The sequence below is a fragment of the Rana temporaria genome, chromosome 1 (genome assembly GCF_905171775.1).
Source record: "Rana temporaria chromosome 1, aRanTem1.1, whole genome shotgun sequence".
In the NCBI taxonomy this organism is placed as follows: Eukaryota; Metazoa; Chordata; class Amphibia; order Anura; family Ranidae; genus Rana; species Rana temporaria.
In genome coordinates, this window is record NC_053489.1 from 166,603,013 (window position 1) to 166,747,191 (window position 144,179).

Here is a 144,179-nt window from a genome sequence, read left to right on the forward strand (position 1 = left end):
GCTGCAGGAGACAATCTGGATCACACAAATATTTAGGGATCGTGGAGTAGCCAGCCAATGTGACAACAAGTAAACACATGCTTTAGAAGTGGTGCGTGTTACCGATCCCTTATTACCTGTAAATCTTTAACAAAGTAAAGAGGATGATTTTGCTGCAACTTGCAAAAATTCATTCATCATTGCTATTCATTGGTAATAGAATTAACCCTTTTTCTATATAAAATTTCCCAAAAACAAGCAGAGATCTACATGGGCAGAGGAATGAACATTAAAAAAAAAAAACATATTCTAGAGAATAAACAGAATTTTGGAAGCACCTCTCCATGCCAATAATAGTGGCGTTCTGTTTCAGTATTTGTGTCTACACAACTACAGCTCTGTCTGTTTTGTAATCCCACTATTGGTTATGTTGCTTGCAGCCTCGAGTAATTTAGAGAAATGCTATTTGCACCTCTCCTGCCTAAAAACCCAGTACACAAACAACAGAGCTTCCTTTTTACAAAATATGTTTTTAAGAACATACAGTCTTGTTTTGACAAAATACACTTTTTTTTTTAGGTTCAGGAACCAACTATCTCTGTTTACAAATTTGTAAATTGAAAAATGTCTGTGCCCCTCTGTGCCTAATTTAACCCAGCTGCGGTATTATGTTATCCACCAGAGATCTACAAAAGTTGTAATTATATTATACAGTGCTACAAACAATTTTATTTCCTGTGACCAACTATATAACTCTCCAAGTCATTATTTTATATACTCAAGCCTGTGTATTAAACATAAAGTGCAAACTATTTAAATATGTAGTAAACCTTTTTTTTTTTTAACAGAAAAGTATGTAGTAAACCCTTTTACAGTTAGTGCCAGCATTAACAAACTGATCAGTGCTGATAAGAGTTCCATCTGTGAATTCATGCCCAAAGAGGACCCTATGCATATACAGGATAAAACATAAATGCATCATAAAAACATAATAGTAATTGGGTGGGGAATCCATGGCATCTGACATAAAGGGAGGTTGAAAAATACAGAGAGTGGCTTTGGACTGTTTTTTGCACATGGTTGATGGTGTGCTGAAAGCATTTTTTATGAGTCATAGTTTTTTATGATTTACTTAAAGGGTTACTAAAGGAAAAAAAAAATATTTAAAATAACAAACATGTTATACTTACCTCCACTGTGCAGTTCGTTTTGCACAGAGTGGCTCTGATCCACGTCTTCTGGGGTCCCTCAGCGGCTGTCTCTGGTCCTCCCCGCAAGAACTCACCACATTCATGCGAGAGAGCTTGCACGGTGATGAGTCCTTGCGGTGCACGCTCCTGTGATACAGCGAGCGGCCATAGCTGCTCACTGTATCACTCGGCCTCGCCCCTCGGCGCACCGCATCACTGGATGTGATTGACAGCAGCGCCAGCCAATGGCTGCGCTGCTCTCAATCCATCCGCTCTAGCCATTCAGCGGCCAGGCTGAGCGGCGAAGAGATTGCATTAAGGTGAATTTTTTTTTTCCTTTACAACTCCTTTAAGTTTTATTTATGCATAGGGTATTCTTGGGGAATGAATTCACTAATGACATTTTTATAAGCACTGGTCACTTTAATAATGTTGGACCAATTGTAAAAGGGTTTGTTCCATATTTTATTATACAAGTTTGTGTATATAAAATAATGTTTTGAAGAGAGTTACATAGTTGGATACAAAAATTAACAATTTTTCTAGTGTTGTATATTATAATATCTGTATTTACAATCAGCGTACTAAGTGACACTTTTTAATGAAAAATTTTATCGTTTTTAAAGAAAATTTTGTTTTAGGCCTGTGAACTGACTCACTTTATCCATGGTCAGTATAGTAAAAATTCATGTATTTAGGCACAGGCATAGAAAGTATTTTTCCAATACATTGCTAACTATCTATTAAAACTTGGTGTATTACAGGCAATCGTTTTGCGATTTAAATAGTGGTTGTTCTTTGCCAAAATAACTTTGTTATTGTGTTTTTCAAAGAGCTGACATAACATTTTCCCAGTCAATATACCAAAAGCTCTTTTGTGAGAGGTTTGCTTTAACAAAATATGATTTTTTTTTGTTCTGTTGTTATAAATGCTGCTTTATGCATTGCATACCGAGTCTTTGAAGTGTAAGAAAACAATGGGGTGGATTTACTAAAGGCAAATAGACTGTGCACTTTGCAGGTGAGTGCAACTGCACTAATTTTTCCCCAGAGCTTAGTAAATGTGGTGAAGCATCACTTTATAAAGAACACCCAATCAGGTGCTGGGAAAATCAAAAACAACATTTTTGCTTGCAGAACAGAGCTTTACCACATGTACTAAGCTCTCGCAGTCGATTTGCCTTTAAATCCACTCCAATTACTTTCCTAAGCCTTACCTCTGTGAAGTTCTAACACTAAAGGAGCATAGAAGACACAGGGAGGGTCTAGCTTTAACAAAACCAACTAGCCTTAGACAGGGGGGAGAACAGAGGGAGATACTAAACCACATAATAAAACAAATTGTAAGTGCTCTATCCCTGCCACCATATCTATGTCCAGAGTGAAGAACTTCAATCAATAACCTAATTGTCAAAGCTGAGCTCATTCATCGCCCTTATTTATTTTGTTGCCGAATTAAACAATGTATTTTAATGATAGCTGCAGATTTAATTATAATTCAACAACATCTTTCCAGGATTGGCGATCAAAACTGAGCTACATATAATGTTTTGTAAAGGGGTAGAATTATTCATTTATCTCTTAAATGTATGCCCTTTTTCATATACAGTGTATGACAGTATTATATTTAGCTATGTAAACTGTGGCTTTGCATGTATTGCTAAGTCTGTGATTTGCAGGCATATTTTGTACTTTATGTGTATATTTGGCAGCCCTTTGCATAATGTTACATTTCTCAATATTGAACGTCATCTGCCATGTAGCTGCACAGCCCTCTATTTTATCAAGGTCTTCCCATAATGATGCTAAATCCCATGACAAATGTATGTCCCTGCATAATTATTTATTATCAGCAAACACTGAAATTGAGTTCTTAATTCCATCCTCTATATTATTATTATTAAACAAATGAAACAGCATTGGTCCCAAGACAACCCTGAGACACACCATTCAGAGAAAGAGTAGTTTCTCACTGATCTCAAGACCTGTTAATGTAACCTACGTACAATTTTATCAACTCCTACAAACCTTTGTTTACAGTTTTTGAAGTACAGTATCAAATGCTTTAGCAAAATCTTGATAAAGTATGTCCACTGGATATCCAATTTCTCACATACTTCCACATTGCATTGAATTGCATTGGATTCCTTGTGGTAAACTATGCACTTTAACTTCTTCTAGACTGCCCCATGTACACTTACTGCAGCGGGGAGGCCTCTCTGGGTGAAATCCTGTGAATGTACGTGATTTCGCTCTTCGTAGTCTGGAGCAAGCACGCATGCCGCCGGCGACCAGCTTCCGCTGTGATTGGACACAACAGGAGCCAATTAGCGGGTCCGGTGGACCTGATGTCCACCGGGACCCGCAGGTTGTTCCCGAGGCAGACAGAATGACAGTCTGCCTATGTAAACAAGGCAGATCGCTGTTCTGTGACAGGAGAAATTAGAGATCTTGTGTTTCTGCTAAGCAGGAACATGGATCTCTGTCTTCTTATAGTACAAGCACCCCCCCCCCCCCCCCACACACACACACACACACACACACAAAGCATCCCCTAGGGACACATTTAACCCTTTGATTGCCCCTGATGTAAACCCCTTCCCTGTCAGAGGCATTAGTACAGTTACAGTGCAAATTGTTAGCACTGATCACTGTACTGGTGTCACTGGTCCCCAAAAAGTGTCAAAAGTGTCACTTAGTGTCCGATTTGTCTGCCACGATGTTGCCGCCATTACTAGTCAAAAAACTTATAAAAATTCCATAAAAATATCCCATAGTTTGTAGATGCTATAACTTTTGCACAAACCAATCAATATACTGTACGCTTATTGGGATTTTTTTTTTGCCAAAAATATGTAGCAGAATATATATTGGCCTAAACTGAAAAAGAAATTAGATTTTTTATATATTTTTTTATTTTATGTGTTTTATAGTAGAAAGTAAAAAATATTGTTCTGCTTTCCAAATTGTCAGTTTTATTTTGTTTATAGTGCAAAAAATAAAAACCGCAGAGGTGATCAAATACCACCAAAATAAAGCTCTATTTGTGGAAAAAAAGGACATTAATTTTAGTTAACTCCTTGACACCACTACCACCCAGCCCTTTAAGAGAGTCTAAATGAAGAGAGAAGGAGATGGGCTTTCAAATCTTGTGAACGCTGTGATTGACCTGATTAAAAGTATGTAATAAGAGCTGTGGGCCAGATTCACAGAGGAAATACGCCGGAGTATCTACTGATACTCCAGCGTATTTTCAAATTTGCCGCGTCGTATCTTTATTTGTAATTCACAAAAAAGATACAACGGCTTTTGGCTAAGATCCGACAGGCGTACGGCTTCGTACGCCTTCGGATCTTAGGATGCAATACTTCGGCCGCAGCCGGGTGGAGTTTGCGTCGTTTTCCAGCGTCGGGTACGCAAATTAGCTTTTACGGCGATCCACGAAGGTACGCGCGTTCGTTACGTCGTCGCTAGTCGGTTTTTCCCGTCGCAAAGTTAAGCCTGCTTTTTCATGGCTTAACTTTAGACGAGCCATGTTAAAGTATGGCCGTCGTTCCCGCATCGAATTTCAAATTTTTTATTTTTTTTGCGCAAGACGTCCGGGAATACGAAAGTACGTTACGCACGTCGCCATTCAAAACATTACGTCGGGCGACGTCATTTCGCGCAATGCACGTCGGGAAATTTTCACACGGAGCATGCGCAGAACGTTCGGCGCGGGAACGCCCCATTTGAATTAGGCGGGCTTGCGCCGGAAAGCTTTACGTTACACCGCCGTAAGTTTACACGCAAGTGCTTGGTGAATCAGGCACTTGCGCTGAAAATTGGCAGTGGTGTAACGTAAAGACGATACATTATGCCGCCGCAGTTCTTTATGAATCTGGCCCCGTGTCTTTTAGACCCCCAATCGCTCCATAAAGAGTATTTGTTACTGCCTATCACTGTCACAAGGGGTGTTTACAAAGAGATCACATTTTTATTTTATTTTTTTAAAGTAACAAATAAAATCAATAAAATTAATTCGAGAATTTTTATTTATTTTTTAAAGTGCCCCAGTCCCCGCGAGCTTGCGCAGCACAGAAGACGCACACGCAGGTCGCCCCTACATATGTAAACGGTGTTCAAATCACACATGTGAGGTATCGCCGTGATTGTCAGAGCGAGAGCAATAATTCTAGCACTAAATCTCCTCTGTAACTCTAACCCAGTAACTGTCTTTTTTTTTTTAAAGCGCCGCCTATGGAGATTTGTAGGTACCATAGTTTGTCACCATTCCAGTAGTGTGCGCAATTTCAAAGCATGGCATGTTAGGTATCTATTTACTCGGCATAACATCATCTTTCACATTATACAAAAAAATTGGGCTAACTGTATTGTTTAGATTTTTTATAATTCATGCAAGTGTATTTTTTCCTAAAATATTACATTTGAAAGACAGCTGCGCAAATACAGTGTGACATAAAATATTGCCACAATAGCCATTTTTTTCTCTAGACTCTCTGCTAAAATTATAGCAGAGAGGGGGAGAAGAGCGGCACGGAGGGGGAGAAGACATCACAGGGGGAGAGCGGCACAGAGGGGGAGAAGACATCACGGGGGGAGAGCGGCACGGAGGGGGAGAAGACATCACAGGGGACAAGACGGCACAGGGGACAAGACGGCACGGGGGAGAGGACAACACAAGGGGAGAAGACAACACGGAGAAGACTTGTAACTCCCCCCACAACCCGGTACCTGACTGCCCAGGTATCAGGTGAAGCATTGGAGCATTTCCCCCGAGTACAAGTACTCAGGAAATGCTTGGTATCGGTACCGATACTAGTATCGGTATCGGGACATCCCTAGTTTCCATATAAAGACATTTTTGAGCCTGCTTTTTTCTATGCAAGAAAAAAGGTGGTTCTCCAATGGATATGTCTAAAAGTGATCTTGCGCTAGATCACTTTTAGACATTTTTAGATATATTTATTTACGTGTTCAGTGAATACCATTAGATCTACTGTAGCAGCTTCTGTCTCTTAGGCCGCGTACACACGGTCGGTCAAAACCGATGAAAACGGAATGAAGGACCGTTTCATCGGTCCAAACCGATCGTGTGTGGGCCCCATCGGTCAGTTATACTTCGGTCAAAAAAAAGAGAACTTGCTTTAAAATTTAACCGATGGACTGATAACCTATAGGTCAAAAACGATGCTTAGTATGCAAAAGCATCGGTTAAAAACCCATGTATGCTCAGAATCAAGTCGACGCATGCTTGGAAGTATTGAACTTTGGTTTTTTTTCTGCACGTCGTTGTGTTTTACGTCACCGCCTTCTGACACGATCGTTTTTTTAACTGATGGTGTGTAGACACATCAGACCATCAGTCAGCTTCATCAGTTAACCGATGACAACGGTCCTTCGGACCGTTCTCATCGGATGGACCGACCGTGTGTACGCGGCCTTAGACTTCCCTACATTCATATCTACTCACTAGTAACGCGAGAGACTTTTTACTTTCTCTCCAATGGATATACTGTGACCTTCTCAGTCTTCATTTACGGAAAAAAATAAACCAAACATTACCCTCATACAGACTGACTTATGAGGCCAAAGGTTGCCCTTTAAAATTTGAGAAAATCTAGGGTGATTGGCTGAGTATCAAGAACACCTGAGACTCCCCTGATCCATAACTCAAGGTTTTGGAACATGGTTTAATTCTTTACTCCAAGTACATTAGACGTGTAATGCTTTGGTGAACCACTATAGAATGCTATGATTTGGAATGCACACAAGGAAAGGTGTTTTGTTAATAAATTTACTGTTTTTGCTTTTCTGTTTATGTTTATGTCAGTTTTTAATTGGACGTACATTCTATTTGAGTAATGCTTTTACATCTCTAACAATGTACAATTGTACTTTGAATGGCAGTTATTCCTGTAATTTCTGTATTGAAATACATACATTTTTTTTTTTTTAATAAACAAACATTTTTCTGCCTACACAGGGGTTGCTTAGCATAACAACTTACACAAACAGATTTCAGTCTCCTGGCTATTTTGTTGTGCAGCTCGGTCTATTCCTCCTTAAGACAGACAGAGCTACCCAGTCTCAGCATTTCTTATTAACTAGTCATTGGTCCCCCTCCCTGTTTCCAAAAGCAAGAACATCAAGTGCAGGCTACTCCTTATCCTAACCACACATTTGATAAATGTACCTGTGAAAACATTTCTCAAGCTAGGTCTGCAGAAAATATAGGCCCTGGCCAGGACACTCAACTCACAGCTCTGTAAAACTCCAGCTAGCATGCAACTCTTCCCTTGCAATGGGTGATCTGTGTTCTTCCCACACATTGGAGTTCAAAACTCAACAGGCTGCAGAGCCTGCAGCAGCGGAGTTGAGCAGTCAGGGAGTACTTAATGGACCATGACAAAAAAAAAATGCCAAAGCAGCTTGAAGCAGCCTGAGGAAGCTCAAAAGAAACAAGTTAGAAGTAGGTAAACTGAAGGTCGAATGCATCTGTGAGTGAGCTCTGAATGATCTCAGAAGTGTCTCAAACTGATATCAAACGCTAGCTGATTGTACTTTAAAGCATGCGCTAAATAATGGCATGCAGGTTACTCAAAGCTGCATGACATTATTTAGAGTAGTTGACAATGGTGGATTATGCCTGCATAATGTGTGCTGAAACAGACACTTGTAGTTTCTTTTGAAGCCCATGTGACAGGCTGACAATGTCAGGGTACAGTTGGAAGACAGGTAAAGAGGGCCAGATTCACGAAGATTTGCAGCCGTGTAACGTAACCCATTTATGTTACACCGCCGCAAGTTTTCAGTGTAAGTGCCTGATCCTCAAAGCACTTACCTGGAAACTTGCGGCGGTGTAACGTAAAGTCGTCCGGCGCAAGCCCGCCCAATTCAAATGGTACCATTTAAATTAGGCGCGCTCCCGCGCCGGACGTTCTGCGCATGCTCCGTTCGCAATTTTCCCGAACCTGCTTTGCGCGAACTTACGGCGGCCCGACGTGTTTGTGAATCGCGACGTGCGTAACGTACTTACGCCGGGAAAAAAAAAATTCAAAAGCGACGCGGGAATAACGGGCATACTTTAACATGGTGGAGTAATTTTACACCATGTTAAAGCACACCTAACTTTGCGACGGGAAAAAAAGACTTGCGCCGACGTAACGACGGGAAAAACCTTTGTGGATCGCCGTAACTGCTAATTTGCATGCCCGACGTTGGAATACGACGCAAACTCCCCCCAGCGGCGGCCGAAGTATTGCATCCTAAGATCCGACGGTGTAAGTCAATTACACCTGTCGGATCTTAGGGCTATCTATGCGGAACTGATTCTATGAATCAGCCGCATAGATACAACAGGAGATACGACGGTGTATCAGGAGATACGCCGTCGTATCTCCTCTGTGAATCTGGCCCAGAGTGTTTTGTAACCACATAACAGGAATGGCCTAAACAAAGATCTACAGATGCCTAGCAGGATCACCCGTTATTATTTTAATGATAGCTGCAGATTAAAAAATACTGAAAAAGTCTATTGAAATTATATTAACATGTTAAATGTTTTATGAAATTTAAATTATTGGGTGTACATATACATATATTAAACTTATTTTAAAGGTAAGAAAACATTGGTATTTTAAGACAATGTAGGAACATGTATATCCGTTCAAAAGACTGAATAAAACAAAGCACATTTATCAATATTACATTTTCTCAGTAGATCTAATCATTCTACAAAATGCATTGCAATTATATTTAGAGTAGAAATGCATGACAAAATCATGAAATCAGATTTTGAACAACAAAACTTCACAGAATACTGAAAAGGTGCTCTAGATATGACTTCATAAGCAAGGTGGCTTTCCTGGAACAGATGGAGACTAAATAAAATTCATCTAAATTTCACAAATTCTTTTTCGCACATAAGAAGTAGACAGATACCCTTAATCGAATTGCATCTCAAATGTAAGACAAAATGTCCACATACAACATTAAAATGTAAATTCAATTCTCCAAGGTGAGTACACATGCTAATAATCAGCTATAGTCAATAGATGTTTAGTGGTCAGCCAATCGGCTGCTTTGAGACATCAGTTTATGCTTTAACACAGGAGTAAATGAACTAGGTACAGTGAGACATTTGAATAATTATTTTCACATACTGATTTAACGGGTGTGCTCACTTGTTAGGGGAACAGATTACCAAGGAAACTATTTGTGTTTGGGAGACAGATGGATGTCACTCTTTAAAAACATATTGAATGGTCTGAACAAACTACTGTATTTATTTGTGGTGCTGTTAGAGAAAAATGGGATCCCAGACAGGTTCCATTGCTTCCCATATACCATCTCTTACCAACTTTTACAGTCCTCAAATAAAAGCTTTGGATTGCTTGGTCAGTCAAAAGATTCTTATGCCGCGTACATACGACCGTTTTTTGGGTTGTAAAAAATAACGTTTTTTTTTATGTCATTAATGACCGTGTGTGGGCTCCAGAGCATTTTTCACGATGTAAAAAATGGGCATTAAAAATTTCGTTTTTAACTACTTGCCGACCAGCCGCCGGTCGGCTCGGCTGCGGGAGATCACGTAGCTATACGTCATCTCGCGTTTCAGCCAATAGGAGCACGCGCGCCCCCCCGCTCGCTCCTGGTGCCAACGCGCGTGCCAGGCGGGCGCAATCACCGCCGGGCACCCGCGGTCGCTCGTTACAGAGCGAGAACCGGGAGCTGTGTGTGTAAACACACAGCTCCCGGTCCTGTCAGGGGGAGAAATGACGGATCGTCTGTTCATACAATATATGAACAGCGATCAGTCATTTCCCCAAGTCAGTCCCACCCCCCCTTCAGTTAGAACACACACAGGGAACATAATTAACCCCTTCCTCACCCCCTAGTGTTAACCCCTTTCCTGCCAGTGGCATTTTTATAGTAATCAATGCATTTTTATAGCACGGATCGCTATAAAAATGCCAATGGTCCCAAAAATGTGTCAAAAGTGTCCGAAGTGTCAGCCATAAAGTCGAATAACCGATAAAAACCGCTGATCGCCGCAATTACTAGTAAAAAAAAAATATTAATAAAAATGCCATAAAACTATCCCCTATTTTGTAAATGCTATAACTTTTGCGCAAACCAATCAATAAACACTTATTGCGATTTTTTTTCGAAAAATATGTAGAAGAATACGTATCAGCCTAAACTGTGGGAAAAAAAATTCTATATATATTTTTGGTGATATTTATTATAGCAAAAAAATTATATTTTTGTTTATAGCGCAAAAAATAAAAACCGCAGAGTAGATCAAATACCACCAAAAGAAAGCTCTATTTGTGGGAAAAAAAGGATGCCAATTTTGTTTTGGAGCCACGTCGCACAACCGCGCAATTGTCAGTTAAAGCGACGCAGTGCCAAATCGCAAAAAGGGGCCCGGTCATTGACCAGCAATATGGTCCGGGGCTGAAGTGGTTAACGTTGTCGTTTTTAATGTAGAAAAAAATGGTCGTGTGTGGGCTTTAACGACGTGAAAAAAACGCGCATGCTCAGAAGCAAGTTATGAGATGGGAGCACTCGTTCTGGTAAAACTAGCGTTCGTAATGGAGATAGCACATTTGTTATGTTGTAAATTATTGCATCGAGTAATACAGCGCATTCTTTTCTTCTTTTTAATCCTACACTAATCCAAATCTTTTGCTGCTGATATTCTCACATAGTTATGACAAGCTTGCTACTTTATTTTTTATTGTTATCTCATGAATATTATTGATTTTTTGGAAGCCAGATCTCCCTTTAAAAAAAATTCTGCATATTTTAAATCTTTTAATGTAGATCTTCTTTTTTGGTTATTAATTGGATAATATTTTAGACTGCTTTCCATTGATTGTTTTTTTTTTTGGAGTGTGTCAAGTTACCACAACAACATTATTATTTAGTATAATTTACCCACAAGGAGGTTAGTGTCCCTTGTTAATTAGAAAATGTTATTTTTTTAAATGTCCCTGCCTACTCACTAGCAAACTCTCTGGGCCAAATCCTCAAAATCGTAGCCTAACTTAATTTTTCCCATTTAAGTTACACTGGCGGGAAATTTCTACCTAAGTGCCCGATCCACAAAGCACTTACCTAGAAATCTCACGCAGTGTAACCTAAATTCTCCCGGCGCAAGGCGGTCCTGTTATCCAGGGGGCGATGACAATTTAAATGAGGCGCGCTCCCGCGCCGGCCGTACTGCGCATGCTCGTGACGTCATTTTCCCGACGTGCATCGCACGAAATTACGTTACGCCGGGCTTTGTGGATTGCGAGGGGACAATAAAGTTGCGACGGGTTAAAAAAAAGGTACGGCAAAAAAAAAAAAAATCTAATTTAAAAAAAAATCGCGGTGATCGAAAAAAGGGTCTGTTTTTACAAGGTGTAAACAGTTTACACCTTGTAAAAGCAGCCCTAATTTTACGCATGCAAACGTAAACTTACGGAGAAAAAACAAAGCTGAAAAGCTTTGTGGATCTCCGTAAGTCCTCATTTGCATACGCGAAGCGGCATTTCGACGCAAAATGCCCCCAGCGGCGGATGCGGTACTGCATCCTAAGATCCGACAGTGTAAGTCTCTTACAGATGTCGGATCTTCTGCCTATCTTTGGAAAACTGCTTCTGAGGATCAGTTCCAAAGATAGGCACAGGGATACACAGGCGGAACAGCAGATCCGCCTGCGTATCCCTTTTGAGGATTTGGCCCTCTATTTTTAATAAAAACACATGGTCAAGTTTTGTCAGAAAACAAAAAATCCATTTATTCTGGTGCTAAAGAAAATAAAGGCTGAAGGCAAACAAAAAACTCAGGTAATAAAAACAAAGAAGCCAGGAAGGCAGCACTGGAGACCCTGCTTGAATTTGTGCAGACACAGATCCCCACAGCAAACAACCAAGGATGTCAACAACAAAAAATGGGGCCATGAGAGAATCACATATCTACTCATTTCCTGGATTTGGTTTTAGTCTTCCCTGCAGTCTTCCCTGCAGCCCTCGATAACCGAGTCTTTGGAGGCTGTGTCCCTGGAGTAGAGATTGTGGCAGGAGCAGGAACAAGAGCAGGATCAGGAATAGGACCAGGAGCAGGATCAAGAGCAGGATGAGGAATAGGAGCAGGAGCAGAAGCAGGAACAGGAGGAGCGATCCGCACAATGTCTGTGTAGTCATCCAGCTTCCCCAAAATGGCCATGTTGATAGCCTTAAAAATGTGTGTTTCACAGCGAAGACGCTGGGCCATCTTCATATTTTGCAGCTTGCTGGCAATTAGGGCCGCAAATCCCTCTTCTGCGCTGGGGGGCTCTCTGAGGGCCGCAGGAGCCTAATAAGGGCCTGTGTCTCCTCCTCCATTTGCAGAATCCTCCTGGCCTTTTCGCTGGAGTGCGGAGAGGAGGAATCTGCGACATTGTGTCCCGCCGTGCCTCTTGTCTCCCACTGGGGCCTGCCTCCTCCTGTCTCCCACTGGGGTCTGCCTTCTCCTGTCTCCCACTGGGGTCTGCCTCCTCCTGTCTCCCACTGGGGTCTGCCTCCTCCTGGCTTTGCTCTGTCTGTGTAAAAAAAAAGGTACATAGTTATTTTTTTGTCTTCATCTATCACACACATTTTTCAACTCATGACAGATGCAAATTGAATGCTAATAAATATTAAAGATGATCATTCTGACCCCTGCATTTTTCATTCTTGTCCCCATCATGTTTGGCCACTACTGTCTATTGATATGTCCAACACTTTTTGTTCAATCCTTAAATTTTGAGCACTAGTAGTAACATCAATCTGACATCATTATACTTTTAGTACAAAAAATCGTTAGCAAATTACAATACCTGGCTCCATGTGTCACAATCAGGCTCCTCCAGGAACTCCGGTTGTTCCTCCAAAGATGGCAGCTCTTGGCTGCAGAGAAGGCTGGAGGGATGGCTGCAGGGAAGGCTGGAGCTACATCTGGGGGGAAGGGTTGAAAGGGATTCCCTCGACTCCAGATGATCATTCAGGAAATGGAGTTGGCTGTAGTACATAGGTTTGGTTTGTATATCTGATCAGCAGCTGCTCCTGACCTCATTGATTTGATGACTAGCGCTCGTTGGGTCCGATATGTGCCCCTAATGGTGCCAATTTTTGTATTGACATCCTTGATTGTTGCTGTGGGGATCTTTGTCTTTACAAATGCAAGCAGGCTCTCCAGTGCTTGTTTCCTGGCTTCTTTGTTTTTATTGAGATTGCTTTTTTCTGCCATAATATTGTCAGATCCTTCCATCTCTGCACAAACTCAGTCATAAAGTCATGTTTTTTCAAAGCATACATGATTTCTGCAAGTCAAAATCAATACAAAAATCTAATGTCAGTCAAGCCTCTACTAATAAACTTTCTCACCATATATAGGCCACAAACTCATCCACTGATCAATAAAGTCAAAATCATGTTATGTACCATTGTTGTACACGTTCGTTCGTTCCTTCCGCCTTCTTCCACACACTGAACATTGTTTTGACCCATGCGGTATCCCTTTATATACACTGCGCATGCGTGAAGCTCTGCATGTTTTCCCTGCCCCTGACATTCGTTCTAGTACTTTCCCTGCCCCATCTCAGTCGTCGAGTGCAAGACAACATGGCGGACACTCGGCAAGTGGCAACCTCAAGCCAGGAGAGAACCCAGGCGAAACCACACACCAGATCCTGGAGATACAAGGCCACAAACATGGCGTTTGAGGAGATGATGGAAATGGTGGCAATATTGAGGAGGGAGGATTATGATGTTAAACATGGCCCATACAAATACCCTAATAAGGTGAAGGCCCAAATAATGCACAAAGTGGTCAAAACTCTGTACCATAAATTTGGTGTGCGCAGATCCAAGGAACAGCTCCGCAAAAGATGGTCTAACATCAAATTGAGGGAGCCGGAGCAATACCAGAAAATTAAAAGAGTCATTCGAAAAAGTAAGTAATTTTCCTGTGTACTTCAGATTAGTATTAATATCATGGTGCTGCATGTGCTTTTTCTTTCATGTAGTACAGTTCAAGATGTCAAGTTTCATGTTTGTGGGCACAATAATTGGTCGTAGGAATCATCGTTCATTTGCTCACTAATAATAAAATACGATCTTTTTGTCTGATACCGTTTTTTAGAAATGTCATCATGCCTATTTAGGCATGGACAAATGTAGTTAACACTGTATCAGACAAAAAGATCGTATTTTTTTATTAGTGAGCAAATGAACGATGATTCCTACGACCAATTATTGTGCCCACAAACATGAAACGACATCTTGAACTATTTATGTGAGAATATTTTTTTTTTTTTGTGTAGATGTGTTCTTAACTATATTTAACTGATCTAACTGAATTCAAAATACAGTAAGGAGAGTATGCTCAGCAGTTGGTTACACATGTGGACTCCTATTTAGGGTGTCACACACAGGTGATCCAGTGGATACTTGGTGTGTTTCCATGTGGGAAACTTGACCAAAAATAGATAAATGTAGCAGCTTTGGTAATGGAAACAATCTTGTGTTCAGCTTAGAAGTATTGACAAAACGGACAATTGTACCACACTTCCAAAAATAATGATTCATATTCCTCTTTCAGGCCTCAAATCTTTTTGACTCAAGTATCCATTTTGTTACAATCTCATAGGGCGTCAACGAGCTTCCAGACAGGTGCCTAGGAACCCCACACCCAAGACCCACCCCCGCGGGATGTGGAGGAAGAAGAAGCCTGAGGAAGTAGAAAGTGGCACCACAACAGGTCAGTGTCATACACCACAGCTTCAGGTAATAGATGTAGGCCTGCATATTTATAATACATGGTGTGTTTCAAAATTTTTGGAGCTTTTCTGGCTGCGGACCAATTTGACAGTCACAGCGCCCAGATGTTAATTGGTGAAGTTATGGCCTGCTCTGCTGATCTGGATGAGATCAATAAAAACTTGGTGCATTTAAGGCAAAAGACGAAGCAGGTGGAACAAAGGATAAAATATGTTATTGATGTTCTTGGGAGGGTTTAAAAAAAATTATATGTTAATATTTTATACTTTTAATTTTGTTTGTTGTTTTGTTGGTAATGTTTTAATTGTTTTTATTTGAATTTTAAAAAATAATGTAATTTTTTAGAATCTGAATTTTTAGTTTTACTTACTAAAACGCATAAACAATGTAAAACTTGTAAAAAGTTACATTGTTCATGCGTTTTAACAAGAAAAAACAACATTTTAGAGTCTAAAAACAAAAAATTTAGATTAAAAATCAATTTTTTTTTAAATATTATCTAAACAAATATATATATTTTTACAAAATCAAATTTTTTTTTAACCAAAACAATTTACACATTTAAAATGTGAAACAATAAAAAAAATTATACTCAACAATGTGTGGCTTCTTATATCAATGTTGCCTAAAAGAACAAATAAATATTTGTGGTGTTTACATTAACAATGATGGGTATTTAGCAAAGGAAAATGCACATGGCACTACAATGGCAATAGGATAACCTAGGAGAAATATAAAAGAAACCCAATTTAAAAAATAAGAATACAAAAAAAACTTTTCACTACAAAAAATAATTATTTCACATTTTTCCTCAAAAATCATCAGGCATTGCAATGGCCCCCCTACCCATAAAATAATCAACATATTGTTGCCGGACATCACGGGCGCTTTGGGGGGCCAAGCCTGTAGGGCCAGCTTCCTGGGCCGGCAATGCCATTTGTGATTGTTGAATGGCCCCAATGGATGTTAAATAATTGGTAGAATTTTTCTTTAAAAAGTTATGGAGAATGCAACAGCATATTACTACATGGTTCCATTTATACTCCGCAAGGTTGATGGAGGTGAGAAATAGGCGGAAACGGCTAGCCATGATTCCAAAGGCATTTTCTACCACCCTTCTGGCTCTGGCCAGCCTGTAATTAAACACCCTCCTCTCAGGGGTGAGGGTTCTTTGGGGAAAAGGCCTCATCAGGTGGGGACCCAGCGCAAACTTCCATCTGCAATGAACACGAAGGGTAGTCCCTCTTCATTCTCTGCTGCAGGTGGCAATGCCAGGTCATCTGATTGGAGCCGTTGGGCGAACTCTGTCTGGGCAAACACTCTGCCGTCAGACATCCGCCCATTTTTTCCCACATCCACAAATAGAAAATCACCGCCATCATCACGATACTATGGAACCCTTTATAATTAAAATAATAGGATCCCGAACGGGGTGGTGTCACGATGTGGACGTGCTTGCCATCAATGGCTCCTCCACAGTTTGGAAAGTTCCAACGCTGGGAAAACTCTGATGCCACAGTCTGCCATTCCTGTGGCATAGAAGGGAACTGTGGAGTAACAAAAAATAAATAAAACTTTGAGACAAACATTGCAATCAGATTATCCAAAAACATTCTTGCCAAAAACATCAGTATATCATTAATTTGAAGGAGTATTTTAAGACCAGAAAAAAAAATGGATCACTAATCAGATTCATCACCACCTCTGATGGCCCAATAAAATTTTGTTTTTGGGGAGGGGGGTTTAAGATGAGTTGGGGACCTCAGAATTAAAGGCTCTAGCACTGTGTCTGAATTCCCCAAAATATTAAATGCACACATTTTACGGGGGGGGGGGTTGGGCAAGCACTACAATGGAACATACAAAATACATTGGGAAGTAACTAGGCTAGGTGTGTTTGGGCCCAGGATAGAATGCTGGATAGGTTGGCTATTGGAAATATGCATGTAGGCCAAGCATGCATGGGGACAAAGGGGACATTCACAGCATATTACAAACATGTTAATTAGGGACTGATTCAAATAATACAATACATTAGCAAGCATTAAATACATAGATTGTGAGGTTAAAGGACACAACTTACCTTAACATAGTCCTCCTGCAGGACTTGGATTATAGCAGAACAGGTGTCTGGGATTATGATCCCCAGAGCCTGGGGGGAGATGCCTGTCGAGAACTTGAGGTCCTGCAAGCTTCTCCATGTTACCAGGTAGCGCAACGTAGCAACTAGCCTCTGCTCAGCAGTGATGGCTTCCCGCATAACGGTGTCCTGCCTGGTGATATAGGGAGACACCAAAGCCAAGAGCTTTCAGACATCCTCAGAAAATTCCTGAAGTCATCAGGGTTATTCTCCTGGAACTCCCGCAGCAGAGGCATATGACAGAATTGGTGCTGCTGGAGCAACCAATTCTTGGCCCACAAACTCCTCCTCACCCTGTTCATGGACCGGAGCCGGGATAAAGCAGAAATCTCAGCCCCAAGCACAGTATGATCTCGGCGACGAGAACGTACCCGCAACATGGCTGGAAAACGGTCGTCTAATCAGAATGAACTAAAAGAATGCACTGAAGAACAGCAAGGCCTCTGAAGAACGACCTGAAAAACAGTAACGAGCGGACAAGAACGCACTACAAAAACAGATACGAACTGACTACAAGCACTGAAAGACAGATACGAACCCACAAGCACAAACTGAACACCAGAAAACGACCTTTAAAGCACGAAGACAGAAAAGCGCGAATCGTCTCTCACCAAACTTTTACTAACACGCTGTAACACGAAATCAGCAAAAGCAGCCCCAAGGGTGGCGCCATCCGCATGGAACTTCCCCTTTATAGTGCCATTGTATGTGTTGTACGTCACTGCGCTTTGCAAGAGTTTTTTTTTTTTTCACGATCGTGTGTAGGCAAGGCCGTTTTACCGATCGGGTTGAAAAAAACATTTTTTCTAGACCATTAAAAATTTCATTTTTTACAACCCGAAAAACGGTCGTGTGTACACGGCATTAGAGTTTTACCATGTTTACAACCTAGAATTAACCTTAAAGGTTATATCCATTTCTGTAGGAAAAAAAATATATAGCAAATGAAAAAAATATATAGCATATATAATAGCGACAAAAGACATATTGTAATTTAATGTTATTACAAATTATCTTGACTTTTTCGTTTCAATCATTTTTATTGGTTTATGAAACAGTCATACAAACTACAATACTTGTCGTGTATGCTTATGCACCGTATTTTCTAAACAAAGTACCTTTCCTTTTTTAATCTGCAATGCTGTATTTTTCTGTAAAATTCAATGCAACCTGGAGGCATTCTGTGCATAGTTGGTGTATAGATTGCCTCCAGAAATGTCATCTCCTGCCTGTGTGATTGGCGGCCTTATTTTTCCAGAAGTCTGCATTATGATGCAAGTCAGATTTTAGGCATCCTCTGCAAAAAAAATACCTAAGGCCCCGTACACACGACCGGATCTATCCGCTGGAATTGATCCACGGATCAGTTCCAGCGGACAAATCCGGTCGTCTGTACGGCCTAGCGGATATTTATCCACGGAGATTCCTCGGGCCGGACCATTTCAAGCGGATAGAAATTTCTTAGCATGCTAAGAAATCTATCCGCTTGAATCAGGACCAGCGGATTGATCCGGTGGTCTGTACAGACTCACCGGATCAATCCGTCCGCTCCCCTCCCTCGCATGCGTCGTAATGATTCGACGCATGGGTGGAAGTACTTACCTTCCAGTGTCGCGCACGTCGCCGCGTCATCATCGCGGCGACGGCGCGACACGTCACCGCGGGTGAATTCCGCGCGGATTTTGATCCGATGGTTAGTACAAGCCATCGGATCCAAATCCGGAGGAGGAATCTCCGCTGGAAATCCCTTCGTGTGTATGGGGCCTAAGGGGTTAATTACTTCTAAAGGGATGCATATCTTGCAGCAATAATGAAAATGTTATTCTCATTCAGAATCAGTATCCAAAAGACATAGAAGGACAAACAACTTTTTCTTCAGAGCAGAAACATGTAGGAATTTGCAACAAAGTTTGTTAAAATCCCTGCAATGTACATTGATCAAGATTATTTTATCACAACAATAGTAGAGTTACTCTTTGAAGGAACCAGTGTTTGGGATTAGAGTGATATGATTGGTCACATGCTAATGCAGAAAACAGTAAATAAAAATCATATTTTATCAGGCAGTTTACACACAGCCCTGCCCTCAAGGATACTTGTAATCTGTGCCCCTTTGATCTAAATCACTACACAGAAAGTTGACCTCTTTACAGTAAAATTTACAAATTAACTTTCACACCAAAAAATTGCTTGCTAACAACTATAACTGGACATTTGGACATTTTCAGGAAGCTGCTGAGCAGCTAAAACAGCTTCCTGATGACATCCAATTACAGATTAAAACTTGTTGCTGCAGTGTTCCCCATCAGATACGTTACATCACTGGAGCGCAAGCCAGTTTATGGTCTCATGGAGGCAATGGCCATTTTAACCATATGCGCTGTATGTACCTGGTGCCGGTCTTTAGGCACATATTCTGTGCATGTGAATGTGGTGTAATTGTAAGGTTTTAGATGGTTTAATCAAGTCAGCTGCTTTGCACAATTAAACTTTTCCTTAATACTGCTGTTTTTTGAGTGGTGGTGTGTGGCATTGGAAGGAATTGCATCCTGGTACATGTAAATGGTTAAGTTGGTGACAAGATACACAGTGGGTCCAACCAAAAAAAGCACAGTGAGACCTATCTAGTAATAGAAGGTCCATCCATTGTGGTGAGTGTACATCCATGTGGGGCACCTGGAAGTGGTCACGTGTTTATCTGTGACTAATGGCATACTGTAGCTGTATTTTTTGGTTTATCTGCTGAGAGGGATTTGTGCTAGTCAGTCTGTTGCCATGTGTCGGAGCCCACCATCCAGGGTCCAGGGTCTATTATTGCCTACTGTATATGCAGGGCGACTGTTGTTTCATACAGACCCAGTGAGAGAGTGCCCTATTGCAACCCTAATTGAATGGTAAATTGCTGCTGCTGCTGCTGCTGCTTCATCCAAGGCTACTGATGCTGAATCCAAGATTGCTGCCGCTGTGAGAGTCAGCCTGCAGCTGCATTTAGAGACACTGTTCTGGACTCCTTGAATCCTGGCCAGTGACTGTCTTATACCTATTTAAAGGGATAGTACATTTAAATCTGCTAGTACATCCAACACTACCCTCCCTCCAGACTGACAATGCTGCTGCCCAAATCTGCATCCTGTGCTCACTCATCCAGATATTAAATAGACCTTTGAAAGCGTTTTGAGATATCTGTTCAACAAGTGCAAAAAAATGCCTGTTGATTCTGCCAGACATCTTGTGATCTGATAACCTCTTGTACATCTGCTGCACTGTTCTTAGTTCTGATTCTCTCTGTGGACTACAGAACTACAGAACAATGAATAGGGGAGCTGTTCTGTAATCCTACACATTGGGGATGATTTACTAAAGGCAAATCCACTTTGCACTACAAGTGCACTTGGAAGTGCAGTCACTGTAGATCTGAGGGGGACATGCAAGGAAAATAAAAAACAGCATTTTAGCTTGCACATGATTGGATGATAAAATCAGCAGAGCTTCCCCTCATTCATATCTTCCTCTTTAGATCTACAGGGACTGCACTTGCAGTGCACTTGTAGCGCAGAGTGGATTTCCCTTTGGTAAGTCTACCCCACTGTCACATTGGACAGAAAGGGCCAGATTCTCAAAGGCTTTATGACGGCGCAACACCATTTGCGCCGTCGTAAGTCCTAATCTGGCCCCGGGTATCTATGCGACTGATTCTTAGAATCAGTTACGCATAGATACCCATTAGATCTGACAGGCGTAAGGCTCTTACGCTGTCAGATATAAAATGCATTTTTTTTTCCCTCCGCTAAATGTCGCCGACGTATTTTTCCCCGTCGCTTATGTAAATTAGCAAATTACGACGATTCCCGAACGTACGCGTGCTCGACGCAGAGAATTTACGTCGTTTCCGTAGCCTTTGCAACGCGGAAAGTTGCCCCTGGGTCTATGGAGGCGCAGCCAATATTAAGTATGGCCGTCGTTCCCGCGTCGAAATTTAAATAATCTACGTCGTTTGCGTAAGACGTCCGTGAATGGCGCTGGACGCCATTTACGTTAACGTCTAAGCAAATGACGTCGGTGCGACGTCATTTAGCGCAATGCACGTTGGGTAATTTACCCGACGGAGCATGCGCAATACGCTTGGCGCGGGAACGCGCCTAATTTAAATGGTGCCCGCTCCATTTGAATTGGGCGGGCTTGCGCCGAGCGCTTTTACGATACACCGCCGCAAGTTTACAGGTAAGTGTTCTGAGAATCAGGCACTAACGCTGTAAACCTGCGGCGGTGTAACGTAAATCACCTACGTTACGCTGCCCAGGAGCAACGTAATTGTATGTGAATCTGGGCCAAAGTGTGTTACTGGATGGATTACCAAGTGAAAATAAAGAAAAAAAGCCTGAAAAAGAAAACAAAGGGACTGGCGATGAACCACTAGTGGCTTTGAGGTCGAAAAGAGATTATTTTATGTCGGATGCAATGCACAGCAAGTCAAACAATAACAGCAGGAAACGGTGAGCAACAATGATTGCTAAGGAATAACACATTACCCTAAAATTAGAAAACAACATCTCAACAAGTTATGAAAATCCTAAAATGGGAATTACAATTCATAATCTAACAGGGGTATCTTCCCTCCCTAACCACTGAGCAAGTGGTCGCTTCAATTATGACTGGATTGGGGCCCAAGTTCTGGGTTGGGTAAGCCAACAAAGTCAGCAACAAATGTCACAAGGCCTCTCAGTGCAGCAGGTACCTGGATCTCAGTGTAGCTCTACGTGAGCCAGCAAAAAGTCCCTCCCAAGTTTGCATCCTGTGGGTGGAAACTAACCTAAAACCAGCAATCCTGGAACCACAGATCTGGAATTGCAGTCAGCACAGTCTAGGTTTAGACATGAAGGGAGGGGGGGAAATAGGGGAATTTGGGACTTTATATGAGGCATAGGACTTGTAGGTCCAGTGTCTCCATCCCTGTATAGCAATTAAGCTGGAAGAAAGGTTGGGACTTTAAATGAAACATGCACCTAAAGGAGTGATAACGGACAATGGGTGTCTGACCAGTAAGATGCATATTACAACGATACTAGCTGAGTCTCTATACCCAGCACACAGGACAGTAATACATAATAATAATATTTATTTCATATATATACATATAATACATTATAGCATAATAGCATTACAGTACTTGGTAATAGTATAAAAAGTCAGGCAGATTAATCCATCACATGATAATCATATACATGTCATGATTGTTACATAATACATTTAAAAATAGTAAGATGATCCCATGTAGTACATGATAATAGCATCGGAATAGTTCGACGCATTTCGTGCAACTCTGCACTCTTCAGGAGCTGATGCTAGTGTGCATCTGAAATTAATAAGATATATAAACTGTTGGTAGGGTCTAAAATGAACTGGGGGGTGTGTGTATAGGGGGGAAGAAGGTAAAGACAATATAAACTAGTGTGGGACATAATAAAAACATGTCCCAAGACTTACAAATCACCTGCGGGTCTAATTGGTAGCGAGATGGGCTGCAAGCTGGCCGGACAAGTCAACAGTACCGGGAACTGAGGTGGTATATGCCCACAATAGGTGTTGAAGAGGACATGTCCCTGGGGGTGGGGTACCCCATGGATCGTGGAATAAGAAATGATTGGTGTAATCGTGAAGACATCTATAAAGGGTAAAAAACGTGATAGTGTAAGTAGACTGCACTATGTAATATGCTAACTAGGTATGCATAAAGCAAAACCAGTATAATGCATCAAAAACATGAAAGTAAGATACAATGACTAGGTGGGGATAGACCATATCTAGATAGAATGAGAAAGTGGTATATGGGGTTATAAAACTAGATCAAGGGAGAGGGTAGTGGCAAGTCAAGGGTAAAACTGCATTGTCTGTTATCACTCCTTTAGGTGCATGTTTCATTTAAAGTCCCAACCTTCCTTCCAGCTTAACAGTCTAGGTTTAGATTGGCACACTGAGGTTTGTAGTCCCATGGCAGCACAGTTCAGATCCCAGTAGCTTCAGAATGCAGAACATCATGCTACTGAATTCCACAGTAGCTTAGTACTCATACTGACAAGCATAGGTGTGCGCAGCCTATGACATTAGGGTGTGCACCCTAAAGCTCAAACACACACTACACACTCAAGATTTTCATTCAGAAAGGGAAGGGGTTGGTAAAATATATATTTACTGGCCCTTTCCCCCACTCATCCTAAAACATCCTGCAGCAACAGCTGGCAGGAGAGGAGGGAAGCCAGCAGTGCTTCGGGGTGGGGAGCCAGGTCAGTAGGGGGAATCTGTTCTACACAGGGTGATTAGGGTGGGCCTGGCACACTCTGTGCGCACGCCTATGCTGACAGGAGTGCAAAGGGACAGTCACTTACCAAGTCACTGCAGCAGTGACCTCAGTTCCCTTTACAGGTAGCAGTCTTCAGGTTGGACTTTTCTTCTGGGCAGTGCAGCACAGTCAAGGCCAGATCCCCCCTGCACACACTGGAGCCAAGTTCACAGGCTCACAGTTACACAATCCTATGTCTCTCCCTGTTCTGAGGACACTTTCGCCTGCCTTGTACATTCTACGAATCACAAAATAGTTGCAACAAACTGCAGTTAGGGAAATATGCTGCAGGTAGCCCAGGCTACACTTAGATACCCTTTACTTTCCTTAATTACAGTTCTCTATAGTCCACAGCAACCACTGGGATTTTACTAAGAGTATGGCGGGCTACTACAGCAATGGTGCCTGCTCCTTGTATGCCCCAAGATTTAAATTTTACTTTCGCTAAATTGTACCTATAAGGTCCCATGGAAAAGGGGCAGTCCAGCTGCAGTGTCTCCCTGCCAACATTTTAGTGCACCGGGGAGGGATAGGCCCACTGGCAGGCTGCCTGTCAAAGTCTATAGCTGGCTGTGGCTGAACACTGTACCAGTTTAGGGCCATTTAACATTTAGGGCCCTGTGTATTTAAATAGGAAATGTCGGTACAGTGGTGTGCTCAGTACAGCATTCAGCCCCATCCAGCCACAGCCTGATATAGACTGTGACTGGCTGCCTTCAGCAGGGCTTGATGCTGCAAGTGTCCCTTCTGGTTGCAATAAAACATAGGGAGAGGCACACTTAAGTTGGATGGCCCCATGTGCAAGAGGCCTAAGACCTAATGGACTTACATCAACTTACTTACTATTACAAAAACAATTTTCAAAAGTGAAGGTCAACAATGGTAATTTGCACACCCCTTTGGTACAGTTTTTTTAGAACACTGTGATTAGCATAATGTTAAGCATTTTATTTATCAACGTAAAAATGGGCAAAGAAGGGGGGGAAAAAATGCACAAAGCCTGACTGTAACATTGTCTTTACCAGTTCTATTGCAATATGTCTAATATGGTCTAGCACAATGAAAGTCCTCATTCCACATATTTTTACAATATTGTTTATGTCAAAACAGGTACATCTGGGTGCATTCCAATTCACCTATTAATACTGCCAAATCCCAGAGAGTTTTCCTAACTCTAGTGCTTCATAGGCAAATCATTATAATTTAGTGCACGGGGAGAGATATTGCTACTGTTCACTGCACACATCAAGAGCTAGAATATCTCAACATCTCTCTTCATTAATTCATCCTCCTTCCTTCTGATTAGCTATTCTATTAATTAGTTGCATATCTCCTTTGCTTATTGCTGTTCATCATCTACAGTAATAATCAATAACAAGGATCTAAGGATGTGGAATTAGATGCAGACACATGGACACAATCAACAGATAAAATCTTGATTGCCAAAGTACACTTTTTATTATGTTTACACAGCCAGCTCTTTATATGACTCCATGTGTTAATCTCTTGTTCTTTTCATAGAGTATTGCAGCTTGCATGTGTTGAAAAGCTCTTTGAGACAGTTTAATTTGTGTTTTCTTCTAAAGATTTATTTCATAACAGTAGGAAAAGTCAGCCCTCTGTTCCTGGATTTTAAACCTACCACAGCAGGTAAATCATCTAATTGTCCTAAGTGCGCTTAGGCTGTGTAACCACAAGCACTATCTGCAAAGCTACAGAGATGAGAAACTACAGAGAAGTAAACACTTCAATAAATGTCATGCAATTATGATTAAGAAAAATGGAAAGACAGTAACAAGCATTGCTCCTTCACAAGCTGCTCATTTAACTCTTGTCATTTCTAAATTGTGGTACCTTGCCGAACTGTTTGGATGTAGGATACAATTTAAGTCAGACATAAATTGACAAATAATGATTTTGCAAAGGCTAGAACACCAATTCTTTATATATTTTTTATTTCTTTTTTTAGAAATTAATGAGATCCCTATTTGTCCAATGCTCTGTAATCCCAACAACATACCTGCCAACTTTCCATGGTGAGAAAGAGGGGCACCTTTGAGTCTAAAGTATGAAGGCAAAAAGACACATCCCTGCAATGCTCAAGTTTAGGCGGTCCATTAATGTGGAGCATCTGGGTTATAATTGTTTCATGGAAGGTTTCTCGGACATCAGTGGTTATGTATTTTTGCCCACTCACAGCCTTCCCTGGTCAGAGTTATAGTTCTGCCATATTATTTTCTTTGTTAAAGCTTTTAATGAGCAATGAGCTGTCTCCAGGCATATCGGCCCTAACTTTATGTGTTGCTATATATGCTCCATCATGGAGGCATACCCTCAGGGGGTCTTTAGGGTCTGCCGGACAATTTCTTTCACCGCTCCAGGTGAGTCTCGTAGATCATCAAGGGTAGTTTGAACCACCAGGGTGCCGGCAATGCTGATTGTAGCAAAAACGAAAAGAACTCTGGACAGCCGCACTCCAAAATGACTTAAAATAAAGTTGGTCTTTTAATGTAAAAAGTACATACAGGCACTGCAAACAACAGATACAGATTGGCCGACGCGTTTCACGCTGCAATTCAGCGCTTAGTCATGGCTAACATAGGTTCACACTGAAAATACATATATACCCATACCACCATCATGTGAGAAAACATTCGCCTATGGCGAGACTGGATCAATTAAACAATTAGATAGTTAATTGCATGCACATTAAAACCAATTTATATGGAGCAGGTGATGTAGCATATCTTGCAATTAACATGTTAAAGTGAAGAAAAAAAGAAACAAAAACAAAATAAGACCATACATATGCCTAGGACATGTGAATAGACAAACCACACCTATATATATCTTAGGGTCTCCAAATAGGCAAGATAACCATTGTAACTAGTGTATGACTCCACTTAGAGTTATATTTATGTATATATATAAAATAAGAAATAAAAAACGAAAAAGAAAGAAAATATATGAATAAAAAAAAATATTTATATGAATAAAAAATAATAAATATATGAAAAATAATAAAATAATAAAAATAAATATAAAATAAAATTTCGTTTATTGTGTTTTGTGAAAGACACAACTATTATAAAAATATGTATGTAAACACTCCTGTGTGAAATAGTGAATATACCCATCGAACTATGTCCTGGGGGTGAATATTGAAGTGCTTCTAAATCTTTTATATTTTATTTTGTTTTTTATTTTTAATTTTTTATGTGTATCATATTTTCTAGACTATATTTATCTTTTATTATTAAATTTTTTAGGTTTTTTAAAAGTTTTTTAGAATCAATTATCTAGTGTTTTACTATATGTGTTATTCTAAACAAAGAATGAAAAATAAAGTGTTAAATATAGAAGATTATCGTAATCGCAATTACAATTGAAAAGATAAACTTCTGTGTATTAGTGTTAATACCAATAGTTTAAATTTCATTTATATTCTTATATGTAATATATCAACTGTGACTTAGTGTTAATAAGCACATAGTGGAAGTCAAGATGTAATCCATCTATTTTATACGGTAAACCCGAGAAGATTGCCCCAGGTCATGTGTATCAGACCAAAAATGTATACATATGGAGATTGCTAATGTCAAAGCCTCTATGTGTCTAGTTACGAGTTGAAGACACAGTACTCTTATAGTGTGAAGATTAATTGTCGGGAGACAAATACAGGCTCTCCAATACAGAAATCAATATCTAGAACACAGAGGCATGACTCTCCAAAAGGCTATACCGATGTATATGGAGTAAATATCTTTCTCATGAACAGAAAATAAGTATAGAACAAGCTCAAAGAGTTTACCGTAAAAAACGGGAAGGAAAAGAACATCCCCTGTACATAAGGGTTAACAGTAATATATGGCTAATGGTTTAACATGATCATAACTAGGTCAAGATTAAGGTCTGGTGTATTGTGTCCATAGTACACACAGAATTTGTGTGTATGGACATTAAGTCAACAGTGATATAACACTGTGGGACACTATAGAAAATCGATATGTCATAGGGACCCTGATCATGACTCTCCAGAAGGCCGGAATGTAAAACCGTTAAGGGCAATAATGCTTGATGTGCATTATCCAGCATATGTAGAACTAAGCTGAAAAATAGATCATGGATTTAAGAAAGATGTGGTTATGATGTATGTTATAGAGGAGGACACATGGTCCCTAAAAAAAGAAAGAAAGAAAAAAGAAAAAAGAAGAAAAAGAAAAAAAAGGGAAAAAAGAAAAAATGGTGATGGATATAATGTTCCGTAAAATTGGGCTTCAAAGAAGCACCGTTGGAACCGAAAGGGGGGAGGGGGGGGGATTTAAATCTTTAGTATCAAGACACAAATGAGAAATGTTCCCATGTTGTGTGAAATGTTATGAAATAAAATATGTAGAAATAAAGATTGAATGTCAATGAACAAAAATATGGTAGACAAAGCAACACAGACACTGTAATGATGACTATGTGTCTGGCCGACTAGACTGAGTGAAAGTCCATAGTAAGTGTATCAATTAAAATGAAATTGACATTCAAAATGAAATGGCCATATCTGTGAATACTCTAAACACAGATATGTGCCGATCCGTCCCCTCTCCCCTCCTAGCAGAACCCCTCTGCATCTCAAGACATTTGATAAGGAACCCGATTGATGATGGGTCTAAATAAAGGTGAAGTGCAGCAAAATGATGCATGTATATCGGACCCGCATGGAGACTGGTCCATCTGTGTTCCAATATGTACCTGTGTTGTGCAGTGTCATTGACACCGCACAACACATGTATTATAGACCTAGTGTACTAAGGCAGTATTGTAAATAGATAAAAAACAGTCACTATGTGTGAAATAATATAATATAGGCATGTGGAATGAGGAAAAAGGAAAAAAGGAGAGGAATAAGTGATATATGATATAATATGACTAGAGGAATGTGGAAAGAATAGATTAGGAGAGGGCATGTATCTCCACGAGAGGAGGGAATGAGACAAAGGCGGGGAAGGAAGGCGATGTTCAGTCATGATAATGAGAGACATCCCAGTCAAAGTTGAGTCCCCGCGGCTGTCTGCAGTCAAGATGGAAAATCCAAAAAACTTCCCGTTTACAGAGAAGCTTAAACTTATCTCCTCCTCTAGGTGGACACACTACCCTCTCCATACCCTGTATGGATAAACTGGAGATATTTTTGTTGTGTAAATTATTCCAGTGGTCTGAGTGCCATAGGTATAGACATGGCCCTGTTCCAAGGTGAGCACCCACCCCAGGGTCCAGTGCCCAAAATAAAGATTAAAGGCCAGGCATGCAAACCTGGGGTCCAGGTATGGTTTCTATGGCTCAAAGGGCGCTAATGCAGTGACTGCTAATGAGCCATGAAGGCAGTTAGCAGTCAGATGTTGACAGAAGTGTTAATCAAAAGAGGTATTTTTAAAGCTGAAAAATAAAGATATTAGGAAATTATTCTCCAAGAGGAGAAGAAATCCATCACATAAAAAAAAAAATCCAATTGCAAAAGACAGCAGTTGAGAGGCAAACTCTCACAGTGCACACCACATCCAGAGAATGGAATGAGACTTCCTAAGGCTGCTTTCACATTGGGCAGCGGAGCCGCAGTGACGGTATAGCCGTGTTATTTGTAGCGCCGCTATACCGTCGTATTTACCGCGATATTCGGGCGCTAGCGGTGAGGTATTAACCCCCGCTAGCGGCCGAAAAAGGGTTAATACCTTCCGCAATGCGCCTCTGCAGAGGCGCATTGCGGGTGGTATTACCGCGGTTTCCCATTGATTTCAATGGGAAGGCGCGGTATAGGAGCGGTAAACACCCCGCTCCTATACCGCTCCAAAGATGCGGCTAGCAGGACTTTTGGAGCGGTCCTGCTACCGCACCGCTTCAGTGTGAAAGCCTTCGGGCTTTCACATTGAAGCCTGCAGGGCATGATTTTTTTCATGCGGTATAGCAGCGCTATTTTTAGCGCTGTACCGCATGAAAAATGCCTCAATGTGAAAGGGGCCTTAGAATGTTTCAAAGGGGGATATAAAGAAAGAAGGACAAGCTCATGGTTAAAAAGGAAGTCAAAGACCACCTTTGTGAGGTAGGAGGCCTTAGGCCTCAAGACAACTTTGTCCTTGTAAAATACTAAGAAAGACTCTGTATGTGATAGCCCAAATGATAAATGGTTTTCATTTTTTTTTACCAATAAATATCTGAAAAGTGTGGCGTGCATTTGTATTTATCCCCCTTTACTCTAATAACCCTAACTAAAATCTAGTGGAACCAATTGCCGTCAGAAGTCACCTAATTAGTAAATAGAGTCCACCTGTGTTTAATTTAACTTCAGTATAAATACTGCTGTTCTGTGAAGCCCTCTGAGGTTTGTTAGAGAGCCTTTGTGAACAAACAGTATCATGAAGGTCAAGGAACACACCAGACTGGTAAGAGATAAAGTTGTGAAAAAGTTTAAAGCAGGGTTAGGTTATAAAAAAATATCCCAAGCTTTGAACATCTCACGGAGCACTGTTCAATCCATCATCCGAAAATGGAAAGAGTATAGCACAACTGCAAACCTACCAAGACATGACCCTCCACCTAAGCTGACAGGCCGGGCAAGGAGAGCATTAAACATAGAAGCAGCCAAGAGGCCCATGGTAACTCTGGAGGAGATGCAAAGATCCACAGCTCAGGTGGGAGAATCTGTTCACAGGACAACTATTAGTTGTGCTCTTTACAAATCTGGCCTTTATGGAAGAGTGGCAAGAAGAAAGTCATTGTTGAATGAAAGCCATAAGAATTCCGTTTGCAGTTTGCAAGAAGCCATGTGGGGGACACAGCAAACATGTGGAAGAAGGTGCTCTGGTCAGATGAGGCCAAAATTAAACTATTTGGTCTAAAAGCAAAACGCTATGTGTGGCGGAAAACTAACACTGCACATTACCCTGAATACACTATCCCCACCGTGAAACATGGTGGTGGCAGCATTATGTTGTGGGGAAGCTTTTCTTCAGCAGGGACAGGGAAGCTGGTCAGAGTTGATGGAAATATGGATGGAGCCAAATACAGGGCAATCTTAGAAGAAAACCTGTTAGAGTATGCAAAGGACTTCTGACTGGGGGCGGAGGTTCACTTTCTAGCAGGACAACGACCTTAAACATACAACCAGAACTACAATGGAATGTTTAAGATTAAAGCATATTCATGTGCTAGAATGGCCCAGTCAAAGTCTAGACCTAAATCCAATTGAGAATCTGCAGCAAGAAATGAAAATTGCTGTTCACAGATGCTCTCCATCCAATCTGACAGAGCTTGACAATCTGACAGAGCTTGAGCTATTTTGCAAAGAATGGGCAAAAAAGTCACCCTCTAGCAAAGCTGGTAGAGATATACCCAAAAAGACTTGCAGCTGTAATTTGCAGCGAAAGGTGGTTATACAAAGTATTGACTCGGAGGGCTCAATACAAATGCATGCCACCCTTTTCATAAATGTATTTATAAAAAAAAATGAAAAACATTTACCATTTTTCTTCCATTTAACAATTATGTGACACTTTGGGGTTGATTTACTAAAGGCAAATACACTTTGCACTACAAGTGCACTTGAAAGTGCAGTCGCTGTATATCTGAGGGGAAGATCTGAAATGAGGGGAAGCTCTCCTGATTTTATCCTCCAATCAGGTGCAAGCTCAAATGCCATTTTTTTTTCCTTTCATGGCCCCCTCAGATCTACAGCGACTGCACTTCCAAGTGCACTTTCAAGTGCACCGACAGTGCACTTGTAGTGTAAAGTAGATTTGCCTTTAGTAAATAACCCCCTTTGTGTTGGTCTATTACATATAATTCCACAAAAATACATTTATGTTTTTGGTTGAAACATGACAAAATGTGGAAAATTTCAAGGGGTGTGAATACTTTTTCAAGGCACTGTGGGCCAGATCCTCAAAAGGGATACGCCGGCGTATCTACTGATACGCCGTCGTATCCCTGTTTCTATCTTTGGAACTGATCCACAGAATCAGTTTACAAGAGATAGACAGAAGATCCGGCAGGTGTAATAGTTTTACACTGCCGGATCGTAAGATGCAGTACCGCGGGGTGGCATTCATCGTCGAAATTACGCGTCGGGTATGCTAATGAGGAGTTACGTCGATCCTCAAAGCTTTTTCGCGTTCGATACGTCTCCGCTACGTTAGTTTCCCGTCGCTTAGTTACACTTTTGTAAACCAGCCCTACTTTTACACAGCAGGCGTACTGCTGTGTAAAGTATGGCCGTCCTTCCCGCGTCAAATTTTTAAATTTTACGTCGATTGCGTAAGCCGTACAGGAATACGGAAATACGCTACGCGCCGATCAAAAAATGACGTCACGTCGCGCAAAGCACGTCTGGAAATTTGCGTCACAAGCATGCGCAGTACATCCGGCGCGGGAGCGCGCCTAATTTAAATGGGACTCGCCCCATTAGATTAGGAACGCCTTGCGCCGGACGGATTTGAGTTACACCGCCGCAAATTTCCAGGTAAGTGTGTTGTGGATCGATACCTAACTTAGGAAATTTGCGGCAGTGTAACTTAAATCTGTTAAGTTACGTTGCGCTGCGGGGCTGTGGATCTGGCCCTGTAGTTCTACTTTAGGTAAAATATAAGTTCAGGGGTGGACTGAAAACTCATGGGGCCCCCGGGCAATAGAAGATTATGGGGCCCCCAGGCTTACAGATGGCCACCACGTCAGGAGGCAGTGCAGAGGCAGGGCAAATAAAATCTCAGGATTTTCACATCAAAAGCATGTCGGTTTCAGACATATCAGGGACAGATGTAAAAAAACACAGATTTTCACATACTGTCCCTGGTTTTATTGAGCCTGGCAACCCTGATGGGGCCCCCTAGTGGCATGGGGCCCTCGGGCAGTGCCCGAGAGCCCCAATGGTCAGTCCGCCACTGTATAGGTTTAACCTCTTGCAAATCCCATAGTTACCAGCTGAACAAAGAAGTAAGCGTGGTTTATAATGTGTTTACTTTGTGAATTGTATGACTTAGAGTTGAGGTTACAGTGGTTATCTTTGTAATAAAAAAAATTCATACTGGTTAAGTCATGCTGTATAAAGTTTAAGTATAGACTACTCAAGCAGGGGATATCTGTGGGATCAAATACAAAATTATCAATTAATCAATTAAATTGGGATCAATTAAAAAGTGTGCCAACTACTTTCTAAATTACATTTTTACAGTGGCCATGTGACCTTGAATCTTCCAGCTCATCTCTGCTCAAAAGGATGGGGTCCTAGCCTGCAGCAGCTGACTAGTTCCATTGAAGTATCTGAGGACTGGGAAACTACATATCAGGAGGCTCTATCAATCGTTTTATGCAGGGCAGGACAAGAGGAATGTTAGCAATTAATGTCTCAGACTGAAAACAGGACATCAGCTCAACATAGGAATTGGTGCTATGTGGAAGAAAATTGCAGCATACCCAAGTATTTACTTTTTTCTTCAACAACAAGAAAAGGAACGCCTGAGACTGCGAGTCCTCTTCTGGATCCAGAGAGGACCATGTCCACATCATGCAACTAGTGACATAGGCACCTCAAGAAGGATCAATGCAGATTACAGTTAAAACCATGCACCCAAGTTAAAAGTGCTTTTAGGATTTTTTTTGTTCACAACCAGTAATGAGTTAGAGGGGGTGGAAACTATCCTGTAAATGGGCTTTTAAACAGAACTAAAGTAAAACTAGCCAAAACAGAAAGTGGAAGGAAATCCCTCAAAAGTGAGAGAATCCTTAAAGCGGTAGTAAACTCAGATAATGTTACCCCAAATCAGCAATATGCAATTTCATCTTGCTGTTTAGCAGCAATGCGCCACATACATTATGCAAATAGAATGTTCTTACTTGAAAAAATTGACTTTTTATGATCGCCTTTGCTTGAACTCAGCCGCTGCCATTATGACTCCTGTCTTCCGCGTTTCAGTTGTATTTTATTTCCACCCTCACTCTTCTTCTGTGTCCATAATCCCGCACGTGCGCATTCGTTCCTGAAGCCAAGCCTCGTTTTAGTTTCAGACAGACAGGTTCTGTCCTCGGCTCTGTGCTTCAACCCCTGTGACATAGCGAGTCACATGGGGTTAGGATCAGCTTCTCAGCGAGGGAGTATCGCGGGATCTCGGGGCTGACGCCAGCCAAAGGAAATGACGCAGCCCTGGCATGTACACAGTTTTCCGGCAAGAAGAGCCGGCCGGAAAAACGGCACTAACTGCGCATGTGCCGATTACGTCATTCATTAGAAAATGACAGATTACACAGAAAGGGATAAGGTAGGAAGCGTTTTACACAGAGCAACGCTTGATATGGTGGAAATAGCACAGGATGGATTTACTACCGCTTTAAGTTTCACCAGGGTCACAGAACTAACATCCCATTTGGAATTTGCATTTCCCATCTATTTCTGTCCTGGCGACAAACTAAAATTTGGATTTAAGATTTAGATTTAGGATTAATACTTTATTTCACGCCAAGTGATATAGGTAAACGGGACCAATAGAAATGGTGGATTTCCCTAATACAGAATAAAAACTTGACAGATGTTCTAAATCCTCTACACTCTGCACAAAAAAATAAAAACAATTGCCTTTATACTTTTATACTTTAACATTATTCGGCAAATGTAAAAGAAAATGCAGTATATGTTCAATTACTGTACATTTTGTATGTGGATGATATGTTTAAACTTATTAAAAAACAGTAGCAGCATCTTAATAAAAAAAAGTGTGGTGTAGTACTTGCTAGTTCAAGGTGCAAAAGTGTAATTTCAGTTTTTCAATATGCTGCCTTTGCTGGCCAATAGGAATGTGCTGGAGCAGAGAAGACTTGGGGAAGCTCTGACAAAAAAGTGGCAACTTTTTACCCATCAGAACCACACCATTTTTAGCATTGGAGAAGACAGCTACAGGTACACTATATTGTCAAAAGTATTGTGATGCCTGCCTATATATGCACATGACCTTTAATGGCATCCCAGTCTTTGTCCATAGGGTTCAATATTGAGTTGGCCCAACCTTTGCAGCTATTACACCTTCAACTCTTCTGGGAAGGCTGTCCACAAGGTTCAGGAGTGTATCTATGGGAATGTTTGACCATTCTTCCAGAAGCTCATTTGTGAGGTCAGTCACGGATGTTGGACAAAAAGACCTGTCTCGCAGTCTCCGCTCTAATTCATCCTATGGGTTTTCAATCGGGTTGAGGTCAAAACTCTGTGCAGGCCAGTCAAGTCCCTCCACCCTCCTCCACTCAAACTCGCTCTTCCATGTCTTTATTAACCTTGCCATGTGCACTGGTGTGCAGCCTTGTTGGAACAGGAAGGGGCCATCCCCAAACTGTTCCTACAAAGTTAGGAGCATGAAATTGTCTTAGGAGCATGAAATATGCTGATGCCTTAAAGGGGTTTTAAAGGTAAAAGTTTTTTTACCATAATGCATCCTATGCATTAAGGTATAAAAACATCTGATAGCACCGCCCCCCCCCCCCCCCCGAGCCCCGTTTTACTTACCTCTCCACTCGAAAGTCCCGTGCGCATTCTCGTCATCCTATTCAGTTCCCAGCTTGGCTGTTGATTGGCTAGGCTGGGCGGATTGATAGCAGCGCAGCCATTGGCTGGCGCTGCTGTCAATCCGAGTGGATGACGCGGCGTGCCAGGGGGGCGGTGACGCTGTATCACGGGAGCGTGCTCGCAAAAGCTTTCAGCCATGCGAGGGAGCTCGCATGAACGCTGTATCACGGGAGCGTGCTCGCAAAAGCTTTCAGCCATGCGAGGGAGCTCGCATGAACGTAGAAAGCTTTTGCGAGGAGGAGCAGAGACAGCCGCCGAGGGACCCCAGAAAACACGGATCGGTGCCACTCTGTGCAAAACGAACTGCACAGCGGAGGTAATTGTTTAATTGTTAATTTAAAAAAAATCTTGCCTTTAGTGTCCCTTTAAGAGTTGTGCTTGACCTCACAAATGCGCTTCTGGAAGAATGGTCAAACATTCCCATAGACACACTCCTAAACCTTGTGGACAGTCTTCCCAGAAGAGTTGAAGCTCTTATAGCTGCAAAGGGTGAGCCAACCCAATATTGAACCCTACGGACTAAGACTGCGATGCTATTAAAGTTCATGGGGCAGATCAATAAAGCACTTACACCGGCGTATCTCGAGATGCGCGGCGTAAGTCTATATATACGCCAGTGTAACTATGCGCCATATCCACAAAACGAGATACGCCTGAAAATAGGCTTTTTCCGACCAACGTAATTTTTATGCGCCGGTGCATCGTGGGCGCAAATATACGCTGGACGCACCATTGTTTTGCTATTCAAATATGCAAATGAGGGAGATACGGCGATCCACGAATGTACGTGCGGGCCATGCACGCCGCGCATAAGTTATACGTCCGGTCTAAAGTTACCCCTCATAAAAGCAGCTGTAACTTTGCACCAGACGTGTGCAGGTCAGCTGGAGAGCAGCTTCAGCAGCACGGTTAGGGACGAGCTGAGCATCCACACTTGCAGGACAACAATCTGTATGCCAACATGCCAGGGGCATCCATGGTCATAGCTATACTACTGGCTTTACATGCGCGTAGAAGGAGGAGGGCACGGGAGAGGATATACCGACCGCGCCTAAACGTCTTTGGCATGGGGGAATCGGAGGTGTATCGCATCTTCAGATTCAGCCCTGCTGCCATCCTGGAATTAGCCAGAACCCTGAAAGATGACATCACCAGCCAGACACACCGCTCACAAGCAGTGGAGCCACTGGTCAAGGTACTGGCAACACTCCATTTCCTTGCCAGTGGCTTGTTCCAGTGTACAAGTGGAGTTGTGGCTGGGATGGCACAATCCTCCATTAGCAGATGTGTGCAGCAGGTTGTCCCCGCAATCCTCAGACGCATGGCCCACCACATTGTCAGACCCACCCAGGAACATCTGCGGGTGAAGGCAATGCGTGATTTCTACAGAATTGCAGGATTCCCACGCACTGTGGGGGCCATTGATTGCACACATGTGGCACTACGGCCCCCCCGTGACACAGAGCACATATACCGCAATCGGAAGCACTGGCATTCCATCAACGTACAGGTTATAGTCGATGCCCAATGCCTCATATGGCACGTCCGTGCCAAACACCCAGGGTCCAGCCACGACAGCTACATATACCATCAAAGCCCCATCCCAACAGAATTCGAACAGAACGTGTATGGGGACAGCTGGCTGGTTGGTGAGTGACATGGGAGTCAGGCATGACTGTCCTACCCCATGATGCAGACAAATCACGAGGGGCACATGCACGACTAACATCCTCCTGTCTTTTCCCTTCCAGGTGACTCTGCATATGCACTTGGGCCCATCTCCTGACTCCATTCCGGAATCCCGAAACCAGAGGAGAGAGAAGATACAATGATGCACACACTTACCCGTAGAGTGGTGGAACGCACATTTGGCCTCCTGAAGTCCCGTTTCCGATGCCTGGATAAGTCCGGGGGGACCCTGTTGTATTCCCCAAACTTTGTGTACAAGATCATCGGTGCATGTTGCATGCTGCACAACTTCGCCATGAGAAAGGGCCTGGAGATTGACATACGTGATGACCTGACCCCCGAACCAGACATTGCCCCCCTGACCGAGGCTACCCCGTCTTCTGAGGGAAGAGCAGTCAGGAGATGCCTCGCAGTAGGCATCTTTGCACGTTAAACACACACATTCATCATGGCACAAGGAGAATGCACGCATGCACACCACTCTGGTCCCTAGCACACACACCCCACATCCTCATCACATTGGATTAGCCCAAGTCCACAATGCAGGACTTGGGAGCAGCAACACCCAGTCAAGGCTCCAATTATGTTGCTGTCCATTCATACCACATTCACACGGACCATGGGGATCACTTCTCCCTGGTCCTGGGGATCACTTCTCCCCGACGACCAAGGGTGGCACCCCTTTTCCGGCAGGAATGTCACCCCCACATTCAAACACCAGTCACACTGTAGCCCGCACTACTAACCGTGTGCTTGGGCAAAAAAAAAACAAAAAAACTCATAACCTGAGTATATACAAAAAATAAACATAAAACACTCATAACCTGAGTAGATCAGAAAAAATACAAAAAAAAATTAACAGCGCTGACGTGCCCCACGCCTGCCGTGGCCACGGCCCCGGGCCCCGGCTCCTCATGGGAGACTCATGGGGGGGGGAAATCAGGAGGAGGAGCATCCCCTGGTCTCTCTACGCCTGGCGGCCTGCCCTCCAACACCAGGGCGATGCGGGTGAGGACCGCATTTGTGTCCGCCTGCAGCCTCACCCCCATCTGGATGGCTGCTGTGTTGTCCCTGACAGCCTCTGTCAGGGCGTGGACCTCATCACCCAGGCCTGCTGTGGTGGCCTGCAGTTCAGCCAGGCAGGTGACCACAGCTGACAAATTGCAGCCCACATCCTGCACAGCTTCCTTCAGGGAGGCCATGCTGTGTGCCATGTGGTTGATATTCATGGCAACCTCACCCAGATGGCGGGTCTGGTCCCTCTTCAGGTGTTCAGGAAGAACGTCAGAGACCCCCCTTGTCTTCCTAGACACCTTCCTGGGTCCAGAAGTGGCTTGGGTCAGTGGAGAAGGGGAGACCCTTGGGGGGGAAACCCTGTTGGAAGAGGAGTGGGAGGGGCTACCCGTGATGGTGGGCTGACTGGTCCCAGCCACAGGGGAAGACTCCTCCAAATGGAGCCTCACCTCATTCCCACTGGTCACCTCCTCCTCCTCAACCACCTCCTGAGAGGTGTGGCCAGTCCCTTCCACTGAGGACTCCTGGCTTGCCAGGTGGTCTGCCTCAGACTGATGTCCGGGGGATGGTGTGGACTGGCCAGATGGCCCAGCACCCTCCTGCACATCTGTGGATGACACAAAACATTCACATGTTGGAGGATCCACACACTTGTCACATGTTCCCTTCCACCCCCACACATGCTAAACACCAGATAGGAGATGAAACACACTTACCTGTCCTCAAAGCCCTCAACTCCCTACACTTGATGCCTGTGGAGGCACTGGGCAACCACCTGCTCCTCAGCAGTCCGGGTAGTTGCTGGTCCCCCTCCAGTGCCCCTGGCATGAGCGCTCATGCTGGTCAGCTTACCTTTTACCAGACGACGCAGGTCATTGATTTTTTTTAAATGTCATTGGGGGTCCTGACCTCACTCCCCAAAAGCATTGACATCTCTGGCAATCTGCGCCAGGATCTCCTTCCTCCTGGCCTGGGTGGTGTTGGCACTCTCTGCCCCATGGAGATAAATATCATACTGGGCCATGGCCCTGATAATGACCGCCTTCTCCTGTGGGGAATAATTAAATTTCCTCTTCTTCTGAGCTGCTGGAGCAGACATGGCTCTAAAACAATCAGCTGCAAAGAAAACAACAAAAGTACCTTGCTTCAGGGGGGGAACAAGCGGATGTACTTTTGCACTGGACAGGCGCATGTCTGGGCTGATTTATGCCCTGGGCGTATCTCACTGATTACGCCGGGCCTAGTTTGTATCTCACTAATTACGCCGGGCCTAGTTCTGAGCATGCGCAGAGAGGCGCTGAACATAGTCAGCGTCACGGCGCATTCGCTGTTCGTTCGGTCCTTCATTTGCATGGGGTCACGGCTCATTTCAATGGAACACGTCCACTTCCTTCCTACTTTGAATTACGCCGGCTTACGCCTAGGAATTTATGTTGCGCCGGCGCAACGTCGGGCGTAAATACTCTGAGGATACGGTACTTGCCTCTCTAAGTTGAGTCGGCGTAGCGGAAATGAGATGCGCTACGCCGGCCTATATATGCGCCGATGTACGTGGATCTGCCCCCATGTGTATGTAAAGGCAGGTGTCCCAATACTTTTGACGATATAGTGTATATTGTACCCTTGTAGGCGGGTGCAGTTAGTGAGTCTGCCACTAGGTGCCACTAGGTGGCTCTGCTCCAGAATAGTGTCTAGTTAGAGAAAGTAGCATAATCAGGTGCTAGGCCCCTTTTAGTCAGAACCCTGTAGTGATGTTATGGGTGAGTCAGTGCCCAATAATAAGGCAGGTTGGGAGAAGCCCTAGGTCACTTGGTGCATGGGAGCAAAACACCCCGCATCAGCACAGATGCAAGCAGCAGTTGAAGGTATTATAGCTGCAAGGGGTGGGTCAACTCAATATTGAACACTACGGACTAAGACTGGGATTCTACTAAAGTTTGTGTGCATGTAAAGGCAGGTGTCCCTGCTTTACATACTTTTGACAATATAGTGTTTAAGGGAAATTTATGGTGGTCTTGCGCTATTCCTTAGTGAATAATAATCAGTGAAATATACATTCAATATAAATGTGTTCAATAGTGTATAATGCAAATAATCAAACAATTCAAGAAACAAAAGTGATTGCTATCCAACTCAAGTGTTCAGGTTATAACTGGTGATCAGTCCTTTTTTTAGAATACTCCAACAAATTCTTTGTGCTTCCACCAACACCTCAGTGCTCACTGAACTCTCACCTCATAACCCCATATCAAGAGCCCTTGATCAAATTCCAATGAAGGGCTTCCTCCCAGTACCTCCTGTGTATCTCCTCTGTTTGCGTCTGTAAGAAGCCCCTGGACACACAGAAACGTTATCAGTTTGTGCTTTAATTTTGGAGGGAGGAGCTCTATCTCCGACTCGTACCAAGCAAGATTCTTCAAAAGGCAAATCAGGCACCCTCCACACTACCGACTGCTTGTAAATAGTGTATAAGCAAGCACCCCCTGTTAAAGGGGTTTTAAAGGTTTGTTTTTTTATTTTCTAAATTGGTTACTTTAAGCTAGTGCATTGTTGTTTCACTTACATTTTCCTTCAATTTCCCTTCTAAATGTTTTTTTTTCTTTGTTTTCTTTGTCTGAATTTCTCACTTCCTGTTCCTCCTCTGTAAGGTGTTCAATAAGCTGTTCGAAATGACTTTCCACCGCTCGGATGATGGTGGAAAGTTTACTGAGGAGAAACAGGAAGTGAGAAAATCAAAGAAAAAAAACATTTAGAAGGGAATTTGAAGGAAAAGGTAAGTGAACCAACAATGCACTAGCTTAAAGGAACACATTTAGAAAATAAAAGACGAACCTTTACAACCCCTTTAATATTAGTAACTAGGGATGAGCCGAACACCCCCCAGGTTGGGTTCGCAGCAGTGCAAAAAATTTGTTCGAACGCGTGAACATCATTAAAGGTCTATGGGACACGAACGTGAAAAATCAAAAAGTGCTAATTTTAAAGGCTTATATGCAAGTTATTGTCTTAAAAAGTGTTTGGGGAACTGGGTCCTGCCCCAGGGGACATGTATCAATGCAAAAAAAAGTTTTGAAAGGGGAGAGGGTTGAGAAAGGGGGAGCTGAGAGTGGCTGACCGGGGCTCTGTGTAGCATCTTCAGGCTACCTCACCCCTCCTATTGTAACGGGAGGGGAAGGGGGCCAAGTGGTATGGTCGAAGCCGCAACTCAAAAAAAAAAAAAAAGGAGAACCAAGTGGGAAGAGAGGTGGATGGGGCCACTAATGGTTCTAAAGGTCAGTAATGGGCCAAAGGTGGGGAGGGGGGAAGGGAAGGGAAAATGGCTACCTCATTGATTCTATAAAAAAAAAGGAAACATTTTGTGGCAGACAGGCCAAATGTGTACAGCATAGAAAAAGGGGAAAAAAGGGTGAGATGACAGCAATATATTTTATGACATATAATGTCAGGAAATTAAATACTCTTACCAAGAGGCATAAGATTTTAAAAGAACGGTATAAAGCGGATGTAGTCTTTTTGCAGGACACCCACTTGACCCTGGGATCAAATATAAAATTATTTTCCCCTGACTTCCCGACGTGGTATGAGGACACTATCTCAAAGAGAGCTAGGGGAGTGGCAATAGGATTCGCCAGGGGAGTGCGGTTCACATTGGAGGCAAGGATGGTGGATACGGAAGGAAGGTTTCTATTCCTAAAAGGTAAATTGGGTGATATGGAATGCACTTTAGCAAACATCTATGCCCCCAATGGGAACCCCATTAAATACCTGAACGAAATCCTGGGAAAACTGAAGGATTTTGGGAGATTTGAACTTCTGTATGGACCCGGTAGTGGATAGTACGTCCCGGGTACAGGGGACAAATAACATACAGCTGAAAAAATTAAAACAAAAAATGTACAGTAACCAGATGGTGGATATTTGGAGGATAATGCATCCAAGAGTACAGGACTATACGTTTTATTCCCCTGTACACGGGACGTACTCTAGGATAGACTACATAATGGTAGATCATAGATTACTGGAATTGGTTATAGAATCGAACATAAAAATAGCTGCAATTTCGGACCATGCTCACATAAGTATGAAAATAAATGTCCCCGGATATCAAAGACAACCCTATTCCTGGCGATTAAATGAAGAACTACTCCGGGATGAGGAAGAACTAGAGTGAAAAGAGAACTAGAACAATATGTCTTGATAAATGATACGAAAGGGGTATCAGGGGCAACCATATGGGAGGCACAGAGGGCCAGATTCACAGAGATTTACGTTACTCCGCGGCGGCGTAACGTATCCCATTTACGTTACACTGCCGCAGGTTTACAGCGTAAGTGCCTGATTCACAAAGCTCTTACCTGTAAACTTGCGGCGGTGTAACGTAAATCCGCTCGGCGCAAGCCGGCCTAATCCAAATGGGGCGGGCACCATTTAAATTAGGCGCGTTCCCGGGCCGAACGTTCTGCGCATGCTCAGTGTTCAAATTTCCTGACATGCTTTGCGCGAAATTATGGCGCCCCGATGGTTTTTTGAAATGCGACGTCCGTTACGGCGTTTCGTATTCCCGGACGTCTTACGCAAAAATAAATAAAAAATTCAAGCCATGTTAAAGCAGGTGTAACTTTGCGACGGGTAAAAACGACTAGCGACGACGTACGGGATTGCGACGAACGGGCGGATCTTCGTGGATCACCGTAACTAGTAATTTGCATATTCTACGCCGACCGCAATGGAATCGCCACCTAGCGGCCAGCCTAGAATTGCATCCTAAGATCCGACGGTGTAAGTCAATTACACCTGTCGGATCTTATGGCTATCTATGCGTAACTGATTCTATGAATCAGTCGCATAGTTAGGACGGGCGGATCACAGAGATACGACGGCGTATCAGGAGATACGCCGTCGTATCTCTTCTGTTAATCTGGCACATAAAGCCTATATTAGGGGATCTTGATTTCAGAGGGTTCAAGGAAGAAAAAAGAGAGAAGTAGGAAACGTAATACTTTGATTGGAGACATTTTTAAAGCCGAACAAGAGCATAAAAAACAACAGGGGCAACAACAAGAGCTATATCATAAATTATTAATTAAAAGAGATGAGCTTAAAGAACTCATGGAACAAGAAACTAAAAGGACATTAAATAGGATTGCAAAATAAAGGTATATTTGGGGAAATAATGCTAGTAAACAACTAGCAAAAATGGTACAAAAGAAAAAAAATTGAAACTATATAGAGAAAAAAAAAAATGAAGATGTAGCATATGTAACAAAGGATATAGCAGATACTTTTAAAAATTACTAGGAGGGGCTATACCCTGTGGAACAGAAGGGATGGCGGACAGGACAGAAAAAGATAAAAATGAATGAATTTTTAGAAAAAGCGAGACTGCCTAAGATCAACGAGAAGAAAAGAGTGATATTAGATAAACCAATAACAGAAGAGGAAATAAGTGGAGCACCCCAAAGGACTCAGTTTCGGGGAAAAGTCCCAGCCCTGACGGGTTTACAGCATTCTACTTTAAAAAATGTAGGGAGATTTTGATCCCCAGGCTGCGTCAATATATGAACGGACTGGGGACCAAATACGAAATGAGTAGGGAGGTCTTAGCAGCTACGATAACAGTAATTCCGAAAGAAGGGAAAAGACGATATGCTTTGCTGCTTAATGTAGATATAAAATTGTATGCAAAACTCTTAGCAGAACGAATGAAGGGGTTGATGACCACACTGGTTCATCCGGACCAGGTGGGATTTATCCCAGGAAGGGAGGGGAGGGATAATGGGGTGAGAGCATTACTCCTTCTCCAGAAGATAAAAGAAAATGGGTCCCCCAGGTCTACTCCTGTCAATAGATGCAGAAAAAGCATTTGACGGGGTAGACTGGGGACTCAAGTTACAAACTTTAGAAATTATGGGAATCGGGCCTAGAATGATTCAGTGGATTAAAACACTGTATCATCACCCTTCAACGAGGATAAAAATAAACGGTACGTTATCATCAGCGTTTGAGATGAAAAACGGGACGAGACAGGGGTGTCCCCTGTCTCCTCTCCTGTTTGTGCTGTCCCTAGAACCCCACCTTGCTATGGTCCGAAATAACCCCGACATCAAGGGTATTGAGGTGAAAGAAGACGAACATAAACTCTCAGCTTTCGCAGACGACTTATTATTCTATGTTGTCAACCCTAGGACTACATTACCGAACTTACTTAAAACTCTTAAACAGTATGGAGAGATATCAAACTTTAAAATAAATGTAACCAAGACTGAGATCCTAAATGTCAACATTAGTAAACTAGAAGAAAGGCTCCGAAGAGATGAGTTTAAATTTCCATGGCAGAAGGAACTCAAGTATTTAGGAATAAAACTCGCTAACTCAATAAAGAAAATATATAAAATAAACTACATTCCTCTTTTAGACTAAATAAAATTGGAATTGAAAAAAACAAAACAAATAGACCAATATCATGGACAGGACGAATTAATATTCTGAAGATGGTCCCTTTACCAAAGATTTTGTATAAATTCCAGATGGTACGAATTGCACTACCCCAACCATACTTCAGAGTGTTAAAAACGTTGTTAATGAATTTTATATGGAAGAATAAAAAAACATAGAATCTCCTTCTTGGTATTAAAACAGGATAAGAAACATGGAGGATTGGCTGTCCCCGACATTAAAAAATACTATGATTCGGTGGTGCTGTCCCGGGTGGTGGAGTGGGCCAAAGATAAACAGGTGGGTAAAAATTGAAAATGCACTGTCAAAGACACAATTGGGAAGTATAATATGGAACCCCCCCCCCCCCAGTATAGAGCACTAGATGATAATACGCATGTTTTGACATGGAATGCACTTAAAATATGGGACACGTTACATAAAAAAATTGATAGGGACTATAATTCACCCCTTATAGATTTAAAAGAAAATTAATATTTTGCACTGGGAAAAAAAAAAGTGGGAGGAAAGTGGATAAAAAAAGATAAAGCACAGTTAAGAGATATAATAAAAAGGAGGGAAAATTATACCATTTCAGGAGTTAAAACAGAAGGAGGAATTAATGGTTTTAGATGAGTGGCGGTATCGACAGTTGTGCCATTTTGTCCAAAACTTACCTCAGCCAATAAGGTCAGGGGAAGAGCTAACACCGCTGGAACGTCTATGTATAGTAGACAATCCAAAAGGTATTATTTCTAAGCTATATAAATTGCTGCTGACAGTGGATGACCTGGAGATGCCCCCATTCATTAAAAATGGGAAAGGGAATTGGGAACACAAAGGGACAAAATCACTATAGGAAAAATTATAAAACTGACCCACTCCTCCCGGTCCTCCGCCATAGACATCAGGACCGCAGAAATAAACTACAAGTGCATAACAGGCTGGTATGCAACACCAGATAAGATAAGTAAATTTCAAGTGGGACAGACAGCGGAATGTTGGCGAGGCTGTAGAACAACGGGAACAATGGCCCACCTGTGGTGGTATTGCCCGAAAATTTAAAAATATTGGGAGAAAATCCTGGGTTTGATAAAAGAAATTACCAAGAAGGAGATAAAAAAAGATCCATGGATAGTCCTATTCCACGGAGGAGGAGAGGAGGTGGTGAAACATTATAAAGAGTCACTGATCTTGCATCTGTTAAATGCGGCTCAAAGGCTGATTCCAAAACAATGGCAACAAAATGGAAGTACTGAAGTAAAGTATAGAGCAGGGGTCTCCAAACATTCTAAACAAAGGGCTGGTTTATTGTCCTTCAGACTCTTGGAGGGCCGGACTTTGGCCAGCGGGAGTGAACATTTTCCTGGCATCAGTGAGAGCAAACATCTGGTATTAGGGGGAGGAATAGTGCCCCATTTCTGGTATCATAGGGAGGAATAGTGCCCCATTAGTGGTGTCAGTGGGACAAATGGTGCTCCATTGTCGGTGTCAGAGGGCAAAATAGTGTCTTGTATCATTGGGAGGGATAGTGCTCCAAGGGCCGGATAAAGGCAAGCAAAGGGCCACATCCGGCCCTCGGGCCGCAGTTTGGAGACCACTGGTATAGAAGAAGAAAAAACAGGATTTAAAGATAAATGGGAATGTTGGAAAGAATTTAAAAAAACATGGAGTTATGCTAAAAATATAAGAAAATTACATTTCTAAAGGAAAAAAAGTAATTTAAAACAACTTGCGGCTATAATGAATTTTACTGTTATTAAAAGTCAGTTTTAATTACTAAAATCACAGTGTATATGGGCATATCTGTTCTGCAGTGGTTACTGGGCTGCTTTCAAACTAATATGTAGGTGCAGAGCAGTGCACCTGCGGGTTACCTGCACTGAGCCATAGACTTCTGTTATTACCTGCGAGTTTGGTGAGCTTTCTGAAAGTGCACTAAATCTGCAGAATATAATAGAAGTCTAATGCAAAGTGCAGGAAAGCCAAAGGTCAACGCAGTATGCACCAGCGGTGCGGAAAACTGCAGCACATTTGTGTGAAAGCAGCCTTGGGCCCCTTTCACATGGTCAGTCTGACCCAATTGGACCCTCCATTCACCTCTAAGGAGTGGCATATGTAAACCAACTTGTGTCCTACCTCCAATCCAATCCGCTAAAACATAAATAAAAAAAAAGGAGTATAGTGGGCTATGTCCGCTCTGCATATAGAGAGTGGACATGGACCTGCCATCCGCCCGCTCCACTCAAGTGTGGCCCGCGACCAGTTACCAAGTCGTTTAAGTCGCCCTCGCTCTTCAAAAGGTTGGGATCCCCTGCCCTAGGGAAAAAAGTGGCGGTCATTGCAACTTATTATCTCGCACGGTATTTGCGCAATAATTTTTCAAACGCATTTTTTGGAGAAAATTCATGAATTAAAAAATAACAAAACAGTAAAGTTAGCCCAATTTTTTTGTATAATGTGAAAGATGAGGTTAGGCCGAGTAAATAGATACCTAACTTGTCACGCTTTAAAGTTGCGCACACTTATGGAATGGTGCCAAACTTCGGTACTTAAAAATCTCCATAGGCAACGCTTTAATTTTTTTTACAGGTTACCAGTTTAGAGTCACAGATGAGGTCTAGTGCTAGAATTGTCGCACACGCTCTAACGCACGTGTCGATACCTCACATGTGAACAGCGTTTACATATGTGAGCGGACTTAGGTGTGGGTTCGCTTCTGAACGCGAGCCATCAGGGACAGGGACGTTTTAAATTATTTTATTTACTTAATTTTTAAAAATTTTACACCTTTTTTTACTTTTTTTTTATCACTTTTATTCCTATTACAAGGAATGTAAACATCCCTTGTAATAGGAATAGTGTGTGACAGGTCCTCTTTATGGAGAGATATGGGGTCAATAAGACCCCACATCTCTCCTCCAGGCTTGAAAGCATGAGATTGTAAAAAAAATAACGGATCTCATGCCGACAGCCGCGATTGCAGCTTTGCTTACTTCCAACGGTCATAGAGATGACCGGTGAACATCTGGTCACCGGAAATCTCTATCCTCCTCATCCGGCGCCAGTCGATTCATTCTTTGGGCCCCCGATGGCACAGGATAGCCCGGAGAAGCACCGGATGGCTGCGAGAGGGGGGGCATCCCCTCCCGCCGCCTATAAGAACAATCAAGAGGCGGAACTGCCGTTATGATTGCTCTCATGGTGCGCAGAATAGATGACTGAAAAAAGGATATCTGAAAGATGCCAGTAGCTGCAGGCATCATTCAGATAACCCCACCTCAATACCAGGACGTCATATGGCTGTGTGCGGTATTGAGGTGGTTAAAGTGTGTTCCGCGGCTTTCGAATTTGCAGCGAACACCACAAATTGTACACCGGATGTTCGAGTGGAACTTACATTCGACTCGAACATTGGGCTCATCCCTACTAGTAACTAGTGATTTGCTTTGGGACCCTTGTATATGTAACACATTCTACCTACAGGAACGCACCAAATAAAAATGACTATGGGCTCAATTTACTAAGCGGTATTGCCCGCTTTAAGATCAACTTTAAAATAGCACTTAGCATTTTTCAATGCTATTGAAATGTGCCATTTCTATAGGTGATAATGGTATATCACTTAAAGAAATAGCACATGCGGTATTTTAGTAGCTTTTTTAATTATTTGCAAAAAATATTTACTTAAAAGGTAATAATAGGATTACATTTACCTGTTCTGATGCCCCTGAAAAGTGTTTGTAACCTAAAGGTCAAAGATGAATCATAATGTAAGAATTATAATAGGTTAAGAAAATTCTGCCAGGACATGTTTGTTACAATAACATTGTGGGTGTCCCTGAAAATGGAAAAATTTGCTCTTCAAACTAGCAATTATGGAAACGTAATGGAACTTTTTGTTCTTCCAAAAAAAAAAAAAACAACAGTTTTTCATTTCAGAGAGATTATCCTTACTTGGCAGTGTTCCTTACTTTCTTAAATACATCACAATTGCCACTTACTGAGCTCAGATTGGAATGTTCAGTGGCGTTTGTGTTTAGAAATGTTTCAATCAATATTTCTGTGCTTGTAGACCAGAAGTACCTAGAAACATGGTAGTGCACAGTGCTTATAAGTTTTCTGTAGGAGGAAACTGAGTTTCATGTATGGCTATTGGCTGGTACATTTCTTTTCCCAGTTTTAAATAAATATACTGCATTACAGATCCTGACTGCCTGTTGTGCTATTCTGTCATGTTTAGGATTATTAAAGAAGAACCACAACTACAACAAACTTTTTTAGGATTGGTCTAGGCAAGCTAAACACTATAGAATTAAAATTAATAATAAAAAAAAAGCCAGTACAAAATATAAGTGCAGGTTTAAAAAGTGAATTATAAGTAAAAGAAGTGAAAAAGTGCGCTTACCAATAAAAAAGTGAAAATAGAAATAAAGCAGCTAACTCAAAAATGTTATACAAACATACAAATCATAAACAAATGGTGGAGTAGCGCTAAAGAGTGAAAAGGCCTTCATATGCCATCTAAATCAATGAGAAGGCTAAATAAAAGTCCAATAAATATCAAAAATGTGAACAAATTGATAAATAAAATTAAAAATTAATAGTCCAACAATGTGTCGAATTTAAGTGTTAGCACACTGCTGCAACCGTGAAGGAAAAACTCTGGGTCCAATGATAACTATAGCTTGCTGACCCTTACCAGAATGGAAGATCCTAACAGATCTAGTCAAGCTGAAATCACTGGATCGCAAATGTTGGGATGGAGCTTGTCTTTTGAAGCGATCCTCCAAGGGGTCACCGATCCACCAGTAAAGCAACCAGAGAAAATAAACTGATATGGTGTAAATCCGTGCAGTAAATGAATACATAAAAAGCATCCCCCAGTGACTGGCAACAGACAGTGTGAACAAACGGAACCACCACCAGTACACACACTGACCCTTACCAGAACCTGTGATCCGTCAGGATCAATCAAAGCAGAGGGGATGTGAGCAATATGAAGTTATGAGACGTCCCAACCAATATCATCGAATTCGCCAGCAAAGGTCCAAATATAGAGAAAGGAAAACTCACATAGCGTGATACCGTAGAGGTTTTTAATAAAAAAAACGAGCAGCACACTTACAGTTTAAAGTAGAAAATATCAACGAGGATAAAAAAGCCGGCCGGCCGGCGTGTCAGAACGAAGGTCCTCAAATCGTGGTGACGTCAGCACGTCGCCTCCCAACGTTTCGTCTACACTAGACGTGATTTCCGTGACCACGTCTACTGTAGACGAAACGTTGGGAGGCGACGTGCTGACGTCACCGCGATTTGAGGACCTTCGTTCTGACACGCCGGCCGGCCGGATTTTTTATCCTCGTTGATATTTTCTACTTTAAACTGTAAGTGTGCTGCTCGTTTTTTTTATTAAAAACCTCTACGGTATCACGCTATGTGAGTTTTCCTTTCTCTATATTTGGACCTTTGCTGGCGAATTCGATGATATTGGTTGGGACGTCTCATAACTTCATATTGCTCACATGCCCTCTGCTTTGATTGATCCTGACGGATCACAGGTTCTGGTAAGGGTCAGTGTGTGTACTGGTGGTGGTTCCGTTTGTTCACACTGTCTGTTGCCAGTCACAGGGGGATGCTTTTTATGTATTAATTTACTGCACGGATTTACACCATATCAGTTTATTTTCTCTGGTTGCTTTACTGGTGGATCGGTGACCCCTTGGAGGATCGCTTCAAAAGACAAGCTCCATCCCAACATTTGCGATCCAGTGATTTCAGCTTGACTAGATCCGTTAGGATCTTCCATTCTGGTAAGGGTCAGCAAGCTATAGTTATCATTGGACCCAGAGTTTTTCCTTCACGGTTGCAGCAGTGTGCTAACACTTAAATTCGACACATTGTTGGACTATTACATTTTTTTTTTTATTTATCAATTTGTTCACATTTTTGATATTTATTGTACTTTTATTTAGCCTTCTCATTGATTTAGATGGCATATGAAGGCCTTTTCACTCTTTAGCGCTACTCCACCGTTTGTTTAAAAAGTGAATTACGGCATCTTCCTCATCCTGGCTGCCTGTCGCAAATTTAAATGCCTTGTTGATGTCAGAGATCAAAGGAGAATGGGCAGAGATAATAGAAAGGCAACCGTAACTCAAATAACCACTCGTTACAACCAAGGTATGCAGAATGCCATCTCTGAATGCACAACACATTGAACCTTGAAGCAGATGGCCTACAGCAGCAGAAGATCATAACGGGTGCCACTCCTGCCAGCTAAGAACAGGAAACAGACCAAAATTGAAAATAGAATATTGGAAAAACGTTGCCTGGTCCGATTGGTCTCGATTTCAGCTGCAACATTCAGGTGGTAGGGTCAGAATGTGTTAAACACATGCCTTTTATCAACAGTTCAGGCTGGTGGTAGTGGTGGTGTAAGGGATATTCTCCTGGCACACTTTGGGCCCCTTAGTACCAATAGAGCATTGTTTAAACGCCACCGCCTATTGTTGCTGACCATGTCCATCCCTTCATGACTACAGTGTACCCATCTTCTGATGTCAACTTCCAGCAGGATAATACACCATGTCACAAAGCTCAAATATTCTCACCACTGGGTTCTTGAACATGACAATGAGTTCATTGTACTCCAATGGCCTCCACAGTCACCAAATCTCAATCCAATAGAGCACCTTTGGGATGTGGTGGAACGGGAGATTTGCATCATGACTGTGCAGCTGACAAATCTGCAACTGCGTGATGCTATCATGTCAGTATGGACAAAAATTTTAATGAATGTTTTCAACGTCTTGTTGAATCTATGCCACAAATAATTAATGCAGTTCTGAAGGCAAAAGGGGGTCCAACCTGGTACTAGCAAGGTGTACCTAATAAAGGGGCCGGTGAGTATCTATGTATCATAAATTATACACAGAATTACATCTTATTGACCCATAGGGGTTTGATAACAGATACAATTCTACTGTATAGATCCCACGATCCTCCATCAATAAGTATGTAGCACTGGTGCTGAGCTATAATCATAAATCCCATTGGTATCAAGCAGGCACTTACTGTGTAATAGCACTAGGCCTGAAACACCTAATCAACATAATTGATTATCGATAATAAAAATAGTTGTCAACATATTTCATTATTGATTGGTCTGCTAGCAGAATGCATTTTTGTTTACATGTCAGTACACCCTCCATACATGTGTTTAGCGCTAGTCACTGGTGAATGTTGGTGATCTCCCACCCTGCACAGCCAGGCACACACATTTTCCATACACTCTGGAGTCAAGAAGCAGTCCTTCCAGCTTTTTTTTTATTTTTTTATTAGGGGAATTTGAACTTGGATGGGCTACTTGGTTCAGCTATTAATTACAGTTTGTACTTTGGAAAACTTGGGGGGATTGTTTTCTTGATCATACATCACGGGACACAGAGCCTTAATTACTTAATGGGTTATGTAGTCACCACAGGTGATTGGACACTGGCAAACCCAATTAAAATTGAGCTCCTCCCCTATATAACACCCCTCCCAAATGGAGAGTACCTCAGTTTTTTTGCCAATGTTTAAGGTGGTTGGTCATGTTCAACATGTGCTAAGAAGAAAAATGCTCTTTTGATGGTCTTGCTGTGGAGACCTAGGAGCTATAACCGGATCCATAACTCAGGCGGATATCAAAAGCCTAAACATGTTTGGTACCGGGTCTCGTGTAAAGAAGAAACGAGGTTTGCCTGTAATGTCTCTCTGCGGAGGTCTGGGCTCTGGGATCCAGACTTTGGTGTACCAATACATCTGTGGCACGAAAAGTTTCTGGCAGAGTCTTCTACAGGTCCAGGTATGAGGTTTTCTCTAATGGAACCCTTGATAAACCTGAAGGTTGGCACAACTTGCCCACCATGATGGGTGAAAGCTGGAACTACTTTTAGTAGCTTTCCTGCAGCGTGGATAAGGTAAGATGAGGATAATTGTATTTGTATATTATCTTCTATGAGTAGGATGTCTTTCCTGGTTCTCACCACTGGAGGGAGTAAGTGCAAACCTGGTGTTTTCTTACATAGCCATCCAGGATACATGCTCAGTGAAGTCGGTCAAATTTAAACACCACTCACCTCCTTTCACTGCAGGCTCTGCCACAATAATGTATACAGGGGTCCATAATGATGCCCCAGTAATCTCTCCCCCCCTTTTCCCCCCCATCTCCTGGGTGCCGCCATGACATTTGCTGTCCAAATGAGACATGGATAGTGGGAGGGCCAAGTGGTTGCTAGTGCACCATACGCAACACGGGACACCGGCACCAAGAGGCTGGTTTAAAAGCCCAGCATGCAAGAGCCTTCTGTAAGCGGCATTGGACACAGAGCTGTGGGCTGTAAGCATCCCTGTGGATTGAACCAGGCAAACCTAAGACTCCTACTCGGCATCAGGTTGTGCAGTGAGCTGATATTTTTGTGTAGTGTAATGCTGCGTACACACGGTCGTTTTTCGGGCTGAAAAAAATACGTTTTTAAAAACGTCATTTAAAATCATTGTGTGTGGGCTTCACATCGTTTTTCAGCTTCTGAAAATGCTGCATTTAACGTCGTTTTTTAAAATGTCGTTTTTCGGGTTGTAAAAAATTATCGTGTGTGGGCTAAAATGACATTTTAAACCCACGCATGCCCAGAAGCGAGCTATGAGACGGGAGCGCTCGTTCTGGTAAAACTACCATTCATAATGGAGTAAGCACATTCATCACGCTGTAACAGACAAAAAAGCGCGAATCGTCTTTTACTAACAAGGAATCGGCTAAAAGCAGCCCAAAGGCGAATAGAACGTCCCCTTCAGAGTTCCGTCGTACGTGTTGTACCTCACCGCGCTTTGGTCATCATTTTGTAAAAACGATGGTGTGTGGGCAACATCGTTTTTAATGATGAAGTTGGAAAAACTTTGTTTTTTGGACATGCTGAAAAACGTTGTTTTTTTTTCATGACCGCGTGTACGCGGCATAAGACTATAGCACAACAATGATTGCATTTATTTTGTGGATAGTACCTTTGCTTTGCAGTAAGGACTATGTCCCCGAGAAGAGGGTCAAGGGCTAGTAAAAGGGGCACCAGAAAATCCCTGCGTACAGCTAAGGATTCTGCAGTTGCAGCCATTCATGTATGTCAGTTCCTCAAGGAACAAATGAAGCAGATGATTAACCTCCTCCCTACAGAGGAGATTGAGGTTTATGAGGTTTATGAGGCCCTTCCTAAGGCCTTGTATTTTGCGATTATGGACTCTGTTCAACAAGCATCCTGCCTAAGTCTCCTGCAGGTACACATGCGCAGGTCCCTTTGGTTAAAACATTGGGAGGGCAAAGTTTCTTGCAAGAAATACTTGGCAGCATTCCCCTTTGGGGATGACCTGGATAAATACATGAAAAAGATTACCAGAGGCAAATCTACTCTATTGCCAATTAAGAAGAGTAAACATTGGCGTAAAATGAAGGATGGATGGCCGCACTCCAAACCAAACAGGTTGTCTTTATTTAAACGAACAGCAAAAACATACCGGATCACAGAAACAGGAGGATAACCGACGTTTCGCACTGACTTAGTGCTTATTCATCCCTCATTTAAAGATACTCTCTCTCCAGCCACTGGAAACTCATTATCCAGGCAGTGGCGACGACCTCCCCAGTCTAACACTAGGGGAAAAGCCCAAAGCCAATCCCAAGGGCAGAAAAGGACTTGGGGATCAAAGTCTAAACAGACCCCCTAAGACTTCCCTATGAAGGGATGCCCCCACTCGGCCGAGTGGGAGGAAAGCTGCTGCAATTTGCAAACGCCTGGCAGAATGAAGTTCAGGACAAGTGGGTCATCGCCACAGTGTCCTTAGGCTACAAGCTAGAATTCAGAGAACTTCTGCCACCCCGTTTTCTGAGATCAAGAATTGCCAAGGATCCAGAGAAAGAAGGCCTCTACTGCTGGCCTTGGAACACCTGTTGTCCCAAGGGGTAAACTTGCAGTTAGGCCCAGAGGATCAGGGGTCAGGATTCTATATAAACCTTTTTACGGTTCCAAAACTAAACAGGGATGTCAGACGTATCCTAGATCTGAAAAGCCTGAATCAGTTTCTGAACATTTGCTCCTTCCACATTGAGTCTGTCCGTTCAGTTGTTTCCACCCTTCAGGGAGGAGAATTTTTTTGGCATCAATAGACATTAGAGATGCATATCAACATGTGCCAATATTTCCCACTCACCAAAGGTTTCCAAGGTTTGCGGTGGATCAGCGCCACTTTCAGTTTGTGACCCTTCCTTTCGGGCTGGCTACAGCACCTCGAGTGTTCACAAAAATACTGGCCCTGGCCCTAGCAAGGCTAAGGGCACGAGGCATAGCAGTAACAGTCTATCTGGAAGATCTGTTGATCATAGATCAGTCCGCCGCACGCTTGGGCCACAATGTGCACAGCACAGTGGAATATTTAGAGTACCTAGGCTGGGTCCTCAATCTGGAGAAATCTTCCTTGCAGCCTCAAAAAAGGCTAGAGTACTTGGGCATGATTATAGACATGTCCCTAAGCAAAAGTATTACTTCTCAAGCCAAAGGCAAAAGCCATAGGAGGCTTGGTCCAAGTGGTAAAGGCAGAAAGAAGGCCTTCCATCCGTCTATACATGAGATTATTGAGAAAGATGGTAGCCTTGAGACTGTCCCTTACACCCAGTTTCACTTAAGACCGTTACAAGGCAGAATTCTGTCAGCTTGGAACAAAGATGTTCAGGCCCTGGATCTTCCTATGATCTTAGCTCCAGGGGTTCGCCAGAGCCTCAATTGGTGGTTGCTCCACCAAAATCTGTCAGAAGAAAAATCCTTCACTCCAGTTACCTGGAAAGTGGTGACCACAGACGCCAGCCTTCTGGGCTGGGGGGGGGGGGGGGGGGGTTGGCAGTCTAGAAGAAGCATCAGCCCAGGGGAAGTGGTCCGGGGCCGAAAAGCTCCTACCCATCAACATTCTGAAGATTCGGGCAATTAATTTGGCCCTCAAAGTTTGGTCTTACAGACTGCAAGGCTGGCCTGTTCGGGTTCAGTCCGACAATGCTACGGCCGTGGCCTATATCTATCACCAAGGAGGCACCAGAAGTCTGGATGTCCAAAAAGAGGTGAATCACATCCTGGCCTGGGCAGAAAGGCATATTCCTCACCTATCTGTGGTCTTCATTCCAGGGGTAAAATAAGGTCAGGCAGATTTTTTTAAGCCGTCAGCAGGTGAGTCCAGGAGAATGGTCTCTACACCCCGACATGTTTCAAATCATATGTCAGAAATGGGGAACCCCAGATGTGGACCTGTTGGTTTCAGGTTTTCATCTGAATCAAGATACAGTCCTACCATCTTTTTTTTCCAGATCCGCAGTCTGCGGAGGAAGAGAGTCTACAATCTCTAGATGTTGTCAGAGCATTAAAAGGTTTATCTGCAAGCTATGTCTCAGATAAAGAAGACCGATTGTCTATTCATTCTGCCACAAGGCCCAAAGAGGGCCAGGCAGCGTCGAAATCCACTATTGCAAGATGGATTCGACAAGTCATTATTCAGGCCTATGGTTTAGAAAGGAAGATCCCTCCTTTTCAGGTGAAAGAGCACTCGACTAGAGCAGTTGATGCTTCATGGGCAGTGCATCACCAGGCCTATATGGCTCAGATCTGTAAGGCTGCTACTTGATCTTCGGGATTATACATTTACTAAATTCTACCAGATAACTGTGAGAGGATACAAGGATGCTTCAGGCTGCGCTATAGAGCCTATGGCTCGATGGCGGTCTTATTTTTATCCGTGTCTCCCTCCCCTCAAATGTTAGCATTGCTATGGGACATCCCATTAAGTTATTAAGGCTCTGTGTCCCGTGATGTATGATCAAGAAAATAGATTTTTTTAATACAGCTTACCTGTAAAATCCTTTTCTTGGGAATATATAACGGGACTCAGAGCTCCCACCCCTCTTCTGAGTTAACGTGGAACACTTATTGCTTTGCTACAAAACTGAGGTACTCTCCATTTGGGAGGGGTTATATAGGGGAGGAACTCAATTTTAATTGGGTTTGCCAGTGTCCAATCCTGTGGTGAGTACATAACCCATTAAGTAATTAAGGCTCTGTGTCGCGTGATGTATTCCCAAGAAAGGGATTTTACAGGTAAGCTACTATATATTAAAAAATCCTATTTTTGTTTTCACATTTAAATATAATGGGGTAGTCTGATTTAGAAAATGCAGACAGTAGTAGCATTTTAAAATGTATACACTCTTAACATGCACTGGTTAAAAAAAAAAAAAAAAAGAAGATTTGAACTATCATATGAAATGCCTCCAAATAACACCAAATAAAGTTCAGCTGTTGTAGTAAGTCTTTCCTGACATTTTCTTAGTCGCATCCTACAGCAAAAGCCATGGTCCGCAGAGAACGTCCAAAGCATCAGAGGGATCTCATTGTTATAAGTATCAGTCAGGAGAAGGGCAAAAAATAATTTCTAAGGCATTAGATATATCATGGAACACAGTGAAGTCATCAAGTGGAGAAAATATGGCACTACAGTGACATTACCTGGAACTGGACGCCCCTCCAAAAATGATGAAAAGACGAGAAGAAAACTGGTCAGGCAGGCTGCCAAGAAGACTACAACATTAAAGGAGCTGCAGGAATATCTGGCAAGTACATGTGACAACAATTTCCCTTATTCTTCATATGTCTGGGCTATGGGGTAGAGTGGCAAGACGGAAGCCCAAATAATTTTTGCAAAAACACATCTGAAGTCTCCCAAAAGCATTTGGAAAGACGCGTTATGGTCTGATGAAACCATTGTTGAACCTTTTGGCCATAATTACAAAAGGATATGTTGGCACAAAAACCACTGAACATCACCAAAAGAACACCATACCCACAGTGAAGCATGGTGGTGGCAGCATCATGCTTCGTGGCTGTTATTGTTTAGCTGAAACAAGGGCCTTAATCAAGGTAGAGGAAATTATGAACAGTTCCAAATACCCGTCAATATTGGCACAAAACCTTCACTGCTGCTAGAAAGCTGACCATGAAGAGGAACTTCATCTTTTAGCATGACAACAACCCAAAGCATACATCCAAATCAACAAAAGGAATGGCTTCACCAGGAGAAGATTAAAGTTTTGGAATGGCTCAGCCAGAGCCCAGACCTGAATCTGATTTAAAATCTGTGGGGTGGTCTGATGAGAGCTGTGCACAAGAGATGCCCCTGTAATCTGACACATTTGGAGTGTTTTTGCAAAGAGGAGTGGGCAAATATTGCCAAAGTCAAGGTGTGTCATGCTGATAGACTCATACGCAAAAAGACTGAGTGCTGTTATAAAATCAAAAGGTGCTTCAACACAGTATTAGTTTAAGGGTGTGCACACTCATGCAACCATATTATTTTAGTTTTGTAGTTTTACTTCCCTCCACCTAAAATATTTCAGTTTGTTGTTCAACTGAGTTGTACAGTTCATGGGTCACATTAAAAAAAAGTGTGGAAAAAGTTCTGAAATGATTTGTCTAAATTTCTTTACATAACAGAAATCTGACATTTTAACAGGTGTGTGTAGACTTTTTATATTCACTGTAGGCATTGAATGGTTAGTATACTATTGGACTAAACCGAGAAGAGCACCCACCTCCTATATTTGGTGAACTTTGCCTTGATCTTGAAACGTTCTGTCAAGGAAGGAAGGTAGGGTAGCCAACACAGCTCATTTTCACTTCAGTGTGGCCAAGCAAGATGCATAGCCAAAGTTTGTTAAACACTTGTGTACTGAACTAATTTCACTCTTCACCACTTCCGGACTGTCTCACGCCGATATAAGTCGGCAATTTGAAGAGGAATATCATTGTTATGGCAGCCACTGGCTACCATTTTATTATTGCATTTTAGTGTAAATACGAGATCTGAGGTCTTTTTGACCCCAAATATTATATTTAAGGAGGTCCTGTTATGGTTTTTTCTTACATTCCTTGTAATAGGAAAATAAGGACAGAGTAAAATATATGTGAGTAGCGCCCGCATATGAAAACTTTTTAAGTGCTGCTAAACCCTTAAAGGGTCACTAAAGGAATTTTTTTTAGCTAAATAGCTTCCTTTACCCTACTGCAGTCCTGGTTTCATGTCCTCATTGTTCGTTTTTGCTTTGATGTTGCTGTAATTCCTCTCTGTTCTGGACACTTCCTGGTTGTCCGTTTCCTGATCACCACAGTACTGGGAGATTTCTCACTGTGGTGACTAATAAAGGAGGTGTGATTACTGTGTGTCTAAAACTCCTCAGCACCAATCCAGTTTCGTTTTGCAAAACCTTCACTGCCCTCTATTGGCTCTCTGGCTCTGTACATCAGAGAACCAGGAAACAACAGCAAAAACGAAACTAAACTGTAGGTACATTATATGATTGGTTTTTATCTATTTTTAATAATTTTTAAAAGGAATCAGTTAACTATTATGTCTCTATACCCTGTGTAAACAGTCATTTCAGCAAAAAAAAAAAATTCCTTTAGTGACCCTTTAACATTCACCTGTGTTCAATTCAAAGCTAATAAAACATCAGCATGCATGATAAGCAGGCACCTGGAAAAGTCCATACTTACATATATCTTGCAGAGTGTCTGAGAATCACTTGAAATTCAGGCACTCCATTGTCAAATATTGGATTTTTTTTTTATCTGAACTTTGATCCACACTACAACCCTGTGAACCCCGCTATTGGTCAGTAGGCCAATCGTAGTGATGGAGCAAAAAATGTAATAAAAAATTAAATAACTTCTGGTACCCAAATTCAACTTCAGAAACTAAAGTTGGTATTCATATGATAGAGCATACTGGGTCTTAGGGCTACCAGGCACATACAGGGTACTTGAAGATATGCAAAGGCAACCTCATGTGCCAGCAGAAGGTTTATCATCCTTAAAATGAACACAAATAAATTTAAAATCTTTTTATGGTCCTTTTTTAGTACATAATAAACACGTAAACACTGAAAATTTTAAAATGAATACATTTTAAAGCAGCTTGAGATAAGATTTACAATAATACATTGACAACTAATAGAAGCAGAGGAATACAAAGAACCAATTTTTCCACAAAAATTCCTGAGATCGTATCTTACTTGAATTATAAATTTATCAGTTTGGTCGTTTGGGTGATTTTAAAAACCGCCATCACCAAACCTAAAATACAAATGAGCAAGATGCACTGGTTGCAACAATGAAATGTATAATGAATAATATCTAAGATCTTATTCCCTGCCTTTTATTCTGCATCTAAAAGCAGCTGCTTTAGTAAAACATAAACATCATAATAAAGTTACAACAAAACAAGTTAAAAAAAAAAAATGTAATACGTTATAGTCACTTTGAGCTTTGTGAGGAGTTGGCAAAAAAAAAAAAAAGAACTACTTTATGCAGCAGCACTGAGATTTTGTGAAACAATTCTCTTCGCAGAAGATGCAGTTGACTCTTTGTTCAGCTCAATACTAGAATCCCCAAAAAAATAATCTTCAGGTCAAGATATACTGAAGAATAATTGAATAGTCTATCACCACAAGTCTTCAGTACCACCGACACTAAAAAGGATTTGAAAATCTCACTATACAAGGTAATGTTCACTGATCATAGTTTGCATTTCAGTCTGTGCAGGTCAGTGTTGCCAACTGTCATCCTGATGAAAGATGATGTGTCATAAAGGAACGGTCACATTAGAAGACTGGTGAGACCAGTAGGTTTTATGCAGCGGAACGCCTCCGGATAACAAACAAGCCCCTCTGTAGCTGGCCTAGGTAGATCCTCATCTTTGTGCTGTCAATGCTTTTCCTCACCCAAATCTGTCAAAAAAAAGTTTAGTGAATATAATAAAAAAAAATATTAAAAAAAATAAAAAAAAAAGAGAAAAAGAAACTTGATATGAATACAAGGTAGGATATTTTTCTAAATTAAGGAACTAAAAAAACATTACATTCAATAATTAAACATACTTCCATTGTAAATTGAGAAAGCACCCAATTTGCAGTCTAATAACTAACAATCTCAAACATTACAGTATGAATGCATTAACACATCATTTAAGTGATAATAAAGTGTTTTTTTATTTAAAAATAAAAACACATTATACTTACTTGCTCTGTGTAATGTTTTTTTAAAAAGCAGCCCTGATCCTCTTCTTCTTGGGTCCCACATCGGCATTCCTGACCGCTCCCTCCTGCCAAGTGCCCCCACAGCAAGCAGCTTGCTATGGGGCACCCAAACTGACCCGCTGCTCTGTGTGTCCATTTACACGGAGCTGTGGCTCAGCCCCGCCCCCTCCGTCTCCATCTCCTGACTGGCTCATTGGCTGTGATTAACAGCAGCAGAAGCCAATGGCTCTTGCTGCTGTCAAAAGCCAATCAGGAGTGCGAGTCTCCAGAGAGGCAAAGTACTCCTGGCCATGCTGGATCGAGAATGGGGCTCAGGTAAGTATTAGGGGGGCTGCTGCACACAGAAGGTTTTTTACCTTCATGCATTAAATGCATGAAGGTAAAAAAAATAAATAAAAAAAAAAAATGTACTTTTAAATGCAGGCAGTGTAAGTACTCGAATTTGACCTGGCATCTGCTTCTTGCAGTCCAATGTAAAGCAAATCTTAGAGACTGTGAGAAGGAGAAGCGATGAAAGGAGCTGACAGGTTCACTTTATGAAGACTTAAAGGGTGCATTAGACTCTTAATGTCTCCACTACACTCTGCCTTAGTACACAGTACTTGAACTACTGCTTACCCGTCCTCAACCTGCCAGTATCTGACAGCTACATATCCAGAACGCTGAGAGCTTAACCCATCAACAGCAATGAAAGGGTTAAAAAACAATGTCTTGAATGACAAAAAAATCTAAAAAAAATTATAATGTAAAAAACACAAGCCTCAAATAGTAAGAGAAAAAAAATTTGGTGGAGCCAATTAATCCCAGGGTAAATTTCCAGTTATACATTTATACGCACATGGCAGCAGCCACCACAGGTTTCTCACCATCTGCGGTGTCAATTCTGACCTTAAGAAATATCTGTGACAGTTGCCGTCACACCCAGACGGGAATTCAACAATTATCAAATATGGCAGCCCTCAAAGAGGCAGAGATTCTTTCGTTGCCGATTACACCATTCAGAATTTTTGGCAAAATTTGCAAAGTCCTTGGTTCCCAATTGTGTAGTCACAGGCTTGGGACAGGGAGGTGACCAAACTCTATTGCTTTACTGCATCAGAAAATATCAGGTCACTAACCAAGATCCACCATTTGGCTGAGACTGTTTGAACCAATTTACAAATCCTTTAGCAGGTAAAAAAGTTCCCATATAGGTTTTCACCTATGTTTAGCAGTTAGCCTGGAATATAGGATTACAAATGTTAAGATAAGATAAGATACAGCCAAACAGGGTGTGCAATATTTAACCGAATCAAGCAACTGAATTGCATTGCAAATAAAGCAAAAAGCACAACCATTGGGAAGTAAAGCAAAAGCAGCAAGTAAAGGTCCACAATATTGTAATAAAAAAATATGGACACTTCCAAACACATGTACTTTTTAGGTCATATACTGCTTGTACATGAGAGAGGCCATATTTTCCTAAAACATTCATTGGCTTTTTTTGCTGCTTACCAGTGCAATACGATGGTTCTACATTCTGTTCCTTATAGCACAAACCTATGGAGTCATCTCATAAAAACAATGCACTCCCTATGTGGCTGATAACCTAAATTAAATGCTATTCTCCACTGTACATGTACCTCATTAGTTCCAACTGAACTGATCACACAGCTGATTTTGGTATTGTCCTTTGATTCTAGGTATATTGCTTGACTCTTGTGATACCTAAAAAGGAAAGAAACAAAGAATTATAGTACTGATTGATTCAGTAAAATAATGGTCTAGTTATGCCTACTAGTTTCAAAGCATCTTTTATTTGTTTTCTTCTAAGAAAAGCAGGCCCTGTAGAATTAGAAGAAGTTTTTTGCTGGCATTTTCAGAATAACTATAGTGGCAAAGCTACCTGCAAATATTTAGCAAGAATAAATTAGTAAATGGTTTCATTAATCTCTAATAATAAAATGAATATACTGTGCTATCTCCAAAATAAAGTGCAGCAGCCAACACAGCAAAATAAATAAAAAATGCAGTATAAATTCAGAAAAAAAGTGTAGTGCTAGGAGTATGACAAACTATCTAATAACAAATATCAAAAATTAAATAGTAAACATCACCATATGTGTACACCATAGTGAAGAAAACTCATACGAAGACAACATATATAAACAAAGTCCATATAGAGTCCAATTGATAAGTGATTAAACTCTTTCTAGTACTGACCACTAGAAAGAAAGTTGTGATAGAAAAACCAAAAGTGAAAAAGTCCAATTAATGAGTAAGTGAACCCATTCTGATAGTGACTACTTGAAAGAAGAATTTGATAGGCGATCCACCACCGTATGTCATAAGGCTTACCGGAAAGATTGAACCTAGATGAGCATGTACCCAACTAGGTCAATCAAACTTTATGAGAGTCAATACACCATGGGGGGGGGGGGTGTCACAGGAGCCTCAAATACTGGGAGATCTCGATGGAACCTCAGGTTTGTTAATCCAAGGGACTCAAACAGGAAATCCAATAGTAATAAAGACACAGCAAAGATGGGCTCCCAATCATGTGTCATATTATGGCATCCAACCAATAGAATATGTAAAAGAAAAGTAGGGGCGCACATAGCATAATTCTGTAAGATATCTCGTAGCATTTATTTAAAGATAAGAAAAAAAAAACTCACATTTGCAGCAATATAAAAGCACTCATAAAATCAGGGTAACAGTGGCATCAGTAGTCCTTCCCGGCATGTTTCGTTCAAAAGAACATCATCTGGGGTACTGATACACTGTTACAAGTAACCTTAAATACATAAAAGAACCCCCATAGACAAATCATGGCTCCAATGGGAAAGCAGCAGTCATGACTCACCACTTCCGGGTTTGCCAAGATGGAGTCTATGGCGTGCGGTTCAAGCCTCGTTGTGGTTTAAAAAACCGCAAATGGCAGGAGAGTGTCTCGCTCAAAGCAATAATGCCTCCAGAAAACAAATACATGACGAATTGTACATTGGAGGAACTCACCATATAGCTCAAACTTCACCAAGCAGGGAGCCAAATCCTATATCTATGTTGCTGTACAGAGAGACACTATGCATGCGTTCCAGGATATACAGAGCCGCGCCGTACCGGAAGTCGTCACATGCGTTCCAGATCTGGAAACTGCAAATGTGAGTTTTTTTCTTTTTAATAAATGCTGTGAGATATCTTACAGAATTATGCAATGTGCGCCCCTACGTTTCTTCTTTTACATATTCTAATTGGTTGGATGCCATAATATATGACACATGATTGGGAGTCCATCTTTGCTGTGTCTTTATTACTATTGGATTTCCTGTTTGAGTCCCTTCGATTAACAAACCTGAGGTTCCATCGAGATCTCCCAGTATTTGAGGCTCCTGTGACACACCCCCCCCCCCCCCCCCATGGTGTATTGACTCTCAAAGTTTGATTGACCTAGTGGGTACATGCTCATCTGGGTTCAATCTTTCCGGTAAGCCTTATGACATACGGTGGTGGATCTCCTATCAAATTCTTCTTTCAAGTAGTCACTATCAGAATGGGTTCACTTACTCATTAATTGGACTTTTTCACTTTTGGTTTTTCTATCACAACTTTCTTTCTAGTGGTCAGTACTAGAAAGAGCTTAATCACTTATCAATTGGACTCTATATGGACTTTGTTTATATACGTTGTCTTCGTATGAGTTTTCTTCACTATGTTCTACACATATGGTGATGTTTACTATTTAATTTTTGATATTTGTTATTAGATATTTGTTATTAGATATTTTGTCATACTCTAGCGCTACACTTTTTTCCGAATTAATCTCTAATGATTATACGCATTTAATGAAGGCTCTGAAGGGTTGTTACAAAGGTTTCCGTACTAAACATAATTGTGAATGTTGCCAGTGGCTTTTTTAAACAATGCATTTAGCAACATCCTCTTTTACTGGTGAAGTGCAAGAAAGTACTAAATCCAGCATTTTTATAATGCGAGTTACACTACCATCTGAATATAAAAAAACAAACAAAAAAACAGGATTTTTGGATGCACCACATAATCCTTTTTTGGAGTCTACTGAGGGACATAAGAAGTCATATTGTCAGTTTACATTGCCACTTACAAGAGGATTGGACACTAGCAATAAACAAAAAAAATAAAGAAAATCACGCTGTAGGCCAACCCCTCTAACTAGCATGCCTTTGTATGTAGCAAGCAGTACCAAGAGCATGATCATAAACAGAGAAGTTGGGACCTTTGACAGGAAATCATATGCTATGCAGTTCACCTGAAGAGTGGACAAAAACCTAACAACCACTAACCGGTGCAAAACAAAAAACAAAAACTGGACTACCTATAGCCCAAGGCTGGCCATAAAATTATAACATTTTCTTATTTCATTTGCTTTTGGATTTACCAAAACCATATAATATGGAAGTCAAACCTAAACACTTTTCATTAGTATGCAATCAGGCAGGCCCTAGAACTACATAGCTGAAGGTAAATCTGAAAGGAAATGGAGCAAGAAAATGGTATACTGTATGGTCAACTTAAGAGCTGCCTGAAGGACCAACACTCAAAACAAGGGTTTGGCTTCATCCAGTGTCACAACAGGCTGCCCAAGACCCGGAAAAAAAATGGCCACCCATCAGGGAGGAGTGACTCAACATGGAGGGAACGTTGAACCATGGACCAAGCAGGGAGCTGCTCAACGTGAACCCATCAAAAACATGTGGAACAAAAAAAAAAGAGGGAGGAAAAAAAATCCACAACTTGACACAATTCCCTAGTAGGAAAGGGTACCAGAGAAATGAGCCCAAGACACAGCAGCCATCATCCTGAGAAGTACCAGGAATGTAGGGACAACGCTGTGGATGCAGAGCCCTGCTAGGACAGAGGAAAATCAAAGCTGGCCCCAGTTGACTGAACAGGTCAGGGAATCCACTGGTCAGGGGGGACACTGAGGGGTTACCAGGTACCCAATTGGCCTGCCCTCAGAGGGAGTCTTCAGAGACTGGGCAAGCACTGAGGCCAATGGCTCTGGCCGACTTGCTACCTTAATGGGGTCTGGAAAGTGCCCAACGTGGAGCCCAGCACAAAAAGTCACTTCCAGGTTGGCGCTGCAATGCAGGGTCCAGGTATGGCACACCAAAGCTAGGTAGAGATGTGGAAAAGAATCTTGACTGAAGAAAAAAAAAAAAAGGCTTTTGATAGCGGAGCTGAAGAAAAAAAACACACACACACACACACACACACACACACACACACACACACACACACACACACTCCACCGTCAAAGGGCACTAGCAGAAAACTGAGGGATGTTGGGCAGAAGAGGGGTTAAAATGTTTGTTTAACAAGGTCCAATCCTTTTGCAGGTAATAGTATGACCCAACAACTCATGATTTTCTGTGTCCCTAAATGGACAGAAAAGAAAGAAACAAACAGATTTATACAAGTTTCCTGAATGAAACATGGACATTTAGATGGTGAACGGTCTCAGCTGTTTGTAGACCGTGCCTTATCAGCAACATGACCCGTTTACAAACGCCGATAAAATATCAAAACATTATACAGCTAAGTATCTGAGAACAATATTTTGCATTGTACAGATAAGCGTTTCCCAAGTCCAAAATAAAAGCTGTGTTGGGCCCCAGTAACCAGATTTTCACTTCTACTCTTCGTATACCAATATCAGAAAAAAGCAGCTTTGAATTTAGACCCTTTAAGGGCCCTTTCACACAGGGCGGATCAGTAATGATCCGCCTCCGTGTGTCCGTAAAGCTCAGCGGGGATCCTCCGTAAAATCCCCACTGAGCCGTCGGCTGACAGGGCGGTCCCCGCACACTGTGCAGGGACCGCCCTGTCTTTCCTCCGCTCTCCCCTATGGGGGGATTGGATGAACACGAATCGTATGTCCGTGTTCACCCGATCCGATCCGCCAGACGGAAGAAAAATAGGATTTTCTTCCGTCCAAAAAAAAAATCGGAGCTTTGCGGAGGCGGGTGATTACGGGTGTCAGCGGATGGTCATCCGCTGACACCCGCAATCACCTAGGGACCAATATATGTCTGGTTTTCATCCGCAACGGATGGATGAAAATGCGGACATACGGTCCGCACATGTGAAAGGGGCCTTACCCCTTCCTGCTGACGTAACACATAGGTGGCCCCACTGCACTGGGCTTTTTTCTGTGGGGCCGCATATTTGCGTATATCCCTTTGTGCTTGGAGCGCACCACACAGCGTGCCCACAGCAGAGAGACCAGGTCTCCCTGAGAGCCCTGGACCCCATACCAATGAACGGGACCGGGGCCTCCTGATTCTGGGTCACCTGACCGCTGTGGTAGCCTCCAATTGGTTACTACAGTGACCAGTCACAGTGAAGGCTGCCCCGTGTCTCTCTGTGAATGGACTCAAAGAGCATCTCTTTCCTTGCAGAGAGTAAATGCATAAATAAAAAATAAAAAAAAGTATCCAGGTTTGATCTAGGTTAGTGCCAGTGTTGGTGTTTGGGTCAAGCAGGGGTTATAGGTTAGGGTCAGTATATTTTGGGCAGGATTTATTTTTCCCCCCCATTAGCATCAGTGAGTTTTAGGTAGGACAAAAAGAAAAAAAAAGAAAAATGCACACGATTGCTTCTGGGCTGTACTATGGGTACAAACAAACATCTGTGGTTTTCCATTATTATTATTATTATTATTATTATTATTATTAATAATAATAATAATAATAATAATAATAGGGAGATATCCATAACCTTTTACGAACAAATAAAAGCCCAGTTTGTCCTGAAAAAAAAAAAAGTATAATCCACGTGCATGCACAAAGTAGTTGTGATATGTATGGTTTTACCAACAAAGTTGCAAAACTGTGCTTAGGCATCAAGATCACGCCCTTAGGAACGTTTTCTTTTTTCTTCAGCAATATATGGAATAAAAATGAGTCGTAAACAATAATGGAGTATGATGAAAAGTGCATGAACTAACAAATAGAAAAGAAAACACAGAAATGGGCTTAGGAGTAGAAAGCATCTAATAATATGGTGCTTTGCATTTTTGATAGGTGGTCTACTAAATTATGGTACCTTGTATTTTGATACAATGTCTGCTTTAACCACTTAAGGACCGCCTCCTGCACATATACGTCGGCAGAATGGCACGGCTGGGCACAGGAGCTGAAGAACGGAGAGAGGTGTGTGTAAACACACCTTCCCCGTTCTTCACAGTGGCACCGTCATTGATTGTCTGTTCCCTGATATAGGGAAAGACGATCAATGACGCCACACGTCCAGCCCCGCCCCCCTACAGTTAGAAACACATATGAGGTCACACTTAACCCCTACAACACCCCCTAGTGGTCAACTCCTAAACTGCAATTGTCTTTCTTTCCCACAGTAATCAATACATTTTTATAGCACTTTTTGCTGTGAAAATGACAAGGGTCCCAAAAATGTGTCAAAATTGTCCGATGTGTCCGCCATAATGTCGCAGTCATGAAAAAAATAAAATAAAAAATGTATATTAAATAAAAAAATGCCATAAAACTATCCCCTATTTTTTTTTTTCAAAATTGTCGCTCTATTTTTGTTTATAGCGCAAAAAATAAAAACCGCAGGAGGTGATCAAATACCACCAAAAGAAAGCTCTATTTATGGGAAAAAAAGGACGCAAATTTTGTTTGGGAGCCACGTCGCACGATCGCGCAATTGTCAGTTAAAGCAACGCAGTGCCGAATCGCAAAAAGGGGCAAGGTCCTTAACCTGCATATTGGTCTGGGTCTTAAGTGGTTAACAGCACTATGGGTAGGCTCACACTTTTGCACCTGCATTTATGATTTTAAGCTCTTTTTGATGCTAGTTGATGCGAGTATTTAGTGCGTTTTCATAGATTCTGCAATTTATTTGGGCAATGAAAATCACTATCTCCAGTGATATCATTAGGCGCCAACTTTGTCAGATCCACTTCCTGGTTTTCTGTGTGGCCTGTTGATGTGCTATCAGAGCAATCTTTTTTTTTTCATTCAAATTTATTTTCATCAGAATAGAGTCATAACAAAAAAAACAAAAAAACAAAAAAATGTAAAAAATAGTATTACAATACAATGTACAGATGGTTATATCATATTAAAATAGTTCAAAAGTTATATTGTTTCTGTGAAAATTCATATCTACTTATAATATTAAAACAATTGATTTTTACACAAAAAAAAAAAAGGAGTATCTTTTTAAATAATTAATATTACAATATATTTCATATATTCTATTCTACGTATCTATACACCAGATGACAAGGAAGTCCCCCCAGACACCCCGAAAGGGAACATGCTCTGCCCGAGGGGACAAGAGGGACTCTCCCACACACTCTCTATTCTTCCTCATAGATTTCTGGTTGGGATACAAGAGGATAAAGCTTGGAAAATCTTTAACAGTAAACATATCGGTCCTTGTTAAGATTAACCGGATATCAGAGCAATCTTGAGCCTTACATCTTTTCTTACAGAAGCTGAAGTGTAGCCCTCCGATTCCTCTTGTACTAAATTGTATTGTACTGTCTGCCTTCATTTTGTGAAGCACTGTGCAAACGGTTGGCTCTATAAAAGTCCTGTATAATACTACTACTACTACATTTTCAAAGCTACCGTATATACACTCGAGTATAAGCCGAGGCACCCAATTTTACCACAAAAAAAAAACCTGGGAAAACGGATTGACTCGAGTATAAGCCTAGTGTGGGAAATGCAGCAGCTACTCTAAGTGAAAAAAAAGAGGGTCAACAATGCCCATCTGCAGCCTCACTGTTCCCACCTGTCTCATCAGTGCCCATCTGCAGCCTCATGTACCTTTGTCATGCAACTGCAGTCGGCGTTCTAACAAAAGTTCCAACCGGGTGTACTGCACATGCGCAGGCACGAGAACGTCTTTCTGATGCACGTCGTCAACCCAAATACACCAACTCTACTAGCCGCCACACTGCGCCTGCGTGGCCTTCGTTTAACGCACAATAATCCCCTATCACACACACCAAGAAAGATGTTCTTGTGGAGACGCTCGCACAGAACTTGCACAATTCATATTACTTGTCAGTTTATGGTGCTTGTATCTTGTACTTGAGGCGGTGCCCCTGCTGCCATGCACCCAACTTGATTTTGAGACTTAAATAGTGGTGTGCAATATGAGCTTCTTTTTATTGTTTATGTGGATACAAAAAACGATTTTTAGCAGAGTAAGAGGGGTTACAAATTCTAAGATGGTTTTTAAAGGGGAGTTCCAGCTATTTGTATGTTTATTAAAAGTCAGCAGCAACAAAAAGTGTAGCTGCTGGCTTTTAATAAACAGGCACTTACCTGCTCCAGCGACGCGCCGGCCGGGGCTCCGCTCCTCTCCCCCCCTCCCCGGCCGGCGTCTTCATTTTCAGTGTGGGCACCCGGCCGTGACAGCTTTCGGCTTCACGGCCGGGCACCCACTGCGCATGCGCGAGCGGCACTGCGCATGCGCGAGCGGCGTGGCCCGGCGCCGCGCCGTGTAATTGGCCAGGAGATCGCCTAGGACCTGTGACGTGTCCTAGGCGATCGCCTACAGCAGCCACTTCCTGAAGGCGATTAAGCTTAGTCGCCTACAGGAAGGAGGAAGTGGGACAGGAAGTCCCACTCGTGCTGAAGCCCCCACTCCCCCCCAAAAAAAATTACATGCCAAATGTGGCATGTAAGGGGGAGAGGAGTGGGTTAAGAGGAAGTTCCAAATTTGGGTGGAACTCCTCTTTAATGACGTCTATACCTGTCAGTCCTGGTGACAACTACAACAGCAATATTTTGTACTGTTGTTACAAAAAAAAAAAAGTGAGGGATAATGCCCTTGATAGGGTCATGGAAAAAAAGAAGAAAAAAAACACAAACACACTTTTTTACATTCACATCAGTCACTGCCCTCAAGGAGCTTACATTCTAAGGTCCCTAACTCTCATTCATACACTAGGGCCAATTTATACAGGATACAATTAACCTACCAGCATGTGTTTGGAGTGTGAGAGGAAACCAGAGTATCCGGAGGAACCCCACACAGGCACAGGGAGATCATGCAAACTCCAGGCAGGCAGTGTCGTGGTTGGGATTTTAACCGGTGACCTGAGTGCTACTAGGTGGGAGTGCTAACCACTTAGCCACTGTATGTAGCAAAAGTAACAGGCTTTTGCTGTAAGTTCTGCTCTTCAGCTGCACGTACTCCCCTATTACGTTGCTCCCTTCTTCAAAATGTAAGCCTAACTCCAGCCAATTTTTTTTTTTACTCGTTTTAGTGGTGGAGGGAAAAAAAATATTATATATGTAAAGCGCTGGGTAAATTGACAGCGCTGTACAAGTACCTGTATTAACAATGATCAACGTACAGGTTTGCTTTAGGACAGAAAAAGATAATTTAATGGCATTTAGGGAGATAACATCTCGAGAACACAGGTTTACCTCCTGTTATGTTCTCCGATTCACCAACTTTTCCAGCAGAGCAGATTTCCATTTCTTAGTGAGAATGTGTAATTATAGATTCTGTCATTATAAATCTTGAGATTAACCCCTTACCGACACAGATCTCATTTGAAGTGCATCAAAATTAATGAAAAAATTTGACTGCTAGGAAGCGATTCTCAAACCACTGAGCACTTCCAAAACTCCTACATATTTTAGGCGTTACTTTTATATTTTTCGTTGACTAGCACCAACACACAGTAGATGCTAATATAAGGATTCAGTGATAGAAACACAAGAAATATTATTTAGGAGTCGTTTTCCTAAAAATAACTGCAAGTCTCGTCACATCTGTGTATTTTTAACTGCATGCAAAACACATGAAGAGATCTGTAGAACTAGAATTATATTCTATTAAGTAGCTTCATTGCCACCGACTCTTATGGAACCGATTTTACATTAAATTTGTATTTAACTGCAGCAAAAATGCACAAATATTAACAGTTGTGGCAGCAGGCAGGTTAAGTTCCCTGGTTGCATCCAGGATGCAATGTATATATCACCTAGGTTCAGGCTTTATGCCAGTTTGTACCTCTAGGGGGGGTGCTGGGAGTCCTGCTGGGAGGACTTGATGAGCCCAGCTGTATCAGGTGGGCTCGTTGGGTCCTCTACAAAAACTCCCAGCATGCTAAGAGATATATTCCAACCTGGAACCAGACCTGTGTGAATAGTCTGGGGAGTGTTCTCTGTGCGGTGAGACAAAGCCTGTGTGGCTACTACTACCACAACTTTAAACAGCAGGGAGTTAGGGACTGGGGCAGCACTAGGCTGTACCCAGGTGTTAGTTAGAAACACTGATGTGTTTAGTGAGCGGTCAAGTGACCAGGGTTTATTTTTGTGTTTCTTTTGTTTCTGTCACATTTATTTTTGTATATAGTTCAAATAAAAACCGCACCTTTTTGTTTTCCTCCCTACAACCGTCTGCTGTGCCTAATTGTTTTTGTGTGCTGAACCCATCCAGGGGGGTCACACACACACACCCGCTGCCGGGCTAACCCCTCACACAGTGTACTAATTTTCAACATCGGTTTCAGCAAATTTAACATAAAAAGGTAGAGAAATAAATAGATGAACGCAATTCTGCACAAAATTACAACATTTAAAAGATAAAAAAAAAATACAGTCAACATATTCTAATCTGTTTGGTTGAGGAGAAAAGAAAAAACGGATTTAAGGCACATCTTAAATCACTGAAACAGCGGCTGGACATAAACCTGTTTCTATATGGCAGAATAGACCAAGAATTTTCTCTAAGTTTTGCCTACACACCGATACGTGTATCAACAGTGGCATCTAGTGGCTAAATGTCTTTATTATGTCACAAAGTCAGATAAGAAAAATAAAACGCACACACACGCGCACGATTATGCATGCGTTTGTTAAAAATCATTAAAAAGACTATTCAAGTAGTCAAGTTTAATATTTTTTATTATATGTCCCCCTTTTCCCACACAGGACCCCCTGTGCTCCAAAACTGCCCTATGTATCCTCCATGATCTGAGGCTGGTCCTCTGCCAGGTTGAAGTATGCCCAGCAACATTCAACCCACTTCTTCCTTGGGGGAGGGAAGGGAATGTCATCAAGTCACCCCGGGCTCACAAGAGAATGCCTTAGAGAGAGGACCCCACATGCATCAAATTACCACACCAAAGACACCAGTTAAAAAGTACACACATACATACATATATATATATATATATTATATATAACTAGCCTTTTGTAATCCCCTGTACAGGAGTGATCCGAGAAGGAAAGAGAGAAGCAGCAAAAGGAGCCATTTACCTGTGCTGCAGTAGCTATGTGCCAACACGGAACAGGCTGACAGGAGGAGACAGCAAAGAGACAGATCTGTTCATAAGTCTGCAGCTTCTCCTTCATTGTCAACATCTATCTTCGCCCTCTTTTTGAGATCATTAGCAGTCAAAAACTGCTCTACCACTCATATGCAGACGACACGCAACTATATTTCCGCATTTGCAATAAAAAGGATCATCACCTCAATCTAGAGACATGCCTCTCTTTGATAGAGGACTGGATGACAAAGAGTTATCTTAAACTCAACGGAGCGAAAACAGAACTTCTCCTGTTTCACGCCAAGCGTATGAATCAACCTACAACAACTTGGACCCCAATTCTGGGCAAAATCATCACCCCTAGCGCCAAAGTCAAAAGTCTCGGGGTCATCTTTGACTCTCACATGACAATGGATGCACAAATAGGGTCAGTAGTCAGCGGATCTCACCATCTGCTGCGCCTACTACGCAGACTTACTCCTTTTATTCCCAAGGAAGACATAGCGGTCGTGGTGGGAGCTATTGTAAACTCAAGATTGGACTATGCAAATGCCCTTTACCTCGGACTCCCCAAGTACCAAATCGCTCGTCTACAAGTCGTTCAAAATACGGCCGTTAGGGCTCTTTCACACGTCCGTTCCGTTCGTCCGTTTTTTGGACGTCTGTTAACGGACCGCAATGATTCCCTATGGGCTAGCGTCCGTTAGCGGATGAGCATCCGCTAACGTCCGTTAGCATCCGTCTGCGTTAAGTTCCGTTTTTTTGGACGGAAGAAAACCCTATTTTTCTTCCGTCTAAAAAACGGAACGGACGAAAAACGGACGTTAACGGATGATCCGTTTATCATCCGTTCCGCTAACATCCGTTTTTCTATGTAAAAAGCCCCAAAAAAAAAAAAAAAAAAACGGATGAAAAAACGGATGGAAAAACTGATGCAAAAACTGATGCAAAAACTGATGCAAAAACTGATGCAAAAACTGATGCAAAAACTGACGAAAAACTGATGGAAAAACGGATCAACTGATGAAAAAAAAACTGATCTGAAAAACTGAACGGACGTGTGAAAGAGCCCTTAGACTTGTGACTGGGAAAAAACCCTGGGAATCAATCTCACCTTCACTGAGAGCCCTTCACTGGTTACCAGTAAAAGACAGAATCACTTTTAAAGCACTCTGTCTAACGCATAGATGTATCTATGGGAATGCTCCCAATTATCTATGCGAAAAAATAAAAGCTCATAAACCCAATCGCGTTCTGCGTTCCACCAATCAAAATTTCCTCCAGATACCCAAAGCCAGATACAAGTCCAAAGGAGAAAGGAGATTCGCGGTCCAAGGGCCTAGACTATGGAACGCTTTACCAACCAGCATTCGGTTGGAGGAGAATCACTTAGCATTCAGGAGAAAGATCAAGACTCATCTCTTTTGATACCAAAGGAGACAGGAACAACAAGCGCCCAGAGGCGATTAAATTTGCATGTGCTGCGCTATATAAGTTTTCATTCATTCATTCATTCATTGTGCAGTGACAGGCAGGCGGGGGGGGGGGGGACGAGACCTTGTTGTCATACTTAAAGTGTTACTAAACCCGCAACAGTAAAGTCAGTCTGTATATGCAGAATAGCATGCTTGTTATACTCACTGTGGAACTTAAGGTTGTAATCCTCTGCATTGTGTAAAAAGGCTGTTTTTTCCCTGTATGCACAGATCCTCCCCCTCCTGTACACTGTCTATCTGGGGAAAGCCAGCTAACACAGGCAGAGTAGCCAACCTGCACATGCTCAGCTGTTTCTTTTATGCTGAAGAGAACATTTACTTGTTCTCAGAGCTAGCCAGGTCACATGATATTGACATCACACATGTGGGTGTATACAGGCTGTAGAGAAAATCTCCTCCTTACTGAACTCTCAGCACTGGAGAAACTGTGTAGTTTATCATGTAACCGTGGTATACAGATCATCCAAAAAGGTATAGCGTGGCAGTATATTAATGTAAAAAGAAGAGTTATAAGCAGTGAGCACTGTGGCGGGGTTGGCGGATTAACTTTTCATATTACTGGGTTTAGCAACACTTTAACTGAAGTAGAGAAAAGTCACATATCCCGGGTGGAAGGGCTGTGTAATTCTCAGGAATGAATGAGCAGTAATACAAATCATTTAACAGGTGAAACAGCTTTCATATATGCGTTTAGCAAACAGCCTGGAGTTCAATTTAATAAAGAAACCGACAAAACCAAGAGAAAAATAACCCTTCTCTTTAAAAAGGAACCCAATTACTAAAAAGCATGACAAATTCCCACCAATATGAACTTAGACGGTATACACAAAAAATAAACTATCACTTTCAACAGGGATTAATTTAAATAAATAACAGTATTTCTCGCATTCTTTACATTGAACTTATTGTCAAACAGGAACTATAGAATCTGCCATTGCCGACTTGTTTTCGATGGTGCAGACTCTATTGCTCTGATCCATGTTTTATTACATATATATATATATAAAAAAAAAATATTATATATATATATATATATATATATATATATATATATATATATATATATATATATATATATATATATATATATATATATATATATATATATATATATATATATATATATATATATATATAATCTGATAAAGCCCAGCACTCAAATGTTCAATTAAATAAAGGATGACAGCATAAATCTTGTCATCAATGGCACCTTCCATATTGTTGGTCTGTAATCAATAACCAATCATAAAATGAGGACATCTTTCCATTTAAAAAATGTATAGTTACCATTGATTCTGTCTGGACGTGGGGAAACATGCAATATTTGGAATGCTGGAGGACCAGGACTTTATGCAGTACAATGTGGCACAAAATTAGTGTCCAAAATATGAATGGTCTGTTTTTCCCCACAGAAAGCAGTCACCCTTTCCCCTTCCTACTGCTACTTTCAGTGCAGACTTGAATTTAGTTTGTTGCAACACACAGATAGTTCTTTCAACTTTTTTTTTTTTTTTTTAACTCTTTACAAAAGAGGGGTGGGTATGATCTCCCAAACGTCTTAACACACTTAGGCCGAGTTCACACTGGCATTAAGAGCAGGTGTTTGAGAGGCGTTAAAAAAAAGGCCCCTCAAACGCCTATGCACAAGATACAACAAACATCACATAGTGCTGTTCACACTAAACGTTATTGTTGTGTCGCTTCAAAATTAAAGCCGAATGTCAAGTCAGGAGGCGTTTGAAGTCTTTCAATGCCTCCCATTGAAGTCTATGGTAATGCCCCATAAATGCTCTGGCATGCAGTTGCGGGGCGTTAGGATTAGTTAATTTACTGTAATGGAATAGGTGTTTGTGGAGCAGTTTTACCTCCTCATTAATGCTTGTAAAACGCAATGCCCATATTAAAGCTCATTGACGCCTGCCTGACGCCCATACCAACGCCATACAAATGCTATAATAGAAATTTAGTCAAGCGTGAACAAGCCCTTATATAAAAGTTCAGAAACCTGGTACCCTACAGAAAGATCCCTGGGGTATCAAGGTACAGACCCTCAGCTACAGAACTGGAGGACTACAAGCTAGAGCTAGCATTAAAAGCAAGAATTTGTTGTTTTCCGAACAATATTAGAAAATTATCCCAATAAAGAATATTAATATTTACCATCTCTTATCATAATACAGCTTCCCTTCCTCTATCCGAGCTTCAAACCTCAGGGCAGGAGATTCAGTTTGGGTAGCTGGAAGATGTTCTGGAGTTGATGGAGATACTGCAAAGAAAATATACACAGAAGTAAAACCTTGGTTTGAGAGTAACTTGGTTTGAGAACGTTTTGCAAGACAAGCTAATTTTTTTAAATAAATTTTGACTTGGTTTTCAAGCGATGTCTTGATAAACAAGTAGCGTCAAGTCACAACAGAGCATAAAAGAGAAGAGCCTCTAAGTGTAGCAATATGGTTGCATTTAATGAAGGTACAACATTTAGAAACTCACATGGTTGAGGATTAAAAAAGAGGCACATCCAAGTATGCAGGCATCCGAGGTAAAGCTGTCCCACATAGACCTTTCTCTGCACCGCCATCAACTTTATCCCTTCCACGCTGCGCTTCACGAGCGGTTCAATCACTCTACTCCAGGGTAGTCTTCCCGTTTACGATTGTAGACTGACAGCGGTGAGAGCACGTGGTGCGGGGGATGGTCTATGTGGACAGCTTTACCTCGGATGTCTGCATACTTAGATGTGCCTCTTTTAATCATAAAACATTTGAGTTGCTAAATGTTGTACCTTCATTAAATGTAACCATATTGCTACACTTAGAGGCGCCTCTCTTCTCTTTTATACTCTGTAGCTCCTGCTGGATTTTGCTTCTAATCCCCTTGTGGAGGCTTCCATTTGTGGATGGACATTTTATGCTTATACAACCCTTCACATTGCTATAATGTTTTTATATGGACTTTAAACTGAAGGACTTATAAATAAATGGTTGTGGAACGAATCAATCGAGTTTCTATTATTTCTTATGGGGAAATTTGCTTTGATATACAAGTGCTTTGGATTACAAGCATGTTTCAGGAATAATTTATGTTCGCAATCAAAGGTTTTACTGTACAGTCTCTCAATACAGACTGGTCACCAAAGCGAAACAAGATAAGCTGACAAAGCAAATGTGACAAACGGATGAAAGTATGGTTTTGAAGATGTCATTGACCATTTATATCAGCACCCTCCAGTAACATAACTGGAGGTCATAGGCTTTGCTAGGGAGGAACCAGTCCTCTGTACAACTAAGTGTAGCAACTATATTTTAATTATTTTTAAACTTTATTCACTAGAACTACAAATTAATTGGTGCAAAACTATGGAGGTTTAAAATAAACCTGTGCAAATGACATTTAACCTGCTTAACTTGCTGGTCACCTTAGAAGAAACATAGATAATAAACATAGAAACATAGACAAATGCAGCTCACAGCACTAAATAGGTAACTGAATGAAATTACAATGCTCAAGTTGGGTCCTCTAAACCAGGGTTTGACAAATTTGCTTGGAATCTAGGAGCCAGCTAAAAAAGTTAGGAGCCAGAAAACGCACCCCGTCCCGACGAGCTTGCGCGCAGAAGCGAACACATATACGTGAGCAGCGCCCGCATATGTAAACTGTGTTCAAACCACACATGTGAGGTATCGCCGCGATTGCTAGAGCGAGAGCAATAATTCTAGCCCTAGACCTCCTCTGTAACTCAAAACATGCAACCTGTAGATTTTTTTTTAAACGTTGCCTATGAAGATTTTAAAGGGTAAAAGTTTGTCGGCATTCCACGAGCGGATGCAATTTTGAAGCGTGACATGTTGGGTACGAATTTACTCGGCGTAACATTAGCTTTCATAATATTTAAAAAAAATGGGGATAACTTTACTGGTGTCTTATTTAATAAAAAAAAAAGTGTAATTTTTTCCCAAAAAAGTAAGACCACTGCGCAAATACGGCGTGACAGAAAGTATTGACAGAAAGAAACGGTCGCCATTTTATTCTCTAGGGTGTTAGGATAAAAAATATATATATATATATATATAATGTTTGGGGGTTCTAATTAGAGGGAAGAAGATGGCAGTGAAAAATTACGTTAGAATTGCTGTTTAAAAGAGGGGGTTCACCCTAAAAAAAAATATAGACTGTAATATCCAGCATACTGCTGACATCAACAGTATGCTGAATTATTATTATTTTTTTTTTTTTTTCGGTCTGTACTTATGGTTTTCTGTCGTTTTCACCCGGCTTCCGGGTTCTCGCTCCCCCGGGGGAGTAGGCGTTCCTAAGCTCTGCATAGATGATTGACGTGCGCGTCATCGCCTTCCGAAAATATCCGAGTGGGACTCGGCACTTTACGGCGCCTGCGCAGTCGGCTCTACACGGCAGGCGCCGTAAAGAGCCGAGTGTCCCCGTCGGATATTTTCGGAAGGCGATGAAAAATGACAACGCTACAAGCCTTTATTAAGGCTACAGATAGGTTAGCTAAAAAGTTCATTTTGAGGGTGAACCTCCGCTTTAACTTGTAATACCAACGGCCACCACCAGATGGCGCCAGCTCACACATCTGGTGGTAATAACTTGTAATACCAACGGCTCACCACCAGATGGCGCCAGCTCACAAAATTATTTTTTTTTCTTTTTGCCCACCTTCCAAGCCAAGTCGCCAGGACGCTATTTCTAGTCGCCATGGCGACCTGGCGACCGGCATTTGTCGTGCCCTGCTCTAAACAATGTTTCAGCATGTAGAAGAATAAGTTAAAGTATAAATGCATTTTAAAACAAAGTACACAGGCGCAGCCAGGCCAAAAAGAACATGCATGCTGAATACAAACAACCCCCAGGGGTGGAAGCCCTTGGGAGGGGAGGGTGTGATCAGTCAGGGCACATGAGCAAAACAAGGATAAGTTTAGGTTGTACACTTATGCTTTAAAGCAGGGGTGTCAAACTCAATTTTACCGTGGGCCACATCAGCATTAGGATTGCCCTCAAAAGGGCCGGTTGTATCTGTAAGATTAGATGTCCAGCACATCCCCCTCCCCTTTACATTAGAGGTCAAGAGCCACCTCACCATCAGAAGTCGAGTCCCCCACTCTCCCTTACATCACAGTGCACCCCCCTTTCTGTATGCTGCTGCTGGGAAGAAGCTGGATGCATTGCGTGAAAGGAAGGGTCTGAAAGGTGATCAGAGGAAGGCTGGAGCTCTCCTGCAAATGCAGACGAGGAGCGAGGGCCACATGAAATGGCCTGGATTCAGCCTGTGGGCCTTGTATCACTTTTTAACAACAATGGTATGCTTTAGCAAGCTTATAGTGCTTTCATGTTTGCTTGTCATAGTTACTTACCTGGTCTTTTAGGCGATTTTAACTGTTAAAAGGAGAAAAAAAAAAAAAAAGATATAAGCCAATCTGAGAAATGTAAAAATACATATACAGTAAAATGTTATGCTATATTAGATACCAAATAACCAATCTGTACTGAATGAACCCAGTACTATGGTATCACAAAAACGTTTAAAATGTCCCCTCTACCCAAACATGATGCTTGGGTTTTGGGTGGGCGCTACCGACAAGCTAAAATGTTCCATCTCTTGCCAAGGGCTTTTAGAGTTTAGTGGTAAAAATTTTGAAATACTTTGTTTTTTACTTGGTCTTAATGACGGTGTTTTTTCTGTTAATTTTTTTGTAAATAAGTACGTTTTCTCTTTCAATTACGGGCACTGATAGGCACCGATGAGATGGCACTGATGGACATCGATGAGGTAGTACTGACGGGCACAGATGAGGTGGCACTGATTGGCGGCGCTGGTATGCGGCACTGATGGGCGGCACTGATGGGCACTCATGGGCGGCACTGATGGGCACTCATGGGTGGCACAGATGGGCACTGATAGGTGGGCACTGGGCATGGATGGGCACTGTGGGGTGGCACTGATGGACACTGGTGTGGCACTGATGGACACTGTGGGGCGGCACCGATTTACCCATGTTTGCCAATCAGTGCCCATTTGTGGGCACTGATTGGCATTTTTTTTTTTTTTTGCCCCTTTTTTTTTTTTTTTGCCCTTCCCTGGTCCAGGGTGGGCTTCCCTGGTGGTCCAGTGTGGCGATCCGAGGGGGGGCTGCACTGATAAACAATCAGTGCGAACCCCCCGTCAGGAGAGCCGCCGATCGGCTCTCCTCTACTCGCGTCTGTCAGACGCGAGTGAGGAAGAGCCGATCAACGGCTCTTCCTGTTTACATCGTGATCAGCCGTGGTTGGACACGGCTGATCACGTGGTAAAGAGTCTCCGTGAGAGACTCTTTACCGAGATCGGTGTTGCGGGGTGTCAGACTGACACCCTGCAACAACGATCGCCGCGATGCGCGCCCCCGGGGGCACGCAGCGGCTCAGAATCCTGAGGACGTCCAGTCAGGATTCTACAACCACTTTGCCGCCGTCAATCTGTCATTGGCAGGCGGCAAGTGGTTAAGCTTGCCCAGAGATGGGCTTTGACATGTATAGGAGCGTTTGTGAATATTTGCATTATATCTGACATAATTAAAACTGTAAAATTATAGTAAAACCCCATAAAACTTTTCATGTCCAAAATGTATCTGCAGGTAAAAGAATAGTGTATTCTGATAAGGACAGCTGGAAACACGCAGCTAAAATTAGCCCATACCTTATTTAAGGTTCTTAAATCTTCCATGATCTGTTCATCTGTAAGTAGGTAATTAAGCTGAGGTACAAAGGGTTAAGGCAAAATGTAAAGAAAAAAAAAAAAAAAAAAAGGGTCTGCACAACATTTCTACAAAACAAACTTTGTGTCCTGTTCCGGATTGTATAGATTTTATTACAGTTAGTTATTTATATAGTGCCGCCAATTTTTAAAGAACTTTACCTACTATTTCACATCAGTCCGTATCTCACTGCGCACACATACTAAGGCGCATTTTAGACGGCAGCAAATGTAACCTGCCACAGCATATCATTGGAGTATGAGAGGAATCTACAGTACCCAGAGGAAACCCACACGAGCACAAGGAGAACATGCAAACTCCATGCAGATAGTGTCCTGGATGGAAATTGAACGGCCTCTAGTTGGGCAAAGGAGAGGCACTAATCCCAGAGTCATATTATATATATATATATATATATATATATATATATATATATATATATATATATATATATATATATATATATATATATATATATATATCTCTTTATCGACCTTGCTTTGTGCACTGGTGCGCAGTCATGTTGTAACAGAAAGGGGTCATCCCCAAACTGTTCCCACAAAGTTGGGAGCATGAAATGGTCCAAAATGTCTTGGTATGCCGACGCCTTAAAGAGTTCCCTTCACTGGAACCAAGGGGCTGAGCCAAACCCCTGAAAAACAGCTTCACACCATAATCCCCCATCCACCAAATGATTTGGACCAACAACATACCCATAAAAAGTTGACCAACTGAAAATATAATATATATAATATATATATATATATATATATATATATATATATATATATATATATATATATATATATATATATATATATATATATATATAGTTTTCTTTATTTTCATGACTATGAAAATTGTAGATTCACACTGAAGGTATCAAAACTCTGAATTAACACATGTGGAATTATACATAACAAAAAAGTGTGAAACAACTGAAAATATATTTCATATTCTAGGCACACACTCTTGGCATTCTCTTGATGAGCTTCAAGAGGTAGTCACCTGGCGCAGCACCCCATCACTCTCCTTCTTGGTCAAATAGCCCTTACACAGCCTGGAGGTGTGTTTGGGGTCATTGTCCTGTTGAAAAATAAATGATGGTCCAACTAAACGCAAACCGGATGGAATAGCATGCTGCTGCAAGATGCTGTGGTAGCCATGCTGGTTCAGTATTCCTTCAATTTTGAATAAATCCCCAACAGTGTCACCAGCAAAGCACCCCCACACCATCACACCTCCTCCATGCTTCACGGTGGGAACCAGGCACGTAGAGTCCATCCGTTCACCTTTTCTGCGTCGCACAAAGACACGGGGGTTGGAACCAAAGATCTCAAATTTGGACTCATCAGACCAAAGCACAGATTTCCACTGGTCTAATGTCCATTCCTTGTGTTCTTTAGCCCAAACAAGTCTCTTCTGCTTGTTGCCTTTCTTTAGCAGTGGTTTCCTAGCAGATATTCTACCACGAAGGCCTGATTCACACAGTCTCCTCCTAACAGTTCTAGAGATGTGTCTGCTGCAAAAGGTGGCTACTTTGAAGAACCTAGAATATGAAATATATTTTCAGTTGTTTCACACGTTTTTGTTATGTATAATTCCACATGTGTTAATTCATAGTTTTGATGCCTTCAGTGTGAATCTACAATTTTCATAGTCATGAAAATAAAGAAAACTCTTTGAATGAGAAGGTGTGTCCAAACTTTTGGTCTGTACTGTGTGTGTGTGTGTGTGTGTGTGTGTGTGTGTGTGTGTGTGTGTGTGTGTGTGTGTGTGTGTATGTGTGTATGTATGTATGTATGTATGTATGTATGTATGTATGTATGTATGTATGTATGTATGTATGTATGTATGTATGTATGTATATATATATATATATATATATATATATATATATATATATATACATACATACATACATACATATACACACACACACACACACACACACACACACATATATATATATATATATATACACACACATACATATATATATATATATATATATATACACACACACACACATACATACATATATATATATATACACACACACATACATACATACATATATATAAATATATATACACACACACACACACACACACACACACACTCTCCATTCTTTTTAAAAAAAATCATAAACTTATAGATGACATATTTTACTAAAGCAATTATGACAGTCCAGGGGTGACGCATGCAATCATTTGTATAGTAAATGGTTTAAAGTGCTCTGGTCTTTGGGCAGCAATATGGTCCGGGGGTTAAGTGGTTAATGAACAAGTGTTAACGGGGGTTGTAAAGGTAAATTTTTTTCCCCTAAATAGCTTCCTTCACTTACCTCATCCTTCCATTTTGCTTTTAAATGTCCTCATTTCTTCTGAGAAATCCTCACATCCTGTTCTTCTGTCTGTAACTCCACACAGTATTGCAAGGCTTTCTCCCTGGTGTGGAGTGTCGTGCTCGCCCCCTCCCTTGGGACTACAGGAGAGTCAGGACGCCCATTAATACACAGCTCTTTTCTCTGCAACGTAGAGCGTCTCGACTCTCCTGTAGTCCAAAGGAGGGGGCGAGCATGACACTCCACACCAGGGAGAAAGCCTCACATTACTGTGTGGAGTTACAGACAGAAGAACAGGAAGTGTGCATTTCTCAGAAGAAATAAGGACATTTAAAAGCAAAATTGAAGGGTGAGGTCAGTGAAGAAGGACTGCACCAAGGTAAAGGAAGCTATTTAGGAAAAAAATAAAATAAAAATTGTACCTTTACAACCCTTTTAAGAATGAAAATTTGAGCCAGAGGCAAGTCTGCATATTGCAAACATTCTACAGGAGCAAACAATTCAATGAGATATAATAAATATGAGACGCATCCCTTTTGTCCGAGAATGAAACCTACAGGTGCATAGTCTTCATTACAAGGCCAGGTCTGCTTTCAATATACAGCGCCTTGAAAAAGTATTCATAACCCTTGAAATTTTCCACATTTTGTTGTGTTACAACCAAAAACTTAAATGTATTTTATTGGAATTTTAAGCGATAGACCAACACAAAGTGGCACATAATTGTGAAGTGAAAGGAAAATGATAAATGGTTTTCAACATTCTTTACAAATAAATGTCTGAAAAGTGCGACGTGCATTTGTATTCAGCCCCCCCCTGAGTCAATACTTTCTAGAACCATCTTTCGCTGCAATTACAGCTGAAAGTCTTTTTGGGGATGTCTCTACCAGCTTTGCACATCTAGAGAGTGAAATTTTTGCCCATTCTTCTTTGCAAAACAGCTTAAGCTCTGTCAGACTGGATATAGTGTCTGTCAACAGCAATTTTCAAGTCTAGTCAGCGATTCTTAGGCCCTGTACACACGAGCGGATATCCGATGAAAACGGTCCGCCGGACCTTTTCACTCGGACATTTCTGCTCCAGATTTTGATCTGATGGCTGTACACACCACACCATCAGATCAAAATCCCCGCGGAAAACATACGCGGTGACGTGGCCGCGCCGTCGCCGCGACGATGAAGCGGCGACGTGCGCGACCCTGGAAGGTAAATACTTTGACGCATGCGAGGGATGGGGATCGTTTGGACTTATCTGGTGAGTCTGTACAGACGACGCACAGGTTTCCAGCAAATAGATTTCTTAGCATGCTAAGAAATTTTTATCCGCTTGAAAACGGTCGGCTGGACAAATGTCCGCACGACCGGATTTGTCTGCTGGAACTGATCCGCGGATAAATCCCAGTGGACAGATCCGGTCGTGTGTACGGGGCCTTAAAGGATTTAGGTCTGGACTTTGACTGGGCAATTCTAAACACATTAACATGCTTTGATCTACACCAGGGATCCTCAAACTACAGCCCTCCAGCTGTTGCGGAACTACACATCCCATGAGGCATGGCAAAACTGACATTCACAGACATGACTAGGCATGATGGGAATTGTAGTTCCTGAACAACTGGAGGGCCATAGTTTGAAGACCTATGATCTACACCATTCCGTTGTAGCTCTGGCTGTATGTTTAGGGTCGTTGTCCTGCTGGAAGGTGAACCTCCACCCCAGTCTCAAGTCCATTGCAGACAAACAGATTTTCTCATTAGATTGCCCTGTATTTTGCTCCATCCATATTTCCATCTACGAGTAAGCATCACATGATGTGAAACATGTCAGCCACCTTTTTCCTGTTGATCAATTCATTTTGACTGCATCGCTTTGGTTATTTGGATTTTATTTATACAATAAAGACATTGTTTGAAGGAGTACGGCAGTCCAGGATTTTCTTCTAACCAATGCACCTGTGCATAGCCAGCACCTTTTTGGTTTAGTGGGACAGAAGCAAAGCCAAGGGATCAGCAGTTTTTAGAGCGGTATCATTTCTCAGATTTCCATCAACTCTGACCAGTTTCCCTGTCCCTGCTGAAGAAAAGCATCCCCACAACATGATGCTGCCACCACCATGTTTCACGGTGGGGATGGCGTGTTCAGGGTGATGTGCTGCGTTTGTTTTCCGCCACACGTAGCATTTTGCTTTTAGGCCAAAACGTTTGATTTTGGTCTCATCTGACCTGAGAACCTTCTTCCACATGTTTGCCGTGTCCCCCACATGGCTTCTCACAAACTGCAAACAGGACTTATTATGGCTTTCTTCTTGCCACTCTTCCATAAAGGCCAGATTTGTGGAGTGTACGACTAATAGTTATCTGAGCTGTTGATCTCTGCAGCTCTTCCAGAGTTACCATGGACTCTTGGCTGCTTCTCTGATTAATGCTCTCCTTGCCCCGCCTGTCAGTTTAGGTGGATGGCCATGTCTTGGTAGGTTTGCAGTTGTGCCATACTCTTTCCATTTTCGGACAGTGCTCCGTGAGATGTTCAAAGCTTGGGATATTTTTTTTTATAGCCTATCCCTGCTTTAAACTTCTACACAATGTTATCCCTGACCTGTCTGGTGTGTTCCTTGGCCTTCATGATGCGGTTTGTTCAATAATGTTCTCTAACAAAATCCTGAGGGCTTTACAGAACAGCTGTATCTATATCGAGATTAAATTATACACAGGTGCACTCCATTTTCTAATTAGGTGACCAATTAAGGCAAATGGTTACACTAGATTTTAGTAAGGGGTATCAGAGTAAGGCTGGGTTCACACTACGGTTTTCCCGTCCGTCAGCCGCATACGATTTATATGAAAAAACGTATGCGGCTGAAACGGACGGGAACGTATGGCACCGCACATATGTGCGTTTTCCATTAACATTAATGTTAAAGGAAAACGTATGCGGTTGCCATACTGTTTTAAAAACGACCGCAAAACCGTGGTTGAACACGGTTTTGCGTACGTTTAAAAAACGTTTTGCCAGCAAATCGTACGCACCCGGATGCATCCGAGTGCATACGATTTGCAATGCATTCTCTATCTCTACGTTTTCCCGTCCGTGCCCGTACGTTTTCAATACTGAAATCGTATGCGGCTGACGGACGGGAAAACCGTAGTGTGAACCCAGCCTAAGGGCTCTTTCACACGTCCGTTCAGTTTTTCAGATCAGTTTTTTTTTCATCAGTTGATCAGTTTTTGCATCCGTTTTTGCATCCGTTTTTGCATCAGTTTTTTTTTTGGGGGGGGGGGGGGGGGCTTTTTACATAGAAAAACAGATGTTAGCGGAACGGATGATAAACGGATCATCCGTTAACGTCCGTTTTTCGTCCGTTCCGTTTTTTAGACGGAAGAAAAATAGGGTTTTCTTCCGTCCAAAAAAACGGAACTGAACGCAGACGGATGCTAACAGACGTTAGCGGATGCTCATCCGCTAACGGACGCTAGCCCATAGGGAAGCATTGCGGTCCGTTAGCGGACGTCCAAAAAACGGACGAACGGAACGGACGTGTGAAAGAGCCCTAAAGGGGTTGATTACAAATACATGCCACACGTTTCAAATATTTGTAAAAAAAAAAATAATGGAAAACCATTTATAATTTTCCTTTCACTTCGCAATTATGTGCCACTTTGTGTTGGTTTATCACATAAAATACTGATAATATGCGTTTACATTTTTGGTTGTAACATGGCAAAATGTTTAAAGTTTCAAGGGCTATGAATATGTTTTCAAGGCACTGTACATGCCAATAAGCCCAATTTGTCAAAACCTCTGTAGTGAAACTTGGAATCGAAAGCCAGCCATTATTATTTAAAAGTATTACAGCAACAATAGTTAATCACATATTTTTTTGTAATATCTTACAAAGTGTTTCCCCAAAGTACATGATATGGAAAAGTAATTTGTTTTGTTTTAATGTGGTAAGTAAAAGGATATCAGGTGCTGGCTTCCTTCGCTTATCAGGGATTGGCACTGGATCATTGGGCCGTCGTCTCAGTTTTCGAGTCATAATAGGCTTGACCTCCATGGAATCTGTAAAATGTGAGGCATTTTAATAGGACCACTTAGATTTACCAAAATGTTTGACCTGCTAAAACAACTTTCTTGGCATGCAGTACAAGACACAGGCCCATTAAGACTTGACAGTTGGTTACATGCTGCCTCCTTAAGATGAGGACAATGGCAACAAATTTATTAAGGCAGGACACATAACCCCTTCTGCTCCCAACAAACCTTCGTTTTTCAAAAAAAAAAAAAAAACATGCATGCAGTTGGGAGGGTGCCCTGTGTTCTGTACTGCAAGGATTGTACAGAGAAGAAAAAAGGTATTTGACAATCATATAGTTGAGGACACAACACAGGCTTCTTTAAGTAATGACCATGGGACATCTACAAATACTACAACGGAGGGTGAGTAACATAGCAAACAATGCCAACAGGCCCAAAACAAGGGGATCCATTTTTAAACCAAAAGAACAGCTTGAGTGAACAGAAGACCAGGTATGGAGAAATCTGAGAAACAGACACGTGGTGCTGAAGAGCCCAAGAGGCACTGACGGAACGTGTTGAGTGGGCCTTTAGCAGGAAAAGGAGGAGTTCTCTCCTTCAAGGTGCAAGCCTTAGTAATAACCTGCCTAACCCACCAGAGATAGTGGAACAAGACGCAGCAGAGTAATTGTGAGAGCCCACAGGCAGGACAAAACAGAAAAAAACAAGGTTTGAATGGAAGTAGTTAGCTGAGAGAGAAACAGAGTAAACATCATCTAGACAATGGAGTCCTTAGGCCTCAAAACCACCCTGTCTATCTGAAGAACAAGGAAGGATTCTTTATAGTATAAAGGAGACCCCTCTGACATGATAGCAAGGAGAAAAACCACCTCAGAAGCAAGATCGGTCAGGGGAAGAGCACAAATGAGTTTAAAGGGAGGTTACTGTTTACATAAAGACGGCCTAGGCTATAAGAAGACCCTAAAACTGAGATGCAGCACGGTGGCCAAGACCATACAGCGATTTAGCAGGACAGGTTCCACTCAGAACAGGCCTCGCCATGGTCGACCAAAAAAAAGTTTAGTGCACATGCTCAGCGTCATATCCAGAGGTTGTCTTTGGGAAATAGATGTATAAGTGATGCCAGCATTGCTGCAGAGGTTGAAGGAGTGTGGGGGGGGGGGGTCAGGCTGTCAGTGCTCAGACCATACGCTGCACACTGCATCAAATTGGTCTGCATGGCTGTCGGCCCAGAAGGAAGCCTCTTTTAAAGACGATGCACAAGAAAGCCCGCAGTTTGCTGAAGACAAGCAGACTAAGGGCAAGGATTACTGGAACCATGCCCTGCGGTCTGATGAGACCAAGATAAACTTATTTGGTTCAGATGGTGTCAAGCGTGTGCGGCAGCAAACAGGTGAGGAGTATAAAGACAAGTGTGTCTTGCCTACAGTCATGCATTGTGGTGGGAGTGTCATGGTCTGGGGCTGCATGAGTGCTGCCGGCACTAGGGAGCTACAGTTCATTGAGGGAACCATGAATGCCAACATGTACTGTGACATACTGAGGAAGCGCATTATCCCCACCCTTCGAATACTGGGCCGCAGGGCAGTATTCCAACATAATGACCCCAAACACACCTCCAAGACAACCAATGCCTTGCTAAAAGAAGCAGAGGGTAAAGGCGATGGACTGGCCAAGCATGTCTCCAGACCTAAACCCTATTGAGTACCTGTGGGGCATCCTCAAATGGAAGGTGGGAGGAGCGCAAAGTCTCTACGATCCACAAGCTCCAGGAGTGGAAGAGGACTCCAGTGGCAACCTGTGAAGCTCTGGTGAACTCCATGCCCAAGAGGGCTAAGGCAGTGCTGGAAAATTATGGTGGCCACACAAAATATTGACACTTTGGGCCCAATTTGGACATTTTTACTTAGGGGTGTAGTTGATTTAGATATCCATGGCTGTGTGCCGAGTTATTTTGAGGGGACAGCAAATTTACACTGTTATACAAGCTGTACACTCACTACTTTACATTGTAGCAAAGTGTAATTTCTTCAGTTGTTGTCACATGAAAAAGATAGGATATTGAATATGTAATTTTGGTTACACCCCACCCACACTGTGCACGTAGTAACACCTCTTTACTTTCCCTAGAACATCTCTATGTTTTGTATATACTGTAGATAGCTGAATATAAGGATGTGTCGATACTGAGTATTTTCACGAGCACTCACGAAAATGCTCCAGATACCGAAACCAATACTTCGCAGTGCGATTTGTGTCGAGACAAAATGAATGGGTGCAAATCACACTGTAAAGAATTGCATGCGATTTAAACAGGAATGCGGTGCGATTCCTGTCTGAATCGCAAGCAGTTACCCACATTGCTCCTGTGTGAACTCTGGCTGAAATCACTACCACAATCCTGGGTTCACACAGGAGCAGTGGGGAAACAGCATGCAATTTGGACAGGAATTGCACTGTATTCCTGTTCAAATCGCATGCAATTTACACCCATTCATTTTTTATGGACAGAAATCACACTGCAAAGCATAGGCGAGCACTTGACCGAAAGTATCAGTACTCCATCTCGCCGATAAAAAAAAAAATTCTGGATGCCTACACACACAGGAGGCAGAGAAAACCTCCTCTAAGACCTCCATAAGAGATTGACAGCAGTTTTCCTTCTGCCACTTTGATTATTCTGCAACCTGCACTCCCAACCCGGAATGCTCAAGGAAGCCGCAATGACAGTGGCACAGCAGCGGAAATTTTACAAACAACCAAATTCCATGTTTGGGTCCAAAACAAAATACTTAGAAAGTGCTGCCATCACCTAAAAACATGGGAGCTCAATACTACTTTTGACAGTGTTAAAAGGAGCGTTTACGTTTAAACGAATCCTACCTCCTGTCAATTCCATTGTTAATTTTTCATTTTCAATCATTTTCTTTTTTTCCTCTAGCTCTGCAATTAGATTTTCTTTCAGTTCAACCTTCTTATCCTCAAACTCTTTGACAGCAGCCTTTTTCTCCTTGATGTAGTTCCTTTCCACTTGTTCTGTCTGCAATTTAAAACAAAAAATAAAAATTTGGTAACTGCTGAGCAAATAATTCCAAATTAAACCGTAGTAATAATCTCTTGAGCAGCCAGCACAATATTGATGAACAACAATGATAACCAGTAAAAGATGGACGCAGCGCTCATACGATTGTCCGTAAAAAATAATCCATGGATATTGTAGACTAGAGCACACTTGGTGAGGTGTACACTGTGTGGACAGGAAAGGAGAACCACCACTGGCACCTGATCACACTGCCGCTCAAACTCCTCTTTGGACCCTCATTACAAAGGTCACCCAAAAGTAAATATTTTAGCTATAGGCAGAGCCTAATTGGTCCAAGTCAGCCCCTGGTTCCATGTATGGTCGTCATAATGCAAACTAGTTCTCATTAAAAACTGGTGGAACGCAGGCCACACTAGTTTCTATCAGAGATTGGTGAGGTGTACACTGTGTGGACAGGAAAGGGGAACAACCACAGACACCTGATCACAATGCGGCTTACCCTCCTCTTTAAACCCTCATTACAAAAAGGTCAGATAGGCTTATGGTTGCAATAAAAAATCCCTCGATCTCGGCACACCACAACCGACCAGGCAAAGGGAAATGGATATAGGCACCCTGGAGTCCAATTCCGGTAGTACAACCATTAAATCCACACAAGCAATACACCCAGGGAACACAAAGGAACAAACCTCATGGTGCAGTAATCCTTGATATTGTTTAATGTATAAAACGTAATGAAGTCACATTTTACAGGTCACGAGGTTACAAGACACGATCATATCATAAGTAAAAAACTTCCAGCGTGAATTTGTGTGGATTTAACGGCTGAACTACCGGGATTGGAATACGGACTTCAGGGTGCCTATATCCATTTCCTTTGCCTGGTCGGTCGTGGTGTGGTGTGCTTGGTTTCGAGAAATTTTTATTGCAACCATAAGCCTATCTGACCTTTGTAATGAGGGTCCAAAGAGGAGGGTAAGCGGCAATGTGATCAGGTGCCAGTGGTGGTTCTCCTTTCCTGTCCACGCAGTGTACACCTCACCAAGAGTCTTCTTGTCTACGATATCCATGGATTAATGTTTATGGACAATCATATGAGCGCTGCATCTATCTTTTACAATTTAAAACAAAATACTTTATTGCTTCTCTGTAAACTATGAAGGGTCAGACCACCCAAAATAATATTTTAGCTATAGGCTGAGCCTAATTGGTTTAAGTTGGCTCCTGGTATAATGCAAATTAGTTCTTATTAAAAATTGGTGGAATGCAGGCCACACAAGTTTCTATCAGAGATTTCTATCTGAGCTTCAGTAAAACCTACGTTAGACTTACCGGTAACAGTATTTATACGAACCTTCCAGGAGGGCATACCTGAGAGATGAGGGCTCCTCCCCACAGGAAACAAAATCAATTGACAGCTTGTTATAAGTCCCCACCCTTCCCCTTGATCCCCAGTATGTAATAAAGTAATCCCGAACTGGTTCACAAGAGACATCGTTCCACAGAGGTACTTGCCACCTAGCTTATTGTTCCTTCCACACAGGGCGGGAAGTAGGCCTGCCGTCCTGGAAGGTTCGTAGAAATACCATTACCGTTAAGTCCAACGTAGGTTTTCTCCTATCACCTTCCAGGACCGCACACCTTAGAGGATAATAAAGGACCCACAGGCCTACTTTAGGGTGGGACCCCTGCTTGCAAGGACTTTCTGCCAAGTGTCAGATTTTGACTTGAATTTTTTTTTTTTTTTTTACCTCCACTCCCTAGTGTGCGATGAAGGTATCATAGCTGGATCATGCAACTGACCTGCAGGTCTGCTGCACCTATGCCCCTGCCTTCTCTTCGGATGCAGGATCTAGGTGGCATAGGCTCTTAAAGCGGAGTTCCGGCCACAATTTCACTTTTTTTATATAAATACCCCTGTAATACACAAGCTTAATGTATTCTAGTAAAGTTAGTCTGTAAACTAAGGTCCGTTTTGTTAGGTTCTTACAGCATTTAGACACTTTATAAAATATAAATTAACTGGGGCCATCTTAAGTGTGGGCATCATGAAGCCAGACTGTATGACTTCCTGGATTTCAGCCTTGCAGATCTCGCACATGCTCAGTGCTGCACAAGCAGTGCGATAGGTTTCAGATCAGGTTTCAGCACCTGTACTGTCCAAGTCACATGATTCTTCGAGACTGGGGAGTGCACAGACTCCTGGAAAGTTACACCCACTACATTCCCAGGAGTCTGTGCGGTGTAGGTTAGGAAGCTTAAGCACCTAGGTTCAGGAAGAGGGAAGATTAACTATTCTGCCTAGCAACAACACTTTGAAGGCATCTAAAAAAAAATATTTTTTTCTTAAAGGACTAATGACATTTTTTTAAAACTACTGATGTAATGTTATATTTATGGGTGGAACTCCACTTTAACCACTTCCAGCCCAAGGACGTCATATGACGTCCTGGACTTTCAGTGGGGATATCTGAATGATGCCTGCAGCTACAGGCATCATTCAGATATCCATCTCTTCAGCCGGCGAATCCCTGCACCATAAGAATGATCATAGCGGCGGTTCCGCCGCTTGATCGTTCTCCGGTGCTTCTCCGGGCTCTCCCGTGCCATCGGAGACCCGGAGAAACGATCCGCCGGCGTAAGATGGAAACCATAGAGTAGACTGGTGACCAGATGGTCACCAGTCATCTCTATGATCGTCGGAGGCCCGGGCGCGATGTTATGACATCACACCCGGGTCCCGGAATGTAAACACAGCCGCAATCACGGCTGAAAGCATTAGATCGGTGATTTTTTTTTCCACGATCTAATGCTTTCCAGCCTGGAGGAGAGATGTGGGGTCTTATTGACCCCGCATCTCTCCATAAAGAGTACCTGTCACACACATTCCTATTACAAGGGATGTTTACATGAGTAAAAGTTGAGTAAAATAAAAATAATAAAAAATGTTTTTTTTAAACGCCCCTATGCCCGTTAGCTCGCGCTCAGAACCGAACACACACATAAGTCCCGCCCACATATGTAAACGCCGTTCAAACCACACATTTGAAGTATCGCCGCGTGCGTTAGAGCGCCAGCAACAATTCTAGCACTAGACCTACTCTAACTCTAAAATTGTAACTTGTAAAAAAAAAAAATAAGCGACGCCTATGGAGATTTTTAAGTACTGATGTTTGGCGCCATTCCATGAGTGTGCGCAATTTTAAATTGTGACATGTTAGGTATCTATTTACTCTGCGTAACTTCATCTTTCACATTATACAAAACAATTGGGCTAACTTTACTGTTTTGTTATTTTTTAATTCACAAAACCGTTTTTTCCCCCAAAAAAAGGCGTTTGAAAAATTATTGCGCAAATACTGTGCGAGATAAAAAGTTGCAATGGCCGACATTTTATTCCCTAGGGTGTCTGCTAAAAAAACATATATAGTGTTTGGGGGTTCTGAGTAATTTTCTAACAAAAAAAATATTATTTATGCATGTAGGAGAGAAGTGCCAAAATAGGCCCGGTATGGAAGTGGTTAAAGACAAAATCTGAGAGCCTGTGAATTTTTTAAGATAGAAAAATTTACTGTGTCAACCTTCTAGCAATCGTGGTCTATAATGTCTGTAACTGCTGCATAGGACCACCAAAAAGACCAGATTTGTTCTGTGAAACAAGTAACTACTTTGGTCAACAAAGAACATCTGGTTTTAAGCCACTAGTCTGTTCAGGAGAACGATTTAGAAAAAGGCTGGGGACTTATAACAAGCTGTCAATTGATTGTGTTTCCTGTGGGGAGGAGCCCTCATCTCTCAGGTGTGCCGTCCTGGAAGGTGATAGGAGAAAGCCTTTTTTTAGCTTCCAACCCCATAGTTCTTTAGAGGTACAACCTTTTAACTTTAGCCAGATCTCCCTCCCCACCTGTGAGTTTCGGCTCTTCCCTGCCCAGTGCTGTGTGTTTCAGCAATTTCTTGTTGAATCTTACATACCGTATTTGCCGGCGTATAAGGCGACCAGGCGTATAAGACGACCCCCTAATTTTACGTTTGTTTACGATTTTTTTGCCTGTACTCACCGTATAAGACGACCCCCATTCCGATGCTTCATATTTATTTTTTCTGGAGCGATAATCTTCTTCATTCTTGCTGGAGATGGAGCCAATCACGGTGAGCGATGTATTCTATTAATGAATACAAAGCCTGCTTGGATTGGCAGAGGCTGTAACATCATCAGCCCACGCCTCTCTGACTCTCAAAGCCAATCCGAGCAGGCTACTGTATGTAGGCACTCGGATTGGCAGAGGTTGTTATTCCAATCCGAGCAGGCTCTGTATTCATTTGAATACATCGCTCACCGGGATTGGCTTAGCCGTATATACTGTATGTTGCCAAAGCTACATACAGTATTAGCACGCATCCAGCAGACATCCGAGCAGCTGACCCGGCGTATAAGACGACCCCTGCTTTTTGGCCAGTTTTTTTAAGTGTAAAAGGTAGTCTTATACGCCAGCAAATACAGTAATACAGAATAAATCCAGTAGGGAGAGTGGAAATCTCTCAATGTCCACAACAGTTCCGTAGACCCAGGAGCTCAAGCATCAAAAATATGCAAATGTTGTCAGATTGTTAACTCTCCAGAATCAACCAAACCTCCAAAATATCTATTTTGGATGCATTCATCCTAAAGGAAAAAAATGCTTACACTGGCTGTCTGAGCAGTATGTCATCTTACAGGTAAGCAATTTGGTCTAGCATGCAAGGGGATTGTGAGGTTGATTCACTAAAATTTGAGAGTGCAAAATCTGGTGCAGTTGTGCATGGTAGCCAATCAGCTTCTAACTTCAGCTTTTTCAATTAAAGCCTTGACAAAAAAAAAACTGGAAGCCGATTGGTTTCGCCTTGAGGCGATTTGGTTCGCATTTGTTGCGCTATACAAGTTACTCACTCACTCAATGCAGAGAAGCACCAGATTTTGAAAGCACCAGTTTTAGTAAATCAACCCCTGTATGTTCAATTGTCACAAGCTTAAAACAAAAACAGACTTGATCATATTAAGCCTATAATAAATAAAAAATAAAATAAAACACATGCACTTACCTCTAGCTGCAGGAAGAGCTCTGAAATAAATCACAAAATATCACGTTAGTTATAAAAATAATATTGTTTCAAAATAAAAACAACTTGACAAATTGTTGGCAATTCAATGTTTTGGAGTCTGTTTAGGGTTGCATAATATAAAATCTATTGAGAATTAGACCCCTCGAGTTTTTCAGGCGGTACAGTGCTAAAAACAGCGCCTAAATACCGCCTGAAAAACTCCTGCCAAGCCTTTTCAATGTAAAAGCCCGAGGGCTTTCACACTGAGGCGATGCGCTGGCAGGAGAGAAAAAATCTCCTGCAAGCAGCATCTTTGGAGCGGTGAGAGGAGCGGTATTTATAAGCAATAATATTGCTATTACCGGTCACAAATTATTTTTCTGTTAAAGTAATTAGAAGTACATCAAGAGGACTAATTAAAATGAAGAGACCGCAGTGCTCACTTTACATCGCACCTGCTTTTATGGGTCATTTATAAAGTGTCAACTCCAGTGTTCTCTGCATCAAAAAAAGAAAAAAAAACCTGGCCTCCAGGTTAAAGTCATAATGTGTTAGTATGTATCGCATACTAGCACATAATGACACACTTGGTTGAAAACGAAGCCCTCCAGCGGCGCACTATCCGATCTTCTTTCTGGGTTTGCGGGCTTCGGCTATCTGATTGACCGAGCTGGCGATGACGCCCCTCTTTACAGCACGGCTCTAAGGGAAAGGCACTGGTATGTCGTTCCTTCAGAGCGCATGCACGGGTGACGTCACCATCTGCATCTAAAAGGTAAATATCTCCTAAACTTTGCACGTTTAGGAGATATTTAGAGTACCTATAGGTAAGCCTTATTTTAGTTATAAATTAGAGTAATACATGGGAGTTTATTCCCACTTTAAATGTTTGTGTGGGTGGATTAAAAAAAAAATAATAAAGTTAAAACAGAGTTCTACTTTGCAAAGCATTTGAGAAGTTTGGTCTTACCAGCATTTCTTAGTCTTTCTTTGTACTGCTGATCTAATTTTTTCAAGCGCTTTTGGTATTCTTGCAATGTCCCTGTTAATAAAAAAGAAAACACGCACACACCCAAACATAAAACGTATATAAGGCTATACAAGCTCATGCAACCATCTCACTCTATAACAAGAAAAGCAGACATTTGTTTTCATTAGGGATGCACCGATACCACTATTTTAGCATTGAGTACCGACACTTTTTTTATTTTTTAAAGTACTCGCTGATATCAATTTCCGGCACTTAGGGAGATCAAGATTAGTAGGTGTGGGGGGTGGTCTCCATCTATCAGTGTGCTATGTAATATTACCATCTGGATGAGACCAAGTAATGAACACACACAGCACTCCCAACACTCAGCACTGTTGGCCACACAACTACGAGGACCAGCTGAGCCAGAAGGTATCGGTTTTTAAGTATCTGGGGAATATTAATTACCGATACTCGTGTAAATGCCTAGTATTGGCACTGATACAGGTATCGGTGTAACCCTAGTTTTTTTCATACAACATATTTTATTTTAAGGGTTTGACAATTGCCTCAAAACAGTAGTGGTACTACCAAATGTCTTACATGTGGTGAATAAAGCATAAAAAAAAAAAAAAAAAAAAAAAGAAGAAGAAGATGTTGGAGTGGGTGAATTTTCTAGAACATAACCAACATCTAATGTATTTTGGAGGGATTAAAGTTGGCCATAAACAGTTATTCACCAAGTGGGCTGAACAAAAAAAAAAAAAATATATATAATATATATTCATCCATTCACACAAATGGAGGTGGATAGTGGAATCTTCCTTGCTGGGACATTGTATTCCAATGCCGCGTACACACGATCAGTTTTCTCGTCGGGAAAACTGTCATGCTTTCTCTTGGACGAGAAAACCAGCCGTGTGTAGGCTCTCCAGCAGTTTTCCCGAAGAGAAAACCGCAGAGAATCAAGCAAGAAAATTTAGAACATGCTCTAAATTTTTCTCGTCGCGAACCGTGGTGTTTTTTTGCTTGGCAGTTTTCCCATAGGGAAACACTGCTAGGGAGCCTAAAAACACGGGCGGTTTTCTCGACCAAGAGAAAACCCGACGGGAAAACCGGCCGTGTATACACGGGGAAAAGGAAACAAGCGGTCCTCGGTTTTCCCCGACGGGTTTCTCGGCAGTGTTTTTAACGCCAAGAAACTCGATCATGTGTACGCGGCATTACAGCTTCACCGGCCACTGTAAGGATACATTAATCAGTGGCTGCAGCCGCTGGTCAAGAAAAAGTTTCCGATACGTCCTTCCAACAGAAGTCGATCAAATGCTGACACACTGATTGAAATTCAACCAAAGGGATTTGAATTGGTGTATGGCCAGCTTAAAGTGGAGTTCCACCCATAAATATAACATTACATCAGTAGTTTTAAAAAAATGTCATTAGTCCTTTACGAAAAAAATTTTTTTAGATGCCTTCAAAGTGTTGTTGCTAGGCAGAATAGTTAATCTTCCCACTTCCTGCACCTAGGTGCTTAATGCTTCCTAACCTACACCGCACAGACTCCTGGGAATGTAGTGGGTGTAACTTTCCAGGAGTCTGTGCACTCCCCAGTCTCGAAGAATCATGTGACTTGGACAGCACAGGTGCTGAAACCTGATCTGAAACCTATTACACTGCTTGTGCAGCACTGAGCATGTGCGAGATCTGCAAGGCTGAAATGATGCCCACACTTAAGATGGCCCCAGTCAATTTCTATTTTATAAAGTGTCTAAATGCCGCAACAACCTAACAAAACGGACCTTAGTTTACAGACTAACTTTACTAGAATACATTAAGCTTGTGTATTACAGGGGTATTTATATTTAAAAAGTGAAATTGTGGCCGGAACTCCGCTTTAAGGCTCACCATACACAGCATGTTACAATCTAAATGTAAAATCTTTAGATTTACCAACAAATATGTAGTGCAATAGGCTGCGTGATTGGATATAAACTAAAGTGCATCTGGAAAGTATTCACAGTGCTTATTATTTTTCCATATTTTGTTATGTTACAGCCTTATTCCAAAATGGATTCAATTCATTATTTTCCTCTAAATGCTACAAACAATACCCCATGATGACAATGTGAAGAAAGTTTGTTTAAAATCTTTGCAAATTTGTTAAAAAAAAAAAAAAAAATCACATGTACATAAGAATTCACAGCCTTTGCTCAATTTGTTGACACCTTTGGCACCAATTACAGCCTCAGGTCTTTTTGAGTATGATGCTACAAGCTTGGCACACCTGTTATTGGGCAGTTTCTCCCATTCTTCTGTACAGGACCTCTCCAGCTCCATCAGGTTGGATGGGGAGAGTATGCACAGCCATTTTTCAGATCTATTCCGAGATGTTCAATCAGGTTCAAGCCTGAGCTCTGGCTGGGCCACTCATGGACATTCACAGAGTTGACCATCATGTTCTTGGTCACCTCCCTAAGGCCCTTCTCACCCGATCACTCAATTTGGTCGGGCGGCCCACTCTAGGAAGTGTCCTGGTAGTTCCAAGCTTTTTCCATTTACAGATGATGGAGTCCACTGTGCTCAAAGGAACCTTCAATAATGCAGACATTTTTCTGTACCCTTCCCCAGATCTATTTATTGATAAAATCCTGTCTCGGAAGTCTACAAATAATTCCTTGGACTTCATGGGTTTGGTTTGTGCTATGACATGCGCTGTTAACTACGGGACCTTATATAGACAGCTGTGTGACTTTCCAAATCATGTCCAATCAAAGGAATTTACCACATGTGGACTCCAAATCAAGTTGTACAAAAATCTCAAGGATGATCAATGGAAACAGGATAAACCTGAGCTCAATTTTGAGTGTCATGGCAAAGGTTGAGAATACTTATGTACATGTGATTTTTTTTTTTTTTTTTTTATTTGCAAAGATTTCAAACAAACTTCTTTCACGTTGTCATTATGGGGTATCGTTTGTAGCATTTTGAGAAGACGAGGATCTGGGCTGCTCTGTGCAAAACCATTGCACAGAGCAGGCAAATATAACATGTTTGTTATTGTTTAAGAAAAAATAAATTCAAATCTGACTGCGAAATTAGAAAAATACACAAAATAGGAGCATATGCAGAAAATCTGGTTGTTCACACACATAAAGCATAACCCGACTGTGCACATTACAATTTTTTTTATTGTAAAGTCACATTTTTCTATAAGGATAGCAAAATGGTTGCTTAATAAACAGTATCATTCTAAAATAGGTAAAAACTGCATGACACTATACAGAGAATATTTAAAGAGTTAAAACTTTGATGCATGTCTGGGAACAAGCAAACATGTATAATCTTATTACATTTTGTGATTAAGTCAAGCAGAAATTTCACTGCACTCAGATCATTATAACTAAGAATAGACATACTGTAATGTGTAACTTGGCCTTTTTCCTTTTTCACATCATTCGATTCTGTGCTAGTTTTCATCACTAGAAAAATAAATTAATTGAGCCTTGTATGACAACAGCTGTTTTACAGACATTTTTTACTGCCATTACCATTATATGAGAAATTACAGTTTTGAAGATTTCTGAACTATTTCAGCCTAACCCTCACACAATGCAGGACACTAGCAAATGAAATACAATTGTGCCATCCATTTTATTCTAGCAGTAACCTGTCATATTGCCACCTGATGTTGTATACAGTATATTCCATGAGTGTCCGCCTTTACCTGAACAAAAAAGTCATTCTAACAAACTACATGTATATGTAATATGCAAGAAAAGGCAAGGAAACCTCAGCCAAATACAATCCAAGTTATGAGGTAAAGATGAAGAAAGGAAATAAGGGAAGACAGAGAGAGTAAAAAATGGGATTGTGTTGGGCCATAGAAAGGACAGCGCCCACAACTGCTGATAATACACAAATATAACACATGAACACCGATTCCTCCCCTTCCTTGCAACTGAAGAGAATCTCTAAGGGTCCTTTCACACTAGCGGACCGTTCGTCCGCTCATTACAAGTCCGTTAACGGACTTGTAATGAATCCCTATGGGAACGCGTCCGTTAGCGGATGGAGCATCCGCTAGCGTCCGCGTCAGTCGGGATCCGCTTTTCCGAACGGAAGAAACTCTATTTTTCTTCCGTTCGGCGGAGCGGAACTGATGCAGACGGACAGACGGTCCGTCTGCATCAGGTTCCCCATACGGCAGAGCGGAGCAGAGACAGGGCGGTCCCTGCACTGTGTGCGGGGACCGCCCTATCCGCCGACAGCTGAGCGGGGACCCCCGCTGAGCCGACGGAGACACACGGAGCGGACCCGGAAACGGTCCGCTCCGTGTGAAAGAGCCCTTAGGGCCCTTTCACACGTACGGACCGTATGTCCGCATTTTCATCCGTCCGTTTGCGGATGAAAACGGGACATACTTGGGTCCCTATGTGATTACGGGTGTCAGCGCATGACCATCCACTGACGCCCGTAATTGTCCGCCTCCGCAAAGATCCGCATTTGCGGACGGAAGAAAACCCTATTTTTCTTCCGTCTGCCGGATCGGATGAACACGGACATACGGTCCGTGTTCATCCGATCCTCCATAGGGGAGAGCGGAGGAAAGACAGGGCGGTCCCTGCACAGTGTGCGGGGACCGCCCTGTCAGCTGCCAGCTCAGCGGGGATTTTACGGAGGATCCCCGCTGAGCTTTTGAGGACACACGGAGCGCATCATTACTGATCCGCCCGTGTGAAAGGGACCTTACACAGTTCAGTTTACCCAAAATATTGCATTTCTGTCCACCTATGGCTAAACTTACAAAGAACACAAGATGTTCCCTTTTGCCATCATGTACTGTACTGTTCATGAAAACGTTCCTAAATCCCCTTGCCGGAGCGTATTCACAGCACTTCACTTTTTCCACATTTTGTTAGGTTACAGCCTTATTGCAAAGATTTATTAAATTCATTATATTTTTTAAAATTCTGTGAAGTTTGTTTGAAATCTTTGCAAATTTATATATATATAAAAAAAAAAAAAAAAAAGACGAACAAAATAATATGTACATAAGTATTTACAGCCTTTGCTTAATACTTTGTTGAAGCACCTTTGGCACCAATTACAGCCTTAAGTAATTTGGAGTATGTATGATGCTACAAGCTTGGCATACCTATTTTTGGAAATTTTCTCCCATTCTTCTTTGCAGGACCTCTCAAGTTCCATCAGGTTGGATGGGAAGAGTCGGTGCACAGCCATTTTCATATCACTCCAGAGATGTTCAAATCAGGTTCAAGTCTGGGCTCTGGCTGGGCCACTCAAGGCCATTTACAGATTTGTCCCGTAGCCACTCCTTTGTTATCTTGGCTGTGTGCTTAGGGTCGTTGTCCTGTTGGAAGATAAACCTTTACCCCAGTCTGAGGTCCAGAGTGTTCTGGAGCAGGTTTCCATCAAAGATGTATTTTTACGGTGCTGTATTCATCTTCCCCTCAATCCAGACTAGTCTCCCAGTTCCTGCCGCTGAAAAACATCCTCACAGCATGATGCCGCCGCCATCATGCTTCACTGTAGGGATGGTATTGGACAGGTGATTCGCGGTGCCTGGTTTCCTCCAGACATGACTCTTGCCATTCAGATCAAAGAGTTCAATCTTTGTTTCATCAGACCAGAGAATTTTGTTTCTCGTAGTCAGAGTCCTTCAGATGCCCTTTGGCAAACTCCAGATGGGCTGTCAGGTGCCTTTTACTGGAGTGGCTTCTGTCTGGCAACTCTACCATACAGGTCAGATTGGTGGAGTGCTGCAGAGATGATCGTTCTGGAAGGTTCTCCTCTCTCCACAGAGAAACGCTGGAGCTCTGTCAGAGTGACCATTGGGTTCTTGGTCACCTCCCTGACTAAGGCCTTTCTTATCCACAAATCGCTCAGTTTGACCGGTCAGCCTGCTCTAGAAAGAGTTCTGGTGGGTTCTCCCCTCTGCATAGAGAAGTGCTGGAGCTTTGTCAGAGTCACCATCAAGTTCTTGGTCATCTCCGTAAGGCCCTTCTCCCTGATCGCTTAGTTTGGCCAGGCAGCCCGCTCTAGGAAGAGTGCCGTTGGTTCCAAATTTGTTCCCCATTTAAGGATTGAGGCCACTGTGCTCATTGGGACCTTCAATGCTGCAGAATTTTTTCTGTACCCTTCTTCAGATCTGTGCCTCAATACAATCCTGTCTCGGAGGTCTACAGTCCTTGGACTTCATGGCTTGGCTTGTGCTCCGACATGCGCTGTTAACTGTGGGACCTTATATAGAGGGGTGTGTGACTTTCCAAATGAAGTCCAATCAACTGAACTTACCACAGGTGGACTCCAATCAAGTTATAGAAACATCTTAAGGATGATTGGTGGAAACAGGATGCACCTGAGCTCAATTTTGAGTGTCATGGCAAAGGCTGTGAAAACTTACGTACATGTGATTTTTTTTTTGTTGTTTGATAAATTTGCAAAACGATTTCAAACAAACTTCTTTTACGTTGTCATTATCGGGTATTGTTTGTAGAATTGAGGAAAATAATGAATTTAATTAATTTTGGAATAAGGCTGCAACATAACAAAATGTGGAAGAAATGAAGCGCTGTGAATACTTTCTGGATGTACTGTATCGTAGTGACCACACGTCCTTTTTCTGAAATTTCATCCTAGCAGTATTGTGCTGTTAGTTTGGATGCAGGCAGTCCTTTGTTAAACGTGTATTTATAGTCAAAATTAAAATATATATTTCCACATTGAATTTGAATTATTTCTAGCCTAATCCTATTAAGCTGAATAATCTTGGACTTTGTTAAGATCCCCACATTACTGCCATGAATTCTGTGACATGTAATCACTATGTCCTGTGAGTAGGCACTGCTGGGTCACACAGAGCCTGCCATCTAAACTACATGAGGTGCTGAGAGGAAGAGAGTTTTTAGGAGTCAGTACAGGAACCACTGCTTACAGTCAGCAATGTACCATGGGATATGTAGTCCTTTAATCTGAACTCCAAGAAACCTGAACATTCTTCGTTAAATTGGCCTTACTCAAGACGGCCACAGCCAGAAATGCAAGGGGGTGTTTTTCAAAGTGATTTCTCAGCTTTGAGTATTAAAAATGAATTGAATATGTTTTTGGTTTGTGGTGCTCGGATACAGTGAAGATCCGCTTCAACTACTCATTTAGGCTAGGACAGGGATCTTCAAACTACGACCCTCCAGCTGTTGCGGAACTACACATCCCATGAGGCATTGTAAAACTCTGACATTCACAGATATGACTAGGCATGATGGGAATTGTAGTTCCTGAACAACTGGAGGGCCACAGTTAGAAGACCCCTGGTCTAGGAGATGGTAAAAGCAATTGTACCTACCCCATGCTCCATCAGTGAACTCTCCTTCAATGTCCTCAAGTGCAATGCAGGTCAATGGACTCTGCATTGTTCTTGGTGGCATCAGGTCCTTGCACCTCCAAAGCAAAGACTAGAAGATGCTGTGGGGACCTGTCTAGAGTGTCGAGGAGCCTGCAGGAATGGAGGATCAGTAGGTAAATCTACTTTTCCATTTCTATTTGAGCAGTTATCAACTTCCTGATCCTCTTGCATACTTCCTTCTCCCATGGAGTGCAGGTGCAGCCCCAATGCAAGGAAGTTTCAATCTTCCTGGAGCTCAGCTTTAAAAATCAAAAAGTAAAATGCAGAGGAGAAGCTGCAAAGCATGCAGAGAATCCAGGAAGTTGTGGAAAGATATGGCCAGCAGACAGACAGAACTCACGACATGAAAGGAGACTTTTCAAGTAATCTTATATTAGATTGTCAAATTTAACTACTGTATTATTACAATGCTGAAGTTATAAAATTAACCACTTCCCTACCGGCTCATTGTAAAATGACGCCAGCAGGGACCCTCTCTCGATCCGGGTGGACGTCATATGACGTCCTGTGTTCCCGGCAATCTAGGGCGCGCGCCCGCGGCAACGCTCATGACGCGGCGCGGGTGCCCGTGATTCCCAACAGGCACCCGCGATTGCCGGTAATCACGGCAGAAGTGTGTAAACACACAGATCCACCTCCTGTCAGCGGTGAGGAGACCAATGTGTGTTCCCCGTACAGAGGAACCCACATCGGTCTCCTCCCCTTGTGAGTCCCCTACAGTTAGAACACACCTTAGGGAACATATTAACCCCTTCAGCGCACCCTAGTGGTTAACCCCTTCCCTGCCAGTCACATTTACACAGTAATCAATGCATATTTATAGCATTAATCCCTGTATAAATGTGAATGGTCCCAAAAAGTGTCCGATGTGTTCGGCGCAATGTTACGGTCACAAAAAAAAAAAAAAAAAACGCAAATCGCCGCCAATACTAGTAAAAAAATGAATAACATAAAAATGCCATAAATCTATCACCTATTTTGTAGACGCCATAACTTTTGCGCAAACCAATCAATATACGATTATTGCGATTTTTTTTTACCAAAAATATGTAGATTACGTATCGGCCTAAACTGAGAATTTTTTTTTTTTTTTTTTTTTTTTTTTAAATTGTGATATTTATTAAATAAAAAAAGTAAAAAAGTGTTTTTTTTTTTTAAATTGTCGCTCTTTTGTTTATAGCGCAAAAAATAAAAACCGCAGAGATGATCAAATAACACCAAACAAAAGCTCTATTTGTGGGGGGGGGGGGGGGGGACACAGATTTAGTTTGGTACAGTGTTGCATGAAAACGCAATTGTCATTCAAAGTGCAACAGCGCTGAAAACTAAAAATTGGTCTGAGCAGGAAGGGGGTGAAAATGCCCTGTATGGAAGGGGTTAAAGTGTATTCTGTGACCAAAAAATTCCTTTTAAGTCGTGACACAATCCACCGTGCAGATGGATAAGGACACGATCGATTTTTTATTTTATTATTTGGTGTGAAAAATCTGCAAGTCAAATAAATCCTATAGTGTCCTGTGGTGTTAAAAAAAAAAATCAGTTTTACAGTTTTTGCATTGCTCAATCTGTCATCTATTAGTACCCCTAGATCCTTCTCCAGCCTTGATTTTCCCAGCTGTTTTTCCCCTGGTGAATATTTTTCATTTATGTTTTTTGACCCCAAGTGCATTACTTTACTTTGAAATTCCTTTTAAGTCGTGACACAATCCACCGCGCAGTTGGATAAGGATGCAATCGATTTTTTTTTTTTGTGCGTAAAATCTGCAAGTCAGTCACATAAATCCTATGGTATTTAAAGTTTTTCATCATCCTTGTAGGATGCCAATAACTGTACTTTGGGTTTGATATTCTAACTGCTCAGAAATAAAAATCACTGAACGTACCAGAGAAACCACAATAAAGTATAAAAGTCTACTACTAGGACACAGATCAAACACGGGGCATGTGTAATGCAGAACGAAACATCACAGATAGGCCCCAGTAAATTACCCGTGGCAACTTCTAAGAACACATAACAAATGCATACAGTTAGCTGCTGATAATGTAGACAGCAGAGATTTTACCCCGAAATATTTCTAGCCTGTGCTTGCTATGAACTGAGTAGTGAACCTAATAGACAACATGTATCTGTCTCTGTCTCTAAAGGTCCATACACACGATCGGATTTTACGATGGGAATTGTGTGATGACAGGCTGTTGTCGGAAAATCCGACCGTTTGTATGCTCCATCGGACAATTGTTGTCGGAATTTCCGAATGATCGTCCTTTTTATTTTTACATGCTAGTCTCCATATTGAAAAGTTCGAAAATTCTCGTACGACAGAATAAAAATTTGAAAGCTGATGTAATGTATTTGTATTGTATTTTCGGATGAAAAGTGTACTGATTAAACAAAAACCACACGATCTGGTATCGTAAGAGAACATTTTCGTGTTTGTCTGTTCAGAAAATTTCAGACGAAAGCTGTACTAACCTTTAGATTATTGTACGGTCGCTACGAAAGTGGTATTTTTTGTTCGATAGTCTGATCATGTGTACGGGGCTTAACAGTGCAAGGAACAGTTATGGTTCAGTAACCTACAGAAGCTCATTGTTCTCTAAACTGATCTAAAAATTTTCAACAACAAATGTGTGTTGTTGGATTATCCAATCGTGTGTACAGAAGTCAGTTGGAAAAAAATCCAAAGTACAAACACGCATGCTTGGAAGCAATGCTAACCATAACACGACATTAGAAGAAGTTGCCCAAAGGGTGGCGCTAAAGAGCTGAAAAACCACGTAGTTTCGTGTTTGTAGGTCGAAAATTCTTTGCCGTTTGTATGCAAGACAAGTTCATGGCCAACACCCTTCGGACAAAAGTCCTACGCTTTGTCCGATGGAAATCTGATCGTGTGTATGAAGCTTTAGGCTGACCGATCAGCACTACATGGCTACTGGTATAAATTACCATAGAAGTTGAATCATACCAACACAGCTACTGAAACAGAAATCAATGGCTGTCATGTAGTATGAAGAACTGAGAAGCACAAATGTCTTCGTTTTCTTAAATGCCAAACGAAAGCTTTGAAAACATGTCTTACCTTCTTGAAGTTGCAGCAGCTGTCTTTTGAGAGAAGCCAATTTGTCTTGATACATTCTAAAAAGACACAATATGGTCAAAGTCAAACAGAGGATACATTTTGATGTAGCTATATTTCAGAAACAAAGTGTAAACTATAGCTTGGTCTTTTTTTTGCTTTTCTAACAGATGAATACATGGGCCAACTAGTACTTACAAAACTGTACTTTAAGATGTATATCTAATGCCGCGTACACACGATCATTTTTCGGGTTGCAAAAAAAAAGAAGTTTTTTTTTTTTAATGTCATTAAAAACGATCGTGTGTGGGCTCCAGAGCATTTTTCGGGTTCTGAAAAACGGGCAAAAAACAATTTCGAACATGCTCGATTTTTTAACTACGTTTTTAACGTTGTCGTTTTTCGGGTTGTAAAAAATGGTGGTGTGTGGGCTTTAACGACGTGAAAAATCCGCGCATGCTCAGAAGCAAGTTATGAGACGGGTGCGCTCGTTCTGGTAAAACTAGCGTTCGTAATGGAGTAAGCACATTCATCACGCTGTAAGACATAAAACACGAATCGTCTTTTGCCAACACAAAATCAGAAAAAGCAGCCCAAAGGGTGGTGTCATCCGAATGGAAGTTCGCCTTTATAGTGCCGTTGTAAGTGTTGTACGTCACCGCGCTTTGCTAGAGCATTTTTTTTTTCACAATTGTGTTTAGGCAAGGCCGTTTTAATGATCAAGTTGGAAAAAACTTTGTTTTTTCTAGAGCCTGAAAAACATTTTTTTTTTTACAACCCGAAAAATGATCGTGTACGCGGCATAAGAGTCTTTTAAAAATATCCATACTCCCAGCAGCCACCACCAATTGTGGGAGAGAGTTCCACATCATCATTGCCCCAACTGCGAAGAACCCCCTATGCAGTTTAAGGTTAAACTGCTTCTCCTCCAGTCTGATTGTGAGCCCCAGTGTGCTTTTACAATCCCTATGACTGAATTATTTTATTTCCTATGCTGGGATCCCCAGTAAGATATTTGCAGATCGCTATCATGTCCCCTCTCATGCGTCTCATCTCCAGTGAGAATAAATTTAGTGTTTGCAGTTGTTCCCAGTAATTGAGGTCCTCCAGTGCCCTATTAGTTTTGTTGCCCTTCTTTGGGCTCTCGCCAGCACCAGCACATCCCTTCTGATGACTGGTGACCAGAACTGGACAGAATACTCCAGATGAGGCCGAACCAGAGTTTTATAAAGTGGCAGGATTTTAGTTTTGTCCCTGAACTATATCTCTGTTTATGCATACTAATATTCTGCCAGCTTTGTAAACTGCATGTTATCGCTCAATCTGTCATCTATTAGTACTCCTAGATCCTTCTCCATCCTTGAATTTCCCAGCTGTTCTCCCCCTGGTGAATATTTTTCATTTATGTTTTTTGACTCCAAGTGCATTACTTTACTTTTCTCCACATTAAACCTAATTTGCCATTTGTCTGCCCACACCTTTCTTTTATGCAGGTCATTCTGCAAAATTTTCTAATGAGAGTTTATTACTCATCTTTGTTTCATCCGCAAAAACAAAGATAGAACTAGTTATCCCATACTCTATATCCTTTATGAATATGAGCTTTGGGATACTTACCACTCCAGACCAGTTAGAGTACATTTTTTATCACTACCCTTTGGACCCGTCCCTGTAACCAGTTCCCTACCCAAGCACACACCCCATGGTCCAAGCCTGCAAACTTGATACACCACATCCACAGGCCTCCCCCTATCTAGATGGCAGCTCACTTCTTCATAGAATGTTAGCACATCGGTCTGGCAGGAACGTCCTCTCATAAACCCATGCGGATTATTTCTCTCTTTATTTTTTATTACAAGTACTTATACAGCATCATCATTTTACACAGTGCTTTACACACACACACACTTGTAAATGTCAGGTCTAGGCTTTGCCCAACAGACAAGGAAGAAAAATATTAACCTTTGTCTTTTTACACACAATAAACCATAGTCAAAATCTGGAGACTACTTTGACCTTTTTGGAGGTAAAGCATACTCCATACTTACCGTAACTTCAACTCCCAACAGCTAAATTTTGATGCTCCTCGATATACATTTTGCACTATATTCTACATCTCAATTGGGACTACCATAGATATTCCCTCTGCCCTCACCCAACCAACCACACTGCTCACACTTACATCTACTCACTGGTGGCACCCGTTTTCTGTATTTATAGTTGATTGTGTGCATATTTTACTTCCCCATTTAACCCATTGTATTTGACACCCCATCTGTCATATAATGCATAACTCCTATTGCCTTGTTTTTTCAGAGTATAGTAAACAGACAAATTGCACTCATGTACAATAAAGAAAAAAATTTGGGGTTAAGTTTTTTAACTACTCCAATGCCAAAAACACTGTTAGGTGGCCCACCCTCTAACCATACACATATAGCAAAAAAAAAAAAGGGGGGGGGGGGGAAGGGTGCACTTGGGGAAAAGCCCAGCAGGAGCATCCAATCGGTTAATTAGGCAGACACGGCTTGTTTTAGTAGTATGAAAAAAAACTTGTATTTATTGAAGAAATTAATTAAGATACCAATGCTCTTATTATGCACAATGCCTCAACAGTAACACCCTTAAGTCAAAGGATTGCCACTCACTATTTTTTTTTTATCTGCAAGTTAGGACTGCATTGAGGCCAATAGTGAATTTACTCCATATTCAGATTCCTTATAATAATAGCATCTTGTTTCGGTGCATCTCGGCAGTGTGTGTAGTCCCGGGGCACATAGGATATACAGATGTTAATGCTATATATAAGGAATTTTACTCAACACTCTTTATGGCTATTGCATATACAACTGTACCCCATTAGCTTCCAACGCGATTCGGATCTGTGTGTTGCGACTTTGTTTTTAATATTGGTGAAGGGTATTACTGTGTTGATACATTGTGTATAATAAGAGCATTTGTCTCTTTTTTGTATATTCAATTAATTTCTTCAATAAAATACAAGTTTTTTTTCATACTACCAAAACAAGCTGTGTCTGCCTAATTAACCGCTTGGATACACCTGCTGGGCTCTTCCCGTTTCATCCCCTTTTTTGCTAAATTGCACTGATGGGGATTCAACTATACAATGGAGTACACCAAGCCCCCGTTCACACCGGTGCGACTTGTCATGCGACTTGTCAGTTCCAAATCGCATGACAAGTTGTACCCCAAGAAGTTAGATGGATTTTTATTCTCAATTCCAGACGCCCTTTGGGGCTAAATTTTGAGTGGGACGTGTCCCACTTTTATTAGATGAATTTAGCATTTCCACACAATTCAATACACCTTTTGTCTGGATTTCCCTGGTGATATTTCCCTCCGGTCATCCGGAATATATCATTACAATATGGGTAGTGCATTTTTCCACACAGGGATTGGCCATGCAGGAGATTTTTAGGCTACAGGTTCTTCTCATATATAGCCTCCATTATAGGTCAGAATTACTATCCCAATAGTGTGAGACTTTTTGAAACTTTGGGAATGCCGAAGCAATTCTTTGTCCTCCCATTTGTTATTATTATTTTTTTCACATGTTTTCGTGCCGTTTTCATAACCCAATATAAATAATTAATGGAAGATAGACGACAGTGGAGCCGAAAAAGAGTTCTGCCCTTGATGCATACCACGTGTTATTTCTGGTTTGTGGATCATATCTCAAAAAGTCTCTTGGAACAAATACAATATCAATAACCTTTTTTGTAAAGTACTATGAGATATATAAATGCCTTAAAATGGCACTCAAACCAGAATGACAGCGTATAGCACATAGTATCATAATCACATATATACTATTTTTAATCAAACACCATATTTTTATACTTTCTATTTTGTGTTTTACTTACATATATTAAATGTTGCAATTTTAAATAAGCTCTATACTTGATATCTACTAATGATCATTTAGACTATTAACACGAGTCGATTGCACCAATTTTTTATTTTACAACATTCTATGTCACAATATATAAACACCTTTTAAAAATGTTTATTTTCACTATATTGGTTATGACACATATGTGTTTTTACACATGGGGGGCCAGATTCTCGTACAATTGCGGCGGCGCAACATAACCCGTTTACGTTACACTGTCGCAAGTTTTCAGTATAAGTGCCTGATCCACAAAGCATTTGCCTGTAAACTTGCGGCGGTGTATCGTAAAAACATCCGGCGCAAGCCCGCCCAATTCAAATGGGGCGTCTACCATTTAAATTAGGCGCGCTCCCGCACCGGATGTACTGCGCATGCTCAGTTTAGAAATTCCCGCCGTGATTTGCGCAATGTGACGTAATTTTTTAGAACAGCGACGTGCGTAGCGTCCATTCGTATTCCCGGACGTCTTACGCCAAAACAAAAAAAAAAATTTGAAATTCGACCCGGGAACGACGGCCATAATTTAACATGGCTCGACTAAAGTTAAGCCATGTTAAAGCAGGTGTAACTTTGCGACGGGAAAAAATTACTAGCGACGACGTAACGAACACAAAAACAGTCGTGGATCGCCGTAAATGCTCATTAGCATACCCGACGCAGGAAAACGACGCAAACTCCACCCAGCGGCGGCCGAAGTATTACATCCTAAGATCCGACAGTGTAAGTCAATTACCTGTCGGATCTTAGGGCTATCTATGCGGAACTGATTCTATGAATCAGCCGCATAGATAGGACATGAGATACAACGGTGTATCAGGAGATACGCCGTCAAATCTGTTCTGTGAATCTGGCCCGGGGTCCCTTTCTGTCTTGTATATATGTTTTTTATTTCACATACGATAGTACCCCATGTGTGACACATCAAGGGTTTTAAAGTGTTCTTTTGACTTTTTGATTAATGATCACCTGCGGGTTGATGGTGAAACGCCCCACTCACCTTCTTCCCCTCCTCTATTTAAACAGTTTTTTGTCACTGCTCACTAGCTACGACTAAGCATCGAAAGATGTGAAACATGTCAGCCACCCTTTTCCTTTTGTCCACCTTTTTGACTGCACTGTTTTTGGTTGTTTTGTGTTTTTGAATTTTTTTTTGCTGAATAAAGAAATTTTTTAAAGGAGTGCGTCAGGAATTTTCTCTATCTAATGCACCTGTGCACAGCCAGCACCCTTTTTGGTCCAGTGGGACGGAAACATAGCAGAGGAATCAGCAGTTTTCAGAGCAGTATTTTCTTTTACAAGTTGTACCCCATAGCCAGCAATGGAACCGTTCAGAATGCAACCACTCACGTTGCAGTATTATGAAAAAGGTTCCTGCACTAATTTTTAACCGATTTCACTGCGACTTGCATGAAATTCTGTTAAATGAAATCGCAAGCCGCAATGAAATCAGCAGTGCAAATCGTACCGATGTGCGGCCTAGAAATTATGCTGAAGGACTACTTGCTGTTCTGAAAGATGCTGTGTCATCAAACATCACATAAGCAAATCACAGTATATTTCTCCTTCGGACACTTTCCCCATAATGCATATACTGCATAAATACATACAGTCTACATCTAATGCATCACTTCATACATGCATCCTTCAGTGTTCGTCCAATCCAAAAAAAAGGGGTGACATATTACTTAGAGTCCATTACTTACTGTTCTTTCATTTCCACATAGTCCACATTGTCATGCTTTGCCAGATCAGTCTCACTGGCATCTTCAGTGTCTTCACAGGACACAAATGAAAAAAAAATGTAATTAGTCACTGCAAAACAAGATATAAATCAATAGGCATTTAGAATTGCACATCATGTTTCTTTTGTTAATTATCACATCTTAAAAAACACATTAAATGCACATACAGTTGTGCTCAAAAGTTTACATACCCTGGCAGAATTTATAATTTCTTGGCCATTTTTCAGAGAATATGAATGATAACACAAAAACTTCTTTTACTCATGGTTAATGTTTAGCTGAAGCCATGTATTATCAATCAACAGTGTTTCCTCTCTTTAAATTATAATCAGAACAGAAACTACCCTAATGATCCTGATCAAAAGTTTACATACCCTGGTGATTTTGGCATAAAGGGGTTTGAATGGCTATTAAAAGGTAACCATCCTCACCTGTCAACTGTTTGCTTGTATTGTGTGCAAGGTCAATGCGTTCCTGGACTGACAGACCCTTGCATCTTTCATCCAGTGCTGCACTGACGTTTCTGGATTCTGAGTCATGGGGAAAGCAAAAGAATTGTCAAATGATCTGCAGGAAAAGGTAGTTGAACTGTATAAAACAGAAAAGGGATATAAAAAGATATCCAAAGAATTGAGAATGCCAATCAGCAGTGTTCAAACTCTAATCTAGAAGTGGAAAATTAGGGGTTCTGTTGAAACAAAACCACAGATTTGAATCACAACTACCAGGAAGATTATTCAGGATGCAAAGAAAAACCAACAAATACCTTCAGGTGAAATACAGGACTCTCTGAAAACATGTGGTGTGGCTGTTTCAAGATGCACAATAAGGAGGCAATTGAAGAAAGGTGGACTGCATGATCGAGTCACCAGAAGAAAGCCATTACCACACAAATGGTGAAACAATAGTGCAGCGCTAATAAATATTGTGATCAATAATTATAATGACACAAATAATGAATATGCACAAAAATGTATATATGTGAAGTCCGTGTGAGAACCGAAGTCTCAAAACTGGTGATGCCGAGTGGGTCAATAGATCACACCAATAGGTGAATACATTCAAAGTCCAACAAAAAGTGATGAGTGGATATAACATTGAGTATACAGTTGCCTGAAGGGATCACCAAGGCAAAAACTTGAAAAGGTAAGTAAAATAGGTACTCTTATCGGAAGGTGTGGACTCAACTGTTTGTGATAACAGCAAGTCTTAAAGGCGTAGTGGTCTCAGCGGACCCGAATCTCTGCATAGACGGCCTCCCCGGACGGCGATGGTTGTATGAATCCGATGAGACGAATACGACTTCCATCTGCCTTTGTTGACGGCTCGCTAAGCCGTAACGCGTCGGGTCCGCTTTACAGCATCCCATACTGCTTTTATTACTATTCACGTGATCCTATTTTATGTTTTTGTTCATTTAAAATAAAACCTGTCACGGTTTAATTTGACCTGCACTATTTGGAGCACCTTTTTATTTTTTTCTTCTATTTTTTGCCCATTGAGCCCACTGGGGCTTTTAACATGCCCTGCATTGGAAGTCGCATCCGTCCGGTTTCTGTGATTGGTGGTATTCGTCTCATCGAATTCATACAACCATCGCTGTCTGGGGAGGCCGTCTATGCAGAGATTCAGGTCCGCTGAGACCACTAAGCCTTTAAGACTTGCAGTTACCACAAACAGTTGAGTCCACACCTTCCAGTAAGAGTACCTATTTAACTTACCTTTTCAAGTTGATGCCTTGGTGATCCCTTCAGGCAACTGTATACTCAACGTTGTTATATCCACTCATCACTTTTTGTTGGACTTTGAATGTATTCACCTATTGGTGTGATCTATTGACCCACTCAGCATCCCCAGTTTTGAGACTTAGGTTCTCACACGGACTTCACATATATACATTTTTGTGCATATTCATTATTTGTGTCATTATAATAATTATTGATCACAATATTTATTAGCGCTGCACTATTGTTTCACCATTTCTTTTACACTTTGTTTGTTTGTGTGCTGGCAGCTTTTTCACGTATACTTTTGGTTTAGCACAGTTTTTTCCTCTTATTACCACACAAATGCCACAAAGACAAGCCTCAAACCTTCTGGCACAAAGTCATTTGGAGTGATAAGACCAACAAGGCCTATGATAAAAAGGTACACCATTCCTACTGTGAAACACAGAGGTGGATCGCTGATGTTTTGGGGATGTGTGAACTACAAAATGCACAGGAAATTTGGTGAAAATTGATGGCAAGATGAATGCAGTATGTTATCAAAAAACACTGGAGGAACATTTGCATTCATCAGCCAAGAAGTTGCGCATGGGACGTACTTGGACATTCCAACATGACAATGATCCAAAACACAAGGCCAAGTTGACCTGTCATTGGCTACAGCAGAATAAAGGGAAGGTTCTGGAGTGGCCATCTCAGTCTCTTAACCTCAATATCATTGAACTACTTCTGGGGAGATCTCATATGTGCAGTTCATGCAAGACAACCCAAGAATTTACAGGAACTGGAGGCTTTTTGCCAAGAGGAATAAGAGGAATGGGCAGCTTTACCATCTGAGAAGATAAAGAGCCTCATCCACAAATACCACAAAATACCTCAAGCTGCCAACGATGTTAAAGGGGGGGGGGGGGGGCAATACACGGTATTATCAACTGGGGTATGTAAACTTTTGATCAGGGTCATTTGGGTAGTTTCTTTTGTCATTATGATTTTAAAACCGTAAACACAGTTGATTGATAATAAATGGCTTCAGCCAAACACTAACCATGAGCGAAATAATTTTTTTTGTTTTATCATTCATATTCTCCAAACAATGGCCAAAAACTCAAATTCTGCCAGGGTATGTAAACTTATGAGCACAACTGTAGCTACATTGTCAGACATGTAATACAGTGTATCTATACTCAAAACATTTATATTTTATCTAGAGTGGGGAAGGATTAGAGCCATCAGGTTTAAAAGGTGCGAAGGTTCCTTAATTTCCTGTATGGTAAGAATGTCATCCCCAGACAGGAAGTGAGGGGAAGTCTTTCTAAGGCCCCATTCACATTTGCACCATTAACAATTACACGCGAGAGACCCAGTTATGGTTCCCAGCGATTAGCTGCAGGCAGCAGCCCTTTTGAAAGCAATGGGAGGCTAACAGCCATCACAGCAAATGGTGGCGACTCGCATATAAATCCCTCATGGAGCAATTACCTACGAATCGTTAGCCCTGGACGCAGATGGTCAGGTGTGATTAGCTGTGGGAGCGGCGATGTGCAGCATTGAATTTCTTTCAATAAGTTACTGCATATCCTTATGATCTATTTTTTGTTTACTGCCTTTTTGGCAAGACTTATGATTTCACACGTGCCCAGAGGTGGGTGGTACTTTGTTCTTGCTCAATTCCGATTAGTGTATAGCAATTGTGCAAAATATCCACCAATCACATGCCTGATGAAAGTGTCCTGTATGACTCCAAAACATTGCATTCTCTTGTTTGTGATGTGATCATACTTCAATTAAAAAATAATAATTTGGACCCAACCTGGAGATAGGTGGTGTGCTGGCAAATATCAACACTGTGTCCTGTAAGATCCAGTCTCCAGCCAGTGATTTCTGCAGTACCCAATACCTTAGAGCAGGGATATGCAATTAGCGGACCTCCAGCTGTTGCAGAACTACAATTCCCATAAGGCATAGCAAGAGTCTGACAGCCACAAGCATGACACCCAGAGGCAGAGGCATGATGGGACTTGTAGTTTTGCAAGAGCTGGAGATCCGCTAATTGCATATCCCTGTCTTAGAGCCTTTTAGAGGAACAAGTGTGATGAGAATATTGATGGTTAGCTGTGGAAGCCGTCATTGCCAGAAGCTCCCATTGCTTTCAATAGGGCTGCTGCCTGCAGCTAATCGGCAGAAGCCCCCACTGGGTCTCCTGCATGAATAGCTAAATTACCCATTCGCAAGTGTGAATGGGGCATAACAGCAACTCACAGAAAAATAAAAATGCCTTAGATCCTGTCATGTCATCAACGTTATTGGCAAAGTCCAGGCACAGGTACTGTGCTTTTATTTAAAGGAACCTGGATTTTTTTTTTCACAAGAAGAATAGGAACCTGGATCTTAGGTTAAGGCTTTGTACAGGAATTCTTATTTGATAAAAAAAAAAAAAAAGCCCTGATCACTCCTGATTCTCTATCATTTTACAATCCTAAAGAGAACCGGTCGTTGAGTCACTGACTTGGAACAAGCATAGAGCTAAGGAATTCTGACACTCATGTTGTACATCATGCTCGCTCAGGGTCCGTCACTCAGGGCATTGACAAAGCCAAGCAACATTTGTTTTAGAGGGAGGGGACAATGGCAGGGCTGTCTTAACGCGGGAGTTCACCCGAAAAACAATTTTTAACATTAGATTGAGGCTCGTTTTGTGAAGGGGAAATTGGGTGTTTTTTTTTAAATCGAAGCAGTACTTACCGTTTTAAAAAATAGATCTTCTCCGCCGCTTCCGGGTATGGTCTTCGGGACTGGGCGTTCCTATTTGATTGACAGGCTTCCGACGGTCGCATACATCGCGTCACGAGTAGCCGAAAGAAGCCGAACGTCGGTGCGGCTCTATACGGTACCTGCGTACCGACACTCGGCTTCTTTCGGAAAATCGTGACGTGATGTATGCGACCGTCGGAAGCCTGTCAATCAAATAGGAACGCCCAGTCCCGAAGACCATACCCGAAAGCGGCGGAGAAGATTTTTAAATTTTTGGGTGAACCTCCACTTTAAAGGAGTTCTCTGACCTAAAACTTTTAACCCCCGCTGTGCCCGGGCTGTAAAACTATACAAAATAAACTTTCACTTACCTGCCTACGATCCCCCGTTGTTCCGATATCGCCGTCCCGTTCTCCGGTCCCGGTCTCTCCCGCTTCCTGTGTGTCGGTGACTCATAGTGCGCTCAGCCTATCAGCGGCCGCAGCAATGTCCCATCGCGGCCGCTGATAGGCTGAGCGCACTATGAGTCACCGACACACAGGAAGCGGAAGAGACCGGGACCGGAGAACGGGACGGCGATATCGGAACAACGGGGAATCGTAGGCAGGTAAGTGAAAGTTTATTTTGTATAGTTTTACAGCCCGGGCACAGCGGGGGTTAAAAGTTTTAGGTCAGAGAACTCCTTTAATGAGAGGGCACACCTGGGCACTGCCCAGGGGCCCCAGCTGCATGGGGGGCCCCTGCACATTCCCCAAAGCAGCTGGCCCTTGAGCCCACGCTGCCCCGAAATTAGGGGCCCCATGAGTTCCCTTAGCAGAGAGCTGGTGACAGACTGTTAGTCACCTGCTCTTCCCCTCCCCCCTTTCCTGTGCTCACTGTACTGGGCTAGCTCAGGCTCTCAGCGGCTTTCTGAGAGGCTGAGCTGGGTGCCGGTTCAGGCATGTGGGCAGATCCCCACCATATGGTCATAATCTTGGCCGAGCCTGGACCGGCTCTGTGACGTCAGCTGACAGCAGGCTTCAGCCCACTGTCTGCTGAAAATGGGTCACAGGAGTGTAGAATGAACTACAATCCTGTGATCCACAGGAGAAGTACAGCCAAATGAACTTTGACTGTACTCCTCCTTTAAAATCCCATATGTTACATGATTTTGATAATAATATATATATAAAAAAAAAAAAAAACACAAGTTACTTTTAAATGGTGCCAACACAACTATATGAAATTTAAACTATCTTCACATATTATCCTATACAGCAGATATCAGGGAGAATGAATGAGAGGTTAGGCACTGGAAACCAGGCTGTTCTGTATAGGAATGGAATTCATTTTAATGGAAATTTGGATTACACCTTGCTATAACTTAATGGAAAAACAAGCGTAATGTCTATTTATAGTCAAAGATCTATCCTTCAAAACAACAATTTCCTGGACTGATTTCACTTTTCATGAAAAGTGGCAAAAACAACTTGTGACCCAGCGGAGAGCAGCTTTATTTACAAGCAAGTTACAAGACTTCCTAGTGGTGTCAGGCGCTGTCCTGCCCTCTATCATGTTTTATTGGTCCATCACTATGCAGAGAATTGAAAGAGAGTGAGATGTCAGTTATGCTATCAGAGGTGCTGAATAAAGACCAATCTGTGCAGGCAGCCATTACTATAAGCACTAAGGATCTGGAACCTGATCAGCACCATTATAGCACGGTGCAGCACACTACTGCTGGTATATTAGTTATGTAAAGCCTCGTACACACGATCGGATTTTCCGACAGGAATTGTGTGCCGACAGACGGTTGTCCTAAAATCTGACTGTACTCTCCATCAGACAATTGTTGTCGGATTTTCTGCGGACAAATGTTGGATGACAGGCTTTAAAATTTTCCGTGGACAGCGGTCTGTTGTCAGATTTTCCAATCGTGTGTACACAAGTCCATCAGTCAAAAGTACAAACATGCATGCTCAGATTAGCAGCAGGTGCCCAAAGGGTGGTACTCAAGAGCTGAAAAAGCACGTCACTTTGTTCGTGTTTGTTGGCCGACAATTGTGTGTCGTTTGTATGCAAGACAAAATCCAGGCACACGCCCTTCGGACAAAAGTCAGACGCTTTGCCCACAGAAAATCCGATTGTGTGTTCGAGGCTTTACACACATTATCATGAGAATTGAGCTCGGGGCATGAATTCATCTCATACTGAGAAAACGCACAAGTTCAACTAGAGATGAGTTTGGAAAACACCTGAGCTCACATCTAATCATTACCATGTTTCTGGGGTTCTGCTCCTCAGATCCACTAGATGGAGCTAAAGAGCATAGGAAATACACACATCTGGATAATAATGTAACAATTCTTAAGGATGCAGGCAAAAATTAAAAAGTAAACGTAACCAATTTCCTATGCTCCCCTGCTCCATTTAGTGGTCATAATGTACATTGTAACAAGATTCATTCAGAAGAGAAAATAATATTAAGAACATTTGTTTTTTGCCCATTTTGCAGAGAACAAATGTACGTGCAGAGTCACCTTATTTTATAAGGGCTTGTTCAAATGACCAGAAGCCCAAGACATCCCTCTGAAAAGCAATCTGCAGTAATGGAGTACAGGAGCACTGCCAGGCTTTAGGCCTTAATGCACACTGGACGTTATATTAACGTTATAAAAACACCAGGAGCTTTGCAGCGAGTTTTTCAACGTTTTTGCAATAGCGGTTTTTATCATTTTTTCACCTTTTTTTTTTTAATGGATCAGAAATGCAAAAAAAATGCTGGCGAGATGTGTTTTTGGAGCATTTATCAGTGTTTTTGGGTGCTTTTTTTATTTAACTTTAAGCGTTTTTACAGCTGAAAAACGCCACTCAGAAGTCACTAGTTTTTGGGGGAGGGGGGGGGGGGGGGGGGGAGTTCCAGCCAAAAAACAGTTGATAACAGCCTATGTGTACATGGACACATAGGATAACATGCTGCAGAGTTTATTGACTGTAGAAAAAAAAACTGTCTGAAGCCAAAAACAGCTGCTGTAAAAACGTCCAGTGTGCGTCCAGGCATCTCCTGCGCCTCATGCCGGCTACAGCGATTCGCTACCTTCCGCCGTATAAGGACGGCGGGTGGTCGGCAAGCAGTTTTAAAAAAAAAAAAGCCTATATCTACCTTATTTCAGAGAGTCTCCTGGCACTCACGTGACTCCTTGGCCCTCTCTCCTCTCCAGCTGACGTCAGCAGGAGTTTTTCGGTCCCTCCCACTGTATCTGTCAGACGGGGAGAGGAGAGAGCAGAGGAGTCACGTGAGTTCCAGGAGACGTTCTGAAATAAGGTAGATATAGGCTTTTTTTTTTTTTATAAAAAGGACATACAGTGGGGTGTATGTTATCATCTAACACAGTGGTCATCAACCCTGTCCTCGGGACCCACTAACAGGCCAGGTTTTATGTATTACCTTGGGGAGATGCAGACTAGAATATCACTGAGCAGAAAATGATATCACCTGTGATGTATTTCAGTTCTCATGCAAACCTGGCCTGTTAGTGGGCCCTGAGGATGAGGACCACTGCTCTAACAGATAGAGACATGACAAGTGGCTTTACAACCACTTTAAGGGAAACCAGCAGCAAAGGCTTCACAGACGGTTTCCTACAGCACGAGTCACGATGTGCTTTGTAAATGGTCCCGCCATCTTCTGGGACCTGTGCATGTCTCAGAAGGCTGAAGGGGGGTGAAGGAGGAGAGGTCAGACATGTGTAGAGATCGCTGCGGTGATCTTCCCAGGGAGTGGGTACCTGACAAAACCACATACCCCCCAAAAAAAATGTGGCACTCAGGCTGGACTGTTCAGGAGCCCATGGATCTCTACAGGGGGGTGCAGGAGGAACACTGGGGTGCAACTTTCAGACCAGCACAAGACACAGACCCCCCCCCCCCCCCCCCAATAGAGAATGAGCCTGGCAGGCACCCCTTCCCCCCCATCAGATAAAGTTGGGGAGGAGAACACAGCTGCCTGGTCACTGGGGGATCCAACACATGACAGCAGGGAGTCCGTCCATGACGTCACTTCCCCGCACCTCTGACATGTTGTCGGAGCAGAGTGTAAACAAAGCCTGCAGCATCCCTCACCCTCATCAGACTCTCGGCCCCGGAAACTCCGGTCATCCTCCTCCTCGGCGCTCTCCAGATCTTCCTCTTCATAGTAATCAGTGGCTGGCGCAGCAGCCGGAGACATCACACCGACCGAGCTCATGGTGCGGAATGTACAACCGGACACCAGCGATCCCGGATCGGCCACACAGGGCACTCCCGGTGTTCTAGCAGCACTCAGATACAACAGCCGCCGCACAGCAACGGGGTCCTCGGGCAACCTGGTTTCCTGACTCCTCTTTCCGGCTGTCCTTAGCATTGCCTGCAACGTGAGCCTAGACATGGCAAGGAAAATGACCTGAAAAGATACGGACAAAACTGAAATAAAAATCTATGTGCATCCCGAGCACCTCAAAAAGGCATGTCGTTGAATAAACTTGGTGCGAAAAACAAACCGAATATGCAGGCATCTGATAGACAGCCCTTCCCAACAACAGCCCTTGTGTGTCTCTGGCTGGTTGTGCAGCGCTTGGCATTCTGGGAAGTGTAGTTCAGGACACTTTGCAATAGTTGGAACAGAATTTCCAGAGAACGCTTACTGCTAGAGTCACCATAACGTGCAATGCTGTGAGAGCACGATCCACCAATTGCCTTGTGTATTATTGAGTGTCAATGCCAATACTTTTTCATTTACAATATTGTAAAAACACATCCACAAAGAATACAACTTTTTGGTGCTATTTATTCACCACTGGGGTTTTTATTTTTTGCTAAATAGACAAAAAAACAACATTTTATTTGGAAAAAAATTTTTCTTAGTTTCTCTTATAACATTTGCAAATAAATAATTTTTCTTCTTTACTGGTGTGCGCTTATGAGGCTGCACTGATGGGCACTGATAAGCTACACTGATTGGCATGGATGAGGCCACACTGGTGGTAATTCTGCACTGATGGGCACAAATAAACTGCATTGATGAGCACAAATAAACTGCATTGATAGGCACTGATAAGCTGCACTGATGAGGCCGCAATGATGTGGCTCCACTGATGGGCACTGATTGGGCTACACTGATAATCAGGACATTGATGACCAGTGTCCTGATTATCAGTGTAAACAGTGGGCCGGATTCAGAAAGAAGATACGACGGCGTATCTCCTGATACGCCGTCGTATCCCTGAGTCTGGCCGTCGTATCTATGCGCCTGATTCATAGAATCAGGTTTCGCATAGATATGCCTAAGATCCGACAGGTGTAAGTGACTTACACCGTCGTATCTTAGGCTGCAATTCCAGACCGGCCGCTAGGTGGCACTTCCGTATCTTTTACGCGTCGGATATGCAAATGAGCATTTTACTCCGATTCAGAAACGAACGACCACCTGGCGCTTTTTTTTTACGTCGTTTGCGTTCGGCTTTTTCCAGCGGAAAGTTACCCCTGCTATAGGAGGGGTAAGTGCGGCGTATCCTATGTTAAGTATGGGCGTCGTTCCCGCGCCGAGTTTTGAATTTTTTACGTCGTTTGCGTAAGTCGTTCGCGAATACGGCTGGACGTAATTTACGTTAACGTCGAAACCAATGACGTCCTAGCGACGTCATTTGGAGCAATGCACGCTGGGAAAATTTGCGGACGGCGCATGCGCTGTTCGATCGGCGCGGGGACGCGCCTGATTTAAATTGTACACGCCCCCCTAGCCGCGGAAGTGGAATTCCGCCGGGGGATTTACGATACGCCGCCGCTAGTTTTGAGGTAAGTGCTTTCTGAATTAAGCACTCGCCTCAAAAACTTGCGGCGGCGGATCGTAAATCAGATAGGTTACGTGGATCTAAAGATCCGCTAACCTATCTGAATCCGGCCCAATGTGCCCTGTCAGCTTTGCTGGTTATCAGCATTCCTTTCCTCACACAGAGACAGCGTGTGAGGAAAGGAATGCTGATAACCGGCAAGTCTGTTTACAGGAGACCAAATGCAATTGGACACAGCTGATCACATGGTATAGGGCCACTGTGATTGGCCCTTTACTGCGATCTGTGATCAGCTGTGTGCAAAAGACACAGCGGTAACAGAGAACATCTTATGCACACCCCATGGGGCATGCGTCCATGGATGCCCTCCTAGAACTGGAGAGGTGCACTGTAGCTGTCTTTCAGCTATGGCACAGATGAGAAGAGGTTAAAACCAATGATAGGGCACTTATGCAGGGGCATTTTCTAGGGCTGTTACTGCTGGTGGGTACTGTTGGTGGTAGGGTTACCACCTGTCCAGGATTCACCCGAACAGTTCGGGTTTTAGACTGCCTGACACCTGGACACATTATTCAGAATGGACTATGACTTCCCAGCAGGGTTGCTGGCTGCAGTTGTCTAAGCTGAGAGTGTCTGCTACACTCCTTCACACGGCCCAAAGCCGACACTAACAATCCCCCCACCCCACACACACAGAGGGGAGAGGAGAGAGGGCTCGGTCTGCACCTCTTCCCTCCACCCCCACCCCTCTGTCTGCCCACACTCCAATCCCCAGCGCTGTGCCTCAGAAAAGGAAAGTTGGGGGCGGAAATTTGAAGTCCAGCAGCCTCAGATACATTTGTGCTGACTGCCAAGGGGTGAGTGAGCTCACCATCCATCCCTGTCCTGTGACTGAAATCTCCCCCCTTCTCTCTCCTGCTTCTGAGTGAGTACAGTAAGGTAAATCTGGGTTCTCAGAGCCCCCCTTACATCAGAGTCTGCAGAGTCCCCCCTTACAGTGAAAGGGAACTCTGAGTTCAGATGTAAAAGGGGAACTTTGTGGACTCTGATGTAAAGGGGGAACTCTTATTATTAACGTCATATGATTAGTTATTTAATAGCCAAATATATGTATAGTTTATACTATAAAAAAAATTACGCTGTTAAAGTGTTCGGGTTTGACTTGAAGAAAAGGTGGCGACCCTAGTTGGTGGGTCCTGCTGGCTGGTTTTGCTGGCTGGTACTGCTGGGTCCTGCTGCCTGGTACTGATGGCGGGTACTGCTGGCATGGTACTGTTGGTGGGTACTGTTGGTGGGTGTTGCTTGCTGGTTCCTGACCCACCATCCCCGAGCACCAGTGTGACAGGATCCGGTGCTAGAGGAAGCATGCGGCTGCAGTAGAGAGCAGAGCCAATTCTTCCGGTGTCGCTCCTGTCACAGGCGGAGTACATTTGGTATCACTCCACCTGTGACAGTAGCCGGCACTATACAGGAAGCATCAGCTCTGCTTCATCCACGGGCCAGTGGTTGGGCACCCCTGATATATATATAAACTGTATGTATACATTTTTTAGTGGACCCTCACACAATGGAGATTGATAAGAAAATGATAAAATCCATACCCGGTTTAATACCACAAAATTAAAAATACTGTGACTAATTTAAAATGTGTTATAAAAAAGGTTTTGTGCAAAGAAGAGAGTGTAACTAAAGGCAAAACTTGTTTTAATTTATTTTGCATAATGTAAGGGAGGGTTATAATCCCTGTCAGTTTTTATTTTTCTGTCATTTGTGTCTAATTGGGAAGTTGTCCCTTCACTTCCTGTCCCACAGCCATAAAAGGAAGTGAGAAGAACTAGTGACTCCATTTGGAAGATTTTCCCCTTAACTGTTCTGGGGACAACCCAAAATTTGAGCATTCAGCTGCTCCTTTTTTTTTATCTGCGTGTTTTTCCACATTTGCCACATGACTAACGTATAGTTCATTTGCCACATTTAGGGTGCCATTAACAATGAATGGCAACACAAGTTTGACATGCATTTTCCGCACATTTCATGCAGATAGCTGTGGCCGTGTAGCTCATACGCTGCAATGACAGGCTGTCGGCAGCTGCATCCTGCAGGTGTACAAAACTGTTTGCACAGCCAGCGATTACCTGCAATGATTGTGGCTGGAGGTAGTTTCTTGGTACTAGGATTCGCAGCCTGGCTACACACCAGTGTGAATGGTGCCTAATGCCCCGTACACACCATCACTTTATGTGATGAAAAAAAACGACATTTTCTGTGAAGTAAAAAATGACGTTTTTGAAACTTCAATTTTCAAAGACGAAGTTGCCTACACACCATCGTTTTTCTCACAATGTTCTAGCAAAGCGAGGTTACGTTCTCACCACTTTTTCCATTGAAGCTTGCTTCATAAGTAGCTTCTGGGCATGCGCGGGTGAAAAAACGTAGTTTTAAACAACGTTTTTTACTACACACGGTCAATTTCTGTGAAGTAAAAGTTGACGTTTTGAAAAACGACACATAAAATTGAAGCATGCTTCAATTTTTTTTGGTCGTTTTTTAGAAGACATAAAACAACGTTTTCCCCCACACACGGTCAATTAAAGTGACGTTTTTAAAAACGTCATTTTTTTTCATCACATAAAGTGATGGTGTGTACGCGGCATAAGACTTGGGCATTCAGAATCTGGAGCAGCTGTGCATGGCAGACCAAATTTTACATTGTCCTTTCTATTTCTGTATGTGGATAACGGCACTGTAATTATAAAAAAATAAAAAAACATTGATATACAGCTCTCACATGACCCAGCTCTCTCCCAGCCTGTCTGCAGGGAAACATAAGCAAGCAGGAGGAGCGTCTAGTCCTCTGCTGTTGGTAACATGTTCAAAACAAAACAAAAAAAAAACATATAAAATAATTAATATCAATAAACAGTTTTAAATGATTATACAAATATGTTTTTGAAATCAAATCTTTATTATTTTTTTGTCAATGACATGGTGTGGGTGGATTTCTTCCAGTCACAGGCTGTGTTATGCTCCTCCAGCCTCATAGCTCCCAACTGTCCCTGATTTCAAAAGACTGTCCCTGATTTCAAAAGACTGTCCCTGATTTCAAAAGACTGTCCCTGATTTGGAACAAAGTCCCTCTGTCCCTCTTTCCTCCTCATCTGTCCCTCATTTTGGCCTGATATAATATATATATATATATATATATATATAGTTTTATATAAAAAGCACTTTTTATATATTAAAGGTGTTTTCCAGTGCTAAACCTTTCATCAAATTTCTAAATTGCTGCATTTGTAAATTTCAAAAGCCAATATAAAGGAACAGTAGTGGTTAAAAAAAAGTACTTGTGGGTTTAACTAATCTTTTTTTGTATACTTTTCCTTTAAGGGGGTGTGGCAAGGTGTGTGTCCTATGCCTACATACTTTTGGTAATAGGTGTCCCTCGTTCCCCTCTCAAAAAGTTGGGAGGTATACAGCCTGTGCCTCAAAAAAACAGGGAGGCAAAGCCTCCATCAATTTAAATGTAATATCCCACCCACATTGGCCCAGATTCACAAAGAGTTACACCGATGTAACTCCGAATCTAAGCCCGTCGTATGTTTAAGTGTATGCTCAAACGGAGATACACTTAAACATGCCTAAGATACGACAGCCTGCGCCGTCGTATCATAGGGTGCAATATTTACGCTGGCCGCTAGGTGGCGCTTCCATTGAGGTCAGCGTAGAATATGCAAATGAGTCGTATCATAGTTACACCCACTCAGAATCCCAGTGAAAGTGTGAGGACTGTTCTTCCTCCAAAACCTCCTAGAAACCAGTCTACCTCTATCCGGCCCAATGGGAATCAGGTAAAAGGTAATATAGTAAGGGATCCTCCGAACCCTGACCATCCAAGTACATCAAGCGATAGACCATATGGCGTCCCAGTTCAAAATCGTTTTGAACCGTTATGGGATGATTACAATAGAAGCCGTCCCCAATCTCCTAAGCCTTTTTTAGGGAGAGGGAGGGGGGGTCAGAGACGAGGACGGGGTGCGTCACATTGGAGGGGCAGACCACCCCCCTATCACCAACAGACAACAGGCTATGTAGAACAACAATGGAGGGAACAGCCCCCCCCTTGGGAACGGGATTATGTGTACTACCCCAATACAAGGATAGAAGATCGAGAGGATGTAGATCGGGACGAAGGTCCAGAAAAAAAAGAAGAGTGTAAACAAAGGTGGCATCTTTAATTTAAGCAACACTGTGCTATCCCCTAAGGAGACAAATATTTTGCATCTAGGTCTTAAATGTGGTCTTAAAAGACCCATCAATAAATTTGACGTATTTATTGATATTCACAAATACGTGCGCAAAATAAATATGAAAAAAAAATTTCTTAACAAAAATTCTGAATCTTCGTTTGGTTCATCTTCAGTAGCGTTGGATAGTGGCTTACGCAATAAGTCTCTTTTCAACCCCCTGAATAAAGGTAAACCACCAGATAGAGGTCTTTAAAGGACTAGTATTGAGGGACTTACAACACATAGTCCCCAAGAAAAATGTTAACCCTCAATATATTTTGGACGGTATCAAAATGTTAGAAGAAAAAAAGAATCTAATAATACGTCCTGCAGACAAAGGAGGGGGAGTGGTTATTTTGGACAAAGTATTTTATGACAACCAGTTGACTGAAATGTTGAGTGACACCAGCACTTATGTTAAATTGGATAAAGATCCATCACCCCAATATGAGATCGATTTGGAACACCTGATTAATATGGGTTTTAAGTCAAGAGTACTGAATAATCGCGAGAAAAAATACTTGGTACCGAGTTCAAATAGAATTCCTACGATTTATACGCTCCCGAAGATACATAAGAGCACTCAATGCCCTCCAGGTAGACCCATTGTTAATGGGATAGGGTCTTTGACATCACGATTGGGTCAATACTTGGACCTGTATCTACAAGAAAGCGTTATACATACTTGCGCGTATCTGAAAGATACTAAAAGTCTCTTACAATTGTTACAAAATATTGACCATACTAACAAAGAGGAGGTATATCTTGTAACAGCAGATGTTACATCTCTCTACACGGTGATCCAGCGTGATGATGCTCTTTTAGCACTCAACTGGAGCCTCAGTCAACGTGATGACATCTACCCAGAAATTGACTGGATTAATGGCACTTCTGGGACAGTTAAAGGACAAACATTTAAAAACCTATTGCAGGACAATTTTATGGTGCAGTTTATTGAGGCCCCAACTAGGAATGATGCCCTGTTGGACCTGATAATCTCAAACCATGCAGAGCTTATTACTAATGTTCAGATAAAGGAACACCTGGGTAGCAGTGATCATAACATGATTTCATTTAATGTTAACTATAAGCAAGAAATACATACAGGAAATATTAAAACACTAAATTTTAAGAGAGCAAATTTTCCAAGGATGAGGGCTGCTCTCCAGGACTTGGACTGGGAGGGACTATTGGCACAGATGAACACAGAACAGAAATGGGAATTCTTCAAAAAGACTGTGTGGAACCTCACTGCAAAGTATGTTCCCATGGGCAATAAGTTTAAAAGGCTAAAAATAAAACCTATGTGGCTCACGGTCAAAGTTAAAAAAGCTATAAACAATAAGAAAGTAGCTTTTAAAAAATATAAAAATGAAGGAACACTAGTGTTGTTTAAATGTTACAAAGAATATAACAGGATATGCAAAAAGGAAATCAAGGATGCAAAAATTCAAAACGAACGACAGATTGCAAAAGATAGTAGGACAAACCCCAAAAAATTCTTTAAATATATTAATAGTAAAAAGGTGAAGTCTGAGCATGTAGGCCCCTTACAAAATAACCTAGAGTGGGTGACTGGGGACAAAGAGAAGGCAAATTTATTAAATGTTTTCTTCAGCTCTGTGTATACAATGGAGCATGGGGGGGGGGGAGCTCATGTCCAAAATGGGGGTGGGAGTGACACAGCCTCAAATCCACAATGGCTCAAAAGTGATATGGTCCAGAAATATTTAGACAGAATAAAGGTGGATAAAGCACCTGGACCTGATGGCATCCATCCACGGATCCTAGGTGAGTTGAGCTCTGTCATTTCAAAGCCACTGTATCTAATATTTAGGGACTCATTAAAGACAGGAATAGTACCACTGGATTGGCGCAGGGCCAATGTGGTGCCCATATTTAAAAAGGGAACAAAGTCTTTACCAAGTAACTATAGACCTGTTAGTTTAACTTCTATAGTTGGGAAGATACTGGAACGTTTAATAAAAGACCACATGGATGAGTTCTTGCTGGAAAAAAACTATTTAAGCAGCAGACAACATGGATTCATGAAAGACAGAAGTTGTCAGACAAACCTGATTTCCTTTTATGAAGAGGTAAGTAAAACCCTGGACAGAGGCATGGCTGTGGACGTGATATATTTGCATTTTGCAAAAGCGTTCGATACAGTTCCGCACACACGGCTCATGTGTAAGGTAAGGTCTACAGGATTGGATATATAAGTTTGTAAATGGATAGAAAACTGGCTGAAAGACATAATTCAGAGAGTCGTGGTTAATGATTCTGTTACGGAACCATGAACCAGACGTACAACAAGAGATAAGTGAAAATAAGAAGGCTTTATTGAAAATCAAGCTGTAAAGCAAAAGTCCAAACGGATGGTGAAACCAGAGGTCAGGAACCAGAAGGGTAGTCAGACGAAGCCAGGATCAGGAACCAGCAGGGAAGTCAGACGAAGCCAGGATCAGGAACCAGCAGGGAAGTCAGACGAAGCCAGGATCAGGAACCAGCAGGGAAGTCAGACGAAGCCAGGATCAGAACCAGAAGCAGCAGCAGTCTTAGAAGCATGTGAACACAGGAGGACCAAGCAAGGAACTGAAGCCACAGACCTCCTATATATGTGAGCCAGGCATCCAGCTCCTCCCAGTGGGAAGGAGGAGCCGCAGGGTGGGAGGCTACAAGAGACCTAGAAACCAAGATGGCCGCCAGCACATGTCAAACGAAGGAGACAGGAGAGAGGTAAGACCATGACAGTACCTCCCCCTCAAGGGCCCCTCCTCCGCGGTGCAAAAAACGGTTTCTGAGGGAAGCGTGCGTGGAAGGCTCGGAGCAAGGCAGGAGCATGGACATCTGCGGAGGGAACCCAGGAACGCTCCTCTGGACCATAACCACGCCAGTGGACCAAAAACTGCACCCGACCGCGGACCAGGCGTGAGTCCAGGATATTGCTCACCTCATACTCCTCATGATTGCCCACTTGGACCGGACGAGGCCGAGGAACCGAGGAAGTGAAGCGATTGCACACCAGTGACTTCAACAGGGAGACATGAAACACGTTGGAGATCCGCATGCCAGGTGGAAGCGCAAGGGCATAGGCTACCGGGTTTACCCTGCGAAGCACTCGGAAGGGACCAACAAAGCGAGGAGCCAGCTTGGGAGTGGGCACTCGAAGGTTGAGGTTGCGGGTGGACAACCATACACGGTCTCCGACCTGGTAGGAAGGAGCAGGCGCTCGTCTGCGATCAGCCTGGAGTTTCTGGCGTTGCGCAGAGACCTCAAGGGACTTCTGGATCTGTACCCAAGAAGCACGTAGGACGGAAAGGTGATCCTCCACAGCCGGAATATCCTGGGGAGAGAATGCCTCCGGTAACACGGCAGGTTGGAACCCATAATTGGCCATGAAGGGAGACGTCCCAGAGGAAGAGTTCACCGCCGTGTTCCTGGCAAACTCAGCCCAAGGCAGGAGGTCAACCCAATTGTCTTGGTGATCGGAGACATAGCAACGAAGGAATTGCTCCAAGGCCTGATTGGACTGAGGGTGGTAGGCCGAGGAGAAGGAGAGATGAATCCCCAACTGGGAGCAAAAGGCGCGCCAGAACCTGGACACAAACTGACTCCCCCGATCCGACACAATCTCCTTGGGCAAACCGTGCAACCGGAAGACCTCCCTGGCAAAAATTGTGGCCAACTCTTGTGCAGAGGGTAACTTCTTGAGAGGAACACAGTGGCACATTTTGGAAAACCGATCCACAATCATGAGAATGACCGTATGGCCTCGGGATGCAGGGAGGTCCACGATGAAATCCATCCCCAGGTGTGACCATGGGCGCTCCCCGGTGGCTATGGGTTGCAGAAGGCCCAACGGAAGGTGCCGAGGGGACTTACTCTGGGCACAAACGGAGCATGCCGCTACATATGCGGCGATGTCGGAACGTAGGGAAGGCCACCAGAACAGACGTGAAACAGCCCAGGACAGCTGATTCTTTCCAGGATGCCCCGCGGTCTTGGAGTTATGGTAGGTTCGCAACAACCGAGTGCGCAACTCCTCAGGCACAAAACATCTGCCGTTGGGTCTCCCAGAGGGAGCACCAGATTGAGCCGCCAAAATCTGCTCACCCAGGGGAGAGGTCAGGCTGGTGCGAATGGCGGCCAGGATCTGATTCGGAGGTATGACCGAAGTCGGAATCGATTCCTCCCTGGACAGCTCGGAGTACTGCCGTGATAAGGCATCCGCCCTGATGTTCTTGGAACCGGGTAGGTAGGAGACCACATAATTAAAACGTGACAAGAACAGAGCCCATCTGGCCTGACGTGGTGTCAATCTCTTGGCCTCAGAAAGGTAGGTCAGATTCTTGTGGTCCGTCAGGATGAGAACCGGAACCACCGAGCCCTCGAGCAAGTGCCTCCATTCTTTAAGGGCCTGCACGATGGCCAATAACTCCCTGTCACCAATCTGATAGTTGCATTCCGCGGGAGACAGTTTCCGGGAGTAAAACCCACAAGGAAGCAGAGGACCCTCTGGTGTTCTACGCTGAGACAGAAGAGCGCCTACTCCCGTCTCAGACGCGTCCACCTCGAGGACAAAGGGCAACCCAGGGTTGGGATGCGACAGAATCGGAGCCGACACAAAGGCGGACTTTAGGGCCTCAAAAGCTCGGATGGCCTCGAGCGGCCAGACCTGGGAATTACTGCCCTTCCTGGTCAGATCCGTGAGAGGCTTGGCCAGCATGGAAAAGTCCCTGATGAACTTCCGATAATAATTGGCGAAGCCCAAAAAGCGCTGCAGGGAACGAAGACCACTGGGCTGGGGCCACTGTAAGACAGCCGAAACCTTCTCAGGATCCATGGAGAACCCCTCAGCGGAAATGATGTAACCTAGGAAGGTTACCTGGGATCGGTGAAATTCGCATTTCTCAAGCTTACCGAACAGCTTGTTCTCTCGTAACCGTTGCAACACTCGTTTGACATCCAGAATGTGGGCCTCCATGGATTCAGAATATACCAAGATGTCATCCAAATAGACCACCACACACTGCTGCAACAGGTCACGGAAAACATCGTTGATGAATTCCTGAAAGACTGCGGGCGCATTGCACAACCCAAAGGGCATAACCAAGGATTCATAATGACCGGTCCTGGTGTTAAACGCGGTCTTCCACTCATCGCCCGCCTTGATCCTTACCAGGTTATATGCCGCCCTCAGGTCGAGTTTGGTAAAGACCGTGGCCCCTTTCAGGCGATCGAACAGCTCGGAAATCAAGGGTATCGGGTAAGCGTTCTTGATCGTGATGCGATTGAGACCCCTGTAATCGATGCAAGGCCTCAACTCACCGCCCTTCTTTTTCACAAAGAAAAATCCAGCCCCTGCCGGGGACGAGGATTTGCGAATGTGACCACGGGACAGCGCCTCCATCACGTACTCCTCCATGGCCTCATTCTCCGCAACCGACAGTGGATAGACCCTGCCGCGAGGAGGAACGGCACCAGGTTGTAACTCTATGGCACAATCATATGGGCGGTGCGGAGGTAGGGCAACTGCGCGTACCTTATCGAATACATCCCGGTACTCCTCGTATTCAGGAGGCAACAGAGAGTCCGAGGAAGTACACAGCAACTTGACAGGCCCATGGATGCACTTAGCCCCACACTGTGGTGACCATGAGAGGATCTCAGCCGATCTCCAGTCGAAAGTCGGATTATGCTTCTGGAGCCAGGGGTACCCCAAGACCACCGAGTAGTGTGGAGACGAAATAACTTGGAAGCAGACCGACTCTCTGTGAGCGACACCAATGGCTATCCCCACTGGAAGGGTCTCATGAGTCATGTGTGACGGCTGGAGGGGTCTGCCGTCTATCGCCTCTAGAGCCAGCGGGGAACCTCGAGCCTGTAGAGGAATGGAATTGGCGGCAGCGAACTCACTATCAATGAAAAAACCACCAGCACCAGAGTCCACCAACGCCTGGGTCGTCACCGAGCCCCCGACCCAAGAGAGGACAACAGTGATCAGTGGTTTATCAACACGGGAAACCGGGGACGAGGAGACTCCACCCAAGATCTGCCCCCGACAGGATCTCGGGTGCGAGCGTTTCCCGGACGGTTCGGACATGCCAACCGAAAATGCCCACCGAGACCACAGTACATGCATCGGCCCTCGCGTCTCCGGAGTACCCTCTCCCCCTCGGACAGGCGAGCAAACCCCAGCTGCATGGGTTCACCCCCAGACAAGTCAACACCAGGAGGCGTGGGAGGAGAGGGAGGCACGGGTGGGACAGCAAACGTAGGCGCCAAACTGTTAGGAGACCTCCGCAGGCGCTCCTTAAAGGAAGGTCTCTCCCTGAGTCTGGTGTCAATCAAAATCAGGAAAGAAATAAGAGCCTCGAGCTCCACTGGTAGGTCCTTAGCTGCAACCTCATCCTTCAAGGGATCCGAGAGACCATGAGAGAAAGCAGCGACCAGAGCCTCATTATTCCAACCTACCTCTGCTGTCTGGCGGACATAAGGAGCTTCGCAGCAGAGGCGGCGCGAGACGGCACATCGAATACCTTCCGAAGAGAAGCAACAAAACCGGAAAACTCGGCAACCACCGGATTGTTGTTCTCCCATAAAGGGCTGGCCCAGGCCAAGGCCTTGTCCGAGAGCAGCGAGATCAAGAAGCCCACCTTTGATCTCTCAGTGGGAAAGGCTTGTGGCAGCAACTCGAAATAAATGCCCACTTGGTTAAGGAAACCTCGGCACTGAGTTGGCTCTCCCCCAAATCGCTGTGGAAGGGGGGCAGAACCGGTCATACCCCGAAACACCGCAGGCGCAACAACAGGTGTCGGGGTAGACTCTGGCGCAACAACCGGAGCGGCAGTAGGAGCGGGCCCAGGAGCGACAACCGACCCATCGGCAACGGGAGCGAAATGAGCCGTGCGTTCAAGCAGGGTTTGCAACGCCACGGCGAACTGACCCAACAGGGACTCCAGCTGATCAAGTCTGGCAACCAGCGTGGGTAGCGAGGATGGCTCTGTACCGTCAAAATTCATGGCTTGGTCCTAATGTTACGGAACCATGAACCAGACGTACAACAAGAGATAAGTGAAAATAAGAAGGCTTTATTGAAAATCAAGCTGTAAAGCAAAAGTCCAAACAGATGGTGAAACCAGAGGTCAGGAACCAGAAGGGTAGTCAGACGAAGCCAGGATCAGGAACCAGCAGGGAAGTCAGACGAAGCCAGGATCAGGAACCAGCAGGGAAGTCAGACGAAGCCAGGATCAGGAACCAGCAGGGAAGTCAGACGAAGCCAGGATCAGAACCAGAAGCAGCAGCAGTCTTAGAAGCATGTGAACACAGGAGGACCAAGCAAGGAACTGAAGCCACAGACCTCCTATATATGTGAGCCAGGCATCCAGCTCCTCCCAGTGGGAAGGAGGAGCCGCAGGGTGGGAGGCTACAAGAGACCTAGAAACCAAGATGGCCGCCAGCACATGTCAAACGAAGGAGACAGGAGAGAGGTAAGACCATGACAGATTCTTACTCTGAATGGTCCAAGGTTATCAGTGGTGTACCCCAAGGTTCAGTGCTGGGATCCTTACTTTTCAATATATTTATAAATGATATTGGGTCTGAGATCAAAAGTAACATTTCTGTCTTTGCAGATGACACCAAGCTATGCAGTGGAATAACGTCCTTGCAGGATGTCTCCAATTTACAAGCCGACCTCAATGCTCTGTCTAATTGGGCGACTAAGTGGCAGATGAGGTTTAATGTAGATAAATGTAAAGTTATGCACTTGGGGGCTAAGAATATGCATGCATCATACATACTAGGGGGAGTACAACTGGCGGGATCTGTAGTGGAGAAGGATCTGGGGGTTTTAGTTGATCATAAGCTCAATAATGGCATGCAATGCCAAGCTGCGGTTTCCAAAGCGAGCAAAGTCCTTTCTTGTATTAAGAGAGGTATGGACTCCAGAGACAGAGATATAATTTTGCCCCTGTACAAATCATTAGTAAGACCTCATCTGGAATATGCAGTTCAGTTTTGGGCACCAGTTCTCAAAAAGGACATCGGAGAACTGGAGAAAGTGCAGAGAAGAGCAACCAAACTGATAAGAGGCATGGAGGAGCTCAGCTATGAGGAAAGATTAGAGGAACTGAATTTATTCACTCTTGAGAAGAGGAGAATAAGGGGGGATATGATCAACATGTACAAATATATAAGAGGTCCATACAGTGAACTTGGTGTTGAATTATTCACTTTACGGTCAACACTGAGGACAAGGGGGCACTCTTTACGTCTAGAGGAAAAGAGATTTCACCTCCAAATACGGAAAGGTTTTTTCACAGTAAGAGCTGTGAAAATGTGGAACAGACTCCCTCCAGAGGTGGTTCTGGCCAGCTCAGTAGATTGCTTTAAGAACGGCCTGGATTCTTTCCTAAATGTACAGAATATAACTGAGTACTAAGATTTGTAGGTAAAGTTGATCCAGGGTAAATCCGATTGCCTCTCGGGGGATCAGGAAGGAATTTTTTCCCCTGCTGTAGCAAATTGGATCATGCTCTGCTGGGGTTTTTTGCCTTCCTCTGGATCAACTGTGGGTATGGAGTTGGGTGTATAGGATTTTACTGTGTTTTTTATTTTGTTTTTTTATTTTTTGTGGTTGAACTGGATGGACTTGTGTATTTTTTCAACCTGACTAACTATGTAACTATGTAACTATCTCTCATAATAAAAAAGTATTTTTAAGAAATGCATTGGATTTTTGCCTCGGGCATTACATTTTTTTGGTATGGAGGGGAGTTTTATTCCCAATGCTGGGGAGTAGCAATGGGAGCTCGTTTTGCCCCAAGCATAGCTAATATGTTTATGGGTGAGTGGGAGGATAAAGTAATTTTTTTCGGTCCCACGTCCATCTCTTTTGTTCTACAAAAGATACATTGACGATCTGTTTTTTATATGGGACGGCCCACTTCCCTCTTTACAAACATTCTTAGATGAACTCAATTACAATACTAAAAATATTGTACTTACTAGCACTATCAGCCGGGATAGGGTTAACTTTTTAGACCTGGAATTTTTCAGGACTGATTCTGGATTGTCCACAAAGGTATTTTTCAAACCAACAGATTCGAATAGCTACCTACCTGTGAGTAGTGGACATCATCCGATGTGGTTGAAAAATATTCCCAGGGGGCGTGGTCTGGACATAGACGAGTAGAGTCGCACATTTGTGGAGCTCCCGGTCCAGCCCGGCCTATTACAGTGATATTGCAGCGAAATTGACCGATATTCCCCGGTATGTTCTCTGCTGGGAAGCGGAAGGGAAGGAACAAGTGGAAGACCCCTCCTAAGCCGCTCCAGAGCGGTGAAATCCGCAAATTTTTCCAGACTAGCAGCGGGACCCCTCCGGCCACCAACATGGCGGACGACACGAGGCACAACTTTATGGATGCCCTGCAGACAGGAGCTCTCTCCTCACCCCCGACATCCTCCTCCGCCACTGAGATGGACCTTACTACACCAGCGGCTTTCTCTGCGGAATCACGGGACCCACAAGAGCGGCATCCCTCCCCGCTTACCTTACGGGCTGACGAGGAGCTGCGGGAACTGCTCTGGGCGATCCCCACGAGGTCCGACTTTGAGGCCCTGGCCACCAGGCTGGAGACGGCTCACCGCAGGGAGATCGCGGCAGTGAGAGGCGAGGAGGAGACACTGTCGGAGAGGATGGGGATGGGGGAGACTTCGGTGGCTGCCTTGGAGAGACGGATCGCGGCGGTGGAAGCTCAACAATCCGCACAGGCAGCGACAGTCCTCACGCAGCAGCTTCAGTTAGAAGAAATGGAGGACCGTAGCAGGAGGAACAATCTGCGGCTGAGGGGCATGCCAGAAGCTACGGAGACAGAAGACCTGGCGGCCTCGGTACTGGGTATATTCCGGGACCTGCTGGGGAGTGAGTTCCCAGCTGGCATGTCCTTTGACAGGATCCACAGAGCCCTGGGCCCCCGCTCGGATGATCCGGACAGACCCAGGGATGTGATTTGCTGCATCCACCACTACGCGCAGAAGGAGATGGTGCTGCGGAAGGCATGGGAGAAGGGAGAGGTGGATTTCGATGGCGCCGCACTCCGCATCCTCCCCGACCTGTCTAAGGCCACCCTGCAACGCAGAGCCATACTGAAGCCGGTACTGGAGGTGGCCCGAAGATCTGGAATCACGTACAGGTGGGGGTTCCCTCTATCAGTGACTTTCAAGAAAGCCCACCAGTTCTTCACTCTGCGAACCTCATCAGACCTGCCTGATCTTTTCCTGTTCCTGGAGACTGAGCCCTTCGAGATCCCCGACTGGCTGCAGCCCCTACATCGCCCAGCTCCCCGATCCGGTCCACCGGGACGCCGGAGAGGCAGGTCACCTAGGCCACAGAGAGATCGCCGCAGATCAAGGCATAACCCGGCCGAGGAGTCAAGAGAAGCCTGATCACTACCGGCCGTGAGGTGAGCCCTTTGATGTGTTCCCTCTACCCCTGCCTACCCTGATGGTTGTATTTTTTACCTTATTTTTTCTACCTGCCTTCTGCTTTACCTTTCTCCCCCCTTCTTTGTCCCCCTCCCGTGGTGATTGTTTTTTTTCCCCCCCCTCCCTCCCCTCTGATCGATCGCTGTTTTGACCCCCCCCTGGGGGGTGCCCCCCCCACGCCAGCCTTCCGGATCCTCTCCTGCTATCCAGCCTTCTATTACTGTTCACCCCCCCCTGGAGCTCTGGGGGTGGCTCTGCTGACGGGAGGAGTTGGCATTCCCCCTCCACCCTGCAATTGGATTCGGGGTTGTCCCCCCCGCTCCGGCCGGACTGACCCTCAAGGCGCCTCTAGGTGGAGTCACAATGGCGCTAAGCGACGGCACTGGGAGCTCTGTACACGCCCGCTGGATCTTTGAGACTCCGAGCCGTTTGCCGGTCAGGCAGGCCCTGGGGTGGGTGGGGAAGGGGAGGGGGTGGCGTCCCGGATCTGCCGTGGCGGCTCTGCTGGCCTGGGCTGGAGATGGAACCCCACGGTGTCCCCTTTGCTGGGGGGGAGGGTGGTATTGTTTTTTTGGTTTTTTTTTGCTGATTTGAGCCTGTTTTTTTTCCTGCTCCCCCCCCCCTGTTTTTCCTGCTTCTGGCTTGGGGATACTATAGATGGAGGGGGGGTGACGGGGTCGGTCTATGCAGCCAGGTGAAGAGCGATGGAGCCAAAGATATATCTCACGGTGCGATCAAGGTACTAGATGTGGAGATGAGATCTCACTGATGGACTGTGGGGAATTGACTGCATGGATTGACTGTATCCCCCTCGGGAAGTCATCGGGACCAACGTACTATGCACATGTTCCTATGTTAATGGCTTATGAGGGGCGGGGGCTTGTTTGTTTGTGTTTTTTTTTGGGGGGGGAGATATCTATCTATCTCCTGTATTGATCTCTAGGGTTGAGAGACTTGGGGTAGGGGGGTACGGTTTGTGCTTGTATTTGGGCTCGAAGCGGTAACCACACGGTGGGTTGATAGGTGGCTGGATAAAGTTCTATCATACCAACGTCTGATTTTCCTTCCCATACTATGTTGTTTGTTCTTTTTTTTTCTCCTTAGGAATGTTTAGTCATGTTAGATGAGGGGGGCCGGGCTGGACAGGAGTAGCTCTCCTCGGTCCTGTCTAACCTCCTCCCCAATAGGCTGAAGCACCACCCCTGGTGTGAATCGGGGCGTGCTTTCTTTTGCGCAAGCGCATATCGCTTGCACCTCTTAGTAGGATAGACGGTACATACTGTCCACTGTGTGGGGATTTGTTTTACCAGTAGTTATACAAGTGCTACATCTGTGTGTTGTTTTTTTTAGAATACTTGTAAGTTCTGTTTTGTTCTTTGTGTGTATTTTGCCCTTTTTTTTTTTTTTCTTTCTTTCTTTCTCTCTCTCTCCTTCTCTCATCCCCCCTACCCTTTTTATTTGCTCTCGTCCAATTATTTTTCTCTCTCTCCCCTCCATCTCCCTCCCCTGCCCCCCCACTCCCACTAGTAGCTCAGCTTCCCCCTCTACTCCTCCCTCCTGCCCACGCGCGCATCCTCCCCCCTCCAACACCTGACTGTGCTCTTCGCCCCCCCTACCCTCTCTAACTACTCCCTTCTTTGCTAACTTCCTTCGGGTGACCCAGGGAAAATGGACAGTCTCCACATTTTTTCGCTGAATGCAAAGGGACTTAATGTGCCCGAAAAGCGTCGGATGCTCCTTAATGATCTTAAGAGGATTAAAGCAGACGTAGCATTCATACAAGAGACGCACTTCAGGACTGGGGGGCCCCCGTGCTTGAATAGTCGTTTCTACCCCTTTGTGTACCACGCAACTAACGAAACGGCCAAATCTAAAGGGGTGTCCATTCTTGTATCTGGAGAGGTACCTTGGACGTGTGACGACACCCTGGCGGACGCCGGGGGTCGCTATATGTTCATCAAGGGGACCATAGGGGACACGAAGGTGACGTTCGCCACTTTGTATGTACCCAACGACCGACAAGACACCTTTATACACGATACCCTGGACCTACTAACAGACTTTCAGGAGGGACAATTGATTGTGGGAGACGACTTCAACATCCCGCTGTCTCCATCAGTAGACACTTCGTCAGGACACTCAATGCCCAACTGGTTGATGTGTGGAGGTTGCACCACTCAGGGGTTAGGGACTACACGTTTTACTCGTCTCCGCACAAAGTATACTCGCGGATAGACTACCTTTTCGTCCCTCATGGCCAGTTGGAGGCAGTACATGCACCAATGATCGGGAATATCACGTAGTCGGACCACGCACCTATTACCATGCGCTACGATCTTACAGAGACCTCGAGGTCCAGAACACGGTTTTGGCGCTTGAACGAAAGCCTACTTCAGACACCGGAAGTTCTATCTGAGGTCACAAACGAGATGCAACATTACTTCAGAACTAATGCCACTGATAACTGCGACCCAGGTATTTTGTGGGAAGCACATAAATCAGTGATCAGAGGGATACTGATCAAATGCGGCGCGCGGGTCAAACGGGAGCGAGAGCAGCAATTGCTGGGTCTCTTGGATAAAATTTGCATGGTGGAGTCCACTCACAAGCGGACACCTACGCCCTCCCTGGAGGCAGAATTGCTCGTACTCAGGAGACAGACGGTAGACTTACTTCAATACAGGGCTAAAGCGGCACTACAATTCTGCCGGAAACTTACATACGAATCTGGTAACAAATGCGGAAAGCTACTCGCCAGAGCAGTTCAGAACCACAGGCTTAAAGCGTTTATACCTCACATAACTGCACCTTCGGGACAAAAAAGGACTCTCCCCACCCATATAGCACAGGAGTTTAGGACCTACTACTCCTCCTTGTACAATCTCCCGACCGGGACCCCCAGCGAAACGACAATCGACGCTTATATCGAGACCTCGGGACTACCCCAACTCCCAACGACGTTGAGAGCGGACTTAGATGACCCTATCACTATAGAGGAACTGCAGCGAGCGGTGGGTGACATGAAACCCGGTAAGGCGCGGGGACCAGACGGATTCACCTTACAGTACTACCAGACTTTCCTCCCGTGTCTGGGTCCCCATATGGTGAAGATGTTTAATGACCTCGGGGAGGGGGGAGCCTTCCCTAGAGATACTCTGCGGGCACATATAACCCTGATACACAAAGATGGTAAGGACCCGACGGCGTGTGGAAGCTACAGGCCTATCTCCCTGTTGAACACAGACCTCAAGCTGTTTACCAAAATCCTGGCCAATAGATTGACTCAATCCATGCCGGATGTTGTACACTGGGACCAGGTGGGTTTCATCCCCTCCCGAGAGGCGAGAGACAACACCACAAAGGTGATGAACCTGATCCACGTGTCGACCAAGTCCAAAGTGCCCTGTGTCTTCCTCAGCACAGATGCTGAGAAGGCATTTGACCGGGTTAACTGGTCATTTATGTTCGCCGTTCTCAGACGTATAGGCGTAGGACCTAAGATGCTTCAATGGATCTCTAGCATCTACTCCATACCTACAGCCCAGGTCAAAGCCAATGGAATTCTTTCAGAATCCTTCCCCATTACAAACGGGACCAGACAGGGATGCCCGCTCTCGCCCCTGCTCTTTGCCTTGGCTTTGGAGCCGTTTCTGTGTACGGTACGCGCACAGCCAGACATTACGGGGATCACTGTGGGAGATGAACAGTACAAGATCTCCGCATACGCGGATGATCTCCTGTTCTCCTTGACCAATCCGGTGGTATCCCTACCGAATTTGCTGCGAGAGTTTGACAGATATGGGAATCTGTCCAACTTGAAAATAAATTTTGACAAATTGGCGGCGATGGGGGTTAATGTTCCCCCCGCGAGATTGGGCTTACTGAAGGCCCAGTTTAAATTCAAATGGTCTGACTGCTCCCTCGGGTACCTGGGGACTCGGATTCCTGGAGACTTGAGGCGCACCTTCGATCTTAATTTCCCGCCGTTGTTGGCCAGGGTTAGGGAGCTGTTGAAAGACTGGACCAAGGGATTGCACTCCTGGTTCGGGAGGTGCAACCTGATTAAGATGTCAATCCTGCCCAAGTTTCTGTACTTGTTCCAAGCATTGCCGATCAAGATCCCATCCTCATTCTTCAAACAGGTGAACTCCATCTTCATTGACTTTATATGGGCCGGCTCCAAGCCCTGTCTAAGTAGGAGCCTCTTGACGCTGCCAAAACATCTTGGAGGGCTGGCCCTTCCAGACGTGCGGAATTACTACAGGGCAGTTCACCTGGGCAGAATTATAGATTGGAACCGGCATGGTAAATTTAAGCTCTGGGTCCATCTGGAACAGGCACAGGCGGAGGTCCCATTGGGGGGGCACCCTGGTGCGCTGACCGACTACCCTCAGACATGACTTCCCACCGGGTTATTGGCACTACCCTGGGGGTGGGGGCGGCAACCTTGTTCTCATCCCATCTCTCGTCAGGTCAATCTCCGCTATACCCGATTTTGGGGAACCCAGCGTTCCCTCCGGGACTGGAGACAGCGGAATACGGGGCACTGACATCGACGGGGAGGGTTTGAGCCTCCCACTTCCTGGAGGGGGATCATTGGCCTTCTATTCAGGCCCTGACTAGAGATACCGGTCAGTTTCGACTCCCGTTTTGGAAGGCGATTCGCCTGCACCACTTCCTACATTCTATTGCGAATCCAGCGCACTATCAGCGGGAGCTAACGTCCTTCGAGGAGTATTGCAGGCATGAGGGGACAATGCCACAGGTGTTGTCCAAAACGTATGAGCTGCTTAACTCCCCTCCGACAAAGCCTGACTTGCCCTTTCTGCAGAAATGGGAAACCGAACTACAGTGTTCCTTTACTGATACCCAAAGACAGAAGATAATTCGCTTTTCCCTTAAAACGTCGATCTGTACAAAAATTCAGGAGCTTAATTATAAGATCCTGACCAGGTGGTATTATACCCCTCAGGTCTTACACAGATTTTTCCCCACGTCCACCAATTTATGCTGGAGATGTCTAGCGGAGGTGGGAACGTTCCTTCACATCTTTTGGTCCTGTCCCAGATTACAGCACTTCTGGTCAATGGTCGGTGAGATCACTCAGAAATTCACAGACCACGTAATAGTGAACGACCCGGCCTTCTTCCTGCTCCATGACACTCCAATCCCAGAGAGGACTTACAAGAAGTCAATTGTACGGCATCTACTGAATGCGGCTAAGTCCTGCATTCCTCTCAAGTGGAAGAAGAGATCGCCCCCGTCGGTGGGTATGTGGCTGCGGAGGGTGGAAGATATTAAGCGGTTGGAGGACCTGGTCCTCACGGCTCAAAACAAGCAAGAGAAACATTCTCAGGCATGGAGACTCTGGAATATGTATATCTATTCAGATGAAGGGTCCGAAATGCTCGCTTCATAACTTGATCAGGAGAAATGGCCCGCTGTCTGTGACGGCAGGGAACCTAATCCCAACCCCGGGTCGCCCCTTCTCTCCTCCCTTCTGGCCTCCCCCCCTCTCTTTTTTCCCTTTTCGGTCCTCATCCCTTTTCTTCATTCTATGGTTATTTATCTTTCTCTACCCCCCTCCCCCTTGGCCTCTGTTTGCTCTATCCCCGTTGCTCCCCTGCTAGCGCTTTCTTTCTCTTTCTAGCTAATGACAGGTGAGACCTGGACAGGGCAATTGAACCTTAGACAATCACGAGTTAGTAGCGCAATCTGTCCGATGTCTTTTGTAGCACAGGCCAGCGTAGGGGGAGGAGGTTATCAGGGTAGCCTTGTGATATAGGGCCGATATTGTCTCAGGTTATGCTTTGTACACTGGAGAATATCTGGTCCGTTCAGGGAGAAGAATGCACGTGATTCTTACACCACCCCCTCTGGTGGACAGTACCGTATTGTATTGTAATTGTAATTTTTTTTTGTATGTATGTATGTCTTGTATGTTTTGTAAGAAAATAAATAAAAATTTATATTTGAAAAATATTCCCAAAGGTCAGCTCACTCGTGTAAAGAGGAATTGTACTAACACTACTGACTTTCTGACTCAGGCTGAAATCATAAAAGGAAAATTTCTAGAGAAAGGTTAAAAAAAGGAAAGGTTGGATACAATTATAAGAGAACTAGCCTCACAACCCAGAGACCATTTTCTTTCAGATAGAACAGTGGTAAGGTCCTCCAATAATCACGAATGGAACTTTATATCTGGGTATGATGCCCAATATAAAGAGATAGAGGGAATTTTTTCTAACCACTGGCATGTTCTGCTGATGGACAAAGTTCTAATGAAAGTACTACTGGATAAACCAGGCTTTATTTACAGAAAGGCTCAGAGCTTTTCTGATAAGTTAGTATGTAAGGTACTTGATCCCCCTACTAGGCCATCAAGTTTCTGGGACTGTGATGGCTTCTATGCATGCCGAAAGTGCAGAGCATGCCGGGAAATCACACGTCCTCTGAGAGCAGTAAAGAAATTCACCTCTGGTTCCAATAACAAGGAATTCACTATTGGTGAATTTATCACTTGTAACACCACACATGTGGTATACGCTCTCCAATGCCCTTGTGGGTTATCATATATTGGAAGTACTAAACGTCAACTTAAAGTACGTATTGGAGAACACATTGCCAATATTCTG

The 144,179-nt window shown here is 43.0% G+C and overlaps 1 protein-coding gene across 5 annotated transcripts; it reads right to left on the reverse strand.

The window, feature by feature from the left end:
* Positions 1 to 59,172: 59,172 nt before the first annotated feature.
* On the reverse strand, positions 59,173 to 121,312 carry SUDS3 (SDS3 homolog, SIN3A corepressor complex component). 5 transcript variants are annotated; one of them, XM_040345673.1, is made up of 14 exons: positions 121,059 to 121,311; positions 112,911 to 113,009; positions 112,441 to 112,510; positions 106,828 to 106,883; positions 99,741 to 99,803; positions 96,325 to 96,396; positions 95,355 to 95,374; positions 90,116 to 90,272; positions 87,161 to 87,256; positions 80,794 to 80,855; positions 79,475 to 79,496; positions 76,266 to 76,371; positions 61,946 to 62,030; positions 59,173 to 60,014 (listed from the first exon to the last, which is right to left on the reverse strand). In XM_040345673.1, exons 1-14 carry the CDS (start codon positions 121,180 to 121,182, stop codon positions 59,916 to 59,918), a joined length of 1,131 nt encoding a protein of 376 aa, XP_040201607.1. In that variant the 5' UTR covers positions 121,183 to 121,311; the 3' UTR covers positions 59,173 to 59,915. The 5 variants fall into 5 exon arrangements, with proteins under 5 accessions (XP_040201607.1, XP_040201624.1, XP_040201615.1 ...); XM_040345690.1 differs by lacking the exon at positions 99,741 to 99,803 and having other exon boundaries at positions 121,059 to 121,312; XM_040345681.1 differs by lacking the exon at positions 112,911 to 113,009 and having other exon boundaries at positions 112,441 to 112,549; positions 121,059 to 121,310.
* Positions 121,313 to 144,179: the final 22,867 nt, after the last annotated feature.

Excerpts from the sequence above, each read along its gene's own strand:
- SUDS3 (XM_040345673.1), bottom strand. The coding sequence starts at position 121,182 with ATGAGCTCGGTCGGTGTGATGTCTCCGGCTGCTGCGCCAGCCACTGAT. Across the intron at positions 106,884-112,440 it reads TATGTGGAAATGAAAGAACA|AATGTATCAAGACAAATTGG; the intron begins GTAAGTAATGGA and ends GTGTCTTTTTAG. Across the intron at positions 99,804-106,827 it reads GCTGCTGCAACTTCAAGAAG|TGATGAAAACTAGCACAGAA; the intron begins GTAAGACATGTT and ends TTATTTTTCTAG.